Source organism: Phascolarctos cinereus, unplaced genomic scaffold (assembly GCF_003287225.1).
Source record: "Phascolarctos cinereus isolate Bilbo 61053 unplaced genomic scaffold, phaCin_HiC Scaffold_2;HRSCAF=192, whole genome shotgun sequence".
In the NCBI taxonomy this organism is placed as follows: domain Eukaryota; kingdom Metazoa; phylum Chordata; class Mammalia; order Diprotodontia; family Phascolarctidae; genus Phascolarctos; species Phascolarctos cinereus.
Genome location: NW_027555625.1, coordinates 75,661,850 through 75,806,028, shown reverse-complemented (window position 1 = coordinate 75,806,028; position 144,179 = coordinate 75,661,850). Strand labels below are relative to the sequence as shown.

Here is a 144,179-nt window from a genome sequence, read left to right as displayed (position 1 = left end):
GAATTGGACAAGTGGAAGCTAATGATTCCATGCAACATAAAGATACAATAAAACAAAATCAAAAGAATGAAAAAATAAACAACTGACCTGGAAAATAGATTAAGAAGAGATAATTTAAGAATTATTGGACTACCTAAAAGTCATGATCAAAAAAAGAGCCTAGAAATTATCTTTCAAGAAATTATCAAGGAAAATTACTCTGATATTCTGGAACCAGAGGGTAAAATAGAAACTGAAAGACTCCACTGATCACCTCCTGAAAGAAATCCTAAAATGAAAATTCCCAGGAATATTATAGCCGAATTCCAGAGCTCCCAGGTCAGGGAGAAAATATTGCAAGCAGCCAGAAAGAAACAATTCTAATATTGTTGAGCCATAATCAGGATAACACATAATTTAGCAGTTTCTACATTAAGGATCATAGGGGTTGGGATATGATATTCTGTAGGGCAAAGGAGCCAGGATGACACCTACTCATCAAAACTGAGTCTAATCCTTCAGGGGAAAATGGATATTGAATGAATAGAGGAGCTTCAAGCATTCCAAATGCAAAGAACAGAGCTAAATAGAAAAAATGATTTTCAAATACAAGAATCAAGAGAAGGATAAAAAGGTAAGCAGAAAAGAGAAATCATAAAAGATTCAATAAGGTTAAACTGTTTAGAGTTTTAAGGAGTATACATAGACAGAGAGCACAGGTGTGGGTTGAATATGATAGGATGATTATCTAAAAGAAGTAAAATTAAGGGGTGGGAAAGGAAAATGCACTAGGAGAAAGGGAAAGGGAGAGGTAGAGTGGGCTAAATTATCTTGCATAGAAGAGGCATGAAAGAGGTTTACAGTGGAGGGGAAGATGGAGGAGGTGGGGATGGGGGTACATGAATCTTGATTTCATCAGAATTGGCTCAAAGAGTAAGTAACATACACATTCAGTTGTGTATTGAAATCTATCTTAGCCCACAGGAAATTAGGAGGGAAAGGGGAAAGAAGAAACTAGGGTGGTGGGGAAGGTAGGGAGGGACTGATGGAAGGACGGATTGGGGGAAGCACTAATCAGTAGCAAAACACTTTTAAGGATGGACAAGGTGAAAGGAGAGAGTAGGTTAAATAGGAAAATATTAAGGAGGGAAATACAGTTAGTAATTATAACTGTGAAAAAATTTATAGCAAGTTTCTCTGATAAAGGCCTCATTTCTTAAACATATAGAGAACTGAGAAAAATTTCTGAAAATAAGAGCCATTCCCTAGATGATAACTGGTCAAAAGATGTGAACAGGTAGTTTTTAGATAAAGTAATCCAAGCTGTCTCTAGTCATATGAAAAATGTTCTCTGTCACTTCATTAAAGAAAAGTGAATGAAAACAACTCCCCACACCTATCAGACTGGCTAATACGACAGAAAAGGAAAATGACAGATGTTGGAGGGGGGTGTAGGAAAATTGAGACACTGGAGTTGTGAACTGATTCAGTCATTCTGTAGAGAAATTGCAACTATGCCCTAAAGACTAAAAAACCATAAACACCCTTTGACCCAGCAATACCACTACTGGATCTGTATTCCAAAGAAATTTTTAAAAAAAGAAAAAGGACTTATACATACAAAAACATTTATGGCAGCTCTTTTAGTGGTAGCAAAGAATTGGAAATTGTGGGGATGCCCCCATCAATGGAGGAATGATTGAACAAGTTGTGGTATATGAATGTAATGGAATACTATTGTGCTATAAGAAATGACAAGCAGAATCTTCTCAGAAAGACTTACATGAAGAAATGAGCAGAACCAGGAAAACATTCTACATAGTAACAGTATTGTATGTAATACTGCATGATGATCAATTGTGAGTAACTTAGCTATTCAGCAATACAATGATCTAAGACAATTCTGAAGGGCTTATGATGAAAAAATGCTATTCATTTCCATAGAAAAAGCTGATAGAAGCCTACTTTAAAAAAAACTTTATTTTTCTTGAGTTTTTGTTTTGGTCTGTGTTTTCTTTCATAACATGACTAATATGGAATATGTTTTGCATGACTGCACATTTATAACCTGTATCAAATTGCTTGCCTTCTCAGTGAGGGGGAACAGGAGAGAGAGAGGAAGGGAATGAGACAATATGGAACTCAGATTAAAAAAAAAGAATGTTAAAAATTGTTTTTATACACAGTTGGGGGAAAATAAAATACTAAATTAAAAAAAACAAATCCGCTGAGAAACTAAGTGGCTTATTTTACTCCATAACTACATTTAAAAAAAATTAGCCATCAGCCCTTAAGCTGTAGAAAACGGGGCTACTCCAGCAAAACCAGCACTACTGCAGCAAACAAGCATATACTCATGCTCCCTTAATCTCAAACAGAAAAGCCAGATGTTTGTGTAATCTCAGGAACAGAATGCACCTTGAGAAAGCCCTATGGGGTTTGTAAACCCATAATACAATTGAATGGAAAACATACAAATCTTGTTATAGGATGAGAGGAAAAGTCCAGGTTGCTTTCAGAAAATCCAGGTTTTCCCTCATGGTTCCAAGTTCCTCCTTGAAACAAAGACCCATCTTTACTAATATTTTACTGGTATGATATGACTGCAAGACATGGGACACCAATCTCCAGAGTAATAAAAAGTATTCTCACATGGAGGGCAATGGAGAAAGTGACATATTGGAAGCGAGCAGGCTATAGCATATGACTAATGATGAACTGTGGAATAGAATAAAATATATCATTGGGAAATGTATGGTAGGAGAAGAAGGAGGTCTGGTCATGTGGCAAATATGAGAAATGATCGGTAGAAACTGAGCACTTTATTAGCCTCATACAATGCCAGGAGAAAGTAAGGGGAAAACAAACAAACAAACAAAAAACCCCCAAAACCCCCTCAACAACAACAACCCATTACCTTATTGTGTGGGATGCCCTATGGACCACAACTATATTGGCGGGGACATAAGCCTTGCAATAAGCCTATAATAGGGGAGGACTCCTTACCAGTGGGATACATGAGTCAGACCTGAAAGTCCTATCAATAGCCCTAGCCAGTGGCTCTCGGATCTACAAGGTATGGTAGGAGGGGGATCCCCTGTTGCTGAGGTACAGGGTTTAGGTCCTAGCTTTTGCTCTCTTTAGTGAAGGTAAGAAATCCTGCCTGTAAAAGTGTGGCTGCCCACAGCCCTAGTCCTAAACTTGGTCAGTGACTCGTGGATCTAAGAGGAAAGGAATTCCCTATTGCTGAAGCATGAATTTCATGGGGCCCTTGTTTTCTCTGGGGAAGACAGAAGGCAGCAGCAACTACCTATTCCACTCTGTCCATGTAAACATGGCTGCTAGATCACTTCAGTTTTGGTCAATGGTTTGTGAGCTAAGGGAATATACCCATGGCCCAGGCTCAGCTTATTACTGGATCCAACTAATTTAGTTAGATTCTGACAGGAAGGGATAATTTCAAGAATCATTTTAGGTGGCTTTACATGCATTGACACTTTCCAGTACCAGCAGCCGGTGAATATAAACAAGGTCTAGAGGACATCAGTGCCAGCTGCAAACTCTATAGGAAGGAATTGGAAAGGCAAGAAATGGGGAGTGTTTTTAGGATGGAGGCTCCCATTCAAGGAATCAGGTAATCCCTGTGGTATGGAAAAGCTGATTCCCCAGGTATCAGCCGAGGGCGGGAGACAACTATAATCTTAGTGGGCTAGCAGTGATTGCTGCACGGGATCTTTATAGTGTTCTGCAGTGATGTTCCCTACTCCCCTTAGGCATACTCAATGTTCTGGCCTTGCATCTTAATGATGATGGCCTCGTACCAAGAAAGAGAACAGGATGTGATTACTTATAAAGACACACAGGGAAGACCGAGGCACAGAAACTTAAAACTGTCTCATCAGAATTAGAATGTAGACCCCAGGTCATCAAATAGAGTATAAGAAACATCAAAGGATCATACAGCAACGTATATTTCTACTATTAGGGCACAGACAAAAAGGTAGATGGGATGGATTTATCTGTGTCATTGAAGGGAGCAACCAAACTAATGGGACCACGTGTATTTGAGTATTTCAGTAACATTTGGCATCAGTCTCGTGCTTTTTGTATGTCATTTGATCCTTACAATAATCTCATATAATAGATAGTCTGGGCATTATTATCCTCATTTTACAGATGCGGAAATTCGGGATCTGAGAGGCTGTGAGAGATTCTGTGGTAGAATTCAAAAGTGCGGGGGATCATATTCGTGGAACTCATTCCCACTCTAGGGGAAACAATCTCCGAGGGTAACCCTGGGCAGCCAAGGAGAAGTATCCAGGTGTAAAGCCATGGAGATGAGTGTGTAATACCAAATAGGATCTGACTGAAAAGACAAGTTCCCACCAGTCAGCAAGATGTAAAACTTCTCCAACAAAAATATACTTATACTGTGCTACAAACTCAGGTGTTAAATGCTTAAAATATCTTCGTTGGAACACTTAAGAAATTTGAAAACTTTCTGAACCACTTATGTATCCCACTCAAATCCCCTAGCACTACCATCTGCACCCCTTTCTCCAGAATCATGTATTGGAAAGGCATGAGCATGAATGGGTTCGATGTTTCAGGAATCAGTGACATTCAAGGATGTGGCCGTGGACTTTACCCAAGAGGAATGGGGGAAACTGGATTCAGCTCAGAGGGATCTATACCGGCCTGTGATGTTGGAAAACTACAGGAACCTGGTTTATCTGGGTTAGAGTAGCTTTGACTTATGACTCAGGATCTTCCCAGTACATTTTTTTATACTTCCTCTTTTTTTATGCTTCCTCTTCTACTTCCTCTTTCTTTTTTTTTGTTTTGTTTTAAGAAACATCTGAAGTGATTAACTGGAATTTAGATTGGTATCCAAGGCAAAAAAAGAGCTGTAATGTCTTTGAGGCCAAGAAAGAGTCTATTTCTTCTCCCTGTGCCCTGATGAAAAGGCTTTTTTTAAAGTTGAACTGAAAGTGGGTTGATTCATTATATGTCCACTCAGACTTTCTTTTTCATATCATCTGCTCACCTAGGTCAAAGATTCTCTCCATCCCAAATGTTCTCCCTGGCCAACCAGTAGTACAAATACAGTCCAGAGCAGTTTTTATCATCCAGTGCAGGGAAGAGAAAATGAGTGCAGATGAGCTCTGAGAGCTATTCTTTCCATTTTGCTTGGAACATAACACTGAGGGTACTTCAGGAGTGTTTTGTATCTCCATCTAGGTTCTCCTTTTGTGTTCTCTTTTGCCCAGATTTTATACAAAGAATTAATAACTGAGATAGTTCTTTGTCCTCGTCTCAAACAGTCATTTTCCATTTCCCCCCACGATCAGGGCTTCCAGTTTCCAAAGCAGAAGTCATATCCCACATGAATCAAGGGGAGGAATCATGGATGTTAGAGAAAGAAATCTCAAAAGTTACCTGTCCAGGTGAGTGAGTGAGTGAAAATCAGACAGAAGGAGGTTACTGTAAGCAACTTGGTCTGGATCCTCAAGGTTCTTAATATGTTTCTAACATTTTATACACTCAACAAGTATCCTCTTGCATTCTTTCAGACCAAGGCATGTTCCTTCTTTATAAATCTGACATTACTTTCTATCCCTGTACATCTCCTCAGGAGCATTGGTGCCTTAATTTACTTTCTTCCTTTCTAGATCCACAGTCTCATAGTCTTTATAGGTTCTCTGGGGGAAGGGGAGGGAGTCAGGAAGAGAGAGGGAAAGGGAGAAGGAGGGGGAGAGAAATGGAGGGGAGAAGGAGAGAGAGAGAGAGAGAGAGAAGAGAGAGAGAGAGAAAGAGAGAGAGAGAGAGAGAGAGAGTTTGATTCTGTTGTGGAAAAGCCATAAGAGCTTCTATTAAGAATATTAAAGGGATGAGGATCTTAGATCTTTTTTTTTTCATTTTCAACATTAGCTTTTACAAGATTTTGAGTTCTTTATTTCCCCCCTCCCCAACATGGCATGCAATCTGATATAGGCTATACATGTATGAAGAGGATCTTAGATCTTGCTTCACACAGATTTAAAGACATTATAAGAGAAAATTATAGTAACTTGAATGGAATATATTATATTTGTCTTTCTACCACAGACAAATAGCTGTTATCAATGTTCAAAGTATTATCTGGTCTTCCTAAAAGAGGTTAGAGCCATATCTCTTCATTCTCTAGGAATGGCAGGAAAAAAAATGAACATATGAAATTATTGAATATCACTAGTTAAAATCATATAGTGGAAAAGAATTTGGAGTCAGAAAAACTTGGTTCAAATCCTCAGCTACTGCTGTCTGACTTTGAGTACTTTGCTTTAACACTTTGAGCCCACATTCCCTAATCTGCAAAATGAAGAATTTGAACTAATCAACCTCTAAAGTCTCTATTGGTTACAAGTCCCAGGCCCTACCATAAAGTCTTCAAAGATGATCTAAATAAGAAGCTCAAAATTTTCCTCTAGGTCTTATAACATTTCATGGTTATCAGTGTGGAACTCAAGCTGTCTGTCTGTTAGCCCTTGCTCTGACTGGTCCATCTACAGTTTATTAGTGGTACCTTTTTATGCTACTTTTTTCATGTCATCAGTAGGCTTCTAATACCCATTATTCATGTCTCTGTTGCCCTTTGAGTTAGTCACAGTTTTGCTCTTTGTATCTCACACTGTTCTATGATTCTTGACTTCTCTGATTATCATCCTGATTCTCATTTCACTGTGAGATTATTGATGTTGAGAAGATGAGCTTTTGCATAATAGAGAAGCATAATATTATTGAAAACATTGCATAACCTCAGCCATATAATCCAATCTCCACTCTTCAATTTAATTATGGGCCCAGCTCATTTCCCAGCTGTAGGGCTGTCCAATAGGTAATAAAGAAGTTATTTGCTGTTCTTCTCTTGGCAAAGAGAAAGTTCTATCAAATGTCCTGATGATTAAAATCTCCCATCTATACATCACTATGTCACGTTCCCGTGCCAGGCTTATTACCTATTTCTCACACATCCTATTTCTTCTTTCTGTTAAGTGGTATGTAGTATACTCCAATGACAAAATTGCCTGTTTTCCCCCACATTAGCCTTCACCCAAATACTCTCCACTATGCTTACCCTACTTCTAGTTCCTAGATTTCTTCACACAAATATCTTCTTAACATACAACGCCAGCCTCTACCTTGTTTCACCTATCCTGTTTCTTTTGAATAAGTCTTATACCTGCTTAGGGCAGCTGGGTGGTGTAGAGCATTGGGTTTGGAATCAAGGAAGACTCATCATCATGAGTTTAAATCTCGCCTCAGATACTTACTAGTTGTGTGGGCCTGGGCAAGTCACTTACCCCTGTTTACCTCAGTTCCTCATCTGTTTAAAAAAATGAGCTAAAGAAGGAAATGACAAATTACTTCAGTATCTTTGCCAAGAAACTCCCCTCAAAAGGGTCACAAAGAGTCAGACACCACTGAAACAACTGAACAACTATATAAACCTACTTGGAGCCATATTCTCAGCATGACTTCATTCTATCTTCTTAGTGATACTTTATGAGGTCAAATTTGTCTCCTTTTATTAGGACTTCTGGTTCCTTTTATTTGTTGCCTAGACTTAAGGCAATTAGGTATAGATATGTGAGGCCATAGGTTTTATTCTTACTTTTCTTTTCATTGACTTTGCTTCCTGTGAAATTCCAGCTGTTTCAAATGTTTTTCTCCTTCCTTCATTGTAGCTACTTTCTTTGGTATAAAACTTGGTAAATATACATAAGTAGCTTTCTTCTCCTTTTTCTTTTTATTTAAAAGTCCTTTTTCTTTAATTTGCAAAATTGCCTTGTGTCATTCTTATATTTTAGTCTGTGGTCTAGAAATCCAAAGCCCATTCTCAGACACCATCTCTTTAACTAGCTGTTCACATCCCAAATCCATTTTGTCTTTTACATGCCTTGCCTTAAATGGGAAACAGTGATGAACCACCAGAAGGTTCCTTATGATCTTCATTTTCTTTTCTAAGACTTTATAATCTTTCATACTTCTTTCTAGGTTCATTCTGGCACTATTATTTTGTGCTCTTGTGAATCACCAGAAGTAGGTAGTAGTGATCTATTTTAATGAATCTTAAGAGATTCAATCAATCAATCATCAATTATTTATCACATACTTAATACTGGGCATATAAATATAAAGAATAAAATTATTCCTACTTGCAGTGAGCTAACAGTCTTGGATACATGCTTCAGGAACATAGTAGACTTTTATTATTAACAAGTTGACAAATGGCTGCCTCAGTGCTCCTGAGTAAGGAATTACCAACCACCATTGCTTATCTTCTTCCTTTGACTCTTACTGCCTCATCTTTCACCTGATAGCTTCTGCAGCTCCAGTTTTATTATTCTCCCAGGATCACAGATTTAGAGCTTTAAGGGGATAAACCCCCTCACTTCACAGAAGAGGAAAATGGAACCCAGAGATATTAGGTGATTTGTTCAAGGTCATTCTGGTATTAAACATCAGGGCTAATCCCACTGTACTTTGTTGCCTCAAAGTGGACAATCAGCTACTTCCCCCCCCCCACATGCCACTTTCGTCCTCTTCAGAAAGAACCTAAATCCTGGTTTTTAGCTCTCAGTGTGAAGTGGTACTTCTTTCATTTATTTTCCTTCTGACATTCTTTTGTTCTCTAATTTCCTGAAACTTGACATTCCTTTTTTACCTTACCTGGGGATTCCTTCTGGTTATGAGTTGGACTAAATGGTTACAGAATTCTCTTCTAAATGTCAAATTCTGTGACTGAGTGATACTTCTTCAAAATCTACAGTGAATGTCAGATTTTGTCTGGTTTCATTCACTATCAGAAATCCTAAGAGGTAGGACTTATTCTACCCTAGGGTGCCCATATTTTTCAACCTAGCAATAGTTTCTTCTCTGTTAATAAGAATGTAGTCAAGGGCAATGTCATGCATAACAAGGGGCAGATGGAAGGCTAGCTATTGAGAATTCCTCTTTCACGTAGCTCACGTAGGATGTTCTTCATGACACTGGCTAATTCCATTCTGATATCATCATCTGGCATCAGATTTTTTTTTAAAGAAGTACTTCACTGTCCCTGAAATCCTAGAGTGCGGAGAGTGCTTCATCTTTCCTTCTAACTGCTTATGGATATTTACTCCTTACTCTAATCCCTCTTCCTTTATAGGCCTTTATAGAACTATGCTGACCTTTATCACTTTTTTCTTTTTTTCTTTTTCAGTATTTTTTTATTTAGTATTTTATTTTTCCCCAATTAAATGTAAAACCAATTTTTAACATTTGTTCTTAAAACTTTGAGTTCCAATTTCTTATCTTCCTCTCTCCTCATACTCTTTCATTGAGAAGGTAAGCAATTTCTTATAGGTTATACATGGGTAATCATGGAAAACTTATCCATAATAGTCATGTTGTGGAAGAAAACATAGAAAAAACTCAATAAAAATAGTAAGGAAAAAAGTGTGCTTCAATCTGTATTCAGACACCATCAGTCCTTTCTCTGAGGATGGAGAGCATTTTTTTTATCATAAGTCCTTCAGTATTGTCTCGAATCGTTGTATTGCTGAGAAGAGCTAAGTCATTCACAGCTGTCCATATTACAATATTGCTATTACTTTGTATGTAGTACATATCACTTTGCATCAGCCCATGGAAGTCTTTCAAGGTTTTTCTGAGAGCATCCTGCTCATCATTTCTTATAATACAATATTATTTCATCATAATCAAATGCCACAACTTGTTCAGCCACTCCCCAGTTGATGGCCATCCCCTCAACTTTTAAGTCTTTGCCCCAAGAAAAGAGCTGCTATGAATATTTTTATACATAATAGGTCATTTTCCTGGTATTGCTAGGTCAAAGAGTATGTATGGTTTTATAGCCCTTTCGGCATAGTTCCAAATTACTCTACAGAACAGTCGAATAAGTTCACCACTTCACCAACAGTGCATTAATGTGTCATTTTCCCTACATCCCCTCCAACATTTGTCATTTGCTTTTTCTGTCCTATTAGGCAATCTAATAGCTATGAGGTAGTACCTCAGAATTATTTTAATTTACATTTCTCCAAGCAACAGTGAATTAGAGTATTTTTTAATATGGTTATAGATAGCTTTGATTACTTCATCTGAAAACTGATCATATCTTTTGATCATTTATCAGTTGGTGAATGGCCCTTATTTTTTATAAATATGACTCAGTTCTCTATATGTTTTAGAGGCTTTTATCAGAGAAACTTGCTTCAAAATGTTTTTCACAGTTACTGTTGCTAACTGCATATCCCTCCATTCTACACCTCCCCCCTGCATTTATTCTATTCTCTCTCCTTTCACCTTGTGCCTCCTCAAAAGGTTTTTGCTTCTGACTACTCCTTCCCCTAATCTGCCCTCCCTTCTATCACACCCCCATCTCTTATACCCTTTCCTGTAGGGTAAGCTAGATTTCTATACCCAATTGAATGTATATGTTATTCCCTCTCTGAGCCAGTTTTGATGAGAGTAAGGTTCATTTACTCCCCTTTACCTCTCCCATCTTCCCCTCCACTGTAAAAGCTTTTTCTTGCTTCTTTATGTGAGATAATTTACCCCATTCTACTTCTCCTTACTGCTTTCTCTGAGTACATTCCTCTCTCATCCCTTAATTTTATTTTTTAGATATCATCCCTTTCATAATCAACTCACACCTGTGCCCTCTGTCTATATATACTCCTTCTAACTACCCTAATAATGAGATATGTCTTATGAGTTACAAATATCATCTTCCCATGTAGGAATGTAAACAGTGTAAGCTTATTAAGTCCCTTGTGATTTTCCTTTCCTGTTTTGCTTTTTTATGCTTCTCTTGAGTCTTGTATTTGAAAGTCAGATTTTCTTTTCAGAATGCTTGAAAGTCTTCTATCTAATTGAATGTCTACTTTTCCCCTCATGGATTATACTCAGTTTTGCTAGGTAGATGATTCTCGGTTGTAATTCTAGCTCCTTTCCCCTACAGGATATTATATTCCAGGCCCTCCAGTCCTTTAATGTAGAAGCTGCTAAATCTTGTGTTATCCTGACTGTGGCTCCACAATACTTTAATTGTTTCTTTCTAGCTTCTTGCAATATTTTTTCCTTGACCTGAGAACTCTGGAATTTGGCTATACTATTCCTGGGAGTTTTCATTTTGGGATCTCTTTCAGAGGTGATCAGTGGATTCCTTCAATTTCTATTTTACCCTCAGGTTCTAAAATATCAGGGCAGTTTTCCTTGATAATTTCTTGAAAGATGAAGTTAAGACCCTTTTTTTGATCATGGCTTTCAGATAGTCCAATAGTTTTTAAATTATCTCTCCTGGATCTATTTTCCGGTTCAGTTGTTTTTCCAATGAGATATTTCATATTGTCTTCTATTTTTTTTCGTTCTTTTGGTGTTGTTTTATAATTTCCTGATTTCTTATAGAGTCATTAGCTCCATGCTGCCACTGATTCATGGCCAAAGGTCTTTCCTAATCTGCTGGGGCCTGGTCTATGCACCCTGGTGCAACAGACCTTTCCTGCTGACCTTTTAAGTTCTTTTGCACTGGAAATTTGTTTCACTCTTTTTGTGGGTTCTGCTGCTCTAGAATTTGTATAGAGTCATTTTAAAAAGTATTTGGAGGGGTTTGGAGGAGAGCTGAAGCAAATCACTGCTTTTACTATGCCATCTTGTCTCTGCCCCCCTCTCTAGTGTTTTTAAAAGGAATGGATGTTGTATCTCATCAAAAGCTTTTTCTGTATCTGTTGGGATAATCATATGATATCTGTTAGTTTTGTTGTTGATATGGTCAATTCTGCTGATAGTTTTCCTAATATTGAACCAGCCCTGCATTCCTGGTTGAAATCCTACCTTTTTACCTAGACAAGTACACTTACTTTCTTTTTCCTCCTCTTATTAACCTCTTTATCGTTTTATTTAACAATTTCCTTTGCCAATATGTTTTGCCTAATAATTTGTTTACTTATCTTTTTTTTTTCATTTACCTTGGGTTGCCAGTTCTTTCCTCTTTGATATTTTTCTATTAAAATCTTCTCAGTCCTCTTCCCCATTCATTCTGAGTCCTCCTTCAGATTAACTTTTATTTTACACTAATCTCTTCTTTTTCGGCTCCAATTTTTATCATGCAACTTTTGCTTATTCTACATTTCTCCTCAAGTTCAATATTTGTCTTCCACAAGTTTAGAATCTTCTCCTTAACTTTCACATGTTTCCTTACCTTATTCAATTCAAGAACATCTTTCTTCTTCTATTGCTGCTCTCAGTACCTTCTTCCACAGAGGGTGAAAGTTGAAAATAGAAAAATTATGACATACATGGTGAAATAGTAGAACGAACAGTGAATTAAGGGCAATAAAATCCAAGATCAATATGTGGTTTTACAACTGACTAAATAGATGCAAGTTACCTGGTCTCTCCAAACCTCAATTTTTCTCATCTGTTATATTCCCAGCTCATAGTGTTGTTGTGAGGATAAAATGAAATGAAAGATGTTAAAGTCCTGAATAAACTACAATTTATCTACATACAAGAGATTATTATTATTTTTACCCTTTCTACTTTGAAGAGATTTTCTTTAATAGAGGAGGCAGAACTCACCATACAACAATGTGGTTGTTGTTTTTCTTAGCACAAAGAACACAAGCTTTTTACAAATTTTATTTCCTTTCTTTTTTTTTTTTAGATTGGGAGACTGGGCATGAAAGCAAAGAGTCAGTTTCAAAACAGGACATTTCAAATGAAGAATTGTTCCTGAAAAGATTTATAAGTGATGATCCTAAGAATTCCCAAGGACAAATTTGGGAATATAATATCAAGTTAGAGAAGCATCAGGGCAACCAGGAGACACATTCTGGGCAGGCAATTGACCACACAAAAACTCCTGGTATGTTAAGAGACCATGGTTTTAATAAATTCCAAGGAAGCTTCATTCAAGGGTCAATCTTTGCTACCCAAGAAACAGATTCTATAAGAAAAAAGTTCCATAAATATGACAAACATCAAATGATCCTTAATGACTATTCAGACATTCTGAAACAAATCCCTTTAGGGAAGACACCTCAAAATAATGACTCTGAAGAAGCCATCTGTCAAACCTCAAATTTTATCCAATGTAAGAACATGGAGACTGGGAAAAAAACACATAAATATAATGAATGTAGTAAAGCCTTCAGTCAAAACACATACTTTCTCAACATCAGAGAAATCACACTGGTGAGAAACTCTATAAATTTAATGAATGTGGCAAAGCCTTCAGCCGAAGTACTTTGCTTATCCAACATCAGAGTATTCATACTGGAGAGAAACACTATAAGTGTAATGAATGTGGCAAAGCCTTTACTCAGAGAACACATCTGATTCAGCATCAGCGAATCCACACTGGGGAGAAACCTTATGAATGTAATGATTGTGGAAAGACTTTCAGGTACAGATCAAATCTTACTCAGCATCAGAGAATCCATACTGGAAAGAAACCCTACAAATGCAATGAATGTGGGAAAGCTTTCAGGGAGAGCTCATCTCTTATTCGACATCAGATCATCCATTCTGGAGAAAAAACATATGAATGCAAAAAATGTGGGAAAACCTTTATTCACAGTTCATCTCTTAGCCAACATCATAGGATACATACTGGAGAGAAACCCTTTGAGTGTAATGAATGTGGGAAAGCATTCAGTAGTAGCTCATCCTTTATTAAACATAAAAGAATTCATACTGGAGAGAAATGCTATAAATGCAGTGAATGTGGGAAAGCTTTCAGCCAGAGCACACATGTTATTCAACATCAAAGAATCCATGCTAGAAAGAAACCCTTTGAGTATAAGGAATATGGAATAGCTTTCAGTAACAGCTTATCTTTCATTAAAAATGAGAGAATTAATACTGGAAAGAAACGATATAAATGTAGTGAATGTGGAAAAGCTTTCAGCCAGCGCCTACATGCTATTCAGCATCAAAGAATCCACACTGGAGAAAAACCCTTTGAGTGTAATGATTGTGGGAAAGCCTTCAGTAATAGTTCGTCTTTTATTAAACATCAGAGAATTCATACTGGAGAGAAACGATATAAGTGTAATGAATGTGGAAAAGCTTTTACCCAAAGCACACGTGCTATTCGGCATCAAAGAATCCACACTAAAAACAAACCCTTTGGGTGCAATGAATGTGGCAAAGCCTTTAGTCAGAGGACTCATCTTGTTGAGCATCAGCGAATCCACACTGGGGAGAGACCCTTTGAATGTAATGAATGTGGAAAAACCGTTAGGCACCATTCATCCCTTACTCAGCATCAGAGAATCCATACTGGAGAGAAGCCTTATGAATGTAATACATATAGGAAAGCCTTCAGATCCAGATCATCACTTACTAAACATCAAAGAACTCATACTGAAGAGAAGTTACATGAATGAAATGCATGTGAGAAAGCCTTCAATAAAAATTTATCCTTTATAAACATGAAAGAATCCATATCAAAATGAAATCCTATAAATGTTGGCCAGTAATGTTGACCACATTGTTTACTTCAGACATATTTTTAAAAAGATACTTAACGATCCATGATTTTATTAGTGTGGATATTCCTTTCGCTCCCTCACAATCCTTTTTCATCAGTAGATAGTTTGGCTCTAGGCTTTGTCCTGTTTCAAGGTCAGGCAGAGCAAGTTTCTGCTTCATCTAAGAGCTTTTTTCTCCACGAATTGTTGCTTATTTTTGCTAATTTGTTTTTTCATATAAATTTCATTATTACTTTGTCTAGTTCTAGAAAAGAATCCTTTTTGTACATAGTTGTATTAAATTTGTTAATTAAATTTGTTTATAAATAACTGATTAAATGGTGAAATATGAACATTTTTGCTCTATATTTATTCAACCCACCCATGTACAAAGTAGTTCCCTCCAACTGCTTAATCCCTTTGGTTCTGTCCTAATAATTTTGTCTAATTATTTTTTTTACAAAGGTTTAGTATGAGTCTTAGTAAATTAATAACCACATATTTTATTTTTGTCATTATTGTAGATGACATTTCCTTGCTATTAGCTCATTATTTTTATTAGCATCATAAAAGAACATAAATGACTTCGCCAGCTTTATCAAATATTCTGCTACATTATGAGAACTCTTTGTCTCCATTTTTTTAAGGCCTTGGATTTTCTATTTACACAACATTCCATCTGCATGGAAAGATGCTTATTACCAATGTTATCCCTTCAATTTTATTATTATTATTTCAAGCACTTTTGAAACAATGTCAAATAGAAGTGGTAAAATTGGAGACATGGTTTATTAAATTGATTTTACTGGGAACACTACTAATGGTTCTCTGTTATAGATAATATTAATTTTGGTTTGAAGTAGATGTTATTTTATCATGTTAATGAAAACCATTTCCCCTCTATTATTTGTATGATGACTAGGTGCTGCATTTGGTCAGAAGCCTTTTCTTGTCAATTGATATTAGTAAAAACCTTGGGGTGGGAGTGCCTATGTGTGAACAGTGGTGGTGGTGTGGCAGTATTGGTGGTATTGGTGGTTTGTCCTTTATTCTGGAAGAGGACCATGATATCAGGAAGATCATGCTATGACTTGCAAGTGAATTGGATTTGAGTGAGGGAGGGCTGTGCAAAGTCACCAGCCTCACTTTCTCCCCCAGAGCCATCTGGGTCCAGTGGTCAGATATAGATCAGGATGACTGGAGATGGCCCCCCATGTGTAAACAATGATAAGGCATGAATACTTCAGAGTAAATGCAAGTACAAAAAAGGTAAAGCACTCCTCAAAGTAGTAACTGTCAAGCAACCATCACCCATACAAAAATAGGAATTGTACTTTCAATAGCCTCAAAGAAAGCAAAGGTTGTGTGAAGTATGTGAAGGGGAAGAAAAGGTCAGCCATTTCCCCTCATTGAACACTGTGAAAAAGGATGATGTCCCTTTATAGACCAGGGCAGTAGATGGGCTGGATACTCCTCCCTGACATTACTACCTAGACTTATTGCCTTCATCATACATTTCCTGGGAGAAGCAATTAAGCACATTTATGTGAAACGGTAAGTGGTAAAGTGTTATATAAACATGTTAGATTCTAAATACAATTATTTAAAAGCATGTTGATGAGATTTTTGAAAAACTATGTTATTTGGAATCATTAATAGTAGGTCTTCATTTTTTAGATCATTTAAGCCCTCCACTTAAGTCTCAACTCTTATGTAGGGCTCTGTTCCTGCAAAGAATTTGAAAATCAGTGATGTAGGCCATCTTAAAGCCCATTTCTACCCTTCCGTATACAATCTTTGGTCCTGAAGTCCTTCACTCTGACTGTTGGACAAGAAAGCCCTGAAAGTGATCCAGCCTCTGAGGAGATCTCTTTGGTTCCATTCCATAGTGCCAGATTAATCTATCATTCCCTCTTTCCTTGCCCCTTTGATTTTCCACCCCCCACCCCACCCCATCCCATATATCAGCACATTCTGTAGTCTACAAAGGAAGATTCTTAGGGATAATGAGTCCTTTCTTTTTGGATCCAACTCTTCCTTGTCTTCTGGCAGCTTCATAGCCAATTTCATTTCTGTCATTTCTACCTGTGCTTCTTTCCTTTTCTTCTCCACATATTCATTCCCTTATCTAGTCCCTTTTTCCTACCCCTGTCTCATTCATTTCACCTCTAGTTGGGCCGATATTGGAGAAGTCAGGTTTGTTATTAAGGAAAACAATTTTCGTAATTTCTCTTCTCCTCCCCCTTAATCTCATTCCTCTTCACAGCTCAGATACTGAGAAAAAAAAAATATAAACATGAGTTGCTTGCAACGTGGCTCAATACAAGTCAAAGTGATACCTTAATGATGATAATGGTGTGATTCTCACAGTGGAATTCTATGAGAAAAAAATTCCCCTAAGGTGAAACATTCCTGGACAGAGGCCATGTTTTCTATTGTTTTTCTATTCCTCATGGTACCAATAAAAATGCTGGGCATATAGATATTTAAATAAAAATGAGAACACATTTCCAGGATCCTTGCATGGACACTCAAATCTGGACACCATTTTTAGTGAATGAAAGTAAGATAACTTTCTTTTGGGACCTTTTGGAAGGCTCTTGCCTTCTTTCCCTCATTCTCATTTCCCAGAAATTTTTTATAGTTAATAGTAATAATAATAATAAGTAACAAATAGTGCTTATTACATGGCTGGAACTGTGCTAAGCATTTTACAGTAACAATAACTCTGCAACCAGAGTAACAAGGCAGATGCAGAACTGTATATCTCCTCTTTAATCTTTTTTAAGTGTGCCTTTCTGGATTTAGAAGGAGCATGTGTCATTTGGAGACAAAGGTATGCCAGAGTAGCTGAGTATTGGAAACCAAGATGAAGTTCAGCATGATGACTATGACCTTCCCTTTTATGCTGTGGACAGGGGAAGCTGGAGGACTTCAATGTCATCTAAAAGCTTGTGAGAAATGTAGTCTGGAAAGGAATGCTGCTGCTGATCTGTGCCGCCATTGGCCAGGTACCTTTACCCCATCCATTATGCCCTACCTTATAGCCTCAGAATCCACATATTTTGACTTGTCTGCCTTCAACACATTATCTTCTGTCCCGTAACCTCTTGCCTTCATTATCAGGATTGCTACTCATTCCCTTTAACTTCTGGAGACATTTGCAATTCATTAACTATGCAGAGTACATGGTAGAGGAAGCAGTTACTGTGAAGTGAAAAGTGCCCTGGATTTTGTAGTTAGGAGACCCAGGTTCAAATCCTGACTTGAATAGATGTGTGTGACCATCACTCAATCTCTGTGAGCCTCAGCTTCTTCATCTGTAGTATTTTCACTATTTACCTCACAGACTAATTGTAAGGATGCATGTTTTATAAACCTCAAACTGATATACATACACATACACATATATGAGTGTATATATACATATATATGTGAGTTATGATGAGATGCTTGAGGACATGACCTGTGCTTTCATATAGCTCACAGTTGTGAGATGACACACACATGTACACTTCAAGATTTCAGCTGATCCTTGATCTCACTAATGTAGATAGTACTCCTGCTGGTGCCTGTTTGCAACCTGGTCATGGCACCTCATCTTGTGCAATTCTTGTTCACATCTTCCCATAAATCCTCTATAGAGATCTATCCATATTGGAGGCCTTCCTTTAGCTTTTTAAAAATTCTTTGCTCTATGCAACTCTTAAGTTGTTTGTCCCTCAAACTGAAACATAACTAACCCACTTCCCTTTCTGTACATTTCCAGTAAACTACTTGAAAGCGAGCACTGTTTTTTAAATCTATGTATTCCTAATGCCTTGCACATAGAAGGCACATAATAAATGTTCATTGAATTGGCCTACATTCTTTGTATTGTGCCACCTCTTACAACACATATGGATAATTATAATGTGAATTGAAAGATACGTTTCCAATAGATATGTGAACCGAATGCTGTGGAAGGTCGGAGGGGCAAAAGATCAGTACTGAAGGAGAAGAACCACAAATAATTCACAAGGTAGAATTTAGACTTGGCCTTAAACGTATAATTTCAATAGACAAATAGGGAAATCTGAGTGGGGGGAAGGAAAGGAATTCAGATAGTCAAGTTAACTGGCATTTATTAAACAACTATATTCAAGGCATTATGCTAAGTGCTAGCATAATGGTGAAATGCAAAAAGGGATGGCAAGTGGAAAAAGTTTAAGGAGCTGTGCTCTAACATCACAGACATCAAAATGGAGAGTAATCTTACAAATGTAATGAATGAAAAGAAAGTCTTAAAAATATCTTATGTGGTTGAATATTCTATAATGAAAATATTCTAGTTTATGAACTATGATTTTGTTTGTAATTGTAGAGATAGACATGCTCTGTTTCTACTTTATTTTCCCATTTTCTTTTAAACATATGGGCTGCTACCAGATAGCAATATAATTGGCCAAGCTGGAGAATCTGTTGGTCTAATTCCAAACTTTCTCAGAGAAACTAAATTAGTTTATTAAACAAAATTTTTCATAATAAATGTATCTTTAAAAATATATTGTGAAAAGAACCAAAAAACATTAGATGTTTTCATACTTGTGGCAAGGTGTATAAAAGGTAAATTGGAATGATCTAAGTTTAATCTGGTTCTTCTATAGGAAAAATATTATAAGAGGGGTCAAATTCCTAGCAAAGGCCTTTGATTCAACTTTTAACATGTTAAAAAACCCATACGTTGTGATTAAATCCTTCAGTTATAAACATGCTTATGGATATATCTTTCTAAAGTATACATAAACTGATTTAAAAAGGCAACACAAGAAATCACTACAATAATACTTAATATGGTATAGTATCATAGTGTGCTATATAAAGTTTTTGCATTTTGTAAAATTCCTGACTTTTTTACACAGCATGAAATCAGAATGTGAAAGATCACTTTCAGGATGATGGTGTCTATCCAAACAAGGGATTCTTTGGGGACACTTTCATAGGTAACTTTGAGAAGTCTTTAGAGGTAATTTAGGGCCACTCGTTGACTTTTTGAGAAACTGATTCAGGGATATTGCTTTGATTATTTCATTTGTTCACTGTACATTTCTCTTTAGGAATAAGCATTGGTATTATATATAGCTCTGAAACAGCTGGCACAGTGGATAGAGCACCAGGCCTATAGTCAGGAAGACATGAGTTCAAATCTGTCCTAAGACAGATTACTAGCTTTGTGCTCCTGAGTAAGTCACTTAACCTGTATCCTAATAATAACACCTCTCTTAAAGGACTGTTGTGAGGAGCAAATGAGGTAATATTTGTAAAAGCATTTGGTATGGTGCCTGGCACATAGCAGGCACTATATAAATGCTTATTAAAATTACATATCAAATTATTAGTGTTTCTGCTATTCTTAAAAACAGACACTCTTCTCACTTTCTTAATCTAACATCTCCATTTCACTAATAGCTTTGTTTTGATTCCTAACGTTTTTCAGGGCAGATCGACTTTTAAAATGCATGAGCCAGACCTTATTGAGGCTGAGGTTCTTTTTTTATAGCTTTTGATCCTTCAAACATGTTGGTTTTCAGAATGTGAAAAGGCTTCAAAACTTTGGCCTGAATTTAATCAAACTCTAAAGATCATGGGATTTTGATTTTGAATCAAGAAAATCAAAAGATTTACTATCTCAGCCATAACCCTGCTATTGCCTTATAATAGTGAATGCAATAAAAGCACTGCATTTTTATTTTTACATGTGAGATTAAAAAGAAAATAATCAAAATTCAATGTTTTTTTTTAAATTATAAAGACTAAGCTTGGCCTCAAAGAAGAGCCTGGCACCACTATTTGGCATGGAACATTGTATGTCACATTCTTCTGATGTATTTGTTGGTTTTGCTGATTTTTTCCAATTATTCCTTTTAAAAAACATTTGTTGTAAAGGATGGATCTCTGGGAGGGATATGTGGGAGATATGGGGAAAAGTAGATGTTGTCAAAATAAAAAAATAACCCTCCCACCCCAGTGAAACAGACTGTTCCTGCTGAACTGGCAAGCTGCTTCCCTGCTCCTAAATGAGTTTTGAGGTTGTTTGTTTGGGGGGGAATTTGAGAAGGGTCCAGGGAGTTCCTGCCTCACTCTACTGTCTTGGCACCAGAATCTTCTATTTTGGGTTCTCTTTAGGAGGTTATTGGTAGATTCATTATTTGCTTGTTGTCTCCCCCATTAGATTGTGAGCTCCTTGAGATCAATGACTATCTTTTGCCATTTTTATTTCTTTCTGTATTTCAGCATTTAGCAGAGTAGTCGTCACACAGTAAGCACTTAATAAATATTTAAGACTGAGTAGTAGATGGTCAGGGTGCTACACTGGGGGGAGGACCATAGGGTCATAGATTTACAGTTGGAAAGAATTGTAAAGATCATCCAATTCTATTTTCTTACTTTGCAAATAAAGTTGAAATTCAGAGAGTTGAAATGATTTGCCCAAGATCTGTAGACAAGAGTCACACATAAGTACACATGATGTGAATAGACGGATTTCCAATAAGGCCATAGATATCCATTTGAGTATTTCATTATGTAGTTTGGTGGATATACTTACACAATTCCCCCCCTCCTCTTTTGTCAATTAAAGTCTTTCTTATTAAATTTTCAGGAATCAGGACAAACTTAGTCTTACAAGTCCTTATTAGGCCAACCCTGTCATTTCTACACTGAGGTACAGTCCAGAAATCTGAATCCAAAATTTCTCAAATAGCTGTTGTTTACTTACCAAATCCCCCCATCTCTTCTGAATTCCTTGCCTTTCCTAGGCAGCAGAAATGAAAACACCAACCACATCCTTAAGGTCTTCAGCTTTAATAAATTTTCCTTTTAAAAATGTGTGGAATAAGACTACCTACTTTCACCATTACCATGATAAAGTTTTAGAAATGCTAACTATAGCAACAAAGAAAATGAAATTAAGGCATAAGCAAAAACAAAGAGGTTAAAATATTCATATTTATAAAATACTTATACCATTCATATGATGGTTTATTTTAATAAAAGAAAAAGATTCAACATATTTATTGACATAATATTATTCTTTATATTTGCTGGTGCTAAAGGGCCCTCCTGCACTCCAGTGCTGTGTGGTGCCCTGAATTGTAATTCCCTTGCTTCAATTAAAGATTCTTGTTATTGCTACTTGTGTAGTCTTCTTTATTTCAGGTTGGCTTTTCTGGTGGGAGCAATGGCATTTGAAGACTCCTTCCCAGCTGGTCACCATTTTTGACCTTGGGCACCCAGTACCAGCACAGAACCCCTTGTGTCTAGATCAGATTTAGTTCGATGGTCTGGCTAGAGTACATGCTCAGATTTCTGAGTTTCCATCTCTTTCAGCTGAGGTTCTGGCACTTTGAGGGTTTGTTAAAAGATCTACGAGGAATTTTGGGTCTGTTTTGACACGTCCCTCTAAAGTGACAGCTGCCAAATTTGTAATTATGGATCAAGAACATACAAGTATCTAGATATATGGTCATTCTGACAGGTCCCTTTATAGGGATGGCTGCTGAATATATGTTTTATACTGAGACAGAGAGAGAACATGGCCTCAGGTGACAACTAATAAGGACCAAACTGAGAATATCTCCATGTTTGTGAAAAAGGCACTGAAAAACGTAACAGAAATGCTTCACTAGTAAGGGAATATTGGGACCACTGTCTCACAGTCTGCAATTATGTGGACAGAGCTTGGAAAGACAACTTTTTGCTGGCAAATCTGTCTTTCTGTGTTTTGTAATTTATTTATTTTTAGTTCTTTAAGTCTTCAAACCAAGTCCCTTTTTGTTTTTTTTACATTCCTGAAATCTGAGGAAGCTTTGGGGAGTGTGGAGGCTGAGACAGATAAGAAGTAATTGCATCATAGACTAAATTAGCAACTAAGTTTATGACTTAAATGTAAATTCTGTACTATGAATAAGTGTTAACTCTTTCCTGGTTCATGGAAAAGAGAAAAGTTTGTGTAAATTAGGTTAATTAGTTGTATTAGAAAATCAGTGAAGTAGTACAAATAGTTTGCTGTAAATTATATGAGACTCCTACCCATTTTTATAATGGATTATGTATTTGCATTTTTGAGAACTGTTTTGCTTCTTGCCCACAAAAAGCTTATTTAAAAAGGCAGCTTGGGAGAGGATTCTGGGAAGATGGAGGAGTAGGTCAGAAAATTTCAAGCTCTCAAGATTTTCCTCCACAAAAGAGATAAAATAGTGCCTCAAGGAGTACAGAATGGTGTAAATAAATAAGAGTAGGGGCAGAAGAGGGGTCCTCCAGGGACAATCAAAAACGATCTGAAGGAAAATCCCAGGACTAGGAAGAGTAATATCTCCAGGCTAGCAGGCTAGGGACCACTTAAACAACAAGCTGAAAGCCCTGGGGTTAGCTGGGTTGGGAGGCTGTCTTCGGCTTGAGCCACAGGAACTTTTACCTCCAGGATAATGAGGGGAGCTGGGCATCTAATCAGGGGAAGATCTAGGGAACCTCAGCTGACAAGGAATGCCAGACCCAGCTGTGCTTCAGAGATGCTGTGGGCATGAGAAGAAAGCAGCTGGGCAGGATGCTGCTGGCTGTGGGCACTTACAGGAGGCTGGAGGTATTGCTTTGAGTTCAAGGTCAGAGGGGAGAACTGAAGAAGATCTGAGGACAGAGGCACCATCCCCCACACCCTAGAACTAGAGGTGATTATAAAAACTAAACTATTACCAAAACAATGCACAGGCAAAGGAGAAAGAATCCAACCATAGAGAACTACTATGGGAATAGAGAAAACCGGGATTCATCTTCAGAGAAGAATACTGAAGTAAAGAAAGTCTCTTCTATCCCAAAGAGTTATGTCAAGTGGTCACCTGCCCAAAAAGAATTCATTGAAGAACTTAAAAAAGACTTTAAAAGTCAAATGAGAGAGATTGAGGAAAAACTAAAAGGAAAAATGAGAACAATCCAAGAAAAAAACAAGAAGATTATGAAAAGAAAGTCAAACAATTAGAAAAGGAAATCCAGAATCTTAAGGAAGCAAATGAGTCCTTGAAAATCTGAACTGGGCAAGGGGAAGGCAGTGAGTTTTAAGAGATCAAGAAATAAAGAAAAATCTAAAGAATGAAAAAAATAGAATGTGAAACATCTCATTAGAAAAACAACTGATCTGGAGAACAGATAAGAAGAGAAAACATAAGAATAATTGGACTACCTGAAAGCTATGATAAAAAAAATTATCTTGATACAATAATACAAGAGATAATTAAAGAAAATTGTTGAGAGGGAAATGATGAGGATGGGATCTAGACCCCAGAAAGGAAAAACCCTGGACTTTCCCACATGGCCAAATCTCTGGTGTTCCCCTGAGGCTATAATCCCATCAACTGACCAAAACCCCCAGCTCAAGGACAAAATATTATGAGCAACAAGGAAAAAAAAAACAATTACATATGGCGGTATCACAATTAGAATCACACAAGACCTGGAAGAGGCAACACTAAAAGATCGCAGGTCTTGCTACACTATATAATGAAGAGCAAAAGAACTGGGCTTCTGGCCAAAAATATCATACCCAGCAAAGCTAAGCATAATTCTGAATGAAAAAAAATGGATATTTAATGAATTGTCAGACTTTTAGGACTTTGTTAAAAAAAAAAACAAACCCTGAACTTAACAGAAGATTTGACATACAAGAGCCAAGAGAAATATAATGTACATACCAATGACCAATTATAAAGGACTCATTAAGGATAGACTGTTTACCTTTTATGTATGTAAAATGTAAAACCTATGTGTAAGATTGTTATTAGTAATTAGGTAGCTTATAAGAAAGATTGGAGGGGCAGCTAGGTAGTGCAGTGGATAGAGCTTCTGCCTTGGAGTCAGAAGGACCTGAGTTCAAATGCAGCCTCAGACACTTGACATTTACTAGCAATGTGGCCCTGGGCAACTCACTTAACCTTGATTGCCTTGCCCCCCCAAAAAAAACAAACAAAAAAAGATTGGGGAAGACCTGAGTATGACTTCAAAAAGTAAAATTGTCAAGAACAGCTAAAAGAGTAATCATCTTATACAAATGAGGTGCAAGAGGAAGAACCAATACAGAGGAATTAGGGAGAGGGGAGAAGATAAAGGAGGGATCTTTAGAGGGGAGGGTGAGGGAATAAGTCAAAGGGGTGTACAAAAGGGTGTTTTAATTTATGGGAAGGGGGGGATAAAGGCAGATTGTTGTAGGGGGCTAGGTTATGTAAGAGGAGGGCAAGGTAATGGGTAGAAGTAAAGTACAGGAGTTAGGTGAGAGAGAAAAAGGAGATATGCACAAACATAAAACAAAGATTAGGAGTAGAATCTTTTAGGGAAGGTATATATTTGTATATGTATGTATATATGTGTCTATGTGTACATATGTATATGTGTATGTATATATCAATATCTATATATAAATATATCCATGCTTACTTTGTAGGGGGGAAGGGGAAGGAAGGGGGGAAAAGAATAAAGTAAAAAGTGTACAGCATAAAACAAAAGAAAACCTACAAGGAAGCAAAGAAAAGATGGACAGTTTTCAGCATAATGTACAGTATTTAACACATATAGGCTTTCTTGAAATGGAAAGTTTTTATTATATATTCTGAATCCTCTCCTACATTCTGCTGTTCACGTGACATTTTTTTCCCTTATTTTATATTTAAGTTTAAAATGTTTCTTTTTCTTTTCTCATTATGTATTTTTTGTATGTCTAAAATAAAAAGATACAAAAATAAAAAAGCAACTTGAAATATATATTTATTTAGAAAAATCTTTGTGTTACTTCTGCAAACAATATACGAGAACTTGTTATTTGAACGAACCACATTTTTGTAAGATAATTGCTGAAAGCATCTTTTTGGTGATTCCATCTTTTAGGGAATGGCAGAATTGGAACAAAATAAAATGAAATTTAAGGGAAGGAAAAAAAGGTTTGAAAATGTTGAGAGAAAAATTTGAAGTTTTGGCTTTAAGTGGGAAGGTTGTGTGAAACTTCATGTGTCTATTTTATTGGGAACTATAATAATAAAAAATTGCAGCTTGATTAGAACTATGTAGGGAAAAGTTATAGACAGCTAGGGGTAAATTGAAAGCAGTGGGAAAGTTTAAAGTAAATTCCACTTAAATTTATTTAGCTGTATTAAAGTCCTGTCTTAACTTAGTAGCAAAGATCTCAAGTCTATAGAACCCAATGCTCTTCTGGAGGTTTTGAGTGCAACCATTACTTAAACTTAAAAAGCAGCCCAGGGCACTAACTCTTGGCCTTGCTGGCTTTAGTAAAATGTCTCTTTTTAAGAACAGAGGGCAAGGGTGGTCCCAGGCAATCTGATCTAGCTCTTTAACTCCCTCCACCCATGGCTAGACTTAACTGCTCTGCCGCTGCAAGTATTTCCCATATCTGCTAAAACTGCATATTATGGTTGCTGAGGAAATGAGATCACTCCTTGACAAAGTTTATAGTATAGTAGTAATTTATAGGATGATTTGTGATTATGAAAATTATGAAGTTATACTAGGAATAGCCTGTGCTGAAGTTACATCTTTAACCAACATAGTCTTAATAGACTAAATCTTTGAAATATTTTTGTTTTGAAGAGGTAAGCTATCATTATATTCAGTATCCATGTGAACTTATAGAATGTGATTACTTTATTAAATTCTAATGACTGTCTTTTTGCCTCAGATTAATTTTAAGATGTATATGAGGAGAAATATTAGTAGAAAGGAATGTTCAGTGAAATCTCTAGTGATTTTTTTGAAGGTCTGATAAATTTTTATTTCCTAGTTAATTTATTGCAACAACTTGAGAGTATTGACAACAATTATTTCCAGCTTTACTGTGGTTAGTGAAACTTTGCTGTTTGAGGGGAAACCTTTAGGAACCCTGAATTTTCTCTTTAAGCTTCATTTTCTTTGTGTCCTTGAGCCAATGTTTCACTGCTTCAAGGAAAATGCCAGCAGATCAATGGGAGTGAAGTCTGAAATCTAAGGCCAAAGGAGATCTGTCCCTGGGAAAAAGTTGGGAGGGCAACAGGCTAAGATAAGATTCTCATGACTCAGTTTCCCATACAGGAGAAATCATCCCCCCTGCTTAATTCTGAGACTGGCTATGGTATGCTGTCATGACGTTGGCTGTTTATACTACTCTTACCTAAAATTAAATGGAACTGAGGATGTTGTAATCGTGTTCTTTCTTCTTTGCCTCATAGAAAATCTCTCTAACTAGAGTAAGGTAAGCTGTGATTTTTGTGATGAATCTCATTGTCAGAATACTGTACCCTGAACAACTGAGTAAATGAGTATTTGGCCTTGTCACCTGCCTATTTATAGTTATATATATTTGTATAGTAGAAAAAGTCCTTAAATTTTTCAAAACAATCAGACTAATGATATGAGTTTGCTGGATATATAGAGATAGAGGTGTAGACATACACACAATACACACATACATACATATATACACAGATACACACACACTCACATATGTATTGTTGAGGAATGTTAAGGGGTCCCCTGAACTTGTCTTTTTGAGTTGCCAAATTTTCCAGAAACACTAGACCCAGAGTATGCAGGAGGCACTGAACGTGTCAAGGATGAACCCCCGCAACATACCCTGAGCTGACATAATTTATTGTTTGTACCCCAAGCTGGACTCCCTGGGTGTCCTTGGGAGTCAAGATAGGAACCTGTCAGTCTGCACCAGACTAAGAAACAGTGCAACTGGGACCCTTACAGATGAGCAGACCATCATATCTTCATAGACTAGAAGTTCCCAAGGGAAAAGAATGTTGCTTTTGCCATCTTAATTATTCAAGATTTCTCCTCCCCTGCAACTCTCATTTAGGTGGAGATCTGTTTCTCCTCCTCTCTTTGGCGCAATTTCGTAAATATGCAAGCTTCTGTTTGGATTGTGAACTTTTTACACTTGCTTAAGGTTCTATATGCATGTTCATTTCTCTCATAACAAACTTAGTTTTTTATGTAAATTTTGTAGTTGTGATTGCCTTTTAACAAACTGGTGTCAGAAGTGAGATTGAGGATGAGAAGAAGAGACTTAGGGCACCCAGGGGTGCCATGTGCAAGGCGTTGGCACCAGCCTCAGTCCCTTGAGCAATTTATGTGTGTGTGTGTGTGTGTGTGTGTATGTACACCTACACTACATATATTAATTCAAGTTAAAATCAGAAACATCTTAGGTTTTGTTTTAAGGAAAAGAATTTTAGTGCAATCAGTTTTCTTGGAGGAGAGTAACTTATAGAATATCTTGCATTACCTAGATAGAAAAGTCAATTTTATTTACATTTATTATTTAATTTGGAATTAACATCTTTTTGAAGAGTTGCCCTGAGGATTTCCAGAATGTTCAAAAGAAATTGTTTCTTGAAGACCAGACATCTGTAAAGGACACTTGAGGTTCAAGATAAAATGTGCTGATTAAATGGACATTAGGGGTGGATCACTCTCAAACTATAATCCCTTGCTGGAAAGATCTGGCTTTTGGAGCAAGTTGACCCTGATCCCCTCCTGCCCCCTTTTGTGAACTGATGACCTTTTCAGCTGGCTCCCTGTGGGCCTAGGCTCTCTCCTTAGACCAGTATTCCAGGCCCTCCTGGCCACCCTCTCGTTATCATTTTCCTGTTTCTTCTTTTTAGATGTTGCCTTGCTTGCTCAGAGAAACTCAAGACTAAGGTGACTAATGCTATCATGGTCCAGCAGCACATCAAACTCCTCAACACTTCCCTCGGTCAGTAAAGAAATATGTCTTGATCAAAAGGTGGAAATATTGAATTCAGCTTGTTATTAGTTGACTGTGCCCTGACCCTAGAGCAATAGACTGACTGAGGACAGTCAACCAGGTCCAAACCATTAAAACAAAGCAGAACAAAATAAAAACTGGTTACACTTGGAGCCTGCTGTTCTGACCAGATGTTACCCGTCCCCAGCCTCCCCAGCCTTTGGCTATTTTGTAAAACAATTTAACATCCCTGTTGTTGACCCTCCTGAGTACTCATCCCAGTTGAAGTATATTTAAACCCTGCCCCTTCTAGTGCTCACGGGAACTCTTGCACTCCAGTGCTGCATAGTGTCCAGAATTGCAATTTCCTTGCCTAAATTAAAGACTTTTGTTATTGTTACTTTGGTAGTCCTCTTTATTTCAAGATGACAAAAGCGTACAGCTTTGTAAAATAATGAATATCATCTCTTGCAATTGGGAAAAGGAGAAAAATTCTTAATTTGGCAACACACAGAAGAAATTTGGAATTATACTTTTAAGAATATTATTGACGTGGGGAAAAAAGACCTAATTACTTTTTAAAAATCCTAGCATTATTGTTCAAAATAATAAAGAGCCCCTGGACATAATCTAAAATACCAACAGTTGGATAAATTTGGTATGAATGTAATCAATCATTACTGCACTATATGTGTGTGTGTGTGTGTACACACAGCATATATATACAACACACAGAATATATATACACACATATATGCATGTGAGGAATACGAAGAAATAAAGCATTTTCTAAAAAGTGAATCAGAGTAAGTCAAAGACACCCTAACTATGACTATGTATATAATAACAACAGCAAAAATGTCTAGAAAACTATATGGAAGACCAGGTTATAAAAGGATTGTAAAAGAACATGGAAACAATTAGGTTGATTTTGTTACTATCTTGCTAAATCTGCATCTTCGAACAAAATTTAAATAGGAGAACTGTATGGATTCATATACAATCTTTTTTTCTTATTTGTTTACTTGAATAGTTGTGTTTGTTGATTTAAAATTCATAATATTTTAAAAATTGAATTCTTCTGTACCAGAAAAGTGACTAGATTATTTATAACCTTTGAGCCTGCAATACCACTATTAAGCATTTACACCAAGAGAGTAAAAGACAGTGAGAAAGATTCCAAATATACTAAAACTTTCACAGCACTTTTTTGGTGGTGCAAAAGAAAAAGACACAGAAAAAAAGTGTGTATCCATAAATTGGGGGATGGCTGAACAAAGTGTGATTTATGAATGTAATAGAATATTTTTGTACTATAAAGAACAAGTATGAGGAATTTGGGATTACTTATTAAAGCTGATAGAAATGTGGATCAAAATAAGCAGTAGAAACAGAACAACGACCACAATTATGTAAAAGAAAATGCCTAAATGGGTCAGAATCCAGATCAGGCAATAGCCAATCCTGACTCCAGTGCACTTATGGAAAAACATCTCCTTCACTAAAGAGAGATGATGAAGAGGAAAGAGGCATAAGTAAGAGACACAGTCAAGGTTTCAGTTTGTTTTGCTTAACTTTACTTCTTCCTAATAAGTGAAGGTTCTATTGGGAAAACATTGGGAAGTGATAGTAATATTTTTAAGTATCAATAAAAGTTTATATCCTTAAAAAATTCAACTTAAGTTACATCTATTAAGACCTACTATGTGCAAGGTACTGTGGTAGGCTTTGGGAATATACTGCTGTGGTCCATAGTTTTAAGGAACCCACACATAGATACACCCTCTTCTTATTTATTAGCAGCATACAAACCACTCAAAGAAAACTCACATGCAAAAATGACCTAAGGAGACATTTACTCCCATTTCACTGTCATTCTGGATATTGTTCTTATTATGGTCCTGAGATTTAAAGCTGTGTATATAACTGTAACCCAGAAAATTAGTCCTGCTCAGACTTGCAGGTTGAAGTGCAAAGGCCCTAGTTAGAATTAATGAAGCTTTATACTTAAAAATACAGAGGTTAAGTGGAATCTTTTGTAAATATACCAATTTAGGGAAAGCAAATCTCAAATACCTTTGAAAACAATCATGAATATATAAGAATAACCCAGGATAGGTAAGTAGAGTTGCTTTGATATCAAGCATTATATCCATGGATTCATAAGACATTCTTGCTATTTCTTTCTGTATCTCCTTCCCTCTGATGATCTAACCAGCCTACACCAAAGTATGAAAAAAACCAATATAACAACTTAAGTCACAGACCGTGCCATCAGGGAAATTATACCTGAATAGTAGGGAAATACATGCATTTAAAGATCTTTGATACAAAGAATAGTGACATAACTATGAAGGAGAGGTCCAGGAAAAAAAAATACGAGGAATACAAAGAGGAAGTAAGCAACTTCAGCTGCATTCAGGCCAAAGATGGCTTAGTGGAGGAGTTGGCATTTGAGTAGGCTTTTGAAGAAAGACACTTCCATGAAATGAGATGGAAGCTAGAGGAAGACCATTACAGTATGAAGGAAGGTAAAAGTATAGATATGTAGACAGGAGAGGCATGATGAGAGCAGAGACAGCAAGAAATTCAATTTAATTAGAATGTAGAATCTGTGAGAAATAAAACTGGCAAGGAAGACTGGAAAACCCCCCCCCTTTTCTTTTTAAAGTTTCAGGTAGGAAAGACAAAAGTTCAAGAGAGAAAAGATGTATTTAAGAGTGGAGAAGACATTATTGAAATGGCCATAGGGTCATAACTAGATAGGAAGGAAAAGGAGGCCAGGACAGAGTTAATAAGGAGAATAGGAGGGAGTTGAGGTATATTGAAGATAAGCAATGCATATGGGAAAAATAAGGAGAGAAGTAAAAAGATATTATTGGATTGTGGTCAAATAGAGACATTCTAGAGTTTGGGATCCTGAAGGTGGAATATGTTTGATTGATGGTGAGGGTATAAAGTAGAAGTGGAGGTCAGAAGAGTTTGGCTCTCAAAGAACTGTGAAAGCAGGTTTTAAGACTAATGATTAATTTCAAAAATGAAGTCTCCAAGGATGATGACAGAGACATGACAGCAAATAAGATCATGACGCAAGTGTGGAACTCATGAATAAAAGTAGGAACTATCCTAAAGGATAGTAGATAACAAGAACAAAGACTGAGAAAGCCTGGTATGGTCACATGGAAGGATCTTCAGAAGAGTACCTAAATGATGATAGAACAAGTTTCAGTGGGAAGTAAATTCAGTGAGAATTTCACTTCGAGGACCTGAGGCGGGGTGAGTGAAAAAAAGCAGTCAGTAGTAGAAAGGGTAGATAGAGATTTAGAATCTTCAGGGGATAGCCTAGTTTCAGTCTATAAAAGGTGGCAGGTATATTAAGAGATCGAAAATAAAGGGAAGTTTGTTAACAATGGAATGGTGATACTAGGAACATGCAGTGAAAGAGTTTTGTAGGGAGGAGAGGGTATTTTGGGTGGGGGTGTAATGCTGGGATGAAAAGAAATGAAAGCACGTAGGAAGATTATGGTCCCAGATGTCAATATACCAAGGCACTAAGTATAGGTGTTAAACAAAGTGAACTGTAAATTTTACTGCAAGCCCTACTCTGGGGCTTCCTGGTGTCAAGGAAGTGAGCCTAGGCTCTTGAAGGATATGCCTGTCATGTTCTTTAGGCTAAGTTTCTGTGAGTAGGCATTGTAATGTACTGTGTGTCTGTTTTCTAAGGACCAGCTTAACTAAGTCCAGAGAGGGTCATTATGAGGTTGGTTATCAAGTAATGCATTTTTTTTTGACTACAGCCAACTCATGAAGCCCATCAATGAAGGTGGAAAATGTTTGCAATCTGCATAAGTGAAGGGCATACTTACATCAAGGAAATCATGAATCTTTTGACATATTAAAAGTATGGAGGAACTCATGGTTAGAATATAGTAATAAAATAATACACTTTATTTAAAAGCAGAGACAAGAAGAGGTGGCAGAGTAGTATTGTATATCAAGATGAGTGGGAATCCTCAAGCTGAAATGATATTGTTGTGGGAGTATATTATAGTACAACCACCTGGTCAACTACACCTAGTAATCTACTGAAGATGTCTCTCTCTCTCTCTCCAGAGCATGAGAAATTTTTTGAATTACCTTGTTGATAATTACATCTTTTAGGATGTAAAGAGATGAGGAAAACTACTATTCAGGACTTAATTCTGGGATAAATGAGAAATGATAGGAATCTTGAGGGAAAGTGACCATGCCATTTTAGAATTTGCAGTAGGTACTTCATAAATTTTTTGGTGAACAGAATTGAAGCATCTACTACAAATTCTAAAATTTAAAATATGAAATGATTGAGGAAACAAAGGTTCCAGATTCTGAGCATTTTGATTTATTAAACAACACATGCCAATTGCTCAAAAAAACAGGACCAGACCTCCTCACCTTGCGCTGGACCCTGAATACAAGGGGAGACAGACTTTTATACATTAAAAACAATAAATAAAAAAAACCCAATTAACCAAGTAAGACCAATTAATTAAAAGGAAATGATTAACTAGAATACAAAATTAGGTAATTTGATTCTTAATTGGAGGTATTATTAGTGACTTTCCAAGTTGGGAGGGGGAGAGTGAACAGGTACAATTTCCTGAAATCAGAAAAAGCAGTGTCCCACTCTCCCCAAGCGTCTGTAATCAATCAAAGGAACATGAAAACAATAACTGACCAATATGCGGCCAGTTTCCAGATAAGACATATGGGTTGCTTGAGATACACAATTGTGAGAAACTCTTTGTACCAATCTTTGGATATGACCAGGTTTCTAGTCAACATAATCTAGGTTTTTAGTTAAGGGTCTCTAAACAGCAGGTAGAGGTGGTTCTGCTTCCCAGCCATGCAGGGCTAGGTTCAAACAATACAATAAGGTTTTCTCCCAATTACCACAACTGAATAAGGTTTTCTCATAAGACAGAAGTTGAAATAAACCCCTAATAGAACAGAAAGGGTACTAAGCTGGCTCCATAACTGAGTCACAAGATGGAATCAGTGTGGTTCACTCAATTCCCACCATTACTTGCTGCTCCAATCCCCTCAATTCCCTCAGTAAGAGATATCTAAAGAGAATGATATTGTTATAGAAGTTGTTTCTGGAGTTCAAATTTTAAAGAATGGAAAAGATTGATGGAGCAGGTAATCAAGGATGAATAAAAAATACTTGTAAGACTCTGTCAGGAAGATTAAAGCCTAGAACACACTAGGACTTGCAAAGATATTCACAAGAGTTGGTTTCTTTGTTATTCTTTTGAGGGACTACTTCCAAGGCAACAGATACAAGAAAGAAAGGCTAGGGCTATTGCTAATGAAAATATGGGAGAATATTTATGGATTAACTTAAAAAAAAGACTATTAATCTACTTTCCTTCTATTTTCTCTACTGCATAGAACTGTGAGACTGAAAAGGACAAAAATTTAACTGAAACACAAGTGAAGAGTAGAGCACTTAACTTCTCTACATGAATTCAAGTCAACTGGTCCAAATAGAAAACATCTCAGATTTCTGAGCTACTAATGATGATCTTTGAGCAAGCATGGAAAATACCCATTACTATAGAACTGATAAAGGGCTTTTACCCATCTCTACCCATTTTACTCAGGACTCTACCCTGATCCTTTTTTTTTTAAGGGGAAAAATTAACAGAGTTAGTTCATAAATTATAGACAAATGAATGTGATGTTTGCCTCCTATAAAATTCTAAAATGGATTGTTTTCTGGGCACTTTGGGTAAGTGATGAGCACTAGGAGCTCATGGTTTCATTAAGAACAAGACTATCCTAATTTCTGTCAATGAGAGGGTGTCCCAGTCCATTTCAATTGTTTTAGGACTCAGAATTTTGCCAAAGAATCAGACAGAGTAACATATAAAGCAATGTCTTTTATTATGATAAAAGTTTCAACTTACACAAGGGGAAGTTCAAAGACTAAAACAACACATACAGGAGCAGGGTTCTAAGGGTTGAGGGCAGAAGAGAGTGATTTAAAGTAAACAATGCCAACATATCTCACTTGCCAGAGATGGAAGGATAAACCAGGTCTCAATAGCTGGAGGGGGGAGGCTGGGTCTTGGCTATGATGGCCTTTAGGCCACAGTTGGAGGAGAAAGGGATCAAAGATGGTTTTATGAGAGGCTGTCTTTGGATCCAGCAAATCTAAGTTGCATAAATTCTCATCACTCTTCCTTATTGATGGGCAGGGATTTTTTGTTTTGTTTTATTTTGTTACTTCAGTGCCAGGACACTAATCCTTCCTACCACAGTGCTTATGGCTTTCCTAGAAATGGGAAATAATCTTTGCTTCAGGCATCAGAGATGGGAGCTAGCCATGGGCCAATAAGTATCTAGCTCCCATCTCTAACTTCGTAAGTAAAGAATACTTCCCAAAAGGTTAAAAATAAAAGCTAATGGGGTGATTAGAGAAGTGTAACTTGCAAGAGCATTAGGGTCAAGGAAATGGATAGAAAAATCAGGAGGACATCAATGACTTATGAATTCTATCATCAGACAATTTAGGGCTGCCACAGTTATAAGACTGCATTTTAAAGTAATTCTGTAGATGGTATCAGCAAAGCATTTGACAAATCATACTATTTTTGTGGATAAGATTGATTGATGTGGGTAGTATCATAGTACAGTCTGATGAATCTAGAATATGCTGAATGACTAGAATTAGAGTGCTTATTAATAGATGAATGTCAATCTGGAAAGAGGTCTCTTGTAAATTGTTGTAGGGCTGTCCTAGGACCTGAGATCAACATTTTAACCAAAGATCAAGATATAAGCGGTGTACTTTTCAAGTTTGCAATAGACACAAAGCTAGGAGGGATATGAATGTTTCCTGACAGAAATGCAATATAAATATTTCAACAAGCTGGCATAGGCTATATTTAACAATATGAAATCCAATATGAATAAATGCATTTTAGCTTCGAAAACATTAAACAAAAACCCACAACCACACAAATATAAGATGTGAGAGACACAGTTTGATAGCATTTAATGTAAAAAAAAAAGAACTCGAAGTCTTCATTAACTACAAGCTTAATACAAAGACACATGACCGCCAAAAAAAGCCAATGTAATTTTAGTGCACATTAACAAAAGTATAGTAGCCAGAATGGAGCTTTGCTTTATTCTGAACTAGTTGTATCATATCAAGGATGTTGTGCTCAGTTCTGAGCTTAACATTTTTAAAAGGATGATGAAAAAATTGTAGTATAACTACAGAAGGGTGACCAGGATAGTGAGGCAACAAAGCACAACAATAAGAATTGGTTGAAGGCACCAGGAATGTTTAACCTGGAAGGAAGAACATTTATTAAGTGACTACTATGCACCAGGGACTGTACTATGTTCTTTACAAATATCTCATTTGATCCTCACAATAACCCTGGGAGGTAGGTGCTGCTATTAATTCCATTTTATAATTGAGGAAACTGTAGCAGACAGAGGTTAACTTGCCCAGGGTCACAAAGCTAGGGCGTGTTTCAGGCTGGATTTGAACTCAGGTTTTTCCTAACTCCAGGCCCAGTATTATATCTATAGCACCACCTAGCTGCCTCAGATTTAGGGTATTCATAATGATTATTTGCAAAAGTTGTGAGTATCACATGGAAAAGATTAGAATTGTTCTTCATGGGGGCAAGGGAGTGAAGATAGTAGAGAAATAGGATCAATGGGTAGAAATGACAGTGTAGTAACTTCTAACAATTTCATAACTATCAGAATGGTATACGTCACATCCCCAGGGTGTTCAGTTAAAGGCGGGACAAGTTTTTGGAGATGTACAAGGGATTTATGCATCAGATATAGAGTTGAAGTAGATAAATCGAAAGAATTTTTCCAACTGGGATTCTATAACATTAGGAAAAGTCACCTTATTGGATTAATCCACACTAAAGTGGAGTAAGAGGATGGTATTTTTGATAAGGGCAACAAGATATAAATTTGGTCTATGGAGTGGGGCTTTAGGAAGAGGACATTAGTGGCCAAGAATATATGTCACTTAACTTTTGCTAGACCATTTTAATCCACCACCACTGCCTTGGGAAGAGGATGTGGGCCAAACTTGACCATCTTGCCATACTTCCTATTGCAAAGTTAGCCATATGTGATCCACTTTCAACATCTACTGTCATATCTATATTAAAGGCAAAGTTCTGGGATAAAACATAAGAGACAATTTGAGATACTTCACAGTTCCAAGAGAACTAGCTTATTTCCATAAAATGGAAGATGGCAACAAAAATATCTTCTATCTTTTGCAGGTTCATACCCCTAAAAGATCCTGCTGTGTACCTTTGAACCTCAATGAATCAAGTTGACTTCCTAGAATGTGAACTCCTCCTTAGAACCCATCTTTGGGTGGGTTTTTATTCATCCAAATTTTAAATCCAAGAATCTTTGCCTTTGCACTCAGAGTCTTGAGCTGTAGTTTTGTTTTAAAGGTTCCTAGTTACTGAACCCCAGTCCAAATCACTGAACATCCTGGACTTCCAGGTCCTTGGATTCAGAGATGATTCTCCATTGCTAATTCCCTCTTATCCCTTTTTCTGTCCCAGACACCACCAATGGATGGCTTGTTGTGGCATGTATTCATTTTCCCTTTTATCTTGTAGCCACACACCTCAGATCATGTCATTTTTCTAGGGTTTACCTATAAGGAAAAAAATATATATAATACAGTAGGATAGTGGCTAGATCTGAGATATCCTCAGTGTAAGGAACTTTGGTGAGGCAATGCAGATTGACATTTTTTCTGTAATTTATGGTGTTACAGAGTTGCCTGAAGGCATTGAAAGGTTAAGTGCCTTGCTTGGAGTCATATAGACAGCATATGTTAGAGTAAGGACTTGAACTACAATATTACTGTCTTCAAACCAGTTCTTTCTCCAATATAGCATGCTGTCTTTTAGTATAAAGAAAGTAATTAGAAAAGTAAAGAAAACTGCCTAAGTTTCAGAGTAAATGGTCAAACTTTCTGAGCGATCTGATTAAAGTGCATTGAGTATAGCTCGACTAATCAAGATTCTCTCTTGACCTAGAGTTCCCCTTCCTTGTCTCTAGATACACACCAAATACCTTGTCCCAGCATACCCCATGTTAATTAGTGATTAGCCCACCTGTGTATTCTGGCCCTGGACTATTGGTCCTCACTACTGCCCACATCCACTCCATTGCAAAGTTTCCTAATCTCATGCCTTTAAATGTAGGCATTCTTCAAGACCTTGGCCTAGATCCTATTTTCTTCTTTCTCTACCCATTCTCACTTATTGACTGTCAATTTCTATGGATTTATTATCTTTATGCATATGACTCAGAAATATTTATATACAACTTTAGTCTTTCCTGAGCTCTAATCATCAACTTCCTGTTGGACATTTCAAACCGGTCATCACATAGACTTCCTTTAAAAAAAATAGGCCTTTAATATAGGCATTTTAATTTACAAAGGGGAGGCTCAAGGCTTAAAATGAAACACCCCAGGCAAAGAGCATGGGGATACAAGGGCAATACAACCAGTACAGCTGCCAGGGTCCCGGGTGGGCTGGTCTTCAGGTCATAGCAGAGGGAGGGAGAGTAACTTATATTCTTTAAGGATCAAGGATACCATAACCAAATGTTGCCATCATGAGATATGTATAGTTCCCATGATTCTACTTCTTCCCCTTACCATGCAAGTACCATCTTATATTTAAATAGATATAAGTATTAATAGGGAAAAAGTATAATTTCAGAAATATTAAGAAGAAAGTTCAGCTAATTGAAAGTGCATATAAATGAACATTACCCAGTACAGACTGGGGGGTTTCAAAGTTCTCAATCTACTCTAACCTAAAAGTTCTTAGCAGAGTCATTAGTCCCCATGATTCCACTAGATATTAGAGCATCCTTTTCCCATGTAAATCAAAATGAGAATTCGCTCCTTTATCTTAACTGTACTTAGGACCCTTAGCCCTTACTGACCTGTGGTCAGGTTCCTCAAATATTAACTCCTTCTTTGGGAATTAATATAGGGGAATTATCTTCAGTCCTTAAGGATTTAATTTCTTATTGAACTTCTCTGATCACTGAACTTCTAAAAAAAGTGTTGGACCTCTTGGACCTTCCAAGGCCCCTGATATGGCTTAGTTCTTTGAATTCACAGATCTGTTCCACCTACTTACTTATTCTACCTCCTTAGCCACTATTACTATTTCCAAGTGCTTTGGTCTTAACATGATTGCTCTTTCCCTGCTTTTACTCCCTGTCTTTGACACATTCAAGACTTTGTTTAATAACAAGGGAAAAAACAACATACAAATTCAGAAATAATATACCAAAGTATGGTAATTAGAAGTGCAAATGAACTCTACCCAGCCCCAGAATAATTGTTGCCTAAATTTTCTAATCCAATCCTTAACTTCGTGTGTTCGAATCTGGCTTTAGACACTTACTAGTCATGTGACCCTGGGCAAGCCACTTAATTCTGTTTGCCTCAGTTTCCTCATCTGTAAAATGAGCTAGAGAAGGAAGTGGCAAACCACTACAGTATCTTTACCAAGAAAACCCCAAATGGGGTCACAAACAGTTGGACACAACTGAAATGACTAAACAACAAAAATCCTTAATTAAAATTATCCAAGAGTACCCTGGCCTATCCTGAGTCTCCTTAAGCTGAGTGCCTATTACATTTTTATATCCTAAGAAAAAAATGGTACCTTTCCTTTCAGACATACACAAGCTAATTTTGGGATTCAGGCTTCACTCTTCCAATCCCAGCTTCAAGATCAGCCAATCAGGAAACCTATTAATAATATTAATAACATGGTAGACTTGAGGTACTTCCTCATATTATTTCCTAATACTTCTAAAGAAGCTAATACGTGGCTTTTTTAGAACAATAGATTTGTATACACATAGGTATACATATATATGTGTATATGTGTGTATATATATGTATATATACATACAATAAATATATAATATATGCAATAATTTGGAAGGAACCTTGGAGATCATTGTATTTATCTTCCTAATTTTACAGATGAAGAAACTGAGGCCCAGAGATGCTAACTGACTTACCCAAAGTCATACATGCAGTAAGTAGCAGAACCAAGACTTGAATTCAGATCTTCTGATTCCAAGTCTGGCATTCTTTCCACTATACAACTGCCTTTCCCTTTGTTATTTGTTAAAATATCTGAGGACCAAGGGATCAGTTTCTTTTTCAAAGTTTGAGAGCTAGAAAGATTTGTCTCTTTAGTGGAGTTTTCTGACCCCCTCAAATACACTTGAAAACAAGGGAAAACTAAGGAAATAGAAAATAAGATGTTCTTATTATTTAAAAAAGATCATAATTAATTCTAATAAACAAGTGTCCCCAAATTTCATGAAAGATAACTCTTTTTTAAAAATAAGCCATTAATAGAAGATATGAAATCCTCTTTTTGTTATTCTTTGCGTAGAAATGTTCATGTTCCTTAATGTTTGTGAAATTAATAATAAAAAAAGGCCAAGTTATCAAGCAGGCTGGTTTTCCCATTTTCTTTCAAGGATTCCAGAGTTCCCTCACACTAAAAACACAATATATCTAATGGGTGGTAAGCATTTTCCACTTTCAATTCATTAACACTACTTGAATTTGCAAGGCATTTCAGAAAAGCTAATCTAAATTGGAAAATCAGGTTCTACTAGTCATTAAGTAATCGTGCTTTTCACCCAAATAAGAAAAAGACAAGGGCACACGATTGTCAAGAAAAAATAATAGTCAAGGACAATTTTCATGATCTTGAAAATCTTAGAAAAATCCCCAAATTGCACAAATACTCCCCTCACCTCTTATTCTTCATTTCCAGAAAAAGGGAAAGGGAAACTTTTCCAAAGTCTCAGATGCTGAACTGATATCTTAACTCTCAAGTATTTAATAAGTGCCAAGTCTGACTAAAGCTTTACCCAATTATGACATTTCCATGGTTCTCTAATAGGTGAAGAAAAACTGAACTACACTTGAAAGATTTTCCATATTAATTTCATTTATGAGGTTTCTCTCCAGAATGAACTTTCTGATGCTTTATAAGAGATGAACTAACACTGAAGGCTTTCCCACATTCATTACACTGATAGGGTTTTTCTCCAGTATGGATCCTCTGATGTTGAGTGAGGTGACCCTTTTGCCTAAAGGCTTTTCCACATTCATTGCATGCATAGGGTTTCTCTCCAGTATGGATTCTCTGATGTTGAGTAAGGTATGTATTCCACCTGAAGGCCTTCCCACATTCATTACATTCATAGGGTTTCTCTCCAGTATGAATTCTCTGATGCTGAGTAAGGTCTGCACTCCAACTGAAGGATTTCCCACATTCATTACATGTGTAGGGTTTTTCTCCAGTATGGATTCTATGATGTTTAGTAAGATGTCCCATCTGGCTGAAGGATTTCCCACATTCATTACATTCATAGGGTTTCTCTCCAGTATGAATTCTCTGGTGTTCAGTAAGTGATGAGCTGTGGTTAAAGGCTTTCCCACACACGTTACATGCATAAGGTTTTGTTCCAGTATGGATTCTTTGATGTTCAAAAAATGATGAACTATAGTTGAAGGCTTTTCCACATTCATTACATTTATAGGGCTTCTCTCCAGTATGAATTCTTTGATGAGCAGGAAGAGATGAGCTGTGCCTAAAAGTTTTCCCACATTCAGTACATTCATAGGTTTTTATTCCAGTATGAATTTTTTGATGTTGAACAAGATGTCTCTTCCAGTGGAAGACTTTCCCACATCTGTCACATTTGTATGGTAGCTCTCCAGAGGTTTTTTTATGATATTCACTAAAGTCTGAATGGGGAATAAACATTTTCTTAAATTCATTAAACTTACAAGGTTTTTTCCCCGATGTAGGGACTTGATTACATTTAGTTGGTTTGAGCACAGAATACTGTTTGAAGTTTCTTAAGTGTGTATCACATTTATGGAGACTTTTTCCTGAAGAAATTCTCTCTTGGGGAGCAAGGATTTGTCCCAAACTTAAGTTTCTCCCAAATTTCTTACATTCATAGCTGCTCACCTTTTTAAAAGTTTTCTTGTTGCCAATTGTTATTTGCTGGCAATGTTTCTTTTGGTTGTCTTGTTTCTCTAACTTGATTTCACACTTTGTAGGTGTTTCCAAATTACAGACCCAGGAACCATCCCTTGTGAGTTTTTCTTGAGCTGACTCTTTCAAAGCAATGTCTTGCTTTCGAATTAATTCTCTGATTTCTGAAGCAGTCTCCCTATCTGGAAGGAGAAAAAAAAAGTAAATGTCCACTCTTTCTAATTTCATCTCTCTGTGTTAAGAGCAAGTCTCTGAATCTCTGGCCTTTAGTTTCCTTCTCTCATAACATGAGGATAATAATATCTGTATTATATACATTAGAGAAATAATGATAAAAGTGTTCTATAAGTTATAAAGCAGTACATAATTCTTGTAGTGAAAACACAGTAACATTAATAATGAATTTAAAAGAGAAAACCTTCCTATCAGATTCAAATGAGCTTGTTATGCTTCTAGACAATAAGAAAGGTTCTTAGATAAACCTACCTTGGAAAATATGTGAGCCAAACTTCATCAAAGACTACTGACCTAAGCTAGATGGTTGTACTAATCTAAGACTATCTTTTCAGACTTGTCACACTGAAAATCACACCCACATCAGTAGGGTCTTACAATAGGATCTGGCTCATCAGAGAATATGAACAAACAATACTGTACTCAGTCTGTGGATGAGTTCCTCAACCTAGAAAAGAGACATAGAATTTGCACAGGAAAAATAAGGGTAAGTGCCCCAAATCTCCAAAGGGAGTACCAGACAAGTTCCAATGTTATGGTCCAAGTGCACAGTGCCACAGGAATCCAGTTTCAGTGCTACCACACTAAAAAGACTTAGTGAGCTGAAAAATGGGCAGCTAGGAGGTACATGGGGATAGAGTGCTGGGCCTGGAATCAGGAAAACCTGAATTTGAATTCAGCATCAGACACTATCTATGTGATCCTGGATAAGTCACTTAACCTCTGTTTGACTCAGTTTCATCTATTGTAAAATGAGGATAATAATAACAACTACGTCCCAGGGTTGGAGGATCAAATGAGATCACATTCGTAAAGCTTTCAGCACAGTGCCTGGTATATAGTGCTATATAAATGCTATCATCATCATCAATTTCAATTATTTATTTAATGATTAATATAATAAAATAATAATAACAACAACAATAATAAATACAAATGGTATAACCAGCAAGGATGGAATCCATTTGCTGGTCTTGCTGGGCAGCATGTCCCTCTACATCACCACATTGCTTAGTGTTGCTATGAGGGTCATTTACGTCTTCTTTATACTTCTACCATTTCAGCAATGAAACAGTAATGTGTCCTATGACTGACTCAAAGCAATCTAATGTATACCGAGTACCTACTAAGTATCCATAACTGGAGATGAAGAAGAATTGAAAGACAGAGTCTCTTTTCTTCAGGAGCTATTACTTTGGTGGTGGTGGCAGATTATATTAATGTATGAAAAACAGACCAAGGAAAATACATTATCAAGTTGTGAGACTATATAATACAGACTGAAAGTGGTCCAGAAGACCAGGGAAGGGAGGATTCTGTAGTGGGATAAAATTGTCAGGGAAAGGTAATAGAAAAGGTAGGACTTACTGTGAGCCTTAAAAGAAATGTATGATATGGATATATAGAAGAGAAGGGGTATGACTCTGCTAATAGGGGATATAGCGTAACTAAAAGCACAGATACAGTAAATGAGATATAGGGTTCAATAACAACACTAAAGAGAGACCATTTTGAGGGGCAGTAAAAAATAAGTTTTTAAAGGGATGGTGTGAAGACTGAGGGTCAATCCATGATTCTCTTGAGTTTTCTAGATAAATTATATCATTTGAAAACAGAGATGATTTTTTGCCTTCTCTTTGCCCATACTTATTCTTTATGTCTTTTCTTATTCATGAATGTAGCATTTTTAGTACTAAGTCAAATAATAATGTTGATGGTGGTCATCTTTGCTTCACACAGTGGAAAATTATCTCATTTTTCTCTGTTATAAATAATACTAGCTCTCATTTTCAATAGATGCCTTTTCATTACAGCAAGGAAAAAAAATCCTTTCATTTCCATGTCTTCCAATTCAATTATTTTCTCTTATTGAAGGTTTTTCTACATTTATTGATGCAAAACATGGGGAATATTTTGGGGTACTTTGGGTATTTTGCGTTTTTCAAATGATGGAAAAATTGGAGGGCAGGTAACACAGATAGAGAGGCCAAACATAAGCCGTACACACTTTAAAAAGTACTTTTCATATATATGTGTGTGTACATATATACATACATACATACACACACACACCACACACACACGTATATATATATATATATATATATATATATATATATATGGCACAGTTACGTATATTTGAATGCAGAAGAAAAGAGGAAGAGACAACGAAGATTTCAGAATGCAAACTAACCATGACAGAAATGATAGATTCAGGTAATAAAGGACAGAATTCAAGGTAGGGGTGGAAAAGCTACCTTTGTAAAGAGTGGAGACAATTGTCTGTAATTAAAGAGCAGCATGAAAGAGATATCATCAGAAAGGTAATTTCTTAAAAAGTATATTGGAGGCCTACAAGATATAATTCTCAGTATCATTCCTTCACCAAGATGACGGACTTTGAGGTGAGTTCCCTGTCCAACTTTTCAAAGACACATTCTCCTAATTAACCAGCTAAGCTGCTGCCCGCAATGACTCACCTGGAGAGGTACATCTTAAGACTTCTTTATCCAGCATCACTGGTGCTTGCAATTGTTCCAACTGGGTGATGACATCTGGTTTGGAAACTGACAGCCCTACTCATGAGGAAAGAAATGGGAAAATGCTGGACATGAAGAGTTATTAGCTTAGCTTCTTCCTCTTCTGGGAAGAACATATTTAGAAGAACCAGATGGTAACATAAAGGACAGTCTATATTGTGTTCTCAGAAAGAGAAGGCTGATGGATACATTTCATGTCTTCAAGCATCTGTGCTAGGACCCTGGGGAGAGTTTTTGATTTAGAAGGGGACAGCTCAGCCTAAAGAATAGATAGCATAGTGACGGTACTAACTTCCTATTCTACAAAGACTTTTCATCTGGGGATGAGGAGCCAAAGCATCCTGTCTCTTGACTTAAAAGGGGTTAGCAAAAATCATACCTGAAGGACAAACCAAAAGTCAGCTAAGCATTTCGGACATCTTATAGCACTTAGCAAGTGTGGAAACAAAGATGTCTTAAAGAGGAGGTTCTGAGTTATTTTATGGGTGGAGTAGGAGGGAAGAGTCTTACCTAGGAAGACTAGGTTCCTATAGTTCTCCAGCATGACATCCTTATACAGTTCCCTCTGAGCAAAGTGTAGTTGTTCCCATTCCTCCAAGGTGAAATCCACAGCTACATCCTTGAATTCCATTGATTTCTGAAATGCCAAAGACATTTCTGTTCAATCTGTAACTATCTCCCCATGTAGGCCTGGGAAGAGTTGGAATTATTAGAGGAGGTGAGAAGCTTTTAAAGACAATGCTCCTGACAATGTTCAGGGTTCTAGTATAATTCAAGGTTCACTTTATTGTGAAGTCCTTGCTGATTCCCTACTGTATATCTAGTGTTGGGCTGGATTTTGAGGGAAGTACAAGGTAGTAGACGTAGTTCCTATCTTTGAGGAACAATTTGCTGGGGAAGAAAACATACGCAAAATGATTAGAGAGTGATATAAAATAGTATACAGGCAAGCACTAAATTATATGGACCAGATAGTAAGGTCATGAAGATTCAAAGAGGAATGAACAGTGACGGCTCAAGTACTAAGGGAAGTTATAAAAAGAAATTAGCATCCTCTACTCCAACCTGACTTTTAAATAAGTTATGGGATACTCCAAATGGGAAATGGATGAAGGAAGACATCAACATCAATTGTAATAATTTTGTAAATAAATTTAACTAAATAAAGTTAAGTACAATAATACAATCATAACAAGATCAAAAGAGACTAAAGATTTAGCCAGCCAACACTCAACCTATTGGCCAAGTGAAGAAATGATGGTCAAAGACAACACTGGCTTAGGATACAAAAATGTTTGTAAAATTTTTAAAAAGACACTTCTAGGGGCATGGCCAAGATGGCAGAATACAGGGAGGAGTTGAGATCTCCTAACATCTAAGATCTCCAAACAACCTTAAAATAATGTCTTAAATCAAATTCTGGAGTATCAGAGACAACAAAAGATCATAGTGAAACATTTTTCTAGCCAAAGACAACTTAGGAGGTCAGAAGGAGAGGTCTTATTTATAATCTCTAAATATGTACATAAATAAAAGAGAGGAAGAGCAGATCAATGAACTGTACATGCAATTAAAATAACTAGAAAAAGAACAAATTAAAAATCCCAAGTTAAACATCAAAATGAAAATTCTAAAAAGAAAATTAACAAATTGAAAGAAAAACAAACATTGAACTAATTAGGAACTGGTTTTATGGGATAAAAACAATAGAATAAACAATTGATTAATTTGATTTAAAACAAGAAGAAAAGCAAATGACTAGTTTCAAAAAGGAAAAGGATGAATGCACCCCCAACAAAGATGATATTAATTAGGCATTATACTGTTCAAATACAAACCAGTAAAACTGACAATCTAAGTAAAAGGGATGAATATTTAGAAAAATATAAATTACTCAAATTAACACAAAAGAATATCTAAATAACCCCAGCTTAGCAAAAGAAATTGAACAAGCCATAAATGAGCTCCCTAAGAAATAATCCCCAATAACAGATGGATTTACAAATGAATTCCACTAAACATTTAATTCCAATGCCATATAAACTATTTGTAAAAATAGGTAAAGAAAGAATCCTAACAAATTCCTTTTATGACACAAATATGGTTTTGATACCTAAACCAGGGAGAGCAAAAAATAGAGAAATACAACTATAAGTCAATTTCCCTTATGAATATTGATGCAAAAAATTTAAATAAATAAAATACTAGCAAGGAGATTTCAACAATATATTGCAAAGATAGGATTTAAACCAGGAATGCAAAGCTGGTTCAATTTGGGGAAACTGTAATCATAACTGACCATATCAATAGCAAAACCAACAGAAATCAAATGAAATCACAATAGATGCAAAAAAAGCTTTTGACAAAAATACAATACCCATTACTACTAAAAATACTAGAAAACATAGGAATAAGTGAAGCCTTTCTTAAGATGATAAATAATATCTATCTATACCCAAGAGAAAGCATTATCTGTAATGGGAATAAGTTAGAAGCCTTCCCAATAATAATCAGGGATGAGGCAAGGATCTTCATTATCACCACTATTATCCAATATTATATTAGAAATGCTAGCTACATCAACAAGACAAGAAAAATAAATTGAAGAAATAAGAATAGGCAATGAAGAAACAAAATATGACTCTTTGCAGGTAATGTGATGGCATACTTAGAGAACTCTAGAGAATCAACTGAAAAACTACTTGAGACAATTAACAACTTTAGCAAATTTGTAGAATATAAAATATACCCACATAAACCAATAACATTTTTATGAATTACCAACAAAATGCAACAATTATCTATTTAGTAGTGATTTAGAGTATTTTTTCATGTGCTTGTTGATAGCTTTGATTTCTTCTTCTGAAAACTGCCTGTTTATATGCTTTGACTGTTTATCAACTGGGGAATAGTTCTTATTTTTATAAATGTGGCTCACTTCCCTGTATATTTGATAAGTGAGACCTTTATCAGAAAAACCTGCTGTAATTTTCTTCCCCTGTTTGCTGCTTTCCTTCCTTCCTTAGCTACTATGATCAGTTCCAAATGACCCATGATAAAAAATGCTATCCATCCCCAGAGAAAGAACTGAGGAACTCTGAGTGCAGACTGAAGTATATTTTTTCATGTTTCTTGCTTTTTATTGTTCTTTTTCTGCAACATGGCTAATATGGAAATATGTTTTGCATGACTTCACATGCATAAGGGATATTATATTGCTTGCCTTCCCAATGGTTGAGGAAAGGTTGGGATGGAGGTAAAGACCTTGGAAATCAAAATTTTAAAAAAATGTAAAAAATGAATAATTAATGTCAAAAAATAAATGAAAGGATTATATCCTATCAGTACTACTGAAAAGAAAACAAAAAAGAAAATATTATGAAGTAGGGTAAAAGAAAATCATGAGGAGTATCAACTGATAGGGAAAAACCCACTCAAAGAAAGTTTGGTCAAGGAGCCAACTAAATGAAGTCACATGACAGCATTACAGGAGGAAATTAGAAGGAGGAAAACATATATATAGATATAGATATATCTATATATATGTATATATATAGATAGACTGTGAGACTACGTCTCTTTCTCATTATAGTCTAACAGTGTTTCTAGAGGAAGTAGAAATGCACTGTAGAAAGCAAAGATGAGAAAAGCAGTTGAGACAGATCAAATATACACAGCGGGTGGTCTGTGGTAGAGGCAACAATTTTGAGGACACTGGGGTATTAATTGTTTGGGAGAAATGAAGAAGAAAATGAAGGAGAAAAAGATACCAAAGGCTTTGCAAATATCAGACCTAATTATCAAAAAAGGGGACTGAGAGGACATCAATATCTATCAGCTCATATGCTTATTTTCACCTTTTAATAACACTTTTATAGTTCATAGAATTATCTACCTAAGCCACCCTTGTATAGAGGTATGAAAAGGTAATGGGCAGGTTTTCTCAAGAAACACTTCACAGCAAACTACATCTTTATTATCATACAAAAGATAGATTAGAACACTCCTATCAAGAGTGACCTCTCAATGCATATGAAGATCATTCTTAAAACATTTTTTAAAGATGGGAAAGTAAGCATATGGTTAAGTTAGTGATCATTTCTCAGTCATATTTTTTGACAATAATATCTGAAATTTTTAAAAACTCCTTTGGCACCTCCTTCTCCTCCAGATGCCCCCAGAATTAATCTTTCGATAATCTAAAAATTTTGTTACCTCCAGCATGCCTCCTTAGTGTATATTTGCTAGTCCAGCTACTTTCTTCTACTTTTGCTCTCTTTAATTTAATTTTGTTATTCCTCTAGAAGCATAGCTAGGAATGTGATTGAGCTCAAATGTGGTAGCTTCACTATCTTTGATAGGGAAAAAAGTTTATTACAAAAATTGTATTTTTTAAATGTCTTTTGTCTGTGTATATTTTAGATCTTATTTATTTATTTACTTTTGGGGCTGATCTGTGATTTCATTCATGTAGATATCTTTGAAGAGGAAGCTCCTTCTACCAATATAGATCTACAACTTTTCTGCAGTGTTATCTTATAAAGTTGTCTTGGAGAGTGAGGGGTTAAATGACTTGCCCAGGGACATATAGCCAGTGTAAGTCAGAAGCAAGACCTGAACTTGGGTCATTTTGACTTATCCCATACTTCCTCTCATTTTGACTGTTTTTGCATCCTTTTGGATTTTCTCAAGATAATTCTGCTTAGTTGTGTCTTTCATTATGCCTTTATTAGACTATTTTTCTCTCCAGAGTTTCCTGATGGTTTAGAAGGAAATATGACTTATAATATTCCAACAGTCTTTGCAAAATTTAACAAATGAATTTGTAGTCTAAATTGATGTTATTATCAGCTGTTACATGTCTCTGCTGAGTAAATCAATAAAATGTTTGGTAACTAATGAAGTTTTAGGCTCCTTTGGTATTCCTATTATAGCAACTGATTTTCTTTAGTGAAACTTGCATATGAAATTCTTATAATAAGGTCAATATCCTTTCCCCATCTGATTCCCATTTTTTGGTATCAAAAACTTGTTTAAATAGGTCATACTGAAGTTTTTTCCTCATTTCCTCATTTTCATTTTTTCTTCTTACTTTGCATTAATTTTTATCTTTGCTCCAATAAGTGGGTTGTCTAATTTCATAGACAACTAATTTAAGAATGATTCCCACATCAATGAATCCCTTCTGTGTTAAAAAAATTAATTCCATTTTGGTGATATTTTCCAGGGCTTCTCTTGTCCAGTCTCTTCAATATTTTTCTTAGAAGAAGCTTTATGATGTACAGGTATGACGATTCTATGTAGTCTACAAACTGTTGACCTCTTTCAGTCCTTATTCCATATTTTACAAGATATTTTTCAACATTATCATTTCAGCCCACCTCTATCTTGAAGTCTTCAAGTATCAAAGCATATATATTGATTTACCTTAGAATGTATTATCAGATTCAAGGAACTGCTCAATCACTTCATTCTTTGGAACAGATATTTATGCATAAGGTAACTTATTTTCATGGCGATCTTTTTACAAATACTTTTCATGACAACTGTACCATAAGATGACCAAATGACTCAGGAAATGCTGCATTGGTTGTATTATAACACCAACACTGCCAACTCCTTTGTTTGCTTCTCCAAGGAGAATATTTGAACCTTCCTCCCACTTGGCTGTAACGTCCCTTTTATCTTCTGTTTTCATTTACAGTGAGAAGTTCAAGATTAATATGTCACTTTCTCAAGTATGTTTATTCATTTGGTCACTAGACAAAACAAATCAATAAATGCCCTAAATATTGCATGATTCTTAGCACCCTCTACCCCTGTCACTGTAAATGCTGAAGGGGGGGGACCACACAGTTCTGAGGGCCCTTTTGTATTCTTCTTTGTTCATGGATTGCCATGGCCAAAGACACTCTTATTATGTGGTCAGTATGCTGATGATGAGACTCCGTCCTTAGCTAGGACCGTTCTCAGAACACAGTCTGATGCAAGGACCAGGAAAGCCTTTCCATCTTGGTAGAATCAGAGTTCATGTTTTGCTGGCATAAATCTTAAGAATACAGGATCACCTTTAAACAATAATCAGATCACTTACTTTATCACTAGCCTTAGTTCATTCTGACCTTTAGTGTTTCTGAGGTTATCATTTTTAGACTCAGGATTCTCTTTTGTAGTCATCCTCTCCTATTTGTCCTTGCTTTTGTAGTCATCCTCTCCTATTTGTCCTTGCTTCCATCTTTTCTATATCTTTTACAAATCTAAGTTTGTAATGTTTATTCACATCGGTATCATTAGAAAGATCTCTCTTCTCTTTCTTATTGGAACTTATCTGTTTGTGTCTTCAGAGTTTCATTCTTTAGTGTTTCCAAACTCTTTTAGGACGACTTGCCCTGCAGGATTTTAACCCATGGAATCTTATCCTTTTTTTTTTTTTTGAGTAGCCATTTGGAATCTACTCTCCAAAAATTTAGCACGTGCATCAGACTATTCCTGGAATGTCTCTCTTACTCTATCACAAATTTTAACATGGTGTGGTCACTTGCCTTCAGGTTTTCATCATTTCTACTGCAACAACCAATTCCTTACCTTACTGGTAAAAGTGAGGTCCAGAAGAGTTTCACCTGTTGCGTATTCTACCTTTGGAAGCACAAAACTATCATTAAAGCAAATAAAGAATTTCACCAACTTCTCTTTCCCATTCTTAAATGAATGAATGCTGGGTGGGTAGGAAAGGAACCCTGAAGCAGCATACTAGAGAAGTGGAAATCATTTTCGATGGAATTTTTTGTTGCCCTGAGTGGACCAAATTTCCTTCATTCTGGAACAATGGAAGTAAAAAATATCCACTCAAGCTCTAAGAATCAAGATTTCAAGAAAAAGGGGAAACCCCAACTCACCTGGGAATTGACTGTCATGAATTCAGGGCCTATTCTCTCCTCTTCATGGGGAAGGACAGAGTCCTGAGAAGGCAGAACTACGGAAGGAAAATGAAGATATGAAGGACACTAGTCCTGTGTGTCAAATCCCACATTAGAAATCTCCACACACCATTAGCCCTTCTTATAGAACAAAGAGGCAACAAAAGCCCAGAAATAGCCCTGATTTTGCTAGGAGTGAAACAAAAGACCCTGGACATCAATAACAACAGCTCCAAATTCATCTCTGGGGTCAGAGAAGACTGCAGAGGACAGCGCTCCGGAAGCACTGATTGTGCAGCTCTATCTCAAAGTTGCTATGTGATGTGAAGAACGTAATTCAAACTCTCTCTGCCATAGTGGTTTCCTTAACTACTGAAGGAATATTTTCCAAGCCCCTATCCTACTTTACAGAATGTGAAAGATCAGTTTGTCAACTGCTTTATAAAAAGCAGCTCCAAAGAAACAAAATATTGGCTTTAATGCCAGAATTAGGTGATTTAGTACAATTTCCTCAACCCAAATAATACTGTGGATTTATAAATATCTGAAGTCTTCGCCAGGGACCACTCTGCTCCCTACAATTTCAGTATGGTAAAGGGGGAAAGGGCAAGGCAGACACCAAGCACTGGGAAAACAAAAAATGGAGCAGGGATGAAAGGAGAAGGGTATAGGAAGAAGGAGTAGAATAAGAGTTCAAAGAGTTTTTATGTTTTAAGAAATAAAAGTTGTAAAAGTTTTTTTGAACTGGCATTAGTTTTTCACAGAACAGATGGGCAGTTGAGTAACAGTAATCTAGAAAAGACAAAGATGGAAGTCAGAAGATTTGCGTGGTCCTCTTAATGTGAACATAAGTAAGACATACAAAGACTTGTACAAGTCAAATGATCATTCTGTTTTGTTTTTTGTTTTTCCATTTATAAGCTGAATGGCATTAGCTTCTGGAGAAAAGCACCCTCTGTGGAAGTTTTCATGATGGTAGACTGTATATCACTGTCCCACATTACTAAAACCAAAACAGGACTATCAAGTGGAGAATGTTCTCTCCTCTGTGGTTTCAAACATGTTGTTGCTCATAGAGGACCAAGAAGATACCTGGATTCCATCTGATGGTTCAAATATTCTTATTGACTTGTGCAGGTAGAATCTCTTGTGCCTCTTTATGTACCCTCCAGATATTTTCCTTTCCACTATTGTCTTTCCAAGCACCTGCCACCCTAACCCCTCCACCTTCAGGTGCATATTTCCCTTTCTTACATCCTCAGGTCTTCTCCCTGTCCTTTTGTAAGTCTTACCTTCCTCCTTAAGCATTTGGGTCAAATCCTCTATCAGGTTCACCACCTCTTCCCCATTCTTTGGATGATGTGACTTTACCCAAGTCCTGATCTCTCCAGGCAAGACTGCCCAAAACTGTTCTAATACCAGCATTTCCAGAATCTGCTCCTTGGTGTGAATATCTGGCCTCAGCCACTGATGGCAGAGCTCTCGAAGTTGGCTTAGGGCTTTATGGGGTCCATCTGCTTCTGCATATTGAAAGTGTCTGAAGTTACGATGAGAGACTGTAGCATCAAATGTGTTTCTTTTTAGAAGAGTTTCATGTTCCTCAGAAAAAGTCATTCTCAGAACCTCATCTTGATCTTGTAAATGTGGACCATGAGTACTCCTAGAGGTGGCCATCTCCTTGTTCATGGACAACGTCTCCTCATCGGGGATCTTTATTCTAGGGTTCAAATCTGCCTCCTTAGGAAGGAACCAAATCCATTCAAATTCAGGCAGAGAATCTACAGTCTACTAATTGGTGCTGTGGGCAGAGAGAGATCAGAATTAACAGGAAGATTCCAGAGTCTTCAGTCATACAAACAGTACTTAGAGTCTTACAGACTGTAAAGAGATGATAAAGACAAAGAAGCTGACAAAGTACAGTTCAGAGAGTAGTATGGAGGGGTGCTCTGAAATGAATATAAATGATGCTTTCAGATTTGGTTCAAACCTCACATGTAAACAATAGATAAAAGGGCTGCAGAAGTGAATGCCTGTCACTTTCTCTTCAGAGTTGGAAAATACAACAGCTTTGCCTATAGAGAAAAGCCAGAAAAGGCATGGGGCTGGAGAAAGGTTGGGTGTGAATAAAGCAGGGGAGTAAGGGAACTTGGATCAAACCATTGACAAAAAACTGTAATGACCTGCTTGTGAACTGCCTTGTCAACTCTAAAGCTCTCTAAAAATGTAAGGTAATAAGAAACAACCAATGGCAAACCATGAGATTAATACACACTTGGGCAAAAGCCTTTAGAAGTCAAGGATAAAGGTGATCCACAGATTCTGTCCCAGGGCCCTGAAGAAACTGATTCTCTTTTCCCTTTATCTGAAGGATGAAAGTCAGTAAGAGATGTAGTTATCAGTGATCATCCAACTAGAGCATGAATTGGCTGTTTCTGGACCTGCTGTCACTGGACTCTTTACTCAACTTCCAATTCAAGAAATACAACTTTGCAATGTGGATTTGTTTTGCTGTACTATGAATATTTGCTACAAGACTTTTTCTTTCTTCTAATAGTGGAAAGGAAAGGGAAGTTGGCAATAAAATTGCCCAAAAAGGAAAAAAAAAGAAAGAAAGAAAGAAAAGAGTGTCATTGAAACATTTTAATGCACAAAAGAGAACAGAAGGCCAGAAGGAAATGCCTAAGTAGGATAGCTTTTAAAGTTACATGTTGAATTTATCATATACATAAAAAAGGAAAAAACAAGCTGCACGTAAGAAATACACAGTTTCATGAACAATCATCTTTTCTTCTGTTTTATTTGGTATATGCAAATACCCATTTTATTTGGTGTTTATTAAGTTAGGAATTAAAATAAAATAAAAGAGATATAAGACCTCTTCTCTTCCCCTTCTGACACTGCTCCTTAGAGTCCCAGCCTCCTTTCCTTTTTTCCCCCCTAACCTTACTCACCCCAGGCTGGAAAGCAGTGAAAAGACAACAGGGCCAACAAACTCTGATCCCTTTGCTCCTCCAGAAATCCAGCAGGTAGTGCCTGCGGCAAAGCAAGATGAAGAGAGAGAAATGTGAATGAATATTGTCCCACTTTCCTGGGACATTCCCAGTTCGATCTTAATTAATACGATAAAATAGGGATTCCAGGCACAAAGGTTGTACTCACATCAACTCCCAACCTCCAATGTTCACAACTGAATAGGTTGGCTTCAGAGAATTTTTGCTCTCCATTGGTAAAACACCTGGTAACTCTGCAGAGTAACTCCCCTCCAGCTAGCCATTAGGGCCTAGCATGATCTTAGGAGCTAAGCCCTAGAGGTTATAGGTAGTAAGTATGACAAGTTATGGGATAGTCGTAGTCCAGGCAGGTCCTTAGTGGAAACTCAGATTTCCATCTCCCTACATTATGAACCTAAAACACCTGTGTTCTCATTTCTATTGGGCCATAAGAACCCTAGGCTCACAGACACAAACCAGAAGGTCATTGCAATAGACCACGTGTGAGATAAACAGGACCTACATTAGGGTAGCAGCTATGTAAATGGAGAGAAGGGAATATATATATATATATATATATATATATATATATACATATATATATATATATATATACACATATATATATACATATATATACATATATACATATATATATATATACATATGTACATATATATATACATATATATATATATATATATATTATATATATATATATATATATATATATATATATATACACCAGAGATATTACAAAAGTAGAAACAACAAGATTCGACAATGGATAGGCCACATGGGGTGAGTACAAATGAAGCTGAGGGGATGATACTACACTGATTTTGAAATTTGATAACCTGCTTATGAGAAAATATGTAGGAATCTAATATTTGTACTGGGAAAAACAAACCATCCCAGGAATCAGGAATGAGTACACCCAAATGGCAGATTCTGAGACACATGAAAACCATCCTTACCTAATGATACCAGGTTCGTGTAGTTCCTCAGCATTATTTCCTTGTGTAGTCTTTTTGAGAAGGCTCCAGTTGCTCCTGTTCCTGATAAAATCCAGTCACATTTTTGAATGTTACTAATTCCTAAAGACAAAAAAATACTTTTGCTCATCTAGAGGTCCTATCTACTAAGTAGCAGTGGGAATAAGAAGGAAAAGGAAGATTCCAGAGATATTTCAAAGGTAGGATCCACAGGTTTAAATGATTGGTTGAATATACTGATTGAGAGAGACAGAGGTGATCCTGAGGTTTCCAGAGTCAATTGACATTAACAGAAATTTGGAGGTGGGGGGTGGAAAGAAATTAATTTCTGTTTTGGATCTAATGTACTGTACTGAAATCTGACCTCTGGGGTTAAATAGAGTAGGATTACTCTATCTTCCACATGGCAACCCTTCAAATTTTTGAACATAGAAACTAATGTGTGCCCCATGAGTTTTCTCCTATATATAGCCCTTCATATTCTACACAAAGTAGGAAAAAGTCAATGTCATTATGCTGATCATAAGTCTGAAGTTTTGGAAGATTTTTTATTCTAAAATATACACGGAAAGGAGTTAAAATCTCTCCTTTCTTAGGACACAGTTATATTCAAGTCAAATAGCATTGAGAACCTACTATGTATAAGCCACTGCCCTAGAATCTGGGGATAAAAAGATGCAAAGAACAAGCATAGAGACTCTGTCATGAAGTAGCTTACAAACTAGAAGATGAGATGAGACATACCCAAAATTAAACCAAAACAACAACAATCCAAATGAATACAAAAGAGAGGTCTACACAAAGAGCCACAGGAAGGAGGGAGTTATCACTTTCAGCAGGGGTAGCTCAGATTAGCCTTCATGAAAGAGACGGCACCTTGGATTATCTCAAATGATAGAAAAGAAGGCTTTCAACATAGTGAGAGAAGATGGCAGGGGAGTGAAAATTGGTGTCTTTTGTTTGTCCTTCATTCTCAAAGAGGACCATGACATCATGGAGGTGATGCCAAGACATTCAAGAGAATTGGATTTAAGTGAGGGAGGGCTGTGCAAAGTCACCAGGCTCATTTTCTCCTCCTTGTCACTGAGCCCAGTGACAAGATATACATCAGGACCACTGGAGATGCAATGGGAGACTTTGGCCTTTTTAAGCTAAGGTCTTTAACAGGTCTCATTTTGACTGAGGCAACACCCATTCAACACCCATGATTAAGTGTCCATTATAAATACAGGGAATGGGATATGCAAAGGCAGAAAAGAAAAAAGCTATGAACAGACTAGAGCAAAGCAATGATTAGTTTAATTGAGCTGGAGTGCAGAGTATATAAAGGAGAAAAGGGTGAAATAAGGCTAGAAAGGTACTGGAAAACAGGATTATGGAAGCATATGAATGTGAGGGTAAAGAATCAATATTTTATTTGGTAGAGTTTTTAAAAGTTTTTGACCTAGAGGATGACTAGATCAGATCTGTGCATGAGGAAAATCATTTTGACTGCAGTGTGAAAGATGAATTAGTAAGGGCAGCTAGATGGCACAGTGGATAGAGCATTGGCCCTGAAGTCAGGAGGACCTGAGTTCAAATCCGGCCTCAGACCAAACAGTTGACACCTACTAGCTCTGTGACCCTGGGCAAATCACTTAACCCCAATTGCCCCCCAAAACCAAAAAAACCCAAAACCCAACCCCCCCCTCAAAAAAAAAGAAAGATGAATTAGTAAGGGGAAATAATGGAGGAAGAAAGATCAGGCAAGAGTGCAACAGTGAGAAGAAGATCACCTTAGCTAGAGTGGTGTCTGTAACAGTAAAAAGGAGAAAGATGCAAATGTTATTGCATAAATAGGACCAATAATTTTTAGCAACTGACTGAATGTGGGGAGTAAGGTAGGGGAAAGAGTCAAGGATGTCCCTGGGATTTAAAGAATGGTTAAGAGCATGGTGCCATCACCAAAATAGTGGTTAGAAGAGGTGGGTTTGGGGTATAAGATGATGAGCTTTCTTTGGCAATGTTAAGTTTGAGCTGCTATGATGAAACAAATGGAGATAACTAGTAGGCAGCTGGAAATGTGAGGCTAGATTTCTGCGGAAAGTTGGGGCCAGAGATAGAGATTTGGGGGTCTTTTGTATAGAAGTGCTAATTGAAATTATGGGCTTAGTTTAGATCACCAAAGACTATCAATATTGCCATGGACAAAGCCTTATGGAGCGACAAAATTTAAGGGGAAGTAGAGGAAGGTTGTTGTTGCTATTCAGTCATTTTAGTTGGGTCTGACTCTCTGTGGCCCCATTTGGGGTTTTTCTTGGCAAAGATACTGGAGTGGTTTACCATTTCCATCTCCAGCTCATTTTTACAGATGAGGAACTGAGGCAAACAAGGTTATGTCACACTGCTACTAAATATCTGAGGCCCAATTTGAACTCACAAAGATGAGTCTTTCTGATTCTAGGCCCAGCCCTCTATCCACTGTGCCACCCAACTGCCCAAGAAGAGGAAAGAGTTCACAGAAAAAAAAAAGCAGGGGGAGAAGGGGAGAACCAGCAGAATGAAACGTTCTGGATACCAACATATACGAGACTATCCAGAACAGGGGTTCTTAACCTGGGTTCTATGAACTTAAAAAAAAAGATCATTATATTTCAATATAATTGACTTCTTTTGAAGCCCTTTTTTTATTCATTCAAAAACATTATTCTGAGGAGTCCACAGGTTTTATCAGATTGCCAGAGGGGTTCATGACACAAAAAAGGCTAAGCCTTCCTGATCTAGAAGTAGATAGCTGTTCACAAACACAAAAAAGAGACAGCTGAATGGCTGGGTTCACTGAAAAGGTTATTAGTAACCTTAAAAAGAAGAGTTTCATGTGCATACTCTTTGACCCAGCAATAGCACTTCTAGGGCTATATCCCAAAGAGGTCATAAAAATGGGAGAAGGACCCACATCTACAAAAGTATTTCTAGCAGATCTTTCTGTGGTGGCAAAGAATTGGAAATTGAGAGGATGCCCATCAATTGGAGAATGGCTGAACAAATCATGGTGTACAAATGTAAGGGAATACTATTGTGCTATACGAAATGATGAACATGGGGGCAGCTAGGTGGCACAGTGGAAAGAGCACCGGCCTTGAAGTCAGGAGGACCCGAGTTCAAATGCAGCCTGAGACCAAACACTTGACACTTGCTAGCTGTGCGACCCTGGGCAAGTCACTTAACCCCAATTGCCTAAAAAGCAAAACAAAACAAAACAAAACAAAACAAAAAAAGAAATGATGAACAGGCTAACTTCAGAAAAACCTGGAAAGACTTGTATGGACTGATGCTGAGTGAGGTGAGCAGAACCAGGAGAACGTTATACATAATAACAGTCACGTTGTATGATGACTAACTTTGATAGACTTAGCTCTTCTCAGCAATGCAAGGATCTAAGAGATCTCCAAAAGTCTCATGATGGAAAATGATATCCACATCTAGAGGAAGAACTATGGAGTTTGAATGAAGATCGAAGCATACTATTTGCTCATTTTTTCCCCTTCTCTTTTGTTTTGTTTCTTCTTTCTTGTGGTTCCTCCTCTTGGTTCTAATTCTTCTTTACAACATGACCAATGTGGGGGAAAATAAAAAAAAAAGAATAGTTTCAGTAGAGTGAAGAGGACAAAAGTCAGATCACAAGTAACTGAGGAATAAGAAGAAGGCTAGTAAACAGAGGCATCAAATATAGATTACTCATTCTGGAATTTTAGTAGTGAAGGGTAGCTGAAAGGAAATTTTCTGTTTCTCAAGGATAAGAGAGAACTGAAGATGTTTGTAGGAAGGAAAGGTTCCAGCAGAGGAGAGTGGGAAGAAAGGGGGTATATTGAATATACATTAAAAGAAGACAATGCAGCAAAGTCAAGGAGGAGATAGGAGAAGATGGGATTAAAGACTACAAGGAGGAGCTAAACTTTGAGAAAGATAAGGAGAAAAAAACAAAGGGAAAGAACAAAACATGAATTTTCTTTGTTTCTACACAAGAGTGGAAGGGAATTGAGAGATGTCACCTGAGATGCATTTGGTCTTCTCAGTAATGTAGGGAGAGAGTCTATATGCTGAGAATGGAGAGAAACATGATAGAATTATATTGCAAATTTGAGGAGAGAGAATACATGGAGCAACTAATATTGCAGATATAACAGGAGGTCATTAAGAGTAAAATAAAAGAACTGTTGTGCTGTAGTGAAAGATTAGTTGGAGGTTAAATTGTATTAACAAATAATGGACTCAGTATGGCTTTATAGTTATCTCCAGCAGTGTTTGGCAATCTGGTAATGCATACAGAAGGTTGATGGTAGGAATTACCCAGGGTTGGGTTTTGAAGGACAGCAATAATGGATGTTCAAGGCAATGAGGTATTACAGTATGAAGAGTTCATAATTGAATCAAGTATGTCTGAGAGTGAAGTGAGGCCATGACAAATGGCAGACTGGTAGAAAAGACATGGATAAACAAATTGGTTGTTACAATAAATGTAAAGAACAGGTTTGGGAAGAGTGAGGTATAGTGGCATAAGTGGAAAGACAGAAGACTAAGAAGAGACATACAGAGTTTAAGATCTAAGAGGAGGAGCACTTTTGAATGATGGTGAATTTCGACCACCCCCTAGTTCTTGAGGGAAGCTGCTAGGGAGAATGACAAAAGACTGAAGCTCTCTCTTCTAATAGGTATGAAGATCAGGAATGATTTTGTAGTAACCTGCACTTCTCCACTCTTGGAATTACTGGGAAAATGGAGCCCTACTTAAAAAGGGGTGCAGTAGGCTGTATTTTTGGCTAAAATGGCAATATGAAAGGTTTCACACAATAAAGATTTCCTGAGAAATACTTGAGCCAGGAGGAAAAAGAGCACCAGATAAGCAAAAGTTCAATGAAACCAAAGAGAAATAGCAATAAGTTGTCCCTTCACTACAGCTCTGTACAAGAATAAAGTCAAAATCCTGAAGGTGATCTCATGGTGTGTTCAGTGAGGTCTGACTCTTTCTCTGTCTCAAGCAAACAGACCCTTAAGCCAATGGGAGCTTCAGCAGGGGACAAAACCAACTCCCAATAGACGACTGACCAAGAAGACAGAGATGGGGCAGAGAAGCTAACAAGTTAGCTCATGCCTTGGGGCCCTTTAGGAGGCCTGGAGCTAAAGTGACCTCTAAAATCTGGTTAGGACCTGTCAGAAGACAAAACCAACTCTTGGTAGACAATTGTAGAAGGAGGGAGAAGGGATTAAGGCAATATACCTCTAAGAGATAAAGGCAAAGGCCAGAGAACAAGTCAGAGGGCTGGGCCTGATTCAAGTTTTGCCCCAGTGACCTGTACCAGGCAAGGACTGGGGGGAAAGGCAGGGAGCGGGGAGGAGGAACAGGAGGAAGAGCTATCCCATCCAGAACTATGGCAAGGTTGTGGCAATGACAGCAGCAGTATAGGAGCAGGGCCTAATCACCAAACTCAAGAATACAGCTGGGGGCAGAGCATGTGGCTGGACTCATGACTAAGAAAAAAATTCTTAGTACATTTAAGAAATACTATGAGTTAAGATAAGCTTAAGAGGTAATCTAGGTTCTTTTTGTTTACAAATTATAGTAATGATATATTGTCTTTTGTATCTTCTTACTTCCCTTTACATTTGTTCATAGAAATATTGCCAAGTTTCTCTGAACTAGACAGATAAAGTATCAAGCACCCAGCATATGCTACATACTGTGCTAAGCTCTGGTAATACAAATAAATGCAAGATATTTCTTCCTTCAAAAAAGCTTATATTCTAATGAAGGGGTTAGCCAATTTTTTTTTCCTATAAAGAGCCAGATGGTAAATATTTTAGGCTTTGAGGGCCAAGCATCAAAGATGCTATGTAGGTACTTAACATAACAAGAGAGAAAACAAATTTCTATATTTTTTATTGATGAAATTCAAAATATAGCAATAACAATAACTGAATCCTTCTTTTTGTAATACAGGTCTACTAGTGAGAATAATGGAATTATTTTTGGAGGAAATAATAGTTCACTTAATTGGGGTTCAAAGTTAGTGCTCCTGTCATTAAAATCAACTGCAGATGGGGCGCAGCCAAGATGGTGGAGTGAAAGCAGTAACTTGTCTGAGCTCTCCCCCAAACCCCTCCAAATACCTATAAAAATGGCTCTAAACAAATTCTAAAGCACCAGAACCCACAAAAAGACAGCATGAAACAAATTTCCAGCCCAAGACAATCTGGATGATTAATTGGAAAGGTATATCGCACCGGGCTAGTAGAGGAGCGCAGTGTGCCATGGGCACACAGGCCGCAGTGAACCTGGAGCAGGCCTCAGAGGACTGAATCTCTGGCAGCTGTGTCAGTTTCCAGACTCCTCAATCCACGAATGCCAAAGACAACTTAGAAGGTCAGTGGGAAAAGTCTGTTTCTGCAGTGCTGAGAGAGGAAGGCTGGGTCTCAGCTCCATCCCCGAGAGCGCAGCCCTGGGGAGTCAGCTGCCTCCTGAGCTTCTGGCCCACAGACTGAGGGGGAATCCAGTGGCTGATCAGAGAGGGATTGCAGGGATCTCTTTGCCGGTGCTGAGGCAGGAATCTCTTGCTTTGCCAGTGCTTGGATCTGGGTCATAGTTCTGGGCGGCAGTCCTGGGGTGATGAGGAGCGCTAGCCTGGTGGAGCTTGTAGTGGCTGTGGAGAGGAACCCTTCCTCACAGTTATAGGACAGAAAGGAGTACTTGTGGTCACAGGCCAGGAAAGGAGTAAACACTTCGCCCCTTATCATACCACCTTGGAAGAACTGAAAATTTACAGGTCCCTACAAGTATCTCTGAAAACAGCTGTACAAACCCCTGAAGCTTGGGACAGTACATTCTCTACACTGGAAGCAGACTCTTACCTTAACAAAGAGTTTAAAACTCAAGTAATTGGCTGGGATCATGAGCAAGCAGCGCAAAAAGAGTCAGACTATATTATCTTACTTTGGTGAAAAAGAAGATCAAAATATACAACCAGAAGAAGACAACAAAGTCAAAGCTCCTACATCCAAAGCCTCCAAGAAAAATATGAATCAGTCCCAGGCCTTGGAAGAGCTCAAAAGGGATTTTGAGAAGCAAGTAAGGAAGTAGAGGAAAAACTGGGAAGAGAAATGAGAGTGATGCAAGAAAATCATGAAAAACAAGTCAACAGCTTGCTAAAGGAGACCCAAAAAATACTGAAGAAAATAACACCTTCAAAAATAGCCTAACCCAAATGGCAAAAGAGGTCCAAAAAGCCAATGAGGAAAAGAATGCCCTAAAAAGAAAAATTGGCCAAATGGAAAAGGAAGTCCAAAAGATTACTGAAGAAAATACTTCCTTAAAAATTAGAATAGAGCAATTGGAAGCTAGTGACTTTATGAGAAATCAAGACACTGTAAAACAAATCCAAAAGAATGAAAAATTAGAAAACAATGTGAAATATCTCATTGGAAAAACAACTGACCTGGAAAATAGATCCAGGAGAGAGAATTTAAAAATTATTGGACTATCTGAAAGCCATGATCAAAAAAAGAGCCTAGACATCATCTTTCAAGAAATTATCAAGGAAAACTGCCCTGATATATTAGAACCAGAGGGCAAAATAGAAATTGAAAGAATCCACAGATCTCCTCCTGAAAGAGATCCCCAAAGGAAAACTCCTAGGAATATTGTAGCCAAATTCCAGAGTTCCCAGGTCAAGGAGAAAATATTACAAGCTGCCAGAAGGAAACAATTCAAGTACTGTGGAAACACAATCAGGATAACACAAGATTTAGCAGCTTCTACATTAAAGGACCAGGGCATGGAATATAATATTCGGAGGGCAAAGGAGATAGGATTACAACCAAGAATCACCTACCCAGCAAAACTGAGTATAATCCTTCAGGGGAAAAAATGGTCATTCAGTGAAATAGAGGACTTTCAAGCATTCTGATGAAAAGACCAGAGCTGAATAGAAAATTTGACTTTCAAATACAGACTCAAGTGGAACATGAAGAGGTAAACAGGAAAGAGAAATCATAAGAGACTTATTAAGATTGAACTGTTTACATTCCTGCATGGAAAGATGATATTTAAACTCATGAGACCTTTGTCAGTATTAGGGTAGTTGGAAGGAAAAAAATTATATGTATGATAGATAGATAGATAGATAGGGCACAGGGTGAGTTGAAGATTAAGGGGTCATATCTGGAGAATAAAATTAAGGGATGAGAGAGGATTATACTGGAGAAGAAGAAAGGGAGAGGTAGAATGGGGTAAATTATCTCACAAAATAAAAACAGAAAAGGCTCTTACAGTGGAGGGGAAACAGGGGAAGGTGAGAGAATGAGTGAATCTTATTCTCATAGGATTTGGCTTAAGGAGGGAATAACATACACATTCAATTGGGTATGGAAATCTGTCTTACCCTACAGGAAAATAGGGGGAGAAGGGGACAAGAGAGCAGGGGGATGATAGAGAGAGGGCAGATTGGGAAAGGGGGTAATCAGAAGTAAATACTTCTGAGGAGGACAGGGTCAAAAGAAAGAATAGAATAAATGGGAGGGCAGGATAGGATTAAGGGAAATAGAGTTAGTTTTTCATAACATGTCTACTATGGAAGTGTTTTGCATAACTGCACATGTATAACCTATATTGAGTTGCTTGCCTTTTCAAGGAGGGTAGGTGGGGAGGGAGGAAGGGAGAAAATTTGAAACCTAAAGTTTTAAAAACATATGTTTAAAAAAGTTTTCACGTGCTACTGGGAAATAAGAAATACAGGAAATGGGGTACAGAAGTCTATCCTGCCTACAGGAAAATAGAAGGGGAAGGGATAAGAGAAGGGGGGAGAGATAGAAGAAGACAGACTAGGGGAAGGGATATTCAGAATGCATGCCATCTTGGGGTTGTGGGAGGGGTGAGATGGGGTGAAAATTTGGAACTCAAAATCTTGTGGAAGTGAATACTGAAAACTAGAAATAAAAAAACAACTAAAAAAATCAACTGCAAATGTTCATCTCTTAATGTTGATGTGTAATGAGATTTTACATATTTCATCTTTGAAAATGTCTTTTCAGGCTGATAAGTACTGTCAAATACTGCTATCAATCCATATTTCAAAAATTTTAATTGATAATATGTATTGCTTGGAAGGCATTTAGAGGATTAGATTAGATTCTTCTCTTGATATTTGCCTTTTGCTTGCAGATTAATTAATATGGCAGATTAATCACTTTCAATTGAAGATTAGGTGGAGGGTCATCAACTGTACAGTTAAACAGATTTTGAAATATAGAACTCTTTTGTATTTGCATCAAGGTCTAAAACATACTGTTGGAACCATAACCTGAGTTTTGAAAACATGATGTAAAATTTCTTTGGGAATAGAGATCTTGCTTCTTGGTTTAACTTTTGACTGTACAGGAAGTATATAAAGTAGTTTGTCATTATTTATGATTTAAACAACATTAACTGTTAATGAATTGGCTTTTGTGGTTGTTCAGTTGTTTCAGTTGTGTCTGACTCTTTGTGACTCTGTAACTATGAAGGGTCTGAGGCTGTATTAGAACTCAGGTCTTCCTGACTCCAGGCCTAGTGCTCCATTCACTGCACCACCTAGTTGCCTGAATTGACTTTACCACAGAAGTAAGTTTTCCCTAAAAACCCTGTTTTGCCTTGTAATTTTAGGTTGAATTCATTAAGAAATATTAAGTCTATAGCAAAAGCTAATTTCCAAAGTCATTAAGTGTTCCATAATACTGGCTGAGTGTGGTTATTCTTGTTCAGAAAAAAATTCCAATTATTGGCCCTAAGCTCAAAAAAATCATAATAAATTTTTTTTCTCTTCACTCTTTTTTTTTTTTTGACACGCTGGGCATTCACTGGTAATAAATACAATGTCACAGTACAGCATTGAGTTGAGCACTTGAAGCTTTTGAGTTATGACTGTCACAGCAATTTGCTGAGCAGAACCCCAAAGTGATGAGACCGTCACATATGATCTCTGCTGCAAGTACTCAACTCTGCTATTGCAGAACAAAAGCAGCCATAGGCAATATATAAATGAATGAGTATGGCTATGTACCAATACAACTTAAGCCATTCTTAGCTTGTGGGCTGTACAAAAACAGGTGTTGGACTGGATTTGGCTCATGGCCCATAATTTGCCTACTTGTGTTCTAATGGGTAGGCCCTTGTTGTCTTCCAGCCATAAAAGGGAGCTGGAAAAAAGGTGTCATGGTACGAAAATGTTAAGAAGCAAATTCATTATATTTTTCATTTCTTATGGTGCAATAAATAATATTCTACTTCTGCAGTTTGTTCAGCCATGCCCCAATTAATGGGTAACCACTTCATTTTCATTTTTTCCTTTGACATTAACAGGGTTGCTATGAATATTTGGGTACATACATTTTTTTTTCTTCCCCTACGCCCTCCTTGGTGTATATGTCCAGTAGTGAGGTCAGCAGGTCAAATGGTGTGAATGGTTTGGTAAATTTTCTGGCATAATTCCAAGTTGTTTTCCATAACAGTTAAAACAATTTACCATTCTAAGAAAAGCTTATTAATATGCCTGTCTTCCCACAGTCCCTCTAATGTTGCTTTAATTGCCCACTATACATTTTTTCTCATTTTTATTCTTCTTTTTAGTCTTATATTAATTTTAATCTTTTCTCTAACAAGTCACTGGTCTGACTGTTCAAACAGAATCAATTTCATTTTTCAGTGATGCTATTCAGTGCTTGCCATGTCTAGCATCTTTTGGTCCTTTTCTCAAAGGAAATATCCATGATATATTGGTGTGGGCCTTCTCATTCTTTATTCTTGAGGCATATTTTCTAACATTTTTCACTATCCTCACCTTTGTCTCAAAACCACTAAGTATCAAAATACATATTAATTTGGAGGCCCTTATCAAGTTCTTCATATAATTTCTTCATCCTTCATATAATTCTTCATTCTCTTATTATTTTCATGGTGGTCTTTTTGTGAATCCTCATCAAGAAGAGTGCAATTTGAGAAGACCAAATGTTCCATGAAATATTTCTTGTTGCCTTTATGTGTGCTATAAAACTAAATCTGGCAACACTTTATTTGCTTCTCCAAAGAGAATCTACGAGCAATCATTCTTCCATTTATCTTGCAATTCCCTTGTTTTATTTATTTTTCAACAGTGAGAATGTAAAGACTGCTAGAATTCAGTTTTTTCACTAGTATATCTACTTATTGGTCATTGAACAAGGACTCTTTATTTAGAATTCCAACAGCCCTAGGCTGTTGGATGCTTTGGTATGTGGAGCTGTTGGCATCATTGATTTTTTTTTCTAGAGATATAGCATCTATAAAAGAGAGCCTAAAAACTGTGATTCTTAGCACCCTCTTCCCCATTCTACCACTCTGCCCAACTGGAAGGGTTGCTACACATTACAAATGTCCATATCATATTTTTCATGTGATGGATTGCGATGGCCAAAGAAATCATCACTAAGTGTCCAGACTACTGGTGTTAAGCCTGTCTGTACTTAGCTAAGCTGCTCCTGCGAAAGATGATATCTCTTCCTACACCCACATCTGTGTTCAAAGATTTTCTATCATGTTAGAATGTGCCAAAGCTTGTGTTCTCCTGGCAGAGTCTTTGAAAATCCAAGATTATTTCCATGCTACAATGAGGCATCGGAGTAGGCTAAATCCACCCATTAATGAATACTCTTTTTATTTGGTCATTATACCAGTTCCAAATCCATTTAATTATGCTATCATAAAGGTCACATCTCTCCATTTTTCCACAAGGGTTGTATGAGACTTAAACTCTTTTCTGAAATCTAAATTTACTTCATCTACCCCATTATTGTCTAGTTATCTTGTGAAAAAAAAATAATGTTAGTTTGGCATGACTTGTTCTTGAAGAAGCTATGTTATCACCACTCTTTCTAGGTATTGTAGCTGATACTCCTGGCTCCACAATCAAGCCTTGATTTGGGTAGTTCCAGGATGCCAACATGGGAAAGGGGATTAGGAGCTCAACCAGGAATATCCAAAAGGCTTTACAATTCTGATGTTAAAGGCCAGGAGGCACCATAGTGCATAAAGATTTTAAAATAGAAGGCTATAGACATAGATGATCATAGATGATTTCAGAAAAGGAAGGGGATGCAGTCAGGAGGAAGGATAATGTCTGGAATAGACAGTCATGTCTAGAGCAGAGACAATGTAGTGCTAGAAAGACTAGGCCTGAAAAATTTCAGATGACTACAACTCCATTCTAGCAGACTTTTAGTCCTTTGTCTCCTTGTTGGCAGCCTTCATGGCTAAATTTTGTGGCTAACTTCCATAGAAAGCTATTCATTTGCCATGTACCTGTCACTTGGGGTGTATGGAGTGTTCAGGAGGACTAGCACCTCAGGTGTGATGGCTTGCCACACCCTTTTCAGGGCTGCTCATCCACCTTTGATGTTCACCTGATTCACCCAACTCTTACCTGTGGCTCCAAGAAACTAGCATGCACAGTAGTCACACTCCAGTAAACAGTCTTTGTAGATAGGTTAAACTGGGTGGAGGGAAACTAACAGGCCTCAAACCTATTGGTGAGTTAGGGTGATGTCTATTCCAAGCATCTGAAGACTTTCCATGGTGGAATGGGCAAATGAGAATAATTTGTTCCAATGGCCATGAAGGCAGCTAAAGCAGGCACTGTTGAGTGCTTAGAGCTTGGTCAGGCATCAAAGATGTCAAGGTCATCCACTGCATCACAGGATATTGCCTGGATGTCTTGACTTTTGTCTTACTATTGGACTTTGATGACTCAGGACAAGAGAATAAGGTTGAGGACTTTGTGCAACTCTGCCTCACTTAAATCTAATTCACATGCAAGTCAAGGTATCATCTGGGATCCTGGTGCTCTTTGAAAATAAAGGACAAACAACAACTCTCTGTCAAAGAATTAAAGGGCTTGTGAGGGAAGTTTAATTTATCTATGGTATATTCAAATTATCTATGGTATATTTAGACAGCAGTTAGGTGACACAGTGGATAGAGTGCTGTGATGGAGTAAGGAAGACTCCTCTTCATGAGTTCAAATCTGACCTCAGACACTTACTAGCCGTGTGACTCTGAACAGGTCACTTAATCCTGTTTGCCTCAGTTCCTCATCTGTGAAATGATCTGAAGAAGGAAATGCAAACTACTTCATTATCTTTGCCAAGAAAACCCCAAATGGGGTCACAAACAGTTGGACACGACTGAACAACAATAATATTTAGAAGTTTCTTATCTGATTGTGATGAGACTGTGGGCTCAGCTGCATTCCACTATCAAATAGTACATTTTTGTTATTCAGAGCTGCTCTAGCTCTGTGAGAAATATTATCAAAAATCCATAAAGTAACATATAATTAGCCACCTTTTCTCTTTTATTCCAGAACTCAAGGCAATTCTTTATACTTCCTTCACTAGCTTCTTCACTCCTTCTGTTTAAATTTGTTGATTCTATCTTCACACCACCTTGCCTATTTGTCCCCACCTCTCTATCCCTACTGTTACTATCCTGGTACAGATTTCATTACAACTTGCCGGGACAATTGTAAAAGCCTCCTAAGTGACCTTTCTGTCTCTGTTCTTTTTCCAATTGCCAGACTCATCTTCCTCATGCATATTTCTGGTTAGGTCCCTTCTGCTCCCTTGTTATTACCAAGTCATATAATATGGTATGACCTTGCTTTTCTGACCTTCTGTCAGAACCTTCTGCTCCTGATTACATTAAACTCCAGGAAAACTGGACCATTGCCAACCTCTATACACACCCTGTATTCTTACCTTCAGATCTTTGCTCAAATCATTTCCTATGCCTGCAATGCTCACTGAATTCTTATCTAACCTTCAAAGTTCAACTAACTTGCCACCTGCTTCAGGAATCTCTAATCCCTCCAGTTGAAAACCCATTTATATACATCTTACACCTTATTTAATCTTCAAAAAAATTCACGTGTCACATTTTATAGTGATTTGTGTCCCATCCCATTTCTAGACTGTAAGCTCAATGAAAGCATGGACTATGTCTAATTTAAATATTTTATCTGTCCCACTGCCTAGCATACAGAAGGCACTTAATAAATATATGTTCAACTGGGGGCAGAACAAAGTTCTGTACATTCAGAAAGGAAAACTTCTGCCCATAAGTCATGGAATCTGAGACTGCTGAGGAACAGTCTATTTCAGACATTATCCTTCCTCCTGACTGCATTCCCTTCCTTTTCTGAAATCATCTATGTCTACAACCTTCTATCTTACAATCTTTTATGCACTATGGTTCCTCCTGGCCTTTAACATCAGAATTGTAAATATAACAGATTGTATGACCTAATCTTAAGGGATCTAATCCAACCTCTTCATTTTACAGATGAAGAAACTAAGGTATTAAGAAACCAGAGATATTAAGTCACTTGCTCAAGGTCATTCAGTTAGTAAGGCTGTGATGTCTAGGAACCTATGTATTTGAACCTTAGTCCAATTATCTTCCATTTTTGAGATAAGAAGTGGTAAAACCAAAATTCAGATCCACTTCTGTAATCTAGCACTCTTTATACACATCTGGGGATTCTGCTTTTTCAGCCATACCTCGACTTTCTAAATGAAAGGTAATAAAATAATAATAAAGTGCTTTTATGTGCCAGGTACTAAGCTAAGCACATTACAAATATTATCTCCTTTGATTCTCACAACAACCCTGAGAGGTAGGTGCTATTATCTCCATTTACACCTGAGGAAACCAAGGCAAACAGAGATTAAGTAAGTTGCCCAAGGATGCACAATTAGGAAGTATCTGAGGCTGGGTTTGAACTCAGGTGAAGTTTTGGCTCTCACTAGAATATAACTTTGTCTGGGGAATAAAAAGAAGTTATGCTAATTTATGCTATTTACTCCTTATGAATTTTAATCAACAACACAGTCTGTATCCAGTGGGATACATACATACGAATAGATTAGTCTGCTTGTTCAAAGCATAGGAATTGATGCTCAGAAAATGACAGTAACACTGAGTGAGCTAATTTTATTTTAACATGCCAATTTTTTTAACACCATACTCTATGTTGATAAACCAAAGACATAATTTTGTAATATAATATTGTATATATACACATACACATGCACATATATATGTATATGTATATGTGTGTGTGTGTGTGTGTATATATATATATATATATATATATACACACACATCTATCTATCTATATATATATGTAATAGTTAAGGCATATTTACTTTGAACATCCCCCACATATAAATTATTTGAACATTTTAAAGAGTCTATAGCTTATGGGATAACTTACTTTTAATCCAAACTCTTGCCCCTCTAGAGGAATCCATAAAGTTATTGCCTCAGGAGTCAGAACCTTTCCTGTCACTGGATGTCTTCAAGCAGACTCATTGGTCAGTAATGCTACAGACAGATCCAAATATTGGTTGGATTAGTATTGAAGTTTCCTTCATCTATAGCATTTTGTGATTTACTTAAATTTTAAAAATATTTTTATTCAGTTTTTACTTATATCACACAGGCTATTTTTTTATTCTCTAAAAAAGCTTATGGCTCCAATGAACAGATAACTGACCCCCAGAAAAAGATACTCTGTTCATAATTATATATGCATATATACATATATACATATATATACATACATACATACATATACACATTATATATATATGTATACATATATATATATATACACACACACACACACACATATGTATGCCTGCCTCTGATACTTCAATTAAGTTTTCTTTCTATGAAATGCCACTTCATTTCCTTCCTTGCCTTATATGTAAATGATTGTTATCCATCTTTTTATTTAATTTTAAATGTTTTATTGAAGCTTTTTGTTTTCACATCACAGACATTTCTGGATACAGGTTTTCTGCTACTCCAACATTTAACCCTCCTTCGTAATAAAGAAAAAATTGATACAGTGAATGGGTGACACAGCTGATAAAATGTATGCAACATTCTTTCCTATGCACTCATTTTTTTTTAAAACAAAAGACCCACTTAGGTCTGCATTTATGTTTCCATTGATCTTTTAAAGAGTTCCAAGAGTTCTAGGAACTTTAGCATTACTCTCATATTCTCTATTTCCTTGTTTTGATAAAACATTTTCTAGAGTCCATATCTTATTTCCACAATAAGATAAAGGTTCCTCTAGGAAAGAACTAGAGACTTTTTTTTTAATTTCCCTAACAGCCCTTATGACTGCACTGAGAAAAGAACAGATATAAATGAGTGACTGTCTGAATGACTGTTCTAGGGAAAAGAAAAAGAAACTGAAAATGAGTAGCATTCTTTATGGAAGCCATCTTCTATTAGAATGTGTCCATTCTTCTAGAAGAAGGCAGTTGGGACAAAGATACTACATGACGTCAGAAAGAAAAGAGGTCCACACACTAAGAACCATGTGATGAGATTTCAAGAGGTAGAGAGGAGACTGCAACTCACTTGGGATCTGGCTGTCAGAGGCCTATTGGCCATTTCCTTCTGCATTCTTTGCTTTGGGGGAAAAGCAGAGTCCTGAGAATATCAAGCTGAGATAAAGACAAAAAAAAATAGGAGCAGCAAATGGTGGGGAGAGGGGGGGAAGGAGAAAAAATCCCTTCCTGTTGTTATTTTAGAGTGCTTTGCTGCACTTGGTGACTCAAAAACAGAAAACCAGCCCTCTGAATTCAATGGCCAACATGGTAAGTATGAAGGAGAAAGGGGTGCTGTGGTCCTAAAAATCTAAGGAGAGCCCCTGGTAGTCTCTTTGATACACAAATGAACACAGATTGCTATGAACTAAGTTCTCCAAAAAGATAAGGCAAAGCAGCACCAGGAGGAACAGTAGTCAAAGGAAATTCCAAAGAGACCTTTTGGAGGTAGCCTGGTATTACTTAAAAGAGCACCATATCAGAAGATTCGGCAACAATTCCTGGGCCTGCCAGGATAGGACTTTTTCTAAGTCCTACTTCTCTGAGGATTCTGAAAAGTTGTTCCATTACACAAAAATCTGCTTTTTCATGACCAATAATCTGCCTCTTTCCTGATAAAAGAGAGTTTGAGTTTTAGAAGTCTCAGGTCAGGTGTGTCCTCTAGGCAAGATACTTACTTCATAAGACCTCTCTCTACCTCAGCTCTCTTGTCTCCTTAGAAAGAACCTTTCCTCTGATGAATACAAGTCACTTCCTTTCTTTAGGAATGAGTCATTTTCTTCACCTGTAAAATAAAGCGATTGGACTAGATAATCTGTGCCACTCTATGACTACTCAGGCACACAGGTGTGTATGGAGCTCTTATCAGATACATACTTCTCATTTTAACACCACCCACCATATTCTTAGAACCAGGAAATTGAGACAAACCTTCCTTCTTCCCCTAGCATCCTCCACTGACATCAATGGTACTCAGTCACTAGAGTGTGGTTAGTCATACCCATGGTCAAACAAAGTCAAAGAGAAGGGTCATGCAATGGAAACAAACAGACGATCATACCTAGAGGGTTAGACCCACACTAGGATCATGAACACTGTCATCTAACATGGTCATATCTCCAGACAACCATATACCTAGAATCAAGCACCCAGCTGGTCACCTGACATAGCAGAACATAAGTAATGATAATCATACACATAGCCTCATATATCAGACCCACTCACACACATGTATGCATGGGTACACAGAGACAATTACACACAGATGTGACCACAAATAACCACACAAATGCATGCACAAAGGCAATAACATACACACACAAGGTCACAACCATACACAAACACATATGGTCATACATACAAGTGCTCACACACACTAATGTAATGACACACCCATAATTGGTCACATACACACATGTCACCAAAAAACACACAGCAAATAAACACATATAGTCATTCCTTCACAAACACAGTCAGGCATACAGAAGACCACACTCAAACACATATATAAAATCACACAAAGTGAACAAACACACACACACACACACACACACACACACATCTAAGATCACATAGAGGTGACCCCATACCTAAGACCATATGCATTTGAAAACAATTAGAGCCACACAGAAGTAATCACACAAACATGAGTACATGATCTTGCACGAATGGCTTCCTTGGTGTATGTCTACACATACATGATCATTCACACAGCTAACCACACACAGATCATACACATACAAGGTCATGCATCCAGGTTACCACACACTTAGGCAACCACAAACAGATGACCACATAACAGGTGAACACATAAATGGTAATATAACAGGGGCACTTGTGGGAGACCATAAAGGTCACACAACTGAGTCATGCATGTAGACAACCACATATACACATAAAGTCACACTCAGTAACGATTTTACCTACTCATACAAGGTCACACAGGCAACCAGATAAGAGGCCATGAATACAGGAGACCCTCTCCTCCCTTTCTTTCTCGTCAACATTCACCAAATGTGCTCCCCTAGCCCAGTGACACACACAGAGGCGACCACGCAATATGGTGACAGGGCACATCAGACTGTCACACTGTCAAATGGAGAACTGCACCACAGGGTCACACAGCAAATTAGGCACAGGGATGGTCACTCACATGGGGTAATGCACACTGAGGCAGCAGGGAGCAGTGGAAGAGTGCCCGACCCGGGGGGCAGCGGATGGGAGTTCGGGCTGAGTTCTGACGTTTACCACCTGAGGGACGCCCCACAAGTCCCTTCCCTGTTCCTCAGTTTGTCATGTTTAAAGCCAAAGGCTTGGATGAGAAGACCTCCAGGGGCCCCTCCGGGTCTCGGATCCCGCAGAGCCGCCCTGTGGGACGGGCAGGCTCAGCCCAAGCCTCGGTCTGGTCCTGGGATCCCGGGCAGCCTGAGGGGCTGAGGTCCGAGCACGCGAGGTTGGAGGGTCCGAGGAGTCCCAGTGGCATACGCGGCCGCAGCCTTGCACCTTGTTCTCTCGGCTGCCAGCCAGTCCCCAAGCTGGAGCACAGACTGAAGCAGGGGAAAGGGGATGGAGCCGGACTCACCTTGAACTTGGAGCTGACCTGACGGACAATGCACCAAACCCGGAGAAAAGGAAACTGCGCAGAAGCCTGGGCAGCGCCACGCCGCTCAACTACCATTCCCAGAATCCCCCGGGGCGCCCCACCTCCGTCTCCCGGCATCCTTCGTGCCTGGAGCCTGGCATTTGTCGCATACCCTCCGGAGCCGGAGCTTGAGCCGCGGACGACGTGGTGCTCCTTGGTGTGCAGCCATTCTGACTCTGCACCCGTTTTTAAATCTGTTTGGGGGGGGGGGGGGGGAGGTCGGAATGGCGGTGTTGGCGTCCTGGGGTGGAGAGGACAGAGAACGTGTATATGGACGTCTTGGTCTCCCTTGCACCCAGGAGAGAGAGGGGGCGGGGGGCGGGGGCGGAGAAGGAGGTGTGATGGGTGTGGCGAGCTAGAAAGGAGCTGCTGCGGGCCTAGGCGGGGCTGAGGCCCGCGCCACACCCTTTCCTCGGGGAGGAGAGCCCTGTCTGGCCAAGAAGTGGGGACCTAACCTCCGCAAATCGCCCCTTCCCCTCCCCATCCCTTGTCCTAATCGGTTCTTAATCCTAGGCTGATTCACAATGGTTTAGGATCATCATATGAACTCCATCTCCAGACCCTAGTTTAGCTCGCCTTCTTGACTTAAGGGCAGGCTTAGTGCAAACCAGTTTCTTCTGGGGCTGAGTCAGGATGAAGGAAGAAGTGCTGACTGTATGCAAAGCTCTGGCGATACAGAGAGTAGAGCGAGGAGAATCTCTGCTCTCCAGAAGCTGATTCTCTAGTAAGGGAGACAGCACGGAGATTTCAGCTGAGAGTCAGTTGGAAACTCCTTGGGGTACTTAGGATACAGTAGCAAAGCAGATGATAATGTATCAGAAATGTCATTTTCACTTAAGAAAATTACATTATTTTATGATATTGAAACATTTGATAGTGCTAAGGAATTGGGTGGAGAAAACTGTTTTCTAGTTGTGAAGTCTTTCTTGCCGCTGATGAGGCAGGGGCTACAAATATGTAGAAAGTTTCCAGGTGACATCTTCAGAAGCAAGAAACTGGTGTAAAAACTGAGAGTCAAGCTTCTAAGAGGGTTAACAATGATAGAACTAGTTGAGGCTTAATGGATGCAAAGCATATTAATCTATAGGACTTTGGGGAGTTGATTTGTTGGGTCTTAAGCTTTCATAACTGTATCTGCCTGAAGATTGTGATGTCAGGGAACATAGGTGATATTGAAGTGGAACCTGCAATAATATTATAGCTTAAGCATTATGCATTAAGCCATGTATTCTGAAAATATTCTATATGTTCTCATGGTCTGTGTAGGTCAGTGGTGTCAAATTCAATAGAAAGGGCCCCTGCTGGCCGCATAGATTTAGAAAACCACATATAAATATTTGTTGTATTTTTTTAAATTGTTAAACATTTCCCAATTACATTTTAATCTAGTTTTCTTGGGAGTTTTGAGTTTGACATCTTTGCTGTAGGTAATGGTGAGATACCATGCTCCTTCAAAAATGACACGTGTAGCCCTATAAGCATCTCCAGCTGTTAGGTACAATAGGTTTTTTTTCTTCCTGTCCCCATCAGTTTCTGGAAGAAGTATGTGTAGAGACAGAATGTGAGCAATAGTAGTATGGCCCATGAAAAGAGGGCCCCTTGGCAACACTGGATGATGCGTTGTTCTCTGTCTCTCTGTCAAAAGAAAGATTGGGGGTGATGCTGTCAAGGCAGAGAAGATAGGGATAAATTGTCAAGTCACCATACAAAGTCAAGGAACATCTGTAGATAGCTGGCAGAGATGGGGATCACTGCTACAATAAGGCATCCATTAGGATTCCCCACTGTCCTTTTGAATGCCTCAGGGACTTCCAGCTTTTCTTCAAATTGTAATTTGTGCAGTTTTTCAAGTAGCTGGTGCTGATGGAGATATTGGAAGATGGGTTAGACAAACTATGCGTGCTGGACAGGGTCCTGGAAATAGATGAGGGTATGATCAAGATAAATTATAAGTACATGATGAGGGAAGTTGTGGCTAGGAAGCACTTTTTATGGGAAAAGAGCCAGAGATTTTTGTGGCCCAGTAAGGGCCAGAAGTGTCAGTCAATAAGCATTTATTAAAATGTCTTCTATGTGCCAGGTCCTTTGCTAAGAGTTGAGTATATAAAGAAAGGCAAAGGACAGTCCCTGTCCTCAGGGAGCTCACAATCTAATGGGGAAGACAAAATGCAAATAATTTATGTACAGACAAGCTATATACAGGATAAATGGCCCGGGGCGGGGGGGAATCACAAAGAGAAGGCACTACTATTAAGAAGAATAGGAAATTAACAGAAATCATATGATTATCTCAAAAGATTCAGAAAAAGCTTTTGACACAATACAACATCTATTCCTATTAAAAACAATAGAGAGCATAGGAATAAGTGGAATTTTCCTTTAAATGATAAGTAGTATCTATCTAAATCCAGCATCTATCTAAATAAATTGTATGCGGTAACAGCAACATTGTGTGCTCAAGCGTTGTATGTAATGAGGATAAGCTAGAAGCATTTCCAGTAAGATCAGAGGAAATAAGGATGTTCATTATCATCACCGTTAATCAATGTTGTACTAGAAATATGAGCTTTAGCAATAAGAGATGAAATAGAAATTGAAGGAATTAGAATAGGCAATGAAGAAACAAAGCTATCACTCTTTGTAGATGATATGATGGTATATTTAGAGAATCAACTGAAAATTTCTTGAAATAATTAACAACTTTAGCAAAGTTGCAATAAAATAAACCCATGTAAATCATTGGCATTTTTGTATATTACTAAAAAAGACCAACAGCAAGAGATAGAAAAATTCCATTTAAAGTAATTGTAGACAATATAAAATATATGGGAGTCTACCTGCAAGACAAACCCAGGAACTACATGAACAAAATTACAAAACATTTTTCACACAAATAAAGTCAGATCTAAATAATTAGAAGAATATCAGTTGCTCATAGGTAGGCTGAGCTAATATAATAAGAATGACAATTCTACCTAAATTAATTTACTTATTCAGTGCCATACCAAACAAAAAAAATTTTATTATAGAGCTAGAAAAAATGATAACAAAATTCATCTGGAAGAACAAAAGGTCCTGAATATTAAGGGAATCAATGAAAAGAAATGCAAGGCAAGGTGGCATAGCCATTCCAGATCTTAAATTGTATTATAAAGCAGTAATCATCAAAAGTACTTGGTACTCACTAAGAAATAAGGTGGTGGATCAGTGGAATAGGTTAGGTACACAAGGCACAATAGTCAATGACTATAATAATCTACCGTTTGATAAACCCAAAGACTCTAGCTTCTGAGATAAAAACTCACAATTTGCCAAAAACTGCTGGGAAAACTGGAAAATAGGATGGCATAGACCAACATCTTACACCATATACCAAGATAAGGTCAAAATGGGTACATGATTTAGACATAAAGGGTGATACCATAAGTAAATTAGAAAACAAGAAATAGTTTATCTGTCAGACCTATGGAGAATGGAACAATTTATTACCAAACAAGTGATAGAGAACTATGAAATGTAAAATGGATAATTTTGATTACATTAAATTAAGGTTTTGCACAAACAAAGCCAGCGTAATTGAGATTAGAAGGAAAGCAGAAAGCTGGGAAACAATTTTTACTGCCATTGTCTGAATGCAGATTGAAGCACACTATCCACTGCACTGCCTAGCTGCCCTTGCTGTGGACAGTTTGCTGTTTCTTTCTCAAGTTTAACATTCCATGTCTTGCCTCTTTGCCCTTTTATAGTCTGTCCTCTCTTCCTAGAATGTAGGAGTCGTTATGTTGACCTCTTCGAATCCTTAGGTTTCTTCAAGATTCATCTAAGGTGCCACCACCTGATGAAAGAAGCCTTTCTTGATCTAGTTGTTAATGCCTTCTCCCTCCTCAGACTGCATACTTTGTCACTTTTGTACCCCCCTTCTTCTACTAGAATGTCATCCTGTTAAGCTGAAGTACTGTTCTTTTGTTTTGATATCTCCAACACCTACCATAGAAATGCATTTTTACTTCAGTTGTTTATACTAAGAGCAGAAGGTAGAAGTTGCAGAGGTAAATTTAAGCTGAAGTAGAAAAACTTCCAATTAGAGCTCTAGAAAAATGGAATGGGTTGCTTTATGAAGCACTGAATTCTCCTTCACTAGAAACTTCAAAAAAAGACTGGATGACTTTGTTGGGGTAGTTGTAGAGGGTCTTTCTCTTGAAATATGGATTGGAGTGAATGGTATCAGAGGTCTTGTCCAAAAAGAGATTCTTTAAATCTGTGACTACTATCATCTGATCGAATACTTTTGCATTTGTGATGCATTGCATTTATGATCATTGAAAGACTAGAGACATTGCAGAAAGCAGACAGTTTAACTAAGTGACCATAGAGGCCATTCTGAGTCTGGAAGGCCATCTTGTATTTGTTTTCCCTACATATCCAGGTCATGTGGCCTCTGGAGTTCCATTTTGGTAGTTATCACTGCCATGCCAACTACTCCATCAGATTTTGTATCGTGGGTAGGGATTCTGGACAATGATAATGTTATGGACAAACTGTCCTTAGGACATCTACTCTCAGATGGACCATCAATTAGCTGAGTAACCACAGTGGCCTTTTGCCTGTTGCTAAAGTTTGATTACTATATGTAAATGAGTGTTTACTCCTACTTATGCCCAGGTTGCCTTCCAGCAATGTAAAATATACCATATTATATACCCTACACAGTATGGGCATGAACAGTTTGTTTCTTGTCAGTTACTACACACTAACCAACACACTCCAGCATCCAGGCTTTCTTCAAAAGTGATAGCCACTCACATCTGCTTTCTTTGTGCCTTGGCCCTGGTCATGAGCCATGTTACTAAGTATTAAACTAAGTCTGAAATGTTAGACTTGTATTAGAAGTTATTGGGGTCTGTTTTACCAGCCCTCTAAACTCTTACTAAAAAGCAAATGAAAAATGAAAAAAAAAATTCTTGCATTTGAATGGTTAGAGATCATTAGATATTCCCTTGAGGAAGAATTCTCTTGCCTGCAATATTTGGTGTAAGGCTGTAAGTACTCTAGGTCCTCGAGTATGGCCCTTGGACTGAATCCAAACTTCACAGGACAGATCTTTTGAGGAGGCCGCAGATTCCCCACCCCAGATTTAAACCATACTCCATACTGAAAACAAGAATCCTTACATGGAGGTGTTCATGGTGGTGATGCTGCACATTAACATTGGGCTGTAGCACTGGTGCTTTACACAGAGAAGTGCTTAACAAATGTTTGTTGATTGATTGAGAATATCCTTTAAAAATATCCCTTATCTCATCTCATTCTTCTAACTACCGACTCTTCTCTGCTGTACTGCCTCCATTTCCTTATTCCTCTTACTTTTCTGCAATCAGGCTTGATTGGAAGCCCTACTCTACTGAAGCTACTCATTCTAAGATCACCAGTGACCTGCTAGTCTCCAAATTCTTCCCTTCCTTTTCACTGTAGTTCAAGTAGGTTAGAAAGTCACTGTTCTAGGATGTTGCTGATGGGCTTGCTGGTCAGGTATGAGTTGGACTGAATGGCCTTTGAAGGTCGATGCGGTTTTGAGATTTCCTGATTCTTTAAATGGTGAGCCAGCAGGAAGGCTCGTTAACACATTCACATAAGTAAATATTTCAAGAGCAACGATCCACACTCCTTTGTAAAATGAATGGGTTGGAGTATATCATAGAATTATGAATTTAAAGCTGAAAGGGACCTTTGAGGTTGTCCAGTTTAAGCTTCTCATTTCTGATGAATTAATGGAGGTCTAGAGAGATTAAGTGATTTGCTAAAGGTTATACAGGCAGTCCATGGCAAAAGCAGCAACTCTGACTGCAGGTACATTCTCTGTCCATTGTACCATACTAACAGCTTTGCCAGTCTGTCAGTTATTTAAGCATCTGTTAAGTACCAAGCCCTGTATCTGGAGAGGAGCCAAATATAAGAAGATGAAAAGTAAGAAGGGAACAGATCGTGAAGGGCTTTAAATGCCAAATCAAGCATTTTATTTTTGATCTTAGAGGTGATGGAAAAAATGGAGTTTTTTGAAGGAGGGTGTGGGTTGAAAAGGGTCAGGCTTGAGCTTCAATAACTTTGGCAGCCAAGTAGAGGATGTATTGGAGTGAGGAGAGATGAGATACATAGACCAGCCAGAAGGCCGTTACAATAGTTCAGATGATGAGGGCCCACACTAGGTGGGATGGTGGCAGTGGAAGTGGTGAGAAGGGGATGTATGTGATTTAAAGGTAGAAATGAGACTTAACAGCAGTTGGGATATCTGAGATGAATTCAAGTGAGAAATAGAGATGACCCTGAGGTTGCAAGTCTGATTGACTGGGAGACTTGTACCTTCAGCAATAAATAGGGAAGTTGGAGGGGGTAGAAGTTGGGAGAGATAATGAGTCGTTTTGGACATGTTCCAAAAGTCAGTTGAGGACACAAAAGTAGTGCTCAGAAGAGAAATTAAAGTTGGATAAATCTAGTGGGATAATATGGAAGGAAAAGAGAAGGCAGCCCAAGGCAGAGCCTTTTGGGATATCCATGAGTAGTAGGCATGGCATGGATGAAGAACCACCAAAAGAGTGAGAAAGAGTCTAAGATGTTATAATTCTGGAATCCAACTTAGATATACTTAAGGTCAGCCCCATAGTATTGGCAAGCTTCCTTAAATGGCAAGAATGGGCAGTACACATGGGCAGAAGTGAGGTCCAAACTACATTTCCCAGAATGCTGAGAGTACTTGTTGCCTAACCATTTTTTAAAAAAACCCTCCAGGATTAAGGGCCCCAGGGGTTTTTTGCTCTGTGCCATCTGGGAAATGGAATCTGGACATGAAGTGCTTTGACCAGAAGGCTTCTGGGAAGGGTAGTTCATCAGCTCTGCAGGTGTCAAGAGCCTTAGTTTGGCTACGTGGCAGTTGCTGGTGCCTTTGTTCTCTGGAGGCTCCTGGTTGGTGAGTCAGCCCAGGCTCCTCCTCCTCAGAAGGATGCAGACACAGAGGGAGGGAGAGGTAGAAGAGCCTGGCCAAGGGTTAGAGGGGCTGGGGGAGGGATAGAAATCAGAGGGGCTGCAGGTAGGTGTGATCTTGTCATTGTCCTTGGGTCTGTGTGTTGAAAGAGGAAAGGACCCTGCATCCAGGGGTCTGTATGTCTGTCCATGTGTCTCTGTGTGAAGAGAGGGCAGAGGACCACATTCGTACAGGTGTTTGTGGTAAGAGAAAAACTGAAGAAGCACAGAACTGTGTTTCCTGTGTGACAGAGGCGGGGAAAGGAACTCTGTGTGTGTGTGTGTGTGTGTGTGTGTGTCTATGTGAGAAAAAAGAGGAGCCTAGTCTCCCTGCCTATATGTATGAAAAGAGGAGGAGATATTTGTGAGCATGTGAGATGGAGACAGGGAGCATTTATTAAACACTGTATACCAGGAATTGTGCTAAGTGATGGGCATACAAAGAAAGGCAGAAAAATAATTCCTGCTCTCAAAGAGCTCACAGTCTAATAGAGAAAACATGTAAACAACTCTGTACATGCAAGATATATGGGGTACTTTGGAGGTAATCTCAGAGGGAGCTGTGTGACTGACAGGGAGGGTGGAGAAGCCCTATGTATGTGGGGAGGAGAAGAGGGGTGTGTGTGTGTGTGTGTGTGTATGTATGTATGTATGTATGTATGTATGTATGTAAGAGATTAATTCTGTGTCAGTGGTCTCTGGGTAAAGAGACAACCCCTAAGGTGTCTGCCTGTGAAAGGGGAGGAACCTTGTGATTTTCTGTGAGTAAAGAGGACTAGAGACTCTGTGTGTGTGTGTGTGTTTGTGTTTGTGTGTGTGTTGAGGGTAAGGGGAAGGATGTGTCTGTGTGTGTGAGAGGAGAGACTAGCTCCTGTGTTTTAAAAAGAGTGAGACTGTAGGGATAGGGAGGAGTTAGGACTGTTTCAGAGAAGACCCCTGTGTATATGTATGTGTATGTGTCCATATCCCTGTCTTTGGGTGTGAAAAGAGGAGGAGCCCTGTGTCTCTGTGTGAGAGAAGGGTAGGGGGAGCCTTGTGAACGTGTGTTTTTGTGTGCATGCATGTGCATAGTCTGCACATGAGTGACCCTGTGTTTGGATCAGAGGAGAGTTGCTCTGTGTGTGTGTGTGTGTGTGTGTGTGTGTGAGTCATCTAGTATTTGTTAAGTACCTACTGTGTGCCAGGCATTGTTCTAAGGGCTGGGAGACAAAGAAAGACAAAACCCAGTCCTTGCTATCAAGGAGCTGACAAACTAACAGAGACAACATGCAAACAATTATGTACAAACAAATTGTATTCAGGAGCAATTATAGATAATCAGTAGAGGGAAGGAACTGTCATCAAGGAATCATGGGAAAGGCATATAGAAAATGGGATATAAGAAAGAGAAGAGATAAGACATGCAAACCTGTGTATGTGTGAGGAGAGAGGAGCTCTGTGTGTAAGTAGGTATGCAAGTGTGTGAGAGGGGAGGAGCCCTGTGTATGAGTGTGACAGGAGGGTAGAGGAATACCGTGTGTGTGTGTGTGTGTGTGTGTGTGTGTGTGTGTGTGTCTCTGTCTGTCTGTCTTCTTGTCTGAGAAAGAACAAGAGCCATTGTCCCTGTGTTTGTGTGTGAGAAAAGGAAAGGAGCCTGGAGTCTATGTGTAAAAAGAGGGGACTTGTGCCTGTGTGTGTGAAAGGAGAGGAGAGAAGCCATTTACCCCTGTGTTTGTGTGAGAGGAACCCTGTGTTTGTGTGTGTGACAAAGAAGGGGAAAGGTAGGGGGTGTGTGTGTGTGTGTGTGAGTGTGTGTGTGTGTGTGTGTGTGTGTGAGAGAGAGAGAGAGAGGTATACTGTATATGTGTAGATACATAAATCTGTGTGTGAGAAGAAAGGAACTCTTTGTGTAAAAAGAGGAACTCTGTGTACACACACACACACACACACACACACACACACACACATATTTAAAAAGAGAGAGGAGCCTGTGTGTGTTCATGTGTGAGAGGAGCCCTGTGTGTGGAACTAAAGTGGGAAGCAGAACACTGTATGGGGGAGGAAGGTGGAGTAGGAGGGAAGGAGAGCACTGTCTTTGTGTGTGGGAGAGAAGCCCTGGGTATCTCGGTTTCTGTGCTGTGTGTGTGTGTGTGTGTGTGTGTGTGTGTGTGTGTGTGTGTGTGTGTATGTGTGAAGAGAGAACCTATATGTCCATGTGTCTTTATGTGTGAAAAGAGAAGCCCAGTGTGTAAGAGAGGAGGGGAAAAAGCACTCTCTATATGTGTGTCTGGCAGGAGAGGAGCTGTGTGTATGTGTGTGTAGGGTGGGGGAGAAAGAGGAGCAGAAGACTGGAGCTCTGTATTCCTGTGTCTGTCTCTCCTTAAAAAAAAGTGGACCCCTGCTTCTTTGTGCATGGAAATATGAAAAGAAGGAGTCCTGTGGCTGTGGCTGTTTTTGTGGAGAGAAGCTATGTGAGTGTGTGTGTGTGTGTGTGTGTGTGTGTGTGTGTGTGTGTGAGAGAGAGAGAGAGAGAGAGAGAGAGAGAGAGAGAGAGAGAGAGAGAGAGAGTGAGAGAGAGAGAGAGAAAGAGAGAGAGAGAGAGAGAGAGAGAGAGAGAGAGAGAGAGAGAGAGAGAGAGAGAGAGAGAGAGAGAGAGAGAGAGAGAGAGATGAACCCTAGGTCTGTGTCCATAAGAAAGAAGGAGGGCAGGGAAGCCCTGTGTATGTAGTAGAAGAGAGGAGCCCTGTATCGTTGTGCCCATGTGTCCATGCTTCAAGTGTGAGAGGTACAGAGTGTTTGGTGTTCTGTGTCTGTGTGTGTAACAAGAGAATAATTGTCTGTGTGTCTGTCTGCATTAGGAGGAGCCCCAGTTCTGTGCATCTCTGTTTCTGTCTATGGAGGAGAAAGAAGAGAAGCCTCATATGTGTGTGTGCATGCTTCTCTTTGTGTTCAGCAGTTTGTGTACATACCTTTTTGACCGTGGTGCCACCTGCAGCTTTACTTACCAGATTGTAAACTCCTTGAGGGCAAAAAGTTTGTGTTCTTCATGAAAGCTTTGATCTCCCATAAGACCTAGAACACTGCAGTGAGTTAATTGTGGAATGAATGAAACTTACTGTTGGGTTTATTTGTTATGTGTCTCTAGTTGCCTCTGGAAAGCCCTGAAGTCATTGAGACTGAGGCTGTTAGTCTCCACTTGTGACTTAAGCCTTTGTTTACTTACAACAGTCCTGGGAGAGTTTTAAGGGACCTAGCCTGGGACACCAAGGGGAATACATTCACTGTAGGGGAATGAGATATGAACTCCAGAGTGAAGATGGTCCCATCTGAAGGGAATTTACTTTTCCTTCTACAGAGTCCTTCTCCAAAAGAAGGTGAAGATAGAAGAGGCCACTCCTGAAGAACGAGACCTCTCTTAGGAGGACACACATTGGGGCTTTCTGTAGAACCTTTGTGTGGAGTTGGTGACTGCTAGAATAATTCCTGACCATCTTGCTCTTAGGAGACAGTAGTTGGAGGAAAACGGAGCATCCAGTGAACGACAAAGGAGTGACCATGGAAGATCTGGTGAACATGTTTGAGAAGAAAGGTGAGGATTACAAAATGTGAGAAGGTAGAAATCTCTGCAGTGAGAGACAAAGGCAAATAGCACTTAGGGGAGGGTATGTGGGTGAGTAGGTCAGGAAGGATCAAAATCCATAGCTGACCCTAATTTCTGTCTTTTGCTTGGCTCTTTGTTCCCACTTTCCATTTTTCCTTTGGCTCCTCCTTCTCTCTTTTCCCCACATCAACTTCTTTTCAGTCTTGGACTGATCTAGTCCTTTGGCCACTAGCATGAAATGTATCTAGGGTACATTGATTCCTCAATCTATCCTGCTCAAAATGTGAGAGGAAACCCCCCCCCCCAAACAACAACAACAACAACAACAAAAACCACTCTCCTCTTTATTCAGCCAAGATAGGTTGTAGTTTTTTTTTCCTGAAAGGGACTTTCATTAAAAGAAAACAAAAGAGAGAAAAAAAACCTACATTGTGCACAAAAGTATAAAAATGATGAGTTTCCTGAGTGAAGTTTTCTGATACAGAGGAGAATGACTGCCCCAGCCTGTGAGTATGCCTGGCCCTAGCTCTTTTCTGTCTCCTACACGCTACCTGGGAAACCTGCCCCAAAGCTTCCATTTTCAGGTCTTTGATGGTCTACCCTCACAATCCCTCCTTCATGTATCCTAATATTCCTAGGGAAGGACTGGCTTAGGAACTTGGGTCCTAAGTTTGATAAGATAATGTATTGTTAATTGGGTGATGGTTGCAGTGGTTGCGGGGGAAAATTTTTCAGTAGGGACACATTAGAAAATCAGAGTTGTGGCATATTGTATCCAGACTTACAATATGATTGCATAGCCTTTTCAGTACTTTTTGAACAGTATAGTGAAATTTTTTTCTACCAAATAGGCTAGTTTTATCAGTAATTTTTCTTTTTTTTTTGGCTAGGCAATGGGGTTAAGTAACTTGCCCAGGGTCATACAGCTAAGTGTTATGTGTCTGAGGCCGGATTTGAACTCAGGTCCTCCTGAATCCAGGGCTGGTACTCTATCCACTGTGCCACCTAGCTGCCCCCTAGCTTTATCAGTAATTGAACAGAGTTGGGGAGAGGAAGGTCTCCTTGGCTTTAGGGTATGATGGGCTCACAGAGTGAGTATATTCATAGTCTTAGTATGGCCCAATGAAATATTTAGCCCTGGTCTCCCCTTCTAACTCTCCTGTGAGAAAAAAACAATGCCCTTGGCATTAGGATCATAGGTCTAGATAAAAGTGAGTTAACAGGTAAAAAAAACAGTGAAGGTGAGATTTGAACTCATGTATCCCAAATCCAGGAACCCATTCTCCTTCCATTGGTTATTCCTATGGGAGGGCAATAGCCCAATCACCCGCCCTTTATAAATCTCTTATGTGGTTTCTGTGGTAGTGGTTGTATTTGTAGTTTGTTTATGAATTAAACTTTTTACTTGACAAAAAGATTTCTGTTTTATTATCTTATTTTATCTCCACAAGAACAGGAGAGACTGGTAGGATGGACATTTACAATTATTTTACAAACGTGCAAATCATGATTGGAGAGATAAAGAGAATTGCTTTGAATCCCACAGCTAGTTAGTGACAGAAAAAGGTTTATACTCGAACTAGTTCTGTGCTCTTTCTTTTGGGCCACATTGCTTCACTGACAATAAAATCAAAGTATGCTTTCTCTGAAGAATCTGGAAAACTGAAGTAGGGAAATGGCAATATTTTTCTTTATTAAGTGAGGAGGTAACTGAAGCAGAGAGGGTATATCACATTGATTATCAGTGCAGATGAAAACAGCTTTGAATTCATGTCATGTGGTCTGATTCTAAGAATGCAGAGTTCCATCCTCAGAGTTCTGATTTTAAGGATGCAAGCTAGGAAGCGGATAGGGATCCTACTGGAACCCCTTTGACCTGTGTATGCTTGAGGAAGTGGTCAAAGTCAAATGCAGTGTTTCAATTTCTAGCCTTGTAGGTTTGAGAGTTGTAGGATTATCTCTCTTATGGCTCTTTTTTCTTTCCCAGCTCTGCCTGAGAAGTATGACCTTCTCCCCAAACAGAGCACAGAGGTGGAGGAAATGACCTCTGGGCTCCTGGCATCCAGATCCCAGGTGAGCTGGGCTTTCTTCTCTCTCTTTAAAAACCACATCATCTTTCACTGAGTATAAAGGTTTCTTTCTCTTGTTCTGAAGATTTTTTATCCAACAAAGTTGGACCTGAGCTCAAATTGTTCTTACTGAGGAGGATGGTTGATGAAGGGTCTAAACTAGTATTTCCAACTTACTTAGTGTCTTATTTCAGTATTTTTTGTCTCTGCCTTGTTCAGTCAACCAGTTATTCAGGCCTGTATGTACGGTTCCCTATTATGGAAAGGTCTGTGAACAGAACAAAAGTAGAAGACACATATTGTATACGCCCAGTAGAATGTAAGCCCTTTGAGGGCAGAAATTTTTTTTTTTGTCTTTGTATAATCAGCACCTGTATAGTATCTTACACTTAACCGGTGCTTAATATAAATGCATGGGTGAAGATACAGTCCTTGCCCTTAGAGGGATTCTAAGAAGGTAGAAACATACTGTTTTTTTAAATTTTTAATTTTTTGATATATTTTATTTTCATGCAGTAGATACTTCCCAACAGACACCTAAACAAACTTTTATATCGTTAACTTTAACTTTTTTGTGCCTAATAAAAACAATAATTATAATGGTTATTTCTTTGTACTTAGTCTCCCCTATGTGTATGCATCTTAAATTCCTTGAGGGCAAAGATTATGTGTATAAAGTACATTCTGTGAAGTGGAATTTATTGATTTTTCTATTTTGTTTTTAAAAATTTATATATTTTGTTTTGACATGGCAGACTTCCTAACAAACATTCAAAGAACCCCCCTTCCCCTTATGAAGTTAATTCAACAGAACTTCATGAAAAAGTTTATTGATAAGCAAAGCAAGATGGGTCCTTTAACTTTGACTGCATATTTCTAACATTGACAATTAAACCAGAATTTTGTTTCTTTTCCATGTCAACTTTATCAACATTGTTGTAGACATTATATTCTTTTGGCTCTGCTTTCTTTTATTTTTTGCATATCACTTCATACAAGCATTCCCATGTTTTTCTGAATTTTTCAAATTCCTCATTCTTTATGAATAAGTAATGTTCCATTATATTTATATGCCAGGATTTTTCAGCTATTCCTCATTCATTGGGTGCATTATACATAATGCTACCATGAACATTTCTGTACCAGTGGACCTTTTGATACCTTTTCTTGGCATAATTCCAAATTTTCTAGAATATTTGAAATCATGGCTTTGCCAGCAGTGAAAGAGCATGCTACCTTTTCCAAAAATCTACGCTGTTATGTTTTCCCATATTTTTGCATGTTTATTAGCTTGATGGGTGTAAGGTGATACCTCAGGGTTTTTAAATTTATTTTAATACGTTGCATGCATACGTTTTTGTTTTTATGTCAATCAGTCACCTACTGGGCCTTTTCCTGTAACAAAGGAAAAAAAATTTGATTATAACCAACTGATAAAATGACTAGGTATGAAACATTCTGTACCTATAGGCCCTCTCTGCCTCAATACCAAAAGGAGGGAGATATATTTCATCAGCTGTTCTTTTGGACTAATTAGAGTTGTTTTAATTTATATTTCTATGGTTTTGGACTTTTTTTTTCAGGTAGCTATTGGTAGTTTGCATTTTCTCTTTTGAAAATAGTGTTCTGACAGAGTGTCTATTAAGGAATGCCATTTAATCTTACATATTTCTGTCAACTTCTACATATTTTTGAATATCAGATTTTACTAAACATACTTAGTAAAAAGAGTTTTTCCTAACCCATACCTTTTTTTTCTAATTATAACTGTATTTTTTAAAAAAATTCTTCAGATGCTTTTAAAATTTTATATAACCACAATTATCTAGTTTACTTTTATGAGCATTCCTATCTTGGGTATGGTTATGAATTTTCCCTTATCCATAATTTTGAAAGATATAATACTCTTCTCTGTCTCTGTCTCTCTGTCTCTCTCTGTCTCTCTCTCACACACACACACACACACACACACTGCAATAGCATTACATTTAGATATTTTATCCATTTGAATTTATTGTGTCTATGGCTTAAGCTTTGACCTAAACTTATTTTTCTGTACTGCTTTGCAGTTTTCCTCATAGTTTTTTTTCCATTAAAAAAGTCTCTTTTTCAGTAGTTTGTGTTTTGGGTTTATTGGACACTATATTGAAATGCACATGTATTACTAGGTCTTGTCTAACAAGTACATTGTTGAAATAATTGACTAAGGAATTCAGCGAGGGTAGGGAAGCATGTGAAAAGAAAAGAGGATTAATTGACTAGGAGACTAGGAAAGGTGACCAGCCAATATGGTAAAATAGGAGGAAGCAGTACAGCCCAGCTCTTTCTCACAATTATTCTGGTGATAATTTAGGAAGATTGCTAGACTCAATCCTGATAGAGAAATCTAAGGAAAAATTAAAGAGTCATTTTTCTTTTCAGCCCAAGTTGGCATAAGGAGACAGGCCTACAGACAACAGGGTAGGATTTTAGGCAGGAAGGCACTTCATGGGGCCTTCCAGGAGAGGGTCTAAATTATGGTCTGTGGCTATGCATTAGAGTAAGAAGCAGTCCCAGATCTTCCAGGGATGACTGATGCTGGTTAAGGAGCAGGAATAGCTCCTTGGAAGATTTGTTGTGGAATTGGGAGAAGACCTGAGCTGGAGGGATAGTAGATCAGAACATATTGTGGTAATTGCCCAGGAATGAGTACTAAATCAGGAACAGAAGGAACTAGTAGCTCTGTGGCTTTTACCCTGGAGCAGGATCTCATGCCCTGTCTGAGGTCTGCAGCTGAATAAGAAGGGTAGAGAGCTCAGACCAATGAGGAGCCTGTAGTTGTGCCACTCTTAACGTGCAGAACCTGCCAGCTAGCTGACAGGATCTGGGATCAGCAGCAGTCTACTGGAGCTCCAGTCAGAGACAAGGTTACAGTTGTATAGCCCATATACCAGCTAGAATTATTAGCTTGTGGAACTCAGACCAGGAGGGCAGTGAACAGGTTGTACCCGAGATTAAACTCTTTTGAGCTTAATGAAAGCTTGTAGTTCCTCAGCCTGAGCAGCACCAGAGTTTCCTGAAGAACACAGCACTCAATATCCAGGGAAAGCAGCAACAGCACCAAAAGTAATTTAAAACAGAACCCAGTCATTCCCATTCCTTGGTCCTAAGAAAAGTTCCAGTTTGGAAAGTAAGGCTAGAAGAAAGAGTAATAATTTTAATAATAAAAAGATTTTTAATATAAAGGGATGTTAGAGTGACAGACACACCAAAAACACAAACCCAAATGAAAACAATGCCTCCAAAACATCTCTAGGTAAAGCCTCAAAGAAGAACAAATTTTCAACTAGAATTCCTGGTAGACATAAAGTAACAGTTAAAAAAAAATTTAAAAAATTATTTCATCAGTGAAATCAGACTACTCAAAGCCATGGCAAAAAAAAAAAAAGTAGATGTATTTCAAGAAAAACTAAAGAAAGCTTCCCAGATCTCACAGAACCAGAAGGCAAGGTTTTGAAAACAAAAAACCAAACAAAATAGAAACTACCAAGAACATCAAAGCCAAAATCCAGAGTTTCCAGATCAAAGGAAAAACTTCAGATACCCAGGAAGAGAATTCAAGTATTGAGGAGTCATAGTCAAGATTACACAAAATTTAGCAACTATCACAATAAAGGAGTGGAGAACTTGAAATACAGTAGTCCAAAAGGCAAAAGAAATAGGCTTATAACAAAGAAAAACTTATCTAGAAAAACTGAGTATAATCCTATAGGGGACCTTTAATGAAATAGAACTTCCAAGCATTCTTGATGAAAACTCCAGAGCTGAAGAGAAGCTTTGAAATACAAACACAGGAGTCAAAAGAATCCTAAAATGGTAAATACGAGTGAACAACCAGAAAGGACTAAACAAGGATGAAGTTTTTATATTCAAGTAGTAGGAGAGTCCCCTCAGAATCAATGTCTTCAGGGGTCATAGGGGGAGTTAAGTAAGACAGTTTTTTGTATGTTTTGATGCTTTTAAAAGAGGGAAAGGGAGGCAGAAATGAAGACACAAGGACAGGGAGTGGGAAATTATTTCACATAATCATGTACAATTATAAAATAAAAAAAGAAGAAAGAATGGGTAGGGAAACACTTTCATCTGAATTTGTCAGAGTAGATCAGAATACAGACACATACAGAGTTAGGTACAGAGTATATTTCACTCATTGAGGAAACAAGAGGGAATGGGGAGGAAGGAGGGAAGGAATAAGAGGGAGGGTAGAATCAGGGAGGGATTAATCATAAGCATACTCTTACCATGAAGGGTAGATCACAAACAAGGGTTTAAAAAGAAAGAAAGGAATGGTAAGAACCTCTGATTGGGCTCTGGTTAAAATAAAGAGAGCAGGGAAGCAGATTGCTTCAAACCTAGAGCACTGATGCTGAGCACACTCCTTCTCCTTTAATACCTTCTTTATAAAGTAGACTTGGGAAACAGTGGGGAAAAGTATAAGAGAATAGGATGAATGGAGGAAAGCATACAGATAACAGTCATCACTATGAATGTAATGAACTCACCCATAAAATGGAAGAGGATAGAATGGATCAAAAAGCAGAATCCAAAATATGTTGCTTACAACAAACACATTTGAGACAGAAAGATTCACACAAGATTAAAACAAAGGGCTTAAAAAGATAAGAGTAGCAATTATGATCCCAGATAAGGCAACAGCAAAAATAGTCTTAGTTAAGGATAAAGTTGGAAATTACATTATGCTGAAAGGTACTATAAACAAAGGATTAAATCAAATGCTTAGTATATATGCACCAAATGGCACAGCATCTAAATATTTAGAGTAAAAGTTAAATAAGTTACCGAAAGAAATAAGATTTCTCTTTTAAGTATAGACAAATAATAAAAATAAACAAGATTGAAATTAAGGACCTAAATGGAATTTTAGAAAAGTTAGATATGATAGGCCTTTGGTGATTATTGAGTGGGAATAGAAAGGAGTATAGGATAGGGGCAGAGAGACTAAAGGGCATAAATAAGGAAAAAAATACAGATTTAGTAGGAATAAAGGTGCTTAAAATGTAGGAGAGTATTTCAGAATTTAAGATTATGGAGATGAGACAGTTTCAAGTTATAGTGAAGTTTAAAGTGAGCAGCAGTAGTGAAGTAGAGATGAATATAGGCAGGTACCCTGTTGTCTCAAAAAATTGGTATTTTTGTCATATTTTTAAAGTTTGTGTTTCTAAAATAAAACTTAATTGAAAAGTTAAGCTTAGTTAAATTTTTGCTTCTTAATTCTTTGATGAATAAAAAGGGAATATTCAATAAAAAATAACATTGCCTGTGTTAAAATGTACTACCAAATGAAATGTAATTTATACTTATATAACATAAAATTCAGGCTAAGTTGTCTGAAGTCATCAAATATAATTGTTTAAGTAATTGATCATGGACCTCAGTTTTCTTATGTGAAAAATAAGAAAAGTCCCTTAAGGCTGTTGTTTAAGGCAGAGAATGAAATGAATTAGAAAACCAATTAGTTGCTAAAGTTATTGAGGAAAGTGGGAGTTTGCCGTAAAAGGTGACTGATTTGGAGGTGAAGAGGTTGATGTAAATAGATGTCAGTCAATAAACATTAAATGTCTCCTGTGTGTGGCACTATGCTGAGCGCTGGGCATATAAGAAAAGATAGGAGTCCTTGCTCTCAAGGAGCTCACAGTGACATGCAAACAATAATGTTCAAACTGTACACACACACACACACACACACACACACACACACACACGCACACACACATGCACACACGTGTGTATAGGTATTTATACACATACATATGTACATATACATGTGTACACATACATACATATATGTACATACATGTACGATACATTGGAAATAAACAGAAGGAAGGTACTAGAATTAAGAAGGACTGAGAAAGGCTTCTTGTAGAAGGTGAGATTTTAGCTGGGACCTGAAGGAAGTCAGGAGATAAAAATGAGGAAGGAGAGCATTCCAGGCATGGGGGGTAGCCAGTGAAAATGGCTACGATGGAGAGATGAAGTGTCTCATTCAGAATAACAGCAAAGAGGAGAGGGTCATTGGATTGAAGATCCAGTAGTGGGGATGTAAGGTGTAAGAAGACAGTAAAGATTGAGGGGTAGAGGAAGGCAGGTTGATAAGGGATTTGAATGCCAAATGACTTTATATTTGATTCTGGAGGTGATAGGGAGACACTGGAATTTATTGAGGTGGGGTAGAGGTAACGTGGTCAGATGTGTACTTTAGGAAGATCATTTTGACAGCAGAATTGAGGATGGATTGGAGTGAGGAGAGACTTGGTGGCATGTAGGCAAACCAGCAGGCTACTGTAATAGTCCAGGTGCTAGGTGATCAGGGTTTGCACCAGGATGGTGGCACTGTCAGCAAAGAGAAGGAGGTGTATGTGAGAGTCGTTATGAAGGTAAAACTGACAGGATTAGACAAAAGATTGGATATGGGAGGTGAGACTGAGGATGAAACCTTAGTTAGGAACGTGGGTGAGTGGGGGCATGGTGATACTCCCCAGCAGTAATAGGGAAGTTAGGAAGAGGGAAGGGTTTTTTGGGGCTACAGGTTCCTCACCCCTGACTTAGAGGAATATCCAGCAAAGGAGACTAAGAAGGAGTAGCCAGATAGGTGGGAGGAGAACCAGGAGAAAGTGATGTCAGGAAAATGGAGAAAACAGGTGACTTAAACTTCAAAAGAGTACATATTTTTGAGTAGTAGAGGCAGGAAAAGCAGTTGGGAGGAACTTGTCTCAACCCACAAATGACAAAGACAACTTAGAAGGTCAGTGGGAAAAGTCTGTGACTGTGGTGATGAGAGAAGCTTGGTCCCAGCCCCAGTCCCTGAGCATGACCCCAGGGCAGCAGTTATCTCTGAATCTTCTAGCCCACAGATTGAGGGGGAATCAAGTGGCTGATCAGAGGGGGATTGCAGGGATCTCTTTGCCAGCACTGAGGCAGGAATCTCTTGCTTTGCCCATGCTTGGATCTGGGTCACAGTTCTAGGTGGCAGTCCTGGGGCAAGTAGGAGTGCTGGTGTGGTGGAGCTTGTAGTGGTGGTGAAGAACAAATCCTCCTCATACTTCCAAGGCAGAAAAGAGTGCTTGTGGTCACTCACAGACCAGAGCAGAGGCCAGGAAAGGAGTAAACATCTCTCCCCTTATCATACCACCTTGGAAGAATTGAAAATTTACAGGTCCCTAGAAGTGTCTCTGAAAACAGCTGTACAAAACCCTCGAAACTTGGGACAGTACATTCTCTGCACTGGAAGCAGACCCCTACCTTAACAAACAGTTTAAAACTCAAGTAATTGGCTGGGATCATGAGTAACAAAGAAGATCAAAACATACAACCAGAAGAAGACAACAGAGTCAAAGCTCCTGCATCCAAAGCCTCCAAGAAAATATGAATCAGTCCCAGGTCATGGAAGAGCTCAAAGAGGATTTTGAGAAACAAGTAAGAAGTAGAGGAAAAATTGTGAAGAGAAATGAGAGTGATGCAAGAAAATCACGAAAAAAAAGGCAATAGCTTGCTAAAGGGGACCCAAAAAAATACTGAAGAAAATAATGCCTTAAAAAAATAGTCTAACTCAAATGGCAAAAAGGTCCAAAAAGCCAATGAGGAGAAGAATGCCTTAAAAAAGAAAAATTGGATGTGGACAGCATTTCCTATCATGAGTCTTTTGGAGTTGTCTTAGATCCTTGCATTTCTAAGAAGAGCCAAGTCTATGAAAGTTAATCATTGCATATTGTGGCTGTTCCTGTGTACAATGTTCTCATGGTTCTGCTAACTTCATTCAGCATCAGTTCATCTAAGTCTTTCCAGGTTTTTCTGAAGTCCACCTGCTCATCATTTCTTGTAGCACAATAATATTCCATTACATTCATATACCACAACTTGTTTAGCCATTCCCCAATTGAAGGCATCTCCTGAATTTCCAGTTCTTTGACACCACAAAAAGAGGTGCTAAAATATTTTTGTACATGTGGGTCCTTTTCCCATTTTTATGACCTCTTTGGGATACAGACCTAGAAGTGCTGTTGCTGGGTGAAAGGGTATGCAGTTTTATAGCCCTTTGAGCATGGCTCCAAATTGCTCTGCAGAATGGTTGGATCATTTCCAACTCCAACAACAATGCATTAGTGTTCCAATAGGAAAGGCCCTAAGCTTAAAGAGAACTGAGAAAGGCTTTTTTAATTTAGTACTTTTAGAAATTTTCCCGTTACATGTAAAAAGGTCTTTTTTTCATTTTTAAAACTTTGTGTTCCAAATTCTCTCCCTTCCTCCCTCCCCACCTTCCTTTCCCACTGAGGTAAGCAATTCAGTATGGGTTAAATACGTGTAGTCATATAGAACACTTCCATAATAGTTATGGTATAAAAGAAATCATAGACAAAAAAAAATTCAAGAAAAATAAAGTAAAAAAAATATGGTTCGGTCTGCATTCAGACACCATCAATTCTTTATCTGGTGATGGATAGCATTTTTCATCGTAAGTCCCTCAGAGCTGTCTTGGATCCTTGTATTGCTGAGAATAGCTAAGTCATTCACAGCTGGTCATATAACAATATTGCTATTACTTTATACACGGTACATTTCACTTTACATCAGCTCATATAAGTTGGTTTTTTTTTTTTTGGTTTTCTCTGAGAGTATCCTGCTCATCATTTCCTATAGTAAAATAGTATTCCATCATAATCACCTACCACAATTTGTTTAGCCATTGCCCAGTTGATGGGCTGGGAAAGACTTCTTGCAAAAGGTGGGACTTTAGCTCAGACTTGAAGGAATCCAGGAGGCAGAAGTGAGGAGGGAGAGAGCTCTGGACGTGAGAGTCAGCCAGTGAAAATGCTCAGTCAGGAAATGCACCATCTTGTGTAAGAAGCATCAAGAAGGCCACTGTCACTGGATCTCACAATAACAGAGGGGAGTAAAGTATCAGATGACTGGAACGGTAGGAAGGGACTAGGTTTTAAAGAGTCAAACAGATGATTTTATAGTTGATCCTGAGAGTAATAGGGAGCCACTGGAGTTTATTGAGTAGGTGGATGACATGGTCAGAAATGTGCTTAAGGAAGATCAATTTGACATCTCAGAGGAGGACGGACTGAATTTGGGAAAAGTTTGAGGCAGAAAGACCAACTAGCAGGCTCTTGGAATAGTCCAGGCATGAGGTGACAAGGGCCTGCCTGCACTAGTGTGATGGGCATCTCAGAGGAGAGAAGAGGGCAAATATGAGAAGTGTTACAAGGGTAGATATGGCAGGATTTTTCAACTGATTGGATATAGGGGTGTGTGTGAGAGAGTAAGGAGTCCAGGATGACACCTAGGTTGTGAGCCTGAGTGACTGGGAAGACTTAGGGCTTATATGTAGTAAGACCAGTGACTTAGATAAAAATAAACACCAACTTATAGTAAAGGATGAGAAGATGATCTGGAATGCAGTTACAACAGATCCAACCTAATCTCTTCAAATAAGCTATTGATGCTGAAGATGGGAAATGGAAGAAAGGCAATACAACAAGAGTATACAAGTAGCACATTTTATGGAGGTTTACATAAAGTAGCTCAGACACAACCCCAATCTGTATATGCTTGATTTTCTGGTCAAACGAAGAGTTAGGATAACCAAGGGCTAGGCCATTTTGGAACATGAGCTCATTTGCAGAAACTGACAGAGGTACTTCCTGCCAACATGGCTGCCTGAATAAGAGGCAGACCTTTCAGCTATCACATCTTTACTTCTTCCAAACCTTGAAAATCATACCAAGCTGAATAATGATTAAGAAATCTAATGAGGAAGTATAGTGAGTTCCTCTACCCGAGAAAGTGTACAAAAAGTCATCTAGAATCAGTGGAATAGGAAAGGGGGCCCCTCCAGAAAAACCAGAACAAGGTAGCTCCTCATATTACCAGAGATAGGCTTTGTGTAGACTGCAATATTCTATGTCAAGAGGCAGCAAGTACAGTGCTTCCCAGGGCTGTAGGAAAGCCCCAGGGTGGGAACTTTCAAAACCTAGGAAGTGGCAGCAGGCAGTAGCCAATGACGAACATAGTGCCACAGTGCTTAGGTTTGTATAGTTTAAACCTTAGAACTCTGAAGTCTCTAACATTCTCTCCTGAGATATCAGAGAAGGCTCAAAAGATTCAGCACTCTGAACCTCAGCAAGCAGGTGGGCTTAATCCTGGGAGATGCAAGAACCCAAGGAATCCAAGGTGAGAACAAGGAGGGCAGACCACCCTATCCAAAAACAGCGGAGGATTGAGCCTGGCCTTGGCACGAAGTTCTCATTTAGGGAGTAAAACTAGAAATATGAGTAAATCAAAGAATACACTGATGAATAGAAAACATTATTGAAAATCTCAAGATCTTCAAAAGGAGAGAGTATTTCTGTAGTAACTGCATGCAGAGACTCAAAAGAAAAAAGAAAGGCAGGTGTGGGGAGACTTGCCACTGAATGCCTAGATGAAACAAAGGAAGAGGTAAAAAAATACATAATTAGAAGAATAAGTAGCTTAGAAGAGAAGGTAGTAAACCTTACCCAAGTAACAGAATCCCTAAAAACTAGAATAAACAAATAAACAAAAATCAATACTTCCATGGGATAGCAAGAAATCATTAAGACAAAAATCTAAAATTAGAAAAATAGAATAAAATGCAGGCTATTTGATATAAAGAACAACTGACCTAAAAAAAAAAAGCAGGTCAAGGAAAGATAATTTAAGAATCATTGGGCTTGCTCAAACTATGATTTAAAAAAAAATTCTCAATGCTCCCTATCAAGGAATCATGAAAGAAAACTACCCAAATCTCTTAAATCCAGAAAGCAAAGATAGAATTTACCATTTACCTCCTGTAAGAAACCTCAAAAGCAAAAGTCCCAGGAATGTCATAGCCCAAATCTAGAGCTCCCACATCAAAGAAAAAAAAATACTGTAAACATCCAGAAAGAAGAAATTCAAGTCCTAAGATTCATAGAAAATATCACAAAAGACCTGCCAGCTATTGCTATAAATAACGGATCTTGGAATGCAATATCCAAAAGGCAAAAGATCGTCTTACAAATGAAGAAAACTTACCCTTCAAAGCTTAGTATAATCCTCCAGAGGGAAAGATAGACCTTTAATGGAAGAGGACTTTCAAGCATTTCTGATGAAAAGACCAGAAAAGAGTAGGAACTTTGAAATGCAAACACAATAGTCAAGAAAGTCCAAGAGAAACAAGGTCAATTTATTTGAGCGTTTGAGTTGTATGATGGAATAGTGCTAACACTCAAATGGGGGGAAATAAATGTGTCTCTTTAAGAATATTAATTTTAAAAAGTTATTTGGGGAGTTGAATATGAAAAACAGAGGTCCTGGGAGTGGATTAGTTTTGTTCTGAAGGTTAAAGACGTGAAAAAGAAAGGGGGAGGGTGGTGGAAGGAAATGTATTTGTGTTGAAAGGAGGAAGAAGGGTATGGAACTTGCTATTTCTCATAATTGGGTGTGTTAGAAGAGTATACAGATATGGAGGAAGAAGAGGTGGAGAGAGTGAGCAACAAATGAACCTCACTCTCATTTGAAATGGACAAAAGATTTGATCATACTTGCATGTGCGCAAACAAACAATGGAAATACACCAAACTCAATAAGGAGACAAGTGGGGATAGGAAAATGGAGATTAAACTGGAGAATAATTCCAAAGAAGGAATAATCCCAAGCAAACCAAACTTTCTGATCCTGAAGGGAATATTAAAGGGAGAGGAAAAAGAAAGAAACAAAATCTATAGGGCCACCTCCATCATCTCAGGTAACTGGTGAATGGCTGAAAAAACTGTGGTATATGAATGTCATAGAGTATTATTGTGCCATAAGAAATATGCTACAATATTTCATAGAATCTAGGGTAGTATGATGTGAGCTCAACCAGGAGAACAATTTATACAAGTACAGCAATTTTGTAAAGAAAAACAACTTTAAAAGACCTAAGAACTCTGATCAGTTCAATGACTAGCCATGGATCTGTGATAAAGCATATTAACCCCCTCTTGATAGAATGGTGATAGATATAGGGTACAGAGGCATGCATTTGGACATGGCCATTGTGTGGATTCATTTTGCTTGATTGTGCTTGTTTATTACAAGGGCCTTACTTCATTCTCTCACTTTTTAAAATGGGGGATGATGGAAGTTATCAATAGTGGTGTCAATATGGGGAGACTTTGTAATATTTCAAAAAATATACAGAACAGAAGGAAGTTTGGAAGGAAGCACAGATAAGCAGGACGCTTTTTAAGGTAACATGTAAAATGTATTATATACTTAAAAAAAAGCAAGCAGTAGGACATGGAGATGCATGGTTTCACATGGAATTCTCTTTTGGTCTGTAGACTGAATAGAAATATAAATTTTGAGGTACTTAAGATTTCTTTCTTTTCTTAAAAACAATAACAAAAAGCTTATAGAGATGGAAAGTTCAATGTTATGAGCAAAATCACCTCATAAAATAACTAAAGCCAATGATTGGGGATGATCATGGAAAAAAAGTAAACAAGAAGACTTCGGTAACTACTGATCTATATTCCTACTTCCTCTTTATGAAAACTTTATAAGAACCATCTTTGCATAAATTAAGTGTCTACTTAATGAAAACATGAGAAGGGTAGGCACTCAAAAATAATACCTTATACCCCATTGTAGCATCACATTTACACCACTTGAAAGGCATACAGAGAATTAAAGATTCCACTTTTTATTGTTTATTGATAATAATACACTGTTTGGTATAATAAAATGCAACCTTAAAGACTCTTATTCAACCAGATGGCTCCCACGCATAGATTAAGGTCATGATTTGTGACAGATGCAACAACAGGATGACAATGTTTAATGGTCATCTGGTTTTCAATATCAAGTTAATATAGTGGAGACATGTTCATCAAAGATGTTTATCAGTATCATTCAGGATGGTTGATGCAGAGTGCAAATGAATGAATCATTCCCTGACGATGGTGAGATCCTTCAGGAGCTCCTGTTTGTGGGTGCTAATGTATTGATTTTCTTCAAATTCTGGAATATTATAGAAGTTTCTCTTTTAAAAAATATTATCTCTCTATTCATTTTTGCATTCTGCTCTTTTCTGAAAATATCCCTTCTCTTCCCTTACTCTCTTCTAGTATGGACATTTTAGTTGCTTCTTTAGCATAATTCCAAATTGCTTTTTGGAAGAAGTTGGACCAATTTATAGCTCTACCAATGATGTATTAATGTGTCTGTCTTCCCATAGTTCTTTTAAGTTGTACTATTTCTGTCTTTTGTCATCTTTGCTAATTTGCTCAGGGTGAAGTGAAACCTCAGAGCTGTTTAAAATGTTTTGCAAATTCATTGAGGTAAATAAACCACTTGTTTGAAGAGGTCAGCAATGAAAAACAGGTAAAAATATAAATTAGATAGTACCTAGGAGGAGTTGCAGAGTAAACCATAACTTTTTTTGGTGGGGCTTTTTTTTGTTTTTGTTCTTAAGAGAGGGTAAGTAGCATGATTCATGAAAGATTTTCAGTTGTGCAAGTTTGGTCAAAACTTTAAAAGATGAAGTTTAATGAGGACATATTCACAATGTAGTATTTATATTCTAAACCTCAACTGTACAAGCATAATGAGGGAGATGTATTAGATAGCAAGTTCATTTCCCTAAGGATTCCTGAGCTTTGTCATCCACACTTGTGCTGGGGCTTTACATCTGCCTTGCACCCAAACGTCCTATATGCGTGTCTTCTCTAATTAGAATGTGAGTTCCTTGCGAGTAGGGACTGTTGTACTTTTCAACTTGCATCCCCCACACTTAGTACAATTTTAGCACAAAATAAGTGCCTAATGAAGGCTTTTCTATTTCATTCTATTTGATGACAACTTTTACTTTATTCTAAACCCAGTATGAGGCAGCAATGTGTTGTGTCTGCTAAAAAGACTAATACAATTATAAATTGCATTAATCAATATATAGTGAAAAACACTGGGTGGTGGTGGTGGTGGTGGTGGTGCAGTAACAAAACCACTGTCACTACATTGTTTATAACATACTTGAAGTTTTGTGTTCAGTTCTGGGCTTCCCATTTTAAGAGGGATGTTGAGAAACTGGAATATGAGGGTATATAAAATTGCATAGAGGGAATGGTTGAGAGAACTGGGAATCTTTGTCTGGTAAAAAATGTAGCCAATATAAATTTTGAGGATCCTTATCATAATTCCTGGTCTTACAGACAAGTATTGGGTCTCAGAGCAAGGCTACATCCCTTCAGGGCTCTAGGGGTACCCGTGGAGAGACCTTGGCTCAAGCCCATACCTACATGCTTCCCTGCTCAAGATTATCAGTTGAGAATAATTTCTAGGAGTATTTACCAAGTTGATACAATAAGAACAGTTGGTATAAAACATCTGTGATGGTCCCACAAGTACATACAAAGTTCAGGGGAAAATTAGATCAAGCTTAGATTACATAGATAGCAAAGGGGTAGCTCATAGCCCCTACTTTCTTGAAGTCCTTTTCTCCCATGTGTGGGATGCTCAAGAGTTTCTCTTTAGTCATTGTGTATAATTTCTTTACTCAGTTCATTGTGGGGCCAAGAAATGCTGTCCAATTTGTCCTCAGATCTCAATGTAGACATTGCTGGCAGCTCATCTAGGGAGGCTGCTAGGATGCCAATGGGAAAATGAGAAGTCCAATATCCTTCATACCCTCTGAAGTTCTTCACCTGGTCAGAGGTGGGTCAAGAAATGAGGAGGAGACACAGGACAAAGCTGAAGCCTAGGCTTCTTCTTCCATTCAGATATAGTAAAACTCACTTCAGAGTTTTATTACAGCACTACTCTTGCTCCAGCTTCTCTAATGACTACATTCTCAAATCAATTGAAAATTTAATAGAACCACTAGGGCGTGACAAAGTTTCTTTAATCGATCTGAATCCTCCTTCTGTTAAGACATTCCAGTTCAAAGGACTTTTCCCACATAGTCTAGTGCTTATAATTGATTGATTGTTTTCACTTAAGGTACTATATTTTATCATTTAATTTCTCAGTAGGTTGAGCTAACAGCTGAATAATTCAATCAATCCCATCCTTACTAGACTACTTAGTAATTCATGGCATCAAATATTTGAAGTTCTTTAGAAGACGAGTTAGACTTATTTTGTAACACTTCAGAGGCCAGAGAGAAATTACAATTAGACAAATTTCTGCTTGGCCAATGTCAGCAGTCAAATGAATGCTCTCCAGGAAATCTTTTTTTGTTTGGAAGTAGGTTACCATATACTTAGAGAACAGAGGGGTATGGGGCTCTGCTTTTCCTTGTCCATCTCCCTTGCCCAGTCTTTGCAGTTTTTGAGCATCTTGAATGTACTTTGGGCTTCTGTTGAGCATTGGATTGACACTACCTCTTCCAAAATAAAAAGAGGTACATAGATTCAATCCTGGGATACAATGTGTAGCAGTCCATTCTATTAGATGTCTACACTAGACCCCCACACACCTAAGTGAAGACACTCAGAGGCCACTTATTTACCTTTGGAAAAATGGCAACATGTGTATTCTTAGAATCATAAGTTAGATTTCTTGCTTTCTCATGACCACGGATAGGATTGTTCTTTTCTTGTTTTTTCTTCCTGCTTTTGTCAGTCTTTCTCACCTTGTTTACATTTTTTTCACTTCTCTTTACCTGCCTGGCTTTGTTTAAAAACAGAGCAAAAACATTGTTGTATCTCTGTCAGTCAAAGGCCTTTATTTATTTGAACTATGTTCTCTGTTTTATTTCATTTCTACATATCTAGGTTATCTGTATTACTATTGAGAAATAATTTATTTATTTAAAGTGAAGAACTCAATGTAGAATGTAGAGAGATATAACGTGGACCTTTGTCTTAGCACATCCAATATAACTCACTCAGGATTATTATGAGGAAAGTGTTTTGTCAACCATTAAGCACTATACAGATATGAGTATTACTCTTTTCATCAAAACAATTGCATTATTGGTACTGTAGCTGTTCTTTTTAATATTTTTAATCTTGGACAAAATTTTACCAATTTCATACCATATGGCCACATGTTTTTATAGATTAGTGTTCAATTGGTGAAAGGTATGAGGGAAATAATTTCAGCTTACTTTAAGAAAGAATGTTTAACAATTAAAACTTTTTAAATGAAGTGTCTTCCCTTTTGAAGTAGTATATAACTAGTCTCAGAAATACTAAAACAGTGACCAAGATAACTACACATCTGTAATAATTTAGAGGACATTCTTACTCTCAGGTTCTGTAATTCTTCTGGCTTGTCTTCCTTCCCTACCCTACCCAATCTCTTCATCTGTGAAATACTCCATACTATGGGATGTTCAGGGAGGACTAGCGCCTCTGGTATGAGAGCTTGCTAAGCTCTTTTCAGAGATGTGCATCCACCTTTGATGTCCATCGTTACCCAGCTCTCATATGTGGCTTTAGAAATGGTAGCATGTGAAGCAGCCACTTACTGGGAAACCTGTCTTGGCAGACAGGCTAAACTAGGTTAGGGTAACTAACGGGCCTCATCCATTGATGAACCGGGGAATGTCTCCCCCAAACACATGAAGACTTTCCCCTGGTGGAATGGGTAGATGAGAACAATTTGTTCCAATGGCCATGAAGGAAGCTGAAGCAGGCATTGTGGGGTGCTTAGAGCTTGTGCATCCACTGCATACCAGGCCATAGCTGATCATCTTGACCTTCGTCTTGCCACTGAACTTCAGTGACTCTGGAAGAGAGAGTGAGGCTGAAGACTTTGTGCAACTCCGCCTCACTTAAATGTGGTTGACAAGCAAGTCAAGACATCACTCTGTGATGTCATTGGTCCTCTTCAAAGAAAATGAAGGAGAAACAACTTGATTCTATGTACTTACCATATAATTTAGGACTTGAAAATATTCTGCCTTATATTATTTTCTAAATTTTGTCATGGCTGTGTTTTCCAACTGAACAAAATTGCATTCTTTACAAGGATATAGGTCATGTCTTATACTTCTTTGATATGTCCTACTTGATAAGTCCCACATAGTCTAGAACAGCTTTTTTAATTATCAGTATTGGCATATATTTACCAATTCAAAAATCTTTTCCCACTAAAGGTACTTGCTTCCTTTTTTAAAAAAATGTTTTATTGGTGTCTTTTGTTTTTACATCACAGTCATTTCTGGAAATCCTGCACCTACCCCCTCCTTTATCCTCCGCTAAAACTTCTTTTGTAACAATGAAAAGCAGTTAAGCAAAACTAGTACATCTGAAAATGTAAACAACATGGTTCCTAGTATTATTCAGAACTGTGTGTAGTGAGGAGAGGGAGGCATGTTTCATTATCTGTTCTCCAGAATCATTGCTGGTATTTCAGTTACTCACAATTTGGTTTCCTTTTCGTGATCTTTTCCTTTACATTTTTGTAATCATCGGATATGTTGTTACTTTGGTTTTGCCTATTTTGCTTTGCATTAGTTCATACAAATCTTCCTATGGTTCTCTGAATTTTTCATATTTATCATATCTATACAGTAATATTATATTCATATGCCATATTTATTTTTTAAACCATTCCCCAGTCATATACCTACTGTTTCCAGTTCTTTGTTACTGCAAAATATCCTACTATGAGGATTTTTATATTATTTTCTTCTAAATGTTGTTACTATTTAAAACATAAAGACCAAATAAATTGACTACTCCCTTAACCCTATTTATTGCCCCACTTCCTGCCTTCCTCCTGGCTTTGGCTCCTCACCTGACATTCCCAGTCCCTGAGCTGCTAGAAGCCACTGTGCTGTGGCTGCAGAGGGCAGAGCAATCTTTGATGGAGAATTTACATATTATGTTGTTTCACAATACAGCCTGAGTTAGGCTAAATTATTGTCAGGTATGGAACAAAATAAAGGTTTTATTTGACTTGAAACATCAAGCATACTGGTTCCTATAATCCTGCCAATTTACTTTTACTCCTATTAGATTCTGGCTCGTCTTTCAAACTCTGAGTAAAGAAAACACCAGAAATGGTCCTAGTGAACAGATAATAAAACATGCTTCCCCCTCTTCACTTAATACAGGTTTGAGGGAGGGATTATTAGGGAACCATTCTGTTTACATTTTCAAATGTGATGGTTTCGCTTAATTGCATTTTTTTTGTTAAAAGGGAAGTAAGTTTTAGTTGGTGGTGGGGAGGGTTAGGGAAGCAGTAGATGCTGGATCTCCTGAAATGACTATGATGTAAAAGCTCCTTAGGGCAAAGACTGTTTTTCTTTTTTCACATTTGTATCCCCAGTTCTTAGTACAGTGCCTGGCACATAGTAAGTCTTTTATAACTGTTTGTTGTCTGACCGAATGTTGCCATCTCTCTCCAAGGCCATTTCAGGGCTCCAGGATGGTTGTTCTAGTCTTGAGTAAAAATGTTTTTGAAGGACTCATATATACAGAACTATAATCTTCACAGAGTAGTAAAAAATTGGGAGCTAAGGGGAGTACTCATCTGTTGGGGAATAGCTAAACAAATTATAGCATACAAGTGTTATAGAATATTATTTTGTCATAACTAGTTTCAGAGTTAACTTGGAAGAACTCTGTGAGCTACTGCAGAATAAGGTGAACAGAATCAGGAGAATAATTTATATATATAATGTGACATCATAGAGAAAACTTCAAAAGACCTTAGAACCTTGATTAATTCAATGATAATCATGAGTCTGAGTTGAGCAGTCGAAAGATAAAACATGACACCTGCCTCCTGTCAGGAAGGGAAGGGGTTTAAAATGCAGAATAAACACATATTCTTAGACATGGCTAGTGTAAAAAAAAATTTGCTTTTGATTCCTTCCTTCCTTCCTTCCTTCCTTCCTTCCTTCCTTCCTTCCTTCCTTCCTTCCTTCCTTCCTTCCTTCCTTCCTTCCTTCCTTCCTTCCTTCCTTTCTTCTGTCTTTTTGATTGTAAAAGGGAAAGGTCATAAATGCTTGTAAAATAAGTAAGTAAAGTTAAAAAAAACTTGGTATTTCAGGAATCACTGATGTTCAAGGATTCATCTGTGAGCTTCACCGAAGATGAATGGGGGCATTTTGATTCTGCTCAGAAAGGTCTGTATAGAGATGTGATGCTGGAGAACTACAGGAACCTGGCTTCAATGGGTAAGGGTTATTTCCCTGCATGATTCATGGAGTAATGTTAGGCAAGAGTAAGTTTTCTCAACCAGGTGTCCAGGAATGTGATTTTAAAAAATATTTTGATAACTTCCTTCCTTCCTTTTTTATCTTCTCTCCTGTCCACTCCTCTGCAACCTGCAGGCATAGTTTTTAGGATAAAGGAAGCCATAGTATCATCATATTTTTATTTGGTCAGATCATAGCTGAAATATTGTTTAGTTGTAAGCTCTGCATTTTAGGAAGGATATTGATAAAAGAACATATTCAGAGGAGAGTGATCAGGATAGTGAGAGAATTGAAAACTATTCCATACAAGAATTACTTAAAGTACTTGGGAATACCTATCCTGGAACACAGATGGCTTGGGAGATAGGGTGTAAAATGAGAATTTTCTTTAGCAGACTGTAGGCCTTTGAATTTTACTTTTATTCCTGGGAAAATTCTAGAATGGACCATTAAAGAGATGATTAGTGAAAATAAAGAAAAGGATGCAATGAGTACAAGGTTGCAAATGAAGCACGGCTTCATTGAAAATAGGTCATGTCATACTAACATGATTTGCTTTTTAACAGTGCTACTAAACTGGTAGATAAGCAAAACATTGTAGATACAGTTTTTCTGGATTTTAGCAAAGAATTTGATAAATTATGTCATTTTATTCTTCCGGAAAGGAACAAGAAATGTGGACTAGACAATACAATTAGATAAATTCAGGTTGTATAGCTAAATTCAAAGAGAATTTGTTAATTGTTAACTCAGTGTTAACTTGTTTGGCAGCCTCCAGTGGAGTGTCCAGGGATATATGTTTGGTCGATTTCTTTTTAAAGTTTTTATTATGGCTTGGATAAATATATAGATGGCATAATCATTGGGTTACAGAAGATCCTGGAGCTGGGATAGGTACCATAGTAGATGAAAGAGTCAAGATACAAAAAAATCTTGACCTGCATTGGGTTGAATCTAATAACATGTAGAAATAAAGATGAAGTGATACTTAGGATTAAAATCAAGTTTACAAATGTAGCATGGGGAAGGCATGTTTAGATAGAAGTTTATTTGAAAAAAGAAATGCGGGTTTTGGTGTGCTGCAAGCTCAATATACGTTATCAATGTATTGTGATAGTCAACAAAAGTAATTTAGTCTTGAACTATATCGAGAGGCATAGCCTCCAGGAATTAGGGAGGGAGATGAAAGTCCCTCTCTACTATGTAATAATCAGACCAAACATAGAGTACTGTATTTAGTACTGGGCACTAGTATTAAAGAAAGACATCATAAATCTGGAGAATATCCATAGGAGAGCAACCAGGATATATATCAAAGGTCCTTGAGTCCATGTTATATCAGAATTGGATGAAGGAACTGTGGATGTTTAGCCAAGAAAAAGAAAATTCAGGGGAGACATGGTAGCTATGTTCAAGCATTTGAAGGGCTGTTATGTGGAAAAGAAATTAGACTTTTTCTGTTAAGGCAGTTGCATGTGCCATGGAGAGTGTGATGGACTTGGAGTCGGGAAGATCCAAGTTTTAATCCTGCCTCAGATACAACTAGCTGTGTGGCCCTAGGCAGATAACTTCATCATTATCATCAATAAGCATTTGTTAATCACTTATTGTATGCCAGGCTCTGTGCTATACTAAGGGGATCCAAGAAAGGCGGAGCCATGGTACCTGCCCTTATTGGAGCTTACGTTCTAACTGGCGGCAATATGCAAACAACTATGGCTGTACAAGATGTATACAGTGTAAATGGGAGGTCATCTTAGAGGTAAGGCATTAGAAGGAGTAGATGGGAAAGCCTCTTGCAGAAAGGGAGATTTGACCTGAGTCTTGAAGGAAGCCATTAGCTACCACAGTTTCCTCATCTAACACAGAGATGATACCAGAACCTACTTCACAAGTTTGTTGTGAAGATGAACTGAGATAATGTGTAAAGTGCTTTGTAAACCTTAAATTGCTATGTAAATATTAATTATTATTATTGTTATTATTAATACATTTCTAATAATTAGAGTTGTTTGAAAGTGGGCTGTCTAGGGAGGTGCTGGGCATCCCACCCCAAAACTGAAGGTCTATAGAATCTGCATCAACACTTGTCAGGTATGTTATACTGGAGATTCCTTTTAGGTATGAATTAGACTAGATGGTCACTCTTAAATATGTTACAATGAAGTATGTCAAATTCTGGTACTGTAATAACCACAATAGCTAGCATGCATAAGCACTTTAAGGTTTACAAAGTGCTTTACAATATATTATCTCATTTGATCTTTACAGCCACCCTTGGAGTTTGGTGTTACTATTATCCACATTTTACAAAAGAGGAAACTAAGGCATAGAGAGGTTAAGTGATATGCCCAGGATCATGCACTTTCTGAAGCAAGATTTGAATTCACTTCTTTCTTTTTTAAAAAAAAAAATTTTTTGGGGGGTGAGGCAATTGGGGTTAAGTGACTTGACCAATGTCACACAACTAGTAATGTTATGTGTCTGAACTCAGGTCCTCCTGACACCAAGGCCAAAGCTCTATTCACTGCGCCACCTAACTGCCCCTAAAGTGCCTGGAAGTTAACCACCAAATATATATTTAGGTCTTTTTTTTTTCTATTTTTTTTTTTTTGGCTAGGCAGGGGGTTAAGTGACTTGCCCAGGGTCACACAGCTAGTAAGTGTTAAGTGTCTGAGGCCAGATTTGAACTCAGGTCCTCCTGACTCCAGGGCCAGTGCTCTATCCACTGCACCACCTAGCTGCCCCTCAGGTCTTTCTTGACTCTCAGTCTAGCACTCTGTCTACTCCAAAGCATAGCTGCCACTGCTATGAATTATGGAGAGTTGAAAGAGTAGCCTCCATTGGAGAAAGTTGCAAAGGATACTAAATTGTCAGAGAAAATATGGGTTTCACAAAATATGAGAAAATATATGATGTCATAGAGGAAATATTGTAGAATATAAAGGTGTTTGTTCAAAAGAGTGCAGCTGAAGTGTGGGGTTGTAGAATGTTCCTGTGTATAGACAAGAACAATAGGATGGCACTGATTTCTGCTCTGATTCTTTATCTTCTGTCACCAATACTCAAATCTTTTCTTTTTACCTTATAAACAGGACATCCCGTTTCCAAGCCAGATGTGATTTCTCAGCTGAAGCACGGAAAAGACCCCTGGACCAAGAAAGAAATTCCAAAAAGCCACCGCCTAGGTGAGTGTGAGAACCCAGAAGGAAGAAATCACTGTAATAGTCCTAAAAGGGTGGAATTTTGGAAGAAGTGATTAGGTAAGTCTCCTTACCTGAAGCCATTTGTCTTGAACTCCCTTAGATACCTGAACTTCACCTAATCATTTCACAGATTCTTGGAGTTGAAAATGATCTTTGAGGTTATCTGGTCCTACTTAATACCCAATGAATCAGTGTCCTCTGCAATATCCCTGACAAAGAGCCCTCTGCTTCTGACACAGCATGTTATATTTTTGGTCAGCTGCAGCAATTATTAAATTCTTCCTTAATTTGAATCTAATCTCCCACATTTATCTAGCCAGGGTGTTTTACTTTGTTATTCCTATATTTTCTTCTGCTACAGCATAGTTCCACTTAGATATCCCACCATTAAGTGGATTTTTTTTTCATGTTTTGAATTTTTATGTAGTTTATGAGGCTTTCTGATGTAGTCCCTCCTAAAAATATCAGCTCTTGAAGGAGGCAATCAGGTGTAGTGGGAGTCACACAGTCAAGAAGACTGATCTTATCTCTTGCTTATGGACACTCTCTCTCAAGGTCAGTATGTCCTTCTGCAGGAGTTAAGTCTCTCCTTCCCTCCCCACCTTGACCTCTGGCCATAGCCGAGGGCCTCACTTCTCTTGTTTAGAGAAGGTGATTTCTTGGGGTGCCCAGTAAAGACCCATTAAAAGATTTCTTTCTTTCTTTCTCACCCCCATCCATGGATGTACTTGAGCAGTATTCTATCACTTTGTCTAGATTAGCTTTCTTGTCCCGGACTCTAATGCAGTCCTTCTCCTTCTCTGTTATTTTTTCTGCTCTTCCATGGCCCCTAAATCTTGTTATCAGGCTGCAGAAATTACTGTTCTTTCTCTGCTCCCTTCTCCAGCTCTTGTGTCTTTTGCTTTCCCTCTTTTCACTGGAGCTACTTGCCACTGTTGGAGGCAGGTAGATGGCTCAGTAGACAAAGCAGTCAGGAAGTGGAGTCAGGAAGACCTGAGTTCAAATCTGGCCTCAGACCTTTACTAGCTTTATGACTCTGGACAAGTAACTTAACCTCTGTTTGCCTTAATCCACTTCAGAAGGAAATGGCAAACCATTTCAGTATCTTTGCCAAGAAAACCCCACGGACGATATAATCCATGGGAACACGAAGTCAGTCATTGAACAACACAGACTGAACAACAACTTCCTGTTGTATTTTTATTCCTGCAGAAGATATTGATTCACTTATAGAGGAGCATGAGATTCAGTTCACAGAATGTTAATCCAGTCCTTCCTTCTTACCTTCTTTGGACTCCTTCCCCCCACCCTTTGTTTTTCTTTTTGTTGAACATGTGATTTCATCAGGGTAGTGAGCTTCAGGTGAGCAACGTTTTCTACCAGTGTAGATTGGCTTTTTCAAGGTCATCTTTGAGAAGTTAATCTAATTTATGGTTAATCTCCTGAGAGGTTAAGAGACTTGCTCAGGGACACACAGCTGACATGTGTTAGAGACAGGGCTTGAAGCTAGGCTTTCCTGATTCTGAGGCCATCTTTGCCACTATGCCTGGCTCCTTATTTCCTTTTAATATGTAGCCCTTTAGAAACTTTTGTCCCTTGCTGATCCCTCTCTGTTATATTTTTTAAAGACAGTCTAGAAACAAGAGAGAATTAATTTCATAGCTCAGTTTTTTCCCCGATAATTGTGCTTAGTTACTTTGCTTCTGTTTTAGTTTTGTTTGGATTGTTTGCAGGTGGAATGTTCTTCTCTTGTTTCTTTTGCAGGAATAACTGAAATCCTCTTTTTTGTTGAATTTCCAAGTGTATCTATTGATGATTAGGCCAATGTTTACAGGCTATTTTAATTTGGGGGTACATCATGATCTTTTTTAGGAATCTGTTATTCGAACCTCTCATTTCTAACCTAATCTCTATCCTAATTTCTTTTTACAAGTTTTATTTGTGTGTCGAACAGTTTTGGAGGCTCCTTGCGGCTATTCCATGATCTCTGGGAATATTTTACTGGGGGTTTTGGGTTTGTTTTCCTTTAAAGCAGGAGTTCTTCACATGGGGTTCACAGATGAGGTCTATGGGTTAATCTCAGTTGGTCTTTGAACTTGAATGGAAAAAAAATATATCTTTATTTCAGCATAATTGGTTTCCTTTCTAATCCCATGTATTGTATTTTATGCACTTAAAAATATTTACCCAAGAAGGAGTTGATAGGCTTAGCCAAACTGCCAGAGTGATCTGTGATACTAAAAAGGTTGAGAATCCCTGCTTTAATGTATACTTATTAATTGTGTTATGGTCTTCTTTTGAATTTACTCATTTTTCCTTTTTGTCTTTATAAGTCTATCATTCTGACAACAGGACATAGGAAACTTTGTCTCTGTGTCCCAATAATATTAGCAATCTCTTATCAGGTCGTAACCCTAAAACTAACCCTAACCTCTAAACCCTAACTTCAACAATCACTTTTATGATACCTTTCACCAATGACACTGCAGCAAGCATATAAATGATTAAATCTTCATCTTGTCACTGCCCTGATCCGAAAGCTATAATGCCAGCTGTCTCAAGGCTAAAGTATATTTCCTTCTAATTCCTCAATTGCTTTCTCTTCATTTAGTTTCCATTCTTTTTACATATCATGTTTGTTCCTCTATGTGTAGCAATCTAGTATAGTAGAAAAATCCCTGGATTTAGCATCCAAAGATCTGAGTTCAAGTCTGCTTTGCCACTTACAAACTGTGTGACTTTGCACAACCTCTGTTTTTTTTTTGAATCTAAAATAGGATAAAGATATTTGTAACCCATCTTTTAGGGTTATTTTGAGGAAAGAACTTTGTAAATATATATATATACACATCTATATATCTATATCTATCTATATACACACATAAATTCACATACATGTATGTACATATGTGTGTGTGTGTGTATATATGTATGTATATACACAAATTATTATTAAAGAGGCAATGTGGTATAGCAGAAAGAACCCAAGTTATGTAATGAAAATCTGGATTCAAGAATGAGTATATTCTACATTTGACCAAATACTATGTATTTTTTATTTTTGTTTCATATGTATGTCTTGTCTCTCCACCTAGATTCTAAAGACCCAGAAGGAAGGGCCTATTTATCTCCAGTGTTGGATACATGGTAGGCACTTGGTAAATAAACCCTTCGTTGCTTGCTTACTGTAGAGTCAGGATACCTTTCTTTAACTCCCTTCTTTCTATTTTCTTTCTCTCCCCTCTCCTTCACTCACCCCTGATTATTTATTTTCTTCCTCCACTTCTTTTCCTTCCCTCACAAATTAAGAATTTAGAATCTAAATAGGAAGATAAAACTATGAAATATTTTAAAATGGAACATTTAGGAATGAAATTCTAAATAAATTGGGTAGAAAAATATTATATGGTTAAATTCCAAAATATATAGGCAATAAATGATTTTGAAGTTCAAGTTAGCAAATATTGATTGACGGCCTACTGTGTATAGCACCCTCTATGGTCAGTATTGTAGGGAGCAGGAAAAAGAATAAGATAGCCTCAAATTCAATCACATTTTCAGCCTAGTCAGGGGATCAAGCATGTGCCAATTATAATGCAAGATGGTTCAGACAGGGAACATCAGCATGTGGTGGCATGATCGGCTTTTTTTGTGAGTGTGACATGATCTGGACCCTGAAAAATGTTTGGAATTTGAATGGGCGGAGAGAAAGAGGGATGGCATGCCAGGCAGAGTAAACAGCGTGAACAAAGGGTTCAGAGTGAGTATGGCCACAGATAAAGAAGAGAGACCAGACTGAACAGAGTGTAAAGTACAACTAGTATAGCAGGGCCAGGTTGTAGAGGGCTTTGATTACCAACCTGAGTTCTGTAAATTATATGTGAAATGTCTAATCTATCTATGTAAAATTATATAGGGAGTAGAGGAGGTCTTTCAGCAAGGGAAAAGTACTACCAAATTGGGGGATAGACAGTAGCAATGGGTCTGTAGGAGCCAGCAACAGGAGGGAGTTGAGTAGTCAAGAACCCAGGAACAGCAAATTTGGTTTAAAGCTTTCTCCCACCTTTTTTTCTTCCTGATGGCAACTATCCTGATTTTAAGTATCAAGATGATGAAAATGATGGATTCAACACAAGGAAATGGGTTATAAAAGAACAGATTTTTTCACTTATAGAAATGTGGTTGTCAAACATGGGCAAGTTTAGTGGTTGAACTGAGACACACTTTTTTTCCTTTTTTCTCTGTGGATATAATACTTTTATGGTGGCAAACATAGCCAGCATGGAACATAGAATCTGTCATGTCTGAGAAGACAGGATAGGGCTTTTTATGGGGCCCTGGGGATGCCAGAAACTGTGTCACTGGTGCAAAGAGCCTTTGGTTATGTATGAGACAAAGAACCTTCATACTCTTGCTGCCTCAGTAACAGTGGCTACTGTCCTTAGCATTCCCTAGTTCCCATGTGACTTATAATTCTATCTACTCTGAAACTTAAGGACTTTTCCCCTTGAAATCCTATCTGCTTCTCAGTCTACTCTTTCACTTATAAGTCTCTTGGCCCGACCATAGCCTACCATAAGCTTTCATTCCATGCTTCTTAGAGGAAAGCCCCAGATCTGCAAACCGATGTAGTTGAACAGTTTAGTAAGCATTTATTAAACTCTTTTGTGCAAGACACACACTTTCAGTTGCCAGTGAAGCAAAAGCAAAAATGAAATATCCCTGTCCTCAAAAGATATTTTTTTTTTTGCTAGAAGTATACAAAATATATACACACATACAAATATAAAATAATTGGTTGGAGAAACCAGAAGGAATTAGGAAAGACCCTGTGTCAGAAATGACAGTTGAGCTGAGTTTTTAAGGCAAGTTGGGGAGTCTGAGAGGTAGAGATGAGTAGGGACAGTACTCCAAGATTGTACAAAGACATGGAGGTGGGAGATAAAATATCATGTGAAGGTAACATCTAATAGAACAGTTTGAATGGCAGATAGTATGTGGGAGGGAGATTCATGTGAAATCAGTATGAAATAATAGATTTGAGGCAGATTGTAAAGCTCTGTAAGTGCCAAAAAGAAGAGTTTATGTTTTATCCTAGATATATTAAGAAGCAGCAGGAACTTTATGAGCAGAAGAGTGACATGGTGAGATCTGTACTTTGAGAATATTAATTTGGTAGCTCTGTGGAGAATGGATTTGAGAGGGAGGGGCTGGAAACAGGGAGACTAATTAGGAACTATTGCAATACTCTAGGTGAGAGGTGAACAGAGATGGAACTGGTGTGGTGGCCTTTTAAGCAAAGAGAAAGGAATGAAAGTGAGAGACGTTAGATAGAACCAAGGAGTCTTGCCAACTAATTGAATGGGAAGCCAAGAAGGCTGAAGAGTTGAAGATCATTCCAAGGTTGCAAAAATGGGAGCCCAGAAGGATGCTTTTGCCTTTTATAGGAAGAAGGAAATTAGGAAGATGGGACAAGTTTAAAGGAAAGGTAATGAGTTTTGTTTTAGATAAACTGAGTTTAAGATAATCCCAGGGGACATACAGGTGGAGACATCCAGTAGACAGATGATAAAGGATTATAACTTAAGAGAGTTGAGGACTGAATATGTACCTATACACATACACATGCATATATATATCTATAGTGTATATGCATGTAGGTATATATATTGGGAAATTATCAACATAATTAAATCCCTAGAAGGTGATGAGATCACCAGAAGACAGTATATAGGAAATAGAAGGCCTAATACATAGCCCTAGAGTGTCACCCATTCATAGTGGGACCAGGAAATAAAGGTAAAAATCAGAAAGCCTGGCATCAGTGATCAGAGTGGGTTTTGACAGGTGAAATGGGTCACAGCCCCTAGATCTAGAAGGAACATTAGATATCATCTAGTCTAACTCCTTCATTTTTATACATGAAGAAACTGGGATTCAGAGTTATGGAATGATTTGCCTAGTCACACACATAGTAAGCAACTGAACAAGAATTTGAACCAAAGTCCAGTAAACCAAAGTACTCCATTTCCAGTGCCTGTTCCATTGTACCAGTTTGTGAGGATGTACAAATTGGTTAGTCTATGAGAACAGGAATAGCACAAGTGATCAGAACTTGGCCCAATCCTGGGTAAATTTGATGTGCCCTCTGGCTCATTTAAACTTTCTCTTTAGCACGGTAGATGCTTGTCCTACAGATGCAGGCCTGGCAAGATTGCATCTAGATTCTAGTAGGGTTCTGTGATTGAAAGAGTTATCTGCGTATAGTTAGGGTGAATGTAGGAGAGCTGTGCAGTAGGAAGGAATGAAATTGTTGTATGTGAAAGATTACTTTGATAGTGCTGGATAGATAGCTGGGAGGGCGAGGAAGGATTAGAAGTAGGTAGGCTAGATATGAGGTGGTGTAGGCCTCAATTCTTAGCCCAGACTGCTCCTTTAATCTCAACTCATCTCACACTTGCCTTTAGCCAGATCTCCTCTCATTAATGTGTCATCTGGTCAACCAGGACTAGTTGTTTCAATAAGCCTTGATAAAGTTGTTTAACCTTCCTTTGTTCACCTTGCACAATGTATCAGTCCTCTTCTCTATCTCCAGCCCCTTTAACCTAATGACTTGTCTCTTTCTAACTGCTTTTCCCTTCTGTTTTCCATTATATGAACAGAATGTAATGTCTTTTGTTAACTGCCCATTGCCCATTCAGAACACATGTACCTTGTGTTCCTTGTTAATTTCACTCTTCCATTCCACTTTAAAGTGGTTTACTTTTTCCTAGGACAGGGAACAGGGACATATGCAGATTTGATTTCTTTCAGACTGGGAGACTAGGCTTGAAACCAAGGAGTGAACTCTAAAGCAGGGCATTTTTGAAGAAGAATCATCCAGGAAAATTATAATAGAATGTGTTCGAAAGGCTAGCTCTTGAAATCCAAGTTTAGAGAAGCTTCTGAATGTGATACCCAGTTAGAGACACCATGGAGAATCCAGGATCGATATTTTTAGGCAAATAATAATTTCACAAAAGAAAACCCTTTCTGGGAAGATAGGAATTAAGTGTAATGAATTTGGAGAAAACATCAGTCTAAGTTCAGTTCTTGTTATACAACATAGAGTTCCTATGAGAGAGAGACCCCACAAATATGATACTCATGGAAAAATCTTCAAATACAATTCAGATATCATTAAATATAAGATACTCTGTGGAGAGAACACATCCTGTGTATGTAACGAATGTGGAAAAACTTTCAGTGATAGAGAAATCATATTGGTGAAAAACCCGAAGAATGTAATAAATGTGGGAAAGCTTTCAGGTGGTATACTCACCTTACTCAACATCAGAGGATTCAGATTGGTGAGAAATCTTATGAATGTGGGAATATGTGGGAAAGCCTTCTTTTGTAGTATAAGTCTTACCAGATACCAGAAGATTCATACTAGAGAAAAACTTTATGGATGTAACAAATGTGGGAAAGCTTTCTATTGGAGTACCTATCTAACTCTACATCAGAGAATTCATACTGGAAAGAAATTATATGCATGCAGTGAATGCGAGAAAGCCTTTAATCAGAGTACAGCCCTCATACAACATCAAAGAGTTCATATTAGAGTAAAACCATGTGGGAAGACCTTCAGTGACAGATCATCTCTTATTCATCATCAGGAGATTCATACTACAGAGAAACCCTATGAATTCACTGAATGTGGGAAAGCCTTCAGATGGAAAACATCTTGTTCAACATCAGAGAATTTACACTGGAGAGAAACATAAATAAATGTAATGAATGTGGGAAAGCCTTTTTTGGTGACAGATCATCTCCTACATGTCAAAGAGTTCATACTAGAGAGAAACCTCATCAATGCAATGAATGTGGAAGAGCCTTCAGATGGAATATGTACCTCATTCAACATCAGAGAGTTCATACTGGAGAAAAACCGTATGAATGTAAGGAATGTAAGAAAGCCTTTAATGACAGGTCATCCCTCACAAAATATCAGAGTCCATATAGGAGAGAAATCTTTTCACTGCCACACATGTGGCAAAGCCTTAAGTTAAGTTGAGCCCTTGTTAGACATCAGAAACTTCACAGTAGGAAATAACTCCACAAAAGTAGTATGTGATGGAAGAGATTCCTTCTGAATCACCTTTTAGTTAAATACCCTAGATCATTGGTTCTCAGAGTATGGGGACCACTGAGAATCTTTGAGACCTTTTAAAGCAGGCCACAAGGTCAAGACTATTTTCATAACATAAAGATATCTTAATTTAATATACAATAAATATTGATAGATATGATCCAAATAAACAAAAGCTCTTTGGAGGGCAGGTCCTCAATGATTTTTAAGAGTATAAAGGGCTCTTAATACCAAAGAAGTTGAGAATTATTGATTTAAGACGTCACCAATTTATCATTTGTGATTCTGTTTGCGGTGCCTGGCAGATAAAATTGCATTTCCTAAGTGTTAGTGGGAAGTGTGCTGGTTTGTGCTGGACTCTTATATAACAGCTACTCAACTTGAAGGTTTTTTTTTTTTGAAGTTAAAAATTTGTTTCAATATTCAACTTAACATTTTGTAACAAAGAAAACAATGGGATTTACTGCAACAGAATTGAACAAATGAAGTATGTACTGCAAGTACATTGTGTGAATTTCCTTGTAGTAGCAAGAATAGGTATTATAGTTAAAGTTGTTCATTTTCTCCTTTGTTTAAAAACAATGCTTAGTTTCTTGAACTGTTACCTTTTTAGTGGTAACTGTTTCACATTGTACCCTTATGTTTTCCAAAGCAGACTATGCCTTTAAAATTTCTGAACCAACCCTTACTGCCACTGAATTTTTCATCCTTTGGTCTATGTCTGTGTGATTTCATAATGTCAAAAAGTTTGCAAGTTATGGTTTGAATGATGATTAAACTCAAAGATCACAGCCTTGATTTTGGACTTGAATTAAAAAAATATGACTTTTCATCTCACAATCCTGCATGTAATCTCTTAATAAACAGTGAATTTTAATTCTATTACTTTCCTCCTTGCCCCTACCAATTGTTTTTAAGGACTGAATATCCCATAATTTAAGTAGATTTCATTTTAAACAAACATATTAGAACTCACATCCAAATGAATTTTGTCATATCTCATGTAGGGACTTGATTTAGTGGCTACTAAAATCCCTCCTATTTCCTCCTAAGAAGTCACTTTGGAAGGCCATTCATTTATTCCAGTGCTTTTGATCAAAACAAGAGTGAAACTTTTCTGTTAGTATTTTCCCATAAACAGTTCATCAGCCACCTAAGAAATCAGTCATATTGTATCCTTCTGTCAGTCATATGCACTCACTCTATGTCTTTTGTTCAAAAGGCACTAATACTAAGTTAACCCATCTTCATATGTCATGGTCTACAGTTTTCTCACCATTCTGGTAGCCCTTTTTTGAATGTTCTCTTGTTTGTCAATGTTCTTCCTAATATGTGGTTCCCAGAAATAAACTTCATATTCCTGATGTGGTATGACCAGGTAGAGTGCAATGGAGTTATCACCTGTCATTTTTCTGGATATCCTATCCCTCTTAATGAATCCTAAGATAGTAATAGGATGATTTTTTTTTGTGGGGGGTCAGGTAGGGTAGGAGTAGGTGTTATGTCACACTGCTGGCTCTGTAGAACTTGTAGTCTACTAATGTTCTCTAGCTTTGTCTTCTCTATGCTATACTTGTATAATATGGGCTTAAAGAACTGGCTTGGATTTATAGATCAGAGGGATAAGTATTTCCTGAGAGTGATTTATACTATCATGATTTTTGAGAGGGATTTGTCAGCTACAAGAGAACAGATTGAAGGGAATGGGGAAATGGGTCTCTAACCCCACCTAGGACCTTATAAGCTGAAATGGAAAGTAACACAGGGACAACTATCAAAAAATTTGAAAGGAGGCTGGATCTACAGCAGAGAAAGAAGAGATCAGGGTAGGTGATTGGACATTTCAGAACAGAGAACTGGGGCTAAACTTACCAGTTTTATTCATCTCATCAAGGACTGTTGGAAGGTCTCCCCCAAAAGTCTGCTCTTCCTCCAATATTCCTTCTCTGTGATTGTCCAGTAACAGACACTGTAATATGCTCCATTTTTGTTTTTACCTAAACATCTCTTTATATTTGTTACCTCATTTGTAATAAGCAATTTTGTTTGATTATTGGTGTTTCTAGGCCAGCAGACAAACCTCATCCTATAGTCCATAAGTCTTAGGCAGAGCTGGGGACACTGTCTCCCTATTTCTTTCTTTTTTTTTTGGCTGGGTAATGGGGTTAAGTGACTTGCCCAGGGTCACACAGGTAGTAAGTGTTATGTGTCTGAGGCCAGATTTGAACTCAGGTCCTCCTGAATCCAGGGCCGGTGCTCTATCCACTGCGCCACCTAGCTGCCCCTCCCCACTATTTCTTCATTTGAGTTCATTCTCTGTGCTCTTTTTTTTGTCTTGTTTAAAATGTCTAGGTATGAATCAAGTTTTGATCCTGGCTGAAAGATTTCAAAATCCCAAATCACCCTCAGGGCTATGAGGGAATAATTCTCCCTGTGAAACCAGATCCTAGGATGCCAGTCAGTTTTCAAACCCCTATTACACTTGTCTAGTGCTCTTTCTGCTGCCTCAATATAGTCCATCTTTAAATTGGAGGGAGTCTATTGAGCCCAAGAAAACTCAGCAGTAGCAGAGCAAGTATGGCACAGTGGAGAGAGTACTGTGCTTAGAATAAGGAGGGTATTAGTTCCCATTCTGATTCTGATGGAGCATTTGGCATATTAGGTTTAAATTAGCAAGTCCTGTAGCTTCTTTGTGTAATAGCCAAATTCCTGGGAATTGTTTACAAAATCATAGACCTTTATGAACTATAGCAGTGGACAATCAACCTCAAAACGTTGAAAGGAAAGCGCTTTGTAAACCTTAAAGTCCAGTGTAAATGCTAGTCCAACCTATATTTCTTCATCTTGTCCACAAGTATATTGAGAAAGACCTTTGTTGAAATCCAGGTAACCTATGTCTACAACATTCCTTCAATACAAATAGGCTTATAACCCTGTCAAAAAAGGAAACGAAGATATTGTGGCGCCCCCTACCTCCATACTCCAACAATAAAATTTGAAACAAAACTAATTTTCTTAAGCCACACTCAAATGGATAATAATCATAATGAAAAATTAGTAGAAAAAAAATTAGCAAACATTCAAGACAATTAGCAAACATGAAAGACATTTCTTGATTATTGCAACCACAAATACAGTGAAAACTTTTTTTGTGATCCTTAAGTATGACTATCAGGTAAATCATTAAAGAGAGTGATATACATTACCAAAGGTGTTTATCAGTGTTGGATAATTTGTACAGTTGTCCCAAGTCCAATTGGAAGAGGTATTCTCTGTAGTGAAATTCCCCAAATGTTTCTGTTTGCAGATGCCATTGTAATAGTTGTTTCACCACTACAGGGCCTTTTCATTGAAATCTACAGCCATTCAAAAAATTGGCTGAGCATCCACACCCCCAATGGAGAATATATATTATCCAAATTATAACATTCATTTGGAGAGATGGCTCATTGAATTGGTCTTTTGCTATATATATACCTTGGACAGGTAATTCAGATGGATAGCAAACTAGGTCCAGAATTGAAGATAGGATTGGTTTGTTTTGGGGAAATTATACACAGATTTTTCAGTTAAGTTTCTTCGTGCAACAAATGCCCATCTGTTCAATGCCAGTATTCTCCCAGTAATGTCATATGTCTGACCTTGAAGACAGGAAGACCTGGGTTGAAATTCCCTCTTTGATACTTATTATCTATGTAGCTCTGGGCAGGTCACTGGGTCCCTGTAAGCTGCTCCCTATGACTTATTTATGTAGTAATCGATAGTTTGGGTCTGCCACCTGAATAGGTAGAGGGAGTCCCTACCCCAGGAGTTTGCTACCCTGATGAAATCACAGATCCTTTGTATATTTGCATAATGTTATATGGATATGGACTGTAATCCTAGAATGATAAGATTGCTGGTGATCCTAAGGACAACAGATAGATGCAAGAGGAGTGTAATGCACTGTAGCATATTGCCAATGATGAATTGCAAGAACCATCCTCAAGAAAACATATGAGAAAAAAGAAGTAGACCAGTGGCGTAATAAGAGCAAGCAATAATAGCTGTACAAACCAAGCAGTTTGTGGTTGCCTACAAAATGTCTAAAAGACCAAGAGCAAGGTTGCAGTAGGAGTGACATCTTCTTTATGTAGGCTGGACTGTTTTACTTTAAAGGGGCAAAGAGGCCATCCTATGGGGATGATTGGTCTAGGGAAGTAGGGCATAAGTCAACAATATGGTTTCCAGGTCATCTAATGCATTAAAAAGTCCAGGCTAAGGAGAGCTGGTGCTTCTCAGGTTTATCCGAATCCTGATTGACATGCAAGTCAGTAAGTACATCCTTCTGACCTGCATTTGCTAGAATGTCAAAGGTACAGGTTGAGGTGAGTAATGTCTTTATGAATCAGTGATTGGATCCTTTAAAACTTTTCTTTTAAGTCATTTTTTAATTGAATTATATATGGTCCATGAGTGTTTCATTGCATTCTAATTCTGAGCCTGAATTACTAGACTGGTCTGAATTAGGCCTGTCTCACAACAAAGCTGTATAGTGTATGAGGCAGATCCCTGTTGGAGATTTTATGGAGGAACTTAAAATAGAAATGGTGTGCATTGCATTTTTTACCAATAGATACAGTGCTCATAATGATAAAATCAAGGATCCCTTGAAGTAATAAAAAATATAAGAAAGAAAAGCATGTATTCCTCATTTTTTCTTTATACTCTCCAAATATATACTAAATAAAGTTTTATTTCTAAACACAATTTAGTCAGAAGCCAGTGGATCTGTGACCTCATCCATTCGTGTATTCTTTCTATAGGTCAAGACTCCATCTAGATCTCATTTTGTGTGATAAACTCCTGTCCTTATCATTCCATAGATGTTCCATACAAGGCCCATCATTCATTCTAGAGGCTTTCTTCTAGGAATTTTTTTTATTTTGTAGGTAGCAATGCTGCTAAAATGTCCTCTGTTACCTCTTACTTTTGCTATATGACCAACCCACTCCTTTTTCTATCTTACATTTATTAGAGGATTCGCTGATTGCCTTAAGCCACTTGTGGCACATAGGTCATTGCTGGCAATATGCCCAAGTATATGCCTTAGATGTTCTCCCTTCTTCCCCTTCCCTCCTATCTTCCCCAGCATTCATGACTACAGTTCACCTACTGATGAGCCTCTTCCTGGTTACGTAGGTTGGTCTTCTGACAGCATATTACCAGCAATGACCTATCTGTATATGCTGGTAATATGTCCAGCATACTCCACTGCCCTTTGGGTCACCTGAAAATTTGATTCTTCAAAGAGTATTCTAAGATTTATAACCATAAGCACCAACAGAAGAATATTGGTTTTAGAATTTTTCTGTTGGGGGCAGCTTCAGAATATTAAAAATAGCTATATACTTTCCCAAATATAATTCAACCTTTTTTCCACCTACTCAGCTATACACCAGGGTCAGTATCCAGATACAGTGCTTGTCCTAGATACATGTGCTACTATACTAACTCCATAGACAAGCTGTCTAACTGTGTCATAGTCTGGACAACATATTTTTCAGCTGCTCAGTTCTTCATATGTGGATTTTTAGGCCAATCTCAATGAGATCTCTGGATCTCATTGAAGAGGCCTTGTAATGCTCTTGAAGTCAGTAAGCATGGCACCATCTTTAAGTATATATCTGTAGGGTCTTACCATTTTTGTGGTATGTTAATCTTTTCTGGTTCCTCTTCTCTTAAAGAGAGAATGCGTAATATATGAGCATGAATTTCTGAGTAGTCTACAAGCGTTTGGCTTCTGTTGTTTATTAAATTCTAACCATATTTTCTGTTGTTTGCTATCTTTTCTTATGCCCATCTTTTCATGTATGGAAGTTATTAAGGATTCAAAATATATACTGACTTAGTTTGGAAGATCTTTTCATGTGCAGCAGATGATACTGCTTAAGGTACAGTTATCTTCATTGTGGTAATTTTATTTATGCTTATCAGGAGCACTGCAAATGAAGATGACCAATTATCCCATGAAATGATATTTTTACTACCATTTGGGTGCATGATAATGCCAACTGAACTAACTCCTTTGCCTCATATTCAAGGAGAACCTTTGAGACAATCTTATTTGGCTATAACTTTCTTCTGATACCTGGTTTTATTTATTAAGAGAATACCAGTATTGATATGGTTCAGTTTTTCTAATAATTTGTTTAGAGTACCAATAAGTAAGCTTATTTTATAGATATTATAAAAACTATAACATCTTCTCTGCAGAAGCGGAAGAGGACCATTTGAGTTGTTTTTGTTTTTTTTCATGGCATTTCACTCCAGGTGGTGAGATTCTCCTAGGATCATAGTGTTAACGATAGAAGGGAATGTAGAAGCTATCTAGTTTAATTCCTTTATGATGCCAGAGGAATTGAGGGAGGCCTAGAGAGGTTGTGATTTCTCCAAGGTAACACAATAGTAGAGTAAGGATTCAAACTAAGGCCCACTAACTTCAAATCCAGCTTTCGTTCCCCTGTATCTTTAAGAGTTGGAGAAAGGAACTGTTCTGCATATTCACCACAAACAGGGAGTCTTTTAATGGAGGCCCTAGAGAATTCTATTAGTCATGTGGCCATCCCTAGGCCCTGGTGTGCTTTACTCTAGAGGACGTAACAGGCTTGTCTGATCAGGAGATACCCTGTACCTTTTGAGACAAAGATTAGGATTGAGTGGCCTAACCTCTTTGTCAGTCACTCCTATGGTAGAAGAAGTGTCCATGAAGGCAGCATCAGCTTGTTGCAGTGGTTATTTATTTTTCCCGTGAGGCCCAAATCCTGAGCTGTGAACTTTACGTACTAACTCCGTATAATTCTGTATCTGGTATGTACAATAGTGCCTAGGCCAGTAGGAAGGGGCTCTTCCTTTCTTTGTGCTGGGCAGCCAGATGGGCACATAAATGAATCAATAACTCTCACCATTGCTGAAAAAAAAAGGATACAGTTATAAAAAGGGCCCATGGTATATAAAAGCTAATTACATACAGGGTATCTAACTATGTTTAAAGAATTTACATATACATAGAAATAATGGGAAAGAACTAATGTGTCATCCAAATAAAGACTTATTTTCGCATCTTGATCAGGCAGAGGCATCAACAGGTCTGTGGCCCAAGTATATGACTTAGATGTTCTCCCTTCTTCTTTCCCTTCCCTCTTGTCTCCCTCAGCATTCATCACTATATTCAACCTACTGGTAATGACCCTTTTCCTAGTTATATAGCTTGGTTTTCTGACAGCACACTCAACAGGACTATAGTTAAAGCCTTTGCAACTTCATCAACCTATCAGAAATTGGTCTTCATTGCCATAGTCTTTGAAAACGTTGAAAACTCATACCACAATGAATCATCTGAGGTGGGACTTTGAAGAGATAAGGAATATAGACCTCCAAGTATTTAATCAAAGACTAGCCAATAAAATAGAGGAAAATGAAAAAGAATTCATTATATCTAGTGTAGATTTATGCCAGGAATATAAAGATTTTCAATATTAAGGAAATAATATTATAAATTTCATTAATAATAGCAATAATTAAAATTATGGCTTTATGTTATATAAGATTATATGTATATTGAGACCTTTAATAAAATTGTTGTTCAGTAGTTTTAGTCCTGTTCAACTCTTTGTGACCCCATTTGGGGTTTTCTTGGCAAAGATACTGGAGTGGTTTGCCATTTCCTTCTCTAGATCATTTTATCGATGAAGAACTGAGGCACACAGGGTTAAGTAATTTGCCCAGGGTCACACAGCTGCTAAGTGTCTGAAGTCAGATTTGAATTCATGAAGATGAGTCTTCTTTACTCTGGCAACAGCATTTTATCCACTGTGCCACCTAGCTGTCCCACAGAGAAATGGTAATTTAATAAAATACAATATTCATTTGTGCCAATTCCTTTAAAAATTGAACAGAATGATATTTTATCATAATAAAACAATTACTTGAAATGAAGGGCTGACATAAAATGGAAACTGTTAGAAGAATTACCACCTGAAAGGTGCAAGTAGGAGTTGCCCAATTTGGTCATTTCTATATAACATATTTTGTCTAAAGCATGAAAAGCAAAAGGAATACACATTGGTGACAAAGGGACAAAGATATTTCTAGTTGTAAAAGAGGCTTGCTTCTTGGAACTAAAGTTATGGCAAATCTGAACAGCATACTAAAAGTAGAGACATAACCTCGTTGACAAAGGTCCACAGTCAAAGCTGTGGTTTTTGAAATGTATGGTTGTGAAAGTTGGACTATAAGGAAAGTTGAACACTCTAGAATTAATGCTTTCAAATTGTGGTTCTAGGGAACACTTTTGAGAGTCCCTTGGACAGCAAAGAGATCAAATCAGTCAGTACTTAAAAAAATAACAGGCTATTCACTGGAAGGTCAAATACTGAAGCTGAAGCTTAAATACTTTGATCACATAATGAGAAGATTGGACTCATTAGAAAAGACCCTGGTGTTGGGAAAGATTGAAGTTAAAAGGAAAACGTGATGGTAGAGAATGAAATGGGTAGATGGTGTCTTGGAAACAATAAACATGAACATAAACAGACTTCAGAGACAATAGAGGATAGAAAGTCTTGGCATGCTGTGATCCACGGGGTTATGAAGAATCAGACATGATTGAAAGACTACTCAACAACAAAGATGAAATGATTGCCTGTCTAGAAAATCTAAGATGCCCAATAAAATTTTGAATTTAGTTAATAAATTAGTAAGTAATGATATGTAAAACAAACTTACATAAAACATTTGCTTTTTTATATGAATAACCAAAAAATAGGGGCAATTGAGAAATACAACTTCAAATATCAACAAATTTTGGGTATCCACCTATGAAGACACATACAATATATCTATTCAGGGAACTCTGAAGTCAATTTAACTGATATAAGTAATTAAATTGAATAATTGAAGGGATGTCCCCACAAATTATTTCCATGACTTTATGATTATAATTATACTAAATTTCAGCACACATTCCAGTGCTTCACTAATTATAGTTCTACTTAAGTCACAGTGAAGATATCATGTGTGTTACTTTATAGCATTAGATGAAATAAAAATTATATAGGGAAATAAATATACAAGAGTATTAATGTGAAATCGTAGGTCTGGACTCCCCTCTCCTCAAATCAATAAAAATAGTGAGGAGGAACAAAACACAAAACCAAGAGCTAATGGAGGCATATTAGCTGTGGAATAGCCAATCCGAAATAGAACCAAGAATTTACAAGAGATTATTAGTATTGAGTAATCACAATATTAGAAGAGAAATATCATTCAAGAGAATTTTGAAAGAGAAATTAGATAGCAAGTGTGATAGAATGAGTTTAGACATGCTCTGTACAGAAAGACTACAATGAATTCTAGTTGATAATAACCTAAAGAAAAATTTTGAAATGAGAAATTATAAATCTCAGTTGTGGAGAGGAAAAAAATGTACTGGAAAATAGAAGACATTATTGGAGATGAAAAATGGGCTTTATATAAAAATAAACAATTTTATATGGCAAAATTCAACATAAACATAGAATCAATAGATCATTGGTGAAAGAAATTATGGTGAATATGTCTCATATGAGCACATCAAGAAGCTGCGATTTTGTCAGTGTGCAAACACCTTTCACTGATGTGGATTGCAGGCTGATAACAGTACAGCCGTTCTTAAGCTTTATGTTCTCAGGACCCCTTCACACTCTTAAAAATTACTGAGCTCTTGTTTATATGGATTATGTCTATCATTACTGACTATATTAGGAATTAAAACATCATAGTAATAATTATGAAAATACTTTTGACCTCACCAAACCCCTGAAAGGTTCCGGGAATCTTTGGATCACACTTTGAGAACCACTAACTTAGAAGATAAACTTCAGAGGATTGACTAAGGCTCATGTATCTCACAATATGATCAAATGAATGAGTAAAAATATGTCTATCATGTAAGAATGAAACACTCCCTTGTGTTAGGAGAGTTATAATGAAAGGAGCCACAAGGCAGCTGATAGTCATGCCCTTTACAGAAGCAATGATTTAATTACTAATTTAATTATCGTTCTTAGAGAAAAGGGTAGAAATAGGTGAACACGGAAGCAGGGTACATAGTGAGATATCCAGGGTGGATGGATGAGTGGAATGTGAAGCATGAGCTGGGGCCAGCTAAATGTAGTGGATTGGGTCAGTTTGCACTCATCAATTTAGACAATTCATCCTCAGGGTGCATTAGCAGTCTCCAGGGAGAGGGGAATGTTTTCTAGCTCATATTTGTACAGCACATCACAGTTTACAAGTTATTTTCTAAGTATTCCACCCTCTGATTTTCTCTCAGCTTTATGAGATAGCTAATGCAGGTATTACATTTAATAAATAAGGAAATTAGAGCTGGGGGAGCTGAAGGGACTTGCCTCAGGTTAAACAGCTGTTAAATGATGATGATACTTGTCGCCAACAAACTTATGGGATTCATTCAAGTCCTCACCATAGTTGGCTCTTCAGGACCTAGGGTTTAGACAAGTTGGCCTTATTGGAGCTCCCAAGGATTCAGACTCTCCTACTTTCCCTTGCCTTTCCTGGAGTCAGGATGGCATTCCTGGAGTCAGGAAGACCCAAGTTCAAGTCCTGCCTCAGACATTCACTAGCTGCAAAACCCTAGCTAGCAAGTCTTTGCACTTCAGTTTCCTCATCTGCAAAATGAAAAGATTGGATTCAATGATCTCTAACTAAGGTCTCTTCCTGCTCTAAATTTGTGATTCTATGATCCTTCCTTGCCTCTGGCCACAGTAAGTATGGGTGATGCTATAGGTGAACGTGTTTGATTTTGCCCTACTTTATTACTGGACTTATAACAGTGTTTCACCCATCTCTTTCCAGGGTTGTCTCTACAGCCTAGAATTTGGGGTTTGGACTACTCTGCTCTTTGAGAGCCTATATACTTTAGATTTCTGCTTTCCCTAGGTTTAAGAGATAAAGGTATTGGCATATGTGTGTAAACAGAGACTGCTCAGGGCCCCTTTCTCTTTAAACACAAACTTACTACTTTTGGATGTGGGGAGGGACACAACAAATTGATTTTCTCAGTGCTAAAGCCCTACACTTTTGTCACTGCTAATTGAAATAAGCAACCTTTCCTCCCTACTTCAGAGTAGGCATGTGTTAGTAACAATAAGGAATCCAGGATAGCTGAGTTTGGGGGATGGTAAAAACGCTGTTGTCAATAGCCCTCCTGAAGCTCCCTGCCTCTCACTCATGCTGGGTTGTGCAAGACCAGCGCCTAAAAGCTTGCAGAAGTAGAACTTGCTGGATATTTGTCTAGTCCTATTAATTACACAGCTACTTAAAAAGCTGGTTGTCTTTGCAGGAAGGAAAGGGAGAGAGGATGGCTTTGTAATAACGGAGCAGTGCATTTATATTCCATTGTGTTATACAAGTCTCCTGGGGAGTCTTGTATGCTGAGCTGGTCTGTGTACTCTGTGAAGTCTTACACACGGAGCACCCTGATGGGTTTGTGCACTGGTGTTTTATGTGACAGTAAACAACATCTGTACCTTGGCAACAATTGAGACTTTTCCTTTTTTCTCATGTATGGGTGATTTCCTGCATCCTCTGGAACTAATTTTTTCAAAATTATGGAGAATTTCTGAGAGGAAATGCTAATTCTTCTGTCTCCTTACCATTGCAGGTATTGGCTCTGTTGACAGCCCAGGTTTCCACATTTCCAGCCTTAGGATATTAGGATGCAGGCATTTTGAGGGGGGAAGTGAAGAAGCAGTAGTCTAGATAATTTAGATTCCTGCTCTTTTTTTTGCGTGGCAGCAATGGGGTTAAGTGACTTGCCCAAGGTCACACAGCTAGTAAGTGTTATGTGTCTGAGGCCAGATTTGAACTCAGGTCCTCCTGAATCCAGGGCTGGTGCTCTATCCACTGCACCACCTAACTGCCCCTAGATTCCTGCTCTTGAAAGACATGAAATGAAACACTCAGCCCCCACATGCAAAATCAGAGTCTTTCCCCCAGTTTCTCCTTTCTTGTCCACACAACCTCTTTGGCTTTACTGTACTCTAGCAAGATCAACATTCATGTGTATGATTAAGGTAGGGCCTAGCTGGAGCTATGTTATCTCAAACTAAAAAATTTTAGCAGATGCACTCAAACCCACCCCAGTGAAAACCTGGTTTGGGCTTAACTATATAAAAAGAGCCTTGAAGCTAGATGAAATTTGTTTTAGTTTCTTGTAATCGACCAACTTTGAGTGTTTAACCTGGTTTTCCTTTTAGATTGGACATACTCAAAAAAAAAGTGACCTTAAGCAATTGCTTATTGGTGGAACTCAGGATTTCCCTCCTCTTTGCCTCCTTCCTCCCCCTAGTCCTTTCCTATCTCTTTGAGGTCCCATTGTTAACTTACATCTTTCTTATCCACAGGTACATCCTTGGCTAAGCACCAGCTTGTGTTACCCAGAGTTTTCTGCCTGATGGTATGCTGCTTCTCACGAGTTGCCAAAACTCAACTTATTTGAAGCATTCTGCTCATCTCCAGTCCTTCTGATCTCTCTGGCTTGGAGAATCTCCTCTAAAAGCGTCAGGACCATACTGCTTCTGGTAACTTTTGCTGATGCCTTTGGCTAGGTTGTTTCCATCCTGCCATTCATTATCACCATATATGAAAGACTCACACTAGGCTATATGGGCTCTACTTCGCTTCTCTGAACTGATGGAGGGGAGCGTAGGAAATAAGGGAGTACTTTGGTGTACTCTATAGCAAGGGTCTTCAGATCCCAAGGGATATGTAATCAACTAGCTGTCCATCCTTCCTGCAGTAGCCAATATTGGGGCTGAATACAACCTACTCTTCATGCCTTATCTCTGAGCAATTTTTCATTCCACACTGTGTAAGCCCCTAACTTTTCCTCTGGTACGGGGGTAAGCCCAGGGTAGTTATAATCCAAACCCTACTTGTTACCTATAACAACATCTGAGCAGGTGTCATTGGTAAAGGGCTACCCTAACCACCCTATGTGTCCGTTCCCTATCTTCCCAGACCAATTTGAGGCTGCAGCACTAGACTTCTAATTGGTTTCCCATCTCAAGTCTTTCCCTACTCTAATCTATTCCTCAGACAACCACCAAAGTGATTTTCCTAGAGCAGATCTGACCATATTCCCCCCAAATTCAAGAAACCTCAGTGGCTTCCTATTCATTCTAGGTTCAAATGTAAAGTCCAATGTTTGGCATTTAAAGACCTTCCCAATCTGGCCTCAACCTGCCTTTCTAGCCTTGTTATACATTTCTGTCCTTCATGCGCTGTACAATCCAACCAAATTGTCCTTCTTCCTGTTCCTCATCCTCATACGAAAACATCCAAAATTTTCAAATATGAATAGGATATTAAACATCCATTAAGCAGAACCATGAAAAGAAAGAGGAATACATTTATCTGCTGAGTTGAATTCAGAGACAATTCACTTTTGCTTACTGTTTTTCCATTGTATATGATGATTGTCTTCATGCAAAAACATGACTCCAGAAAAGCTATTATGTTCACTGTTATAACCTATTGTTTGTTGTAATTTGTATTTGTGTATATGTTTTATAATGTGTGTACAGTAGAGCATGTATGTAATTTATAAATAAATTCATATAAATGTATAAATAGGGGAGTATGCTCAATAATTTTTTTTTTTACTGATAGAGTATGTAATGAAAAAGTCTGGAGACTACTGTTTTTAGAGGAATCATTATTATGCCACAACCCCCAAAGTGAATGAAACTTTTCTTAAGCATCCCAAGGTCCTATTATTTTTTTTGACTGCCACGTCACAAATTCTGATATATTGAAATCAATTAAACCTCAATATTCTGCCCTACTATGATTGCAGGCTTGAACTCCACAAAAATACCTGCCACCAGCAAATCTGGATGTCTTGGCTGCAACACTTAATCTCTTTCTCACCTCTACTTCCACCAGTTAAACTCCTCAGACCACAAAGCTGCCTTTCCTAGGGTCTTTGTTTATAAGGCACAGACAAATATTAGCAATCAATTAATCGACAGTCATTCATAAAACACTTTGTCCTCTGTGCTTTTTAGACCATCAGACAAGTCTTCCTCCTCCCTGCCTCCACTGGATGGCTTTGCTTAACAGGTTAGAGTTGACAAGCACTAAGACACAGGGCATCTAAGCACTATTCAGGACTTCAAATAACCAAAAAACCCTTTAGATTGTTCTAAAGAGCAAAGCCTTTTAGCATGAAAATATAGGATGAGGTGAGACACTAGATTCTCACAGAGTAGATCCAGTACAACAACATGAAGAAGGCAATATAGTATGAAAAAGCATGATAATTTGCTTCAGAGAAGCAGCCTCAGAAAATAGCACTTCATGGTAGCATGTGCTGTTTACACTTCCAGCTCAGCTGAAGGCTCCATAGCTGTGGGTTTGGACAGTAGCTAAAAACAGCAATAACTTTAATGTTTAAAAAACTGCTTTGTATACACACAGGGGTTTGCTGATAAATGTTTAACAACTGGTTCTCCAGAAAAAAACCTCACATGACATACTTTTAAGTTCAATCTGCATTATTAACATTTTCTCTGTCTCTTAACTCTAGAGAATCAAGAAAACAATAAATAAAGCCCCAATTTTTGCATATGCCAATTTCTTTCTTTTGATTAGGCATTGGGGTTAAGTGACTTGCCCAGGGTCACACAGCTAGTACGTGTTATGTGTCTGAGACCAGATTTGAACTCAGGTCCTCCTAAATCCAGGGGCGGTGCTCTATCCACTGCACCACCTAGCTGCCCTTGCATATGCCAATTTCTAATGCTTACACTTACATTAACAATAAGCTCTAGTGAATTAATTTAATCTGCTCTAGCACACTCCCCCTAATATATACCTAAGTTGATTCTCACAACAACCCTGTTAAGTAGGTAATTAGTTTCATTATCCCTATTTTATAGGAGATGAATAAAAGGCTTAGAAAGGTCAAATGACTTGTCCATTTGGGGTCACCTGGCTAGGGAGTGGTGGAGTTGGGATTTGAAACTAATGCTATTTCTTTGGCCACCTGCTGCCACCTCAAGGTCATGACCAAAAATGGTAGAAGTCTTCAAGCAGATCAGGGACATGGAGTTTCCATGTGTTTTTTTTTTTTAGGCTTAACTTCCAAGAACTTGAGGTCAGTCCCATTATCCACCCAAGTCCAGGATCTCACACAGTCACAGAATTGGAGAGTTGGGAGAGATTTTAGCAATGGGTGAGTTGGCCACCTAGTCCAACTTACACTTTTTTGGACCATATATTCTGCTCGGCCATCCACAACTAGTTTAGATGGATATATTAATCTGGTTCATCTGAAGACAGAAAATACCAATTGTCCAGATTGTGATATATCGTTGGATGGCCAACCGAAAGAGATAGTCCATAAGGACATAGAGCTTGGGCAGACACTGCGCATGGACAATAAGCTGTACCAAACATTGAACAGTGGGAGGTGAGTGTGTTGGATTGCTTTTGGGAAGCTGTGTAATGCTCCCTCAAACAAAAGCTCATCTTTTAAACGTCAATGCAATGGTGAATCATCATGAGTCATAGCATCTGAAAAATTAAATTGAGGGTTCACACGGGACAATGGAGAAGTGCATGGTGGTTGAGAGCAGTCTTGAACGCATTGTTAATCAACAACTGTATGACTGGAAAAGAAGGTGTCTAGTCATGTAGTAAGGGTTTAAACAACATCAAAAGTTTTACAGGACTGTAAGACATGAGTGGGTTGTATCTGCATCATTGGAGAACTACCCCCATTGAAAATATCCCAAATTCATTCAGCCTTGAAAGTTTTGTTTAAGATGGGCCTTTCATAATGAAAACAAATGGAAAACATGGTAGATATGGATCAGGGAAGCTAATCATAGTTAATAGGACATGTGGATCACTGTGCAATTGAGAAGGGACCTATCCCACCCTCTGCCAGTTTCCTGAGGGGTGCCTATGCACAGATTTGGAGCAGCCATCCAGATATGATTTTCAGTGGGTAAAGTTTCCTTAAGTGCAACAGATCATATAATAGCAATTCATTTTTTAAATAGAATTTTGGGGTCATTTTGTTTTGTTTTGTTTTTGTGTTTGTTTATTTGTTTTTAGCCCTCAGGAATATCACATTCCTGCCATCTCTAAGGCTTAATATACTGTGCTGTAGACACACTCCTTCCTCCCACACCATGCCTTTTCTAGAATGCAGAACAGCTGGAAGCTTCCATGCCCCATGGAAGGATCATATCCTTAGGCACATCTTATTGCCTCCTTGCTCATAATGCCAAGGGTGGTAAAATAACCCTACTGAAACCGAATAAGACCCTGCCCTCTCCTTAAAACAAACCCAAGACTGCTCTAGTGAATAATCAGAGGAAGCTGTGGGCCTTCTCTCCTGGGACTGTATCCTGTTATCATAACTAGTATGCTTAAGGGTTCAATTGCACTCAATTGTAATTATAACAGACTGCTAAAACTCATTAGCAAATTTGCTGATGTGGCATAATTAAAATTCTATCTTCTTCATCATGAGCAAATTTTCCTGGGAAATTTAAAAAAATCCCCTTTTACTACTGGTTTGTGTTCCTTGACCCCTTTGTCCCATCATCAGCATAATAGCTGCTACTGTAGACTCTCATTGAAAACCTACACAGATACTGGGCCTTATACCAGATAGTACATCCCACTACTTTCCAAGCCACCACCTAAAATGTTGCATCATGGGATAGTGGGGGCACCTCATGTGACTCTATCCCTGACTGGATTGCTATACCTTTCTATGCTGGGTTTGGCTGTTTCAACAAACCTTCATTTCTCACCCCCCAATTTTTTATTCAGTATTTTATTTTTTCCAAGTTACATGTAAAAACAATTTTAATATTCATTTTTAAAACTTTGAGTTCCAAATTCTCTCCCTTCCTCCCTCCCCACCACCCCTCATTGAGAAGGCAAGCAATTCAAAATAGGTTATACACATGTAGTAATGGAAAACACTTCCATAATAGTCATGTTGTAAAAGACTGACTGTATTTCCCTCCATCCCATTCCTCTCTGTTTATTCTGTTCTCCCTCTCCTTTCACCTTGTCCCTCTTCAAAAGTATTTTCTTTCTGACTACCCCCTACCCCAATCTGCCCTCCCTTCTATCACCCCTTCTCCCTTCTCCCTACTTTCCTGTAGGGTAAGATAGATTTCTACACTCAATTGAGTGTATGTGTTATTCCTTCTCTGAGCCAATTCTGATGAGAATAAGATTCATTCACTCTCCCTCACCTCCCGCCTCTTCCCTCCCACTGTAAAAGCTTTTTCTTACCTCCTCTATGTGAGATAATTAATATCCCAGTCTACCTTTCCCTTTCTTTCATAGAGTACATTTCTCTCTCACCCCTTAATTTTATGTTTTAGATATCTTCCCTTCATATTCAACTCACACCTGTGCCCTCTGTCTATATATGCTCCTTTTAATTACTATAATAATGAGAAAAAATTTTATGAGTTACAAATATCATCTTTCCATGTAGGAATATAAATAGTTTAATAAGTTCCTTATGATTTCTCTTTCCTATTTACCTTTTTATTCCCCTCTTGAGTCTTGTATTTGAAAGTCAAATTTTTTATTTAGCTCTGATCTCTTCTCAAGAATACTTGAAATTCCTCTATCTCATTGAACATCCATCTTTTCCCCTTTCCCCTTATGGATTATCAGTTTTGCTGGGTAGGTGATTCCTGGTTGCAATCTTAACTCCTTAGCCCTCAGGAATATCACATTCTAAGCCCCTGATCCTTCAATGTAGAAGCTGCTGAATCTTGTGCTATCCTGACTATGGCTCCAAGATACCTGAACTGTTTTACTTCTGGCTGCTTGCAATATCCTCTCCCTGACCTGGGAACCCAGGAATTTGGCTATAATATTCCTGGCAATTTTCATTTTGGGATCTCGTTCAGGAGGTGATTGGTGGATACCCCCAATTTCCATTTTATTTTCAGAATATCAGGGCAGTTTTCTCTGATAACTTCCTGAAAGATGATGTTCAGGCTCTTTTCTTGATCATGGCTTTCAGGTAGTCCAATAATTTTAAAATTATCTCTCCGGGATCTATTTTTCAGGTCAGTTGTTTTTCCAATGAGACATTTCATATTTTCTTTTGTTTTTCCATTCTTTCAATTTTGTTTTATTGTATCTTGATGTCTCATGGACTCATTAGCTTTGACTTGCCCAATTTTAATTTTTAAAGAATTATTTTCTTCAGTGAACTTTTATACCTCTTTTTCCATTTGGCCAATTCTGCTTGTCGAGGCATTCTTCTCTTCACTGGATTTTTGTGCCTCTTACCGTTTGATCTATTCTGTTTTTTAAGGTGTCATTTTCTTCAGTATTTTTTGTGCTTCCTTTACCAAGCTGTTGACTCTTTTTTCAAGTTTTCTTGCATCACTCTTATTTCTCTTCTGTATTTTTCTTCTACCTCTCTTATTTGATTTTCAAAATCCTTTTTGAGCTTCTCCATGGCCTGAGACCAATTCATATTTTTCTTAGAGACTTTGAATATAGAGTTTTGACTTTGTTGTCTACTTTTGAGTTTGTGTTTTGATCTTCCCTGTCACCATAGTAACTTTCTATAGTCAAGATCTTTTTCTGCTGTTTGCTCATTTTTCCAGTCTATTTCTTGGCTTTCAGCTATACTAAAATGGGGCTCTGCTTCTGGAATGGAGGAGGCACTGTCCAAAGCTTCAGATTTTTTATACAACTGTTTTCAGAGGTAATTCTGGAGATCTGTAAGATTACAGTTCTTCCAAGGCGGTATGATCTAGGGAGAGTTGTGTTTACTACTCCCTTGTACTGTGCACTGGTCTTTGAGTGACCCCACTTTTTTCTGCCCTGAAACTGTGACCAGGATCCCAAATTCCCTATAGCTGCAAGCTCTGGTATGCTAGCGCTCCTCATTGTCCTGGGCCTGAGTTCCAGGATTGTGACCCAGATCCGAGTACAGGCAATGCAACAAAGTCCTGCCCTTACTGCCAGCAAAGGGGCCCCTGCAAACTCCTTCTGACTACTACTACTTCCTTACTGTCTGTGGGCTGAGAGCTCTGGAAATCAAAACTGCTTCCACTGATTCAGAGACCCTGCTGGTTGGCTAGTAATCGGCCTACACTGGACTGTTCTCTACTCTCACCCCACTCTCACCCCACTCTCACCCGGGTGCAACAGATCTTTCCTGCAGAATTTTTAAGTTGTTCTGGGCTGGAAAATTGTTTCACCTCATTCTTTTGTGAGTTGTGCTGCTTCAGAACTTATTTTGGGACATTATTTAAAGTTGTTCTGAAGGGTTTTGGGGAGAGCTCAGGAAAGTCTTTGCTTTTTCTGTACCATCTTGGCTCTGCCCCCCCCCCCAGCATATTCAATTGATAAATCTGTCTTACCCAATAAGTAAGTAGGACTGGAAGGGAAAAAGAAAAAAAGGAGAAGGTGGATAAAAAGAAAAAGAGAAGGTAGATAAAAAAAGTCAATGGCCAAAAGCAAAACAGACTTTAGAAGAGAGGAAGGGTAAAAAAAGAGAGAGAAAGATAAACAGAAGAAAATAGGGTGGAGTGAAAGGCACAGTTAGTAATCATAGCTGTGAATGTGAAGGGAATGAACTAACCCATAAAATGGAAGCAGATAGCAGAATGGATTAGAAACTAGAACCCAAATAATATGTTGTTTACAAGATACACTCTTGAAACAGAGACACACAGGTTTAAAATAAAAAGCTAGAACTGAATCCATTATGCTTCAGCTAAAGTAAAAAAAAGGCAGGGGTAGAAATCATAAACTCAGACAAAGCAAAAGCAAAAATAGCCCTAATTAAAAGAGATCAGCAGGAAAACTGCATCTTGCTAATAGGTGCCATCCAAATTAGCCGTCCAAACTTTTAAAGGAAACACTAAATGAATTGTAGGAAGAAATAGACAGTGAAACTATATTATTGAGGGACCTCAACTTTCCTCTCTGAGGGCTAGATAAATCTGACCATAAAATAAATAAGGAATTAAGGAGATGCAGAGAATTTTAGAAAAGTTTAATATGACAGACTGGAGAAAACTGAATGGGAATAAAAAGAAATATACATTTTTGTTTTAGTGATACATGGCACCTTCACAAAACTGACCATATATTAAGGCATAAAAATCTCACAACCAAATGCAGAAAAGCAGAAATATTAAATGTACCCTTTCTAATAATTCAATACAATTCTATTCAATAAAGGTCTGTGCAGGGTAGAGCCAAGATGGCAGAGTGAAAGCAGTGACTTGCTTGAGCTCTCCCCTACCTCCCTCTCAAATACCTTTAAAAATGGCTCTAAGAAAATTCTAGAGCAGAAAAACTCACAAAAATGACAGAGTGAAACAAATTTCCAGCCCAAACAGCCTGGGTGGTTGATGGGAAAGGTCTGTTGCACTAGGCTGGGAGAGGAACACAGTTGAGCGTGGCTGCGCAGGCAAAGACCCAGCCTCAGCAAATTTGGAGAAGGACTCAGGAGACTGACTCACTAATAGCTGTAGCAGTTTCCAGACTTCTCAACCCACAAACACAAAAGACAACTTTGAAGTCAGTAGGAAAGTCTGTTGGACCTGGGTGGGAGAGGAGTGTGGTCTGGCCCCAGTTCTGGCACAGCCCCAGGATGACAGCTGTTTCCAGAGCTCTTGGCCCACAGACGAAGGGGGAATCAAGCAGCTGATCAGAGAGGGATTGCAGGGATCTCTTTGCTGGTACTGAGGCAGGATTCCCTTTCTTTGCACATGCTTGGATATGGGTCACAGTCCTGGGTGGTGGTCCTGGGGAGAGGAGGAGTGTTAGTGTGGTGAAGCTTGTGGTGGCAGTGAAGAGAAAATCCTTTGAGGCAAAAAAGGTGCTTGTGGTCACTCATAGACCAGAGCCCAGGCTAGGAAAGGATTAAACACCTCACCACCTTGGAAGAACTGAAAATTTACAGGTCCCTAAAAGTATCTCTGAAAACATTTGCACAAAATCCCTGAAGCTTGGCACAGTACATTCTCCACACTGGAAGCAGACCCCTACCCTAACAAAGAGTTTAAAATTCAAGTAATTTTAAAGCAAACAGCACAAAAAAAGTCAGACAATAGAATCTTTCTTTTGTGACAAAGAAGATCAAAACATACAACCAGAAGAAAACAAAGTCAAAGAGCCTACATCCAAAGCCACCAAGAAAAACTATGAATCAGTCCCAGGCCATGGAAGAGCTCAAAAAAGATTTTGAGAAGCAAGTAAGAGAAGTAGAGGGAAAATTGGGAAGAGAAATGAGAGTGATTCAAGAAAATCATGAAAAACAAGTCAACAGCTGCTAAAGGAGACCCAAAAATATATTGAAGGAAATTATACCTTAAAAAATAGAATATATTAAGAGATAATTGAAAACTAATCAAACCCTAAAGAATAAGTGGTCAAAGAACAAATCATAGAAACAATAATTTTGTTAAAGAGAATGACAACAATAAGATAACATTCCAAAATCTATGGGATTCAGCCAAAGCTGTACTTAGGGGAAAATTTATATCTCTGAATCCATACATCAATAAAAGAGAAAAAAAGAACAGATCAATTAATTGGTCATGGAACTAAAAATAACTTAAAAAGAACAAATTAAGAATCTCCAATTAAACAGCAAAGTGGAAATCCTGAAAATCTATGGAAAACCAACAAATAAATAAATAATAAACTATATGAATAATAAATAAAATAATAATAAATAATAAATTAAATAAATCTGAGAAAAATAAACTAATAAATTAAACCAATAAAATAAACCATTGGTTAATTTGATTATAAGAAGGAAGAAGAAAACCAAATTACTGGCACCAAAAATGAAAAGGGTGAATACATCACCAATGAAGATGAAATGAAATCAACTATTAGGAGTAATTTTGTCCAATTACATGCCAGTAAAACTGACAATCTAAGTGAAATGGATGAATTTTTGCAAGGATATAAACTACCTGACAGAAAGAGAACTAGAATGCTGTAATAACCCCATCTTGGAGGTGGGGGAGATAGCAAATGAAAATAAAATGAAAGTAAAACGAATGTGAAAAAGGACCTGAAAAAATCTACTCATTTTTTATTTTAGAAGATTATTTCAGACGAATTGGACAAGAAATGAAAACACTATCCTTTAATGTAGAATGAAGGAGAGATTTTTAAAACAAAGAAAGCAGAATTCGAACATTGTTTTGTTGTTTGTTTTTATTTTTGTAAATCTTTTCAGCAAGGGTTTAGCCAGATTAATTTTAAGGAAACTAGAAAATTCGTCATTGCCATAAATTAACAGCAGGTGGCAGCATCTCTCAATTTTTGGGAAGTACTACTTGAAACACTGGTCACTTGAAATTAATCATGGAAGATTTTAATCCACAAATTGCTTTTTTACTTCTAAGTTTCTCCCCCCCCTTTTTTTTGGTAAACTCTTCAGAATTTTTTTGTTAAGTTGTTTAATAATTTTTCAGTTGCGTCCGCCTCTTCGTGACGACTCTTGAGGTATTCTTGGCAAAGATACTGAGTAGTTTGCCTCGGGGCACACAGACAAGTTTACTAATTTAATAAACATTTTGAACTTAGACACCGTGCCTGGCAAGGACCGCTAGGACATGGGGTTTATGGTCAGGTGGCACTCAGCCCCACGGACAGATATGCAGAAAGAGGCATTCCGGGGCGGAATGGGGAGTCAGTCCCAGGAGGACAGAGGCACAGGCTACCCCGGTCTCCCGCCCGGACCTCACTGTCCCAGAGCTGAGGGCACAGCTTCACTTCTAGGTCTGGACAGAGGGAGTCCCACACCTACAGGGTCCCTCCACAGTGCCCCGGGCCCCGGCTTTGAGCCTGGCTGGTCAGTGTAATCACTTCCGAGAATGCCCGCGGCCTTGACCTTGAGCATCACCCGTGACTTAGACTCCCCCATGGGAATTATACCGCCAAATAACTGTGAACAACTACAAAGAGTTACGCAAGCGCAGAAACGACTTCCAAGCTCCCGTTTGAGCATCCTTCTGGTAGGACCTCTTTCTGAGTCCGGACTCCAAATCCCAGAAGGCATTGCGGCCGAATCCGTTCCTACATGTTTGAGGGAGCCCCTCTGTAGCTTCTGGTCCACGTTAGACTTGGTTAAAGACGAGTTAAAGACTAGGAAAGCGTAGTGATCAGAGTAGTTGAACAAAGTAACACAATGAGCAGAATAACACAAGCACCCTCCCTAATCCATCCATTAATAAAGCAAACAGGTATTTATTAAAAATCAAACACGTGAGTAGCACTGGTTTGTGGAGCGGGACTGTTCTGACCTCCTTCCTTTGGCTTGGTCCGGGAGTCTGCATTCTTTCCATGCTCCTTAAAAATGTGAGTATAGTTCGTCATTCACCAAATGCTATTCAGTTCCGCCAACGTTCATTAAACAGTTTTTGCACGTCCAGCACTGAGCTTGATGCTGTGGCCATAGAAAAATGTCCCCACTCCTGGCACGTGTCAGGCTCCATCCCCAGATGAAACCCTAAGTGTTCCGACTGGTGCGTGTGAAGGGTAGATGTCTAGGGATACAGTTCTATCCTCTAGGGGTTCTCTAAATGGAGATTTTCTCATTGTTGAAGCAGGTATGAGCTATAAGGTCTCTCCTACATTCAGAGTTTTAATCAACACATTAACACTTCTCAAAGTCCTATATCCCTGCTCCTGGATTAGTAATTGTACAATAATATTTATTAGGCACAAACTATGTAGTAGGCACCTTGCTAAATACTGAGGCTACAAAGATAAAAAAAAATGAGAAGAGACAGAATCAAGATGGCTGAATAACGGGAAGCAAAGTAACCAAATTCTTCCCTCCAAACAGACCTAGAAAACATATCAGATGGAAGCCTGATGGGGAAATCTAAGAAAAAATGTCACTGAGTCATTTCTTCAGCCCAGATCAGCACAGGAAAATAAGGGTGGAGGTGGGGGGTGAGGGTACTTGGGATGAGGTCTGGTCAGGAGTGCAATAGATGCCTGAGGACAGGCTGTATTCCATTGTAAGAAGAAGTCTCAGACCCATAGCAGGTACCTCCAGACCCATACTGTGACTTTACACAGTAACAGCTGTGTTGTTTTATTGTCCACTGGCTTCTTTGTTGCCCGCTACTCAGTTATATCACAGATCTAGAGCAGATTGTGGAAGAGAACCTTTGCCCAGGAGTGGCATTCCAAAGTAAGGAACTGCCACAGGTTCTGGAATGAGAGGAAAATGTTCAGAAACAAATAGCAGTGATGTAACTCTGACTTTAAGAGCAGAACAGAGGCTCAGTTGCAGCTTCTAGCCCAGCCTGAAGCCTGCAGAGGAATAACTGGAGCAGCAATCACATACCAAAGGGGAGCCTGAAATTCTGTCACTCAGAATAAGCAGAGTTTCCCATCTGTCTGACAGTGGCTATGTCTAGTAGCAGTCTACCATTACTCACATTCAAGGCCAGGTCGGGAACTGCAATGTCAGGTTGGTGGGGTGGGGTAAGGGATCAGACCACTTTAGTAACGCTGAAAGCTTACAGGTCTCCAGCCTGAGATGTAGCTGAGATCCTGGAATAAAACAACACTCAATACCTGAAGAAAGCAGCAATAAGATCAGCCTATACCTTCCCTCTAGAAGAATTCAGTGTCTGGCCCTAACATCAACTCCAAAGTAAACTGGAAGAAATAAGCAAAAAGAAAAAAAAATCCCATCAAAAAACCTACTATCATGGCAGGGATGTCAGGACACAAACCCAGAAAGAAATGACTCCAAAATATCATCAAAGTCTCAAAGAAAGAGCTTGAATACAAATTTAACTAAAATTCCTGGAAAAGATGGAGCAAGAGTTTTTTTTTTTAAATTAAGAATTATTATTTTTTTTTATCAATGAAATCAGTGCTTGAGGGAAAAGATGGAAAGTAATTGAGAGCTATGGAAGAAAGAATTGGAAAGAGAATTAATGGCTTGGCACAAGAGGTGCAAAATCTTGTCCAAGTAGCAAACTCCTTAAAAATTAGAACAAAACAAGTAGAAGCCAAATGTCTCCATAAGACAATATTCTTATTGTCTAATTATTATTATTATTATTACTATAACAAAGTTAAAAGACTAGAAAAAAAGATGGAAATATAAAATTTTTCATAGCAAAACCAATTGACCTGGAGAACAGGTTGAGAAGAAAAAAAAATTAAGAATCAGTTAGACAACAAAAAATAATTAAGTGCTTCCAAGTGCCAACCACTCCTTCTGGAGCCCCAGTGGACTCTACCCAAAGATATTGGCTAAGGTTAGAGACAGCATAAGGAAACTGTAGCTTCAGTCATGGTCAGACCCTTGGTATAAATTTGCCCAGGGACACACAAATGATTTCATTAATTTAACAAATATTTTAAGCCCAGAGACTGTGCCTGGTAAGGATGGCTAAGACAAGGGCCTTTAACCCCAAAGATTTCGTGGTCAGGAATCACTGACCAAAACAAGAGCCTAGAAATCATATTTCAAGAAATCTTAAAAGAAAACTGCGCCCAACTATGTGTATGTATTTTTCTTCCTTTAACCAATTCAGATCTCTTAGAAAGAAGAGGGCAAAATGGAAATAAAAATAATCCACTTGTGACCCCCTGAAAGAAATCCCCAAATGAAACCTTCCAGGAATATTATAATCAAAGTCCAGAACTATCAGATCAAAGAAAAAATACTGCAAGTAGCCAGAAAGAAAGAATTCAAATACCAAGGGACAACAGTCAGGATCACATATGATTTATCAGCCACCAATATAAATGAGCAGAAAGCTTGGAATATATTTCAGAAGGCAAAGGATATAGGCCTAAAGCCAAGAATAACTTATCCAGCAAAACTGAGTATAATCCTGCAGGAGAAAAAGGAATTTTTAATGAAATAGAGAACTTTCAAGCGTTTCTGGTAAAAATACCAGAATTGTATAGAAACTTTGAGTTCAAACACAGGAGTTTAGAGAAACATAAAATAGGTATACAGGAATGGACAATGATAAAGGACTAAAGTAGGAGAAAATGCTTACATTCTAATATAGAGAGATAATATGTGTCCCCTCTGAATATTATGATCATCAGGGGTCATAGAGGGAGTGTAATTAGACAAAAGGCCTAAAAGTGATTCTGTTATGGCTTAATGATATTAGGAAAAAAAAATAATATACTAAGAGGGAAAGGAAAGGGAGTTATCTCAAAAATCAGGATGTGCAAGCAGACATCTATACAAACCAGGAAGAGGGGGTACTGAGGGGAGCAGCCACTACTTGAACCTCAGTGCCATCCGAATTGGTTAAAGGAGGAAGAATATATACACATAATTGGGCACGAAAATGTATTTTACTCAAGAAAGAAATAGGAGATAGAGGCGAGAAAGGAAAAAGGTAAATTAGAGGGAGGATAGATTAAGGATGGGATTGGTTCTAAGCAAAATAAATTCAACTAATATGTTCAAAATATTTATAACTCTTTTTGAGGTATCAAAGAATGGGCATCTGAGGAAATGTTCTGGAATGTCTGGACAAGTTACAGTATGTAAATGTGATGAAATGCTATTGTGATGTAATAAGCAAATTACATGATTTGAGAGTTGGAAGGCACTTGAGGGGCCATTTACTCATATTCATACACACAAAAAAGAATTCCCAGTATAACATAGCCAACAAGTAGCCGTACAGACAGAGAGTGAGAATCCACCATCTTTTGAGGCAGGTCATTCTATTTTTGGGTGGCTCTGT

The 144,179-nt window shown here is 38.0% G+C and overlaps 3 protein-coding genes across 17 annotated transcripts in view; 2 read left to right on the top strand and 1 right to left on the bottom strand.

Annotated features, from left to right (window-relative positions):
- The window catches only part of LOC144455674 (uncharacterized), a 19,191-nt gene extending 4,496 nt beyond the window's left edge, over window positions 1-14,695 (top strand). Inside the window, 4 exon segments of the mRNA XM_078149133.1 lie at window positions 4,590-4,716; window positions 5,331-5,426; window positions 12,692-13,195; window positions 13,198-14,695. Coding sequence (XP_078005259.1) covers window positions 4,590-4,716; window positions 5,331-5,426; window positions 12,692-13,195; window positions 13,198-14,417 — 1,947 coding nt within the window. The 3' untranslated portion in view covers window positions 14,418-14,695.
- Window positions 14,696-34,177: 19,482 nt separating this feature from the next.
- LOC110193219 (zinc finger protein 483-like) lies at window positions 34,178-74,179 on the bottom strand. The gene is made up of 10 exons (XM_020964878.2): window positions 74,088-74,179; window positions 72,184-72,290; window positions 70,375-70,484; window positions 55,043-55,123; window positions 54,027-54,108; window positions 52,368-52,873; window positions 51,055-51,131; window positions 44,669-44,795; window positions 44,099-44,194; window positions 34,178-41,566 (listed from the first exon to the last, which is right to left on the bottom strand). The coding sequence occupies exons 6-10, from the start codon at window positions 52,759-52,761 to the stop codon at window positions 40,323-40,325; spliced, it is 1,938 nt and encodes a 645-aa protein (XP_020820537.1). The 5' UTR covers window positions 52,762-52,873; window positions 54,027-54,108; window positions 55,043-55,123; window positions 70,375-70,484; window positions 72,184-72,290; window positions 74,088-74,179; the 3' UTR covers window positions 34,178-40,322.
- Window positions 74,180-74,218: 39 nt separating this feature from the next.
- LOC110193229 (zinc finger protein 69 homolog) lies at window positions 74,219-131,025 on the top strand. 15 transcript variants are annotated; one of them, XM_078149461.1, is made up of 7 exons: window positions 74,219-74,304; window positions 84,643-84,729; window positions 86,729-86,814; window positions 105,867-105,993; window positions 109,110-109,202; window positions 112,316-112,367; window positions 116,879-118,191. In XM_078149461.1, exons 2-7 carry the CDS (start codon window positions 84,696-84,698, stop codon window positions 116,988-116,990), a joined length of 504 nt encoding a protein of 167 aa, XP_078005587.1. In that variant the 5' UTR covers window positions 74,219-74,304; window positions 84,643-84,695; the 3' UTR covers window positions 116,991-118,191. The 15 variants fall into 15 exon arrangements, 14 of the variants coding, with proteins under 14 accessions (XP_078005587.1, XP_078005582.1, XP_078005589.1 ...); XM_078149456.1 differs by having other exon boundaries at window positions 84,496-84,729; XM_078149463.1 differs by lacking the exon at window positions 74,219-74,304 and adding an exon at window positions 76,953-81,108.
- The last annotated feature ends 13,154 nt before the right edge of the window (window positions 131,026-144,179 follow it).

Excerpts from the sequence above, each read along its gene's own strand:
- LOC110193219 (XM_020964878.2), bottom strand. The coding sequence starts at position 52,761 with ATGAACAAGGAGATGGCCACCTCTAGGAGTACTCATGGTCCACATTTA. Across the intron at positions 51,132-52,367 it reads CCAAATGCTTAAGGAGGAAG|TTCTGCCTTCTCAGGACTCT; the intron begins GTAAGACTTACA and ends TTCCTTCCGTAG. Across the intron at positions 44,195-44,668 it reads TAGGAACCTAGTCTTCCTAG|GGCTGTCAGTTTCCAAACCA; the intron begins GTAAGACTCTTC and ends CCTCATGAGTAG.
- LOC110193229 (XM_078149453.1), top strand. The coding sequence starts at position 81,302 with ATGTCTGTCCATGTGTCTCTGTGTGAAGAGAGGGCAGAGGACCACATT. Across the intron at positions 81,366-84,642 it reads CATTCGTACAGGTGTTTGTG|GAGACAGTAGTTGGAGGAAA; the intron begins GTAAGAGAAAAA and ends TCTTGCTCTTAG. Across the intron at positions 84,730-86,728 it reads GAACATGTTTGAGAAGAAAG|CTCTGCCTGAGAAGTATGAC; the intron begins GTGAGGATTACA and ends TTTCTTTCCCAG.